The sequence below is a fragment of the Trachurus japonicus genome, chromosome 6 (assembly GCF_045865225.1).
Source record: "Trachurus japonicus isolate A0001 chromosome 6, Traja_1.0".
Classification (NCBI taxonomy): domain Eukaryota; kingdom Metazoa; phylum Chordata; class Actinopteri; order Carangiformes; family Carangidae; genus Trachurus; species Trachurus japonicus.
The window spans coordinates 30357855-30502033 of record NC_140912.1 but is presented as its reverse complement, the minus strand read 5'-3'; the positions used below and the strand labels follow the sequence as shown (position 1 = coordinate 30502033).

Genomic DNA, 144179 nt, shown 5'->3' with positions numbered 1-144179 from the left:
AAACATCAATTAAAGCTCATAGTTTGAGACGTGAGTGACTTATGTTCAATTCGGCACAGAAATAAAATCCATGCAGCCACACGTTGCACTAAAATCCAAACTGATTCATCTTGCACAAGTTCCATCAGACCGGGAGAGATTAGAAAGTGATTAAAATATTAAAATATAAATGCATAGATTATATAATGTACGCCGATTTGAGGAGCGGGACCTAATTATTTCTAAACAACCATAATCATTTATTTACCTGTGACACTTCTGTCGCAGATTAGTGACGTAAATGTGAACTTGCATGTTTTCTAGTGGAGATCCGGATCGATGAATAAGAGGCTGAAATTCAGGTCAGTTTCTGCAAAGACTGAGAGAAAACGAAGCAGAAATATATTTTAATATTTTTATGAGTTAAAAAACAGAAGTTGAAATGTTTTATAATGATGTCTAAAAGGTCAGTTTGCTTTTCTGCCCCCTTTTATTCAGAAGTTGCATTATTTTTTTTGTGTCAAACCAAATAGAAGGTCTCTGGTTAAACTATTTTTCTTTTCTTTTTTCAATGAATGAAACAAATAAATAAATAAAAAATTCATGTCCATGCTAGTTCTGTATTTCCAATTTCTGGTACTTTATACTCTACTATAATTAAACCTAAAAGTCTTGACTTCACCACATTTGTCTGATAATATAAAACAAGATATTATCAGCACATAAGAAACTTGTTTTTATCGACACACAATAATAATAAAAAAAACATGAACATATTTGATGTGTTTTTGTCGGTCAAGACAAGATGAAACTGTACTGATGCTCATTTCACCTTCACTGTCACATTATGGAATGACTCAATAATCAATATCCAATAATGTGATTTACATTTCCTATCACTATACGTATATAACTCATGTCCTGTGTTTCTTCTGCAGAAAGATGCTGATCGTGCGGTGGTCGTTGCCGTGACGTCTCGGTCGGTGTTCGAAGGTAGAGCCGATGGTGAAGAGGCGTACGAAGAGGGCGTGGCCTTCCCGCTGCTGCAGGTGTGTGGAGGAGTTAATGTGTTTATTTCATCATCGATCTCACTGCTGTTCAACTATTTAATACAACAGCATCTATGAACTGTCAGATTTTCACTCAGCTGTAGTGAAACTGAACTCGTTGCACAATGAAAACTGTCTCTTTTTTCAGCAATATGATGATTAAACACTTTACATTCATAGAAAAACATAAAATAAATACAACTCTCCAACTCTAAACTCACACTCTGAGTCAAGCAGCTTCTCAGACAGAACTAAATCCAGATGATCGAGAAGAAATAAGATTTGAAGAGACGTTCCCAGATGTTTCTTCACTCCTCTTCCTACTTCCTGTCTGTTTTAAATTTTAGACGTTTCACAAGAGCCTCAACTCTATCTATCTATCTATCTATCTATCTATCTATCTATCTATCTATCATTCTATCTATCGTTTTATCTGTCTGTCTGTCTGTCTGTCTGTCTGTCTGTCTGTCTGTCTGTCTGTCTGTCTGTCTGTCTGTCTGTCTGTCTGTCTGTCTGTCTGTCTGTCTATCTATTATCTATCTATCTATCTATCTATCTATCTATCTATCTATCTATCTATCTATCTATCTATCTATCTATCTCTCTCTCTCTCTCTCTCTCTATCTATCTATCTATCTATCTATCTATCTATCTATCTATCTACAGTATATCTATCTATCTATCTATCTATCTATCTATCTATCTATCTATCTATCTACAGTATATCTATCTATCTATCTATCTATCTATCTATCTATCTATCTATCTATCTATCGTTCTATCGTTCTATCGTTCTATCTATCTATCTATTGTTGAGATCCACACGAGTGGATCTCCCCCGGGTCGGGAGGCAAGACACAAAGTGGAGGAGGCGAAGGTTGAATCAAAGAAGTATTTAATCGCAGTCTGCAGAGAGCGGAGATCATACAGTAACAAAAACAGTGTTACCAGGAAGAGCTGAGCATGATCTGATCTGTGTATGTTTCTGTTCAGTCTGACACACTGTGGGTTTGGTCCCTCCCAGCGTGCAAGGCCTGTACTACTGTGATTGGTCTGTGTGAGCTCTGACGTGTGCTGATGTGCAGGCCTATGGTCACATGATCTATGTGTAGTGAAATTCTGTGTGTAGCTGTCTTAAGGTCATGGTGATTCTCAGTTCTGCTCTTCCTGATACATTCTGTTATGCACATGTCATTTTGTAACATAGCTATTATTATTCACAATCCCCCTTTTGATCTCTGAACAGAGATCACACAAATGAATAGAAAAACATCTCAAACAACCTCAAAACCAACACCACATATAAGGCACTCTGTGAAACTGAGCTGCAAGCAAAAAATCAACACTCATTCACTTTATTATTCCATTCAGATATATCACAGACCCCTTGGTAGAGCTGCACATGCTATCTGTGAGGGTGGCTAGCACCAACATAATTATCATGAACGAAATAAGGCAGTGTGGCTACATATACATCTAGTTACTTTGGCACAATAGCAAAAAACAGTGTGGAAGACTTAAGTGAGGAGTCACACGTCCTTCTCAAACGTGAAACATGGAAAGGTCAGTATCTTCGTGTTCACAATCAGAGGGAATGTCAGTCACCGTGAGTAAAGGCATCGTGAGGTGTGTGGGCAGTTTACCTTCTATAGCTGTGGTAATGACGCGATTGCACAGGGAGCGAAGGCAAGGGATGCAGCAACAACCACATAGGGTCAGGATGGAGGCAAACACAGCCACTGATACCAACAATGATGACACCAGAGACCTGTATTTTCCAAAGGCCTCCATCCAGTTATCCCACATGGAGGTGTCTACACCTGAGTGATCCTTCATTTTCTTGTTGAGGGTCCTTAGACCTTCAATTGCTTTAGTCAGCCTACCGTCGGGGGCCGTGTTGTTGGGGATGAAAGTACAACATTGGTCACCGAAGATAGCACAGACACCTCCTCTCTCGGCTAGGAGCATGTCAACAGCAATTCTATTTTGGAAAGTCATGAGGGAGGTAGCTTTAAGTTGCTCGTGGACAGCTCTAAATCCTTCCTCCGTTTGATTACCTAGACGCTGGATATTGTAATGGACGTAATTAATGCGGTCAACGTTTTTGTTAATTGTACACCACCAACAGAGGGAGGATTCGAAGCCGGCCGCAATCTGATCCGTCAGTTTGTATTCACTAGGCACACCGCGTGGAACGCCTATAGGATCTATGTAGGTGGGGTCGTCAGCATGTAACCAAGGGTTATGCACAGATCTTTTAGACCTCCCACCCCATTTAGTAGGTAGGAGGGTGTTGAAGCGTTGCATGAGTTCCTTTGCAGCAACGGGGTAGACATTAACAGGCAACAGGAGTGAAATTAAGGCACATTGTCCAGACACATTGCGGGGTAGGCGGTCATAAATTTTGTCTTCACCACACCACCACCATATGTCTGCACGGACCACAGGGACAAAACCTGTGGGCACATCAATAGTGTCAGAACAAAGGGAGGAGTTTAGATCACCTAGTTTAGGGCCAGCAGTGTTAAGGCGGATGCAAGAAAAATTGCCTGGGGCTATGTCTTTGGAGAAGAGGGGTTTGGACGGTGCAGCTTCAACCTGGGGATAAATAATATCCCAACCTTTGCAATCAGTGTTTTTGGGAACAGAGTTATTCATTACATCTAAGAGGCATGTTGTGGTCAGAGAAACAGGAATGACTCTAAGAAGAGGTCTAGCACCCATGCATACGACGCAACTGGAACTAGTAGCATTAGCCGCCTGTTCAGCCAGCAACAACCAATTGTTGGTACTTGCTGAAATGCCGGTGGTCGCCTGGAATAATTCATCGACTGCGCTCGTGCTATTTTCGCCATTCAGCACTATAATTTGGCCTCCATGTTCCTGGGCCAGAAGAGACAAGGAGGGTGTTTTCTTAGTAGGGTCATAGCACAACGCAATCGTACACTGGGGGTCAGTACCAGAAACATATTGATAGAGGCTAAGGGTTAGGCACATTTTAATGGTGGTGTTGTAAGTGAGCACGAGACCGCGGTCAGTCTTTGTCATGTTAAATTTGTTTCTATGTGTTCGGGCGGCGTCGCGAGAGTAGGCAGACCAATCATATCCCGTTTCTCCTATCAACCCGCCCCACCCTCTACTTATGGAGGCGTAGTAATCATAACGCGAGCCCCCTGAGAACCCATTTCGGGTAAGAGCTGAGTAGGGGATCATGATGACAGTGGTTTCCTTGGCGGGGGAGCAAAAAACTAGATCAGTATATGCAGTTTGATGGGTGCGTTCACACGAGTTATCATTGGAGATGCTGCGTTTGTGGGGAAAGGAAACATTGTGTCCCCCTTTTTGAGTGGAGTGCAGTGGTGTAGACCATTCGCATAAGGCAAATATCAGCGTAACTATGACTAATGAGAAAATACTGAGTCCCAACAGAAGTTTATATTTCCCATACAGTAACATTGTGGCAAGCTTTTAATACTTTCTGTGATCTGAGAATCTCTACAAGATCTCTGGTGGGTTTACCCCAGAGACAGCTTCAAACCTGCTGTTCAACACAATAAAGTGTATCACACAACTCTTTAGCAATATGCCTAGAACTTTTAAAACATAGTAAGGTAAAATATGACAAGAAGATAAAATGTACCCATCAAGATGTAATGCTATAGGTATTATAATGTAGTTGTTCCTGTGGTGTACAGGTGGTGGAGACCCCAAGCAAAAACCAACACTACCACAAACCAACAGATGATGAAGAAGGTGAGCGGCATGTTCTCCTGAGCGCCTCGACGATCCTGGTTGGTGGTTTGGCACACCACTTGTTGGAGAGGAACGCTATTTCACTTCCTCCCTAGGGGTATTGGTTAGACTACCTCACCCTTTTGCCACCAGGGGATTATTCTGCCCCTTGTTGATCGGTGGGCTTTGCTCCTTTGTTCTGCTCACGCAGCGTTTCTTGGATTTCCCCCAGGGTTCTGGCGGGGGCTTCAGCTGCTGCACATTGGCTCCAGTGGAACCACGTGTCTCCTTTGCCGTTCAGCCGAACGGCGTGTGAGGTGCGCTCCTTTACCTGGAACGGACCTGTCCAGCGTGGCTCTGTCCACTTTCTCTTGGTCACTTTCAGCAGTACCCACTCGGAGTCGGGAGTTGTTGTTGTTTCTCCTCCAGTGTTTTCACCAACCTGCTTTGCGTATTCTGAAACAAGAGTCTGCAGAGCATGAAAGTACTGTTTTGGGGTTAGAGACTGATCATTCAAAGTTAACCCCACGAGCTTTGTTTGTGGCCCTGGAAACATTCTTCCAGTAGATAACTCGAATGGGGTGAACCTTGTACTCTGATTCACTGAGCTACGTACCGACATAAGTGCCAGTGGGAGTGCATCCAGCCAGTTCATCTTGGTCTGGGCACAGATTTTAGCTATTTTACTTTTAAGGGTCTGATTCATCCTTTCAACCTTTCCCTGTGACTGGGGATGATATACAGACCCAAATTTGTGTTTGAGTCCCAGTACCTCCTCCACCTTCTGCAGATCATGGTTTTTAAAGTGTGTGCCATTGTCAGACCTAATTCGTTCCGGAAAACCATGTCTTGGAATGTACTGATTAATGAGGAACTTTATCACCGTCTTACTGTCTTCCCTCCTTGTGGGAAGAACCTCTGGCCAACCTGTATATGCATCAACACATACTAACATATATCTACAACCTTGAACCGAGTTTACCATATCTGTGTAATCTATGATAATTTCTCTCCCTGCTTTTGTTTCCAGAGGGTAACGTCCAGGGTGGGGTCTGACCGTTGGTCTGGCGTTGTACATCATACATTCAGGACAAGTATTTACATGATATTTACACATTTGCTTCATAAAAGGATGCCACCAATTTTCCAAATTTCTCACCATCTGTGCTGCTCCGACATGCCCCACCCCATGTGCTTCTTTTAGTGCTATTTCTCTGATTCCTGGCGGTAAAATGATCCTTCCATCAGGACCTCGCCACAAACCTTCTGTTTCTGTGCAACCCCTACTTTTCCACATAGATTTCTCTTGTGGTGAGGCTTTTCTTTGCTCAGTTTTTATATGTTCGATTTCAGCATGTTCATTTGTGTCTGTGTCAATGTCTTTCTCTGGACAGATCATCATCATACTATGTACATAACCTGCAGCTTGTTTGGCTGCTAGGTCCGCGGCGTCATTTCCGCGCTTTGTGGCTGTGTTTAGCTTCTCATGTCCTCTGCACTTAATTACTGCCACCTGCCGTGGCAGTAATAGAGCTTCCGCAAGTTGCTTCATCTCTTCCTCATGTTTAATGGGTTTGTTAGATGCTGTGAGGTATCCTACTCTCTGCCACTGTGGTAGTTCTAGGTGTACTGCACCTACCGCATATGCTGAGTCTGTGTAGATGTTAACTACCTGTCCTTCTCCTAGTTTTAATGCTTCTATAACTGCCAATATTTCTGCTCTCTGAGCTGACTGCTGTCCTGAGACTCTTTCTGCTTTCAATGTGCGTGTGTTCTGTCCTATCTGTTCTATTACTGCATAGGCTGAGATTAATCCTTGCTTCTCATGTCTGTAGCAGCAACCATCTGTGTACAGTTCTCTAGCCTCAGTAAGAGGCTCTGCCTGTAGGTCTGGTCTGACTTTTTCTTCCTTCTGGACCTTATCTACACACTGGTGGGGTGTACCTATTCCCATTTGATCTGCCATGTTGGTGCCTTCATGCGTGAATGTGAGGTTGGGTGCTTCTAAGATTTTTGACAGGCGTCTTTGTCTCAATGCTGTGAGTGTGAATGTGGCGGAATTGACGTACGCTACAACGCTGTGTGTTGTTAGCACATGCAGTGGGTGGTCCATCACTATGTGTGCTGTTTTTTGAATGACTTTTGCGATTCCGGCCACGTGCTGCGTGCATGGTGGATGTCTTTTTTCCATGTTGTCAAGCATCGTACTGATGTACATTAATACTTTCCTCTCTCCCCCTTTTTTCTGGAACAACACCCCGTTAACACAGTGTGGTGTTCCAGAAACATCAAGGTAGAAAGTGCTGGAGTAGTCGGGAACCGCGAGTTCGGCGGCCGTGGATAACCTTTGTTTCAGGTCAATGAAGGCTTTGTCTGCCTCTGTGGTCCATGTTAGTGGAGCTGTTAATTTACGCATGCCATGTTCACGAATGAGGTCACGAAGGGGCGTGGTGAGAGAGGTGTAGTCAGCGACGTAATTCCTGCTGAACCCCGTGAGGCCAAGGAAAGAAAGCATTTCCTTGACCTGACGAGGTTTTGGGTGGTGCAGGATGGTATCTCTGTGTTGAGGGGAGAGACTGGAGCCACTCTGAGATATCTGTCTGCCTAGGAAAGAGACGGCTCTTCTGGCTAACTGCAGCTTAGATTTACTAACCTTGAACCCTCTCTGAGACAGAAGTAGTAGGATCTGTTTGGTAGCTTGGAGGCACACAGCTGCCGTGGGTGCTGCTAATAGCAAGTCATCAACATACTGCACTAAGGTGGTGTGTGGTGGCAGGGCACATTCTGACAGTATGTCTTTGAGCACTTGATTGAACAGACCTGGTGAGAGGGCGAAACCTTGGGGCATACGCGAGTACGTCAGCTGTCTACCGCGATAGGTGAATGAGAAGATGTCTCTGCAATCTTCAGCTAGAGGAAGACAGAAAAAGGCATTAGCCAGATCAATGCAGGTGAACCACTGGTGCCGGGGGTCAAGATTGGTGAGAGCAACGTAGGGGTTTGGGACAGGTGTCGTAGCGGTACGTAATGCACTATTAATGGAACGCAGGTCGTGAACCATCCGATATTTGCCGGTACCTTTCTTTTCCGTAGGTAAGATGGGTGTGTTCCATTGAGAATGTGAGTCAATCAACACCCCCTTTTTATACAACCCCTCAATGGTGTCTGCAATACCGAGTTCGGCCTGTAATTTATGCGGATATTGAGGAAGCCAGATGGGATCCGTGGTGTTCAAAGAAAATGTGACAGGTGGGCAGTCTACCAAACCCACATCAGTGGGACCAGTGGCCCACAGAGAGTTTGGGAGAGAGTCCAACATGGCAGCGGAATCTGGGTGATCTGTCTTTTCGCGGCCGTGATGGCGGGAGATCTGAACATGTTCCATGAGTGCCTGATCTGTGCAAGAAACCTGTATTTTATATGTTTTAGCAGTAGAGGAATACATTATTTGTGGCGTCAGCTGTTTCCAATCCGTCTGTTGTTTTGCAGTTTTTACAATAGAACCTAATTCTTTAGCTTGGTGGTCAGGATGGAGAGCGAGGGAGACATGTGGTGCTGCCTCATCCTCCATCATGTACCATTGTAACTGTGCAGGTAGTAGGTTAACACTGGCTACTACACCTATGGGAGCAACATAGATGCTGTCTGTGGCTATACTCCAATCAGTACCCTCTATCTGACTGCTGAACTGTTCTTCATACCACTCTGTGTTTTGTCTATCATAAAACAATGTAACATGCGGAGGATCAGGGGGGGCCACGTAGGGGTGTAGCTGGGCTATCCAGGGCTTCCATTGTAGGTAGGCCGACAGGATCCCACCATGCTCTCGTGTTTCACTATGTAGTAAGCCCCAGTAGATGTCTGCCGCCATGTCCACTACTGGAGACATGAGGTATTGTCCAGACAGAGCAGTGTTGGTGCTGTTGCAGTTCATCTGGGTACCATCAGGGAACGAGACAGTTAGACCATCAGGGGAGCATAGAATGTTAGCTCCCAGTCTGGTCAACAAATCTCGGCCCAGTAGGTTTGAAGGGACAGTAGGAGAGACCACGAAGGGGTGCAGCACAGTCTGGTTCCCCAGCTGCGTGGTGAGAGGCTTGGTATATGGCAGAGTAGTAGGAACCCCAGAGAAACCCATGACTGTGATGACTTCAGATGAGAGCAAGTTCTTTTGTACAGTCTGTATAGTGGAGACAGTAGCACCTGTATCCACTAGAAATGGCAGCGTGTCGTGATTGACCGCCACTGGCAACACTGGTTCTGCCGTTAAGTGTTGCTCAGGACTTCTCTGTGGGGTGTGTCACTCTTCAAATAGCTGGGGGAACTGCCCAGTAGCTCCCCCTGTGGTGGGTTGGGGATCATGTCTACCCCTGCCTCCTCTGTTTTGAAAGCCTCCCCTCTGCTGACGGCCGCCCCTTTGCTGGTTGTCATTGTTTTGTGGACATTCCTTCGCCCAGTGGGACGGATCTCCACATAGGAAACAAGCAAGGTCTCTTCTCTGTGACCTCCCCCTGTAAGCTCCTCTCAGGCCCCCATGTTTCCGGAACATGCGCTTCAACTGGGAGCAGCAAAGTCTGGTAGCTCTGAGTTTTTGAGTTTTTACTCAACATTTGCTTTATTTTTGTTGTGTTTTTTGTTATCTACTGATGGATGCTTCTCTGGGGAGAAGAGATTCTTCAGAGATGAGCTTCTTTCATTGAAAATGGACAGATCTGGAGGACACCACCATCCTGTCCTCAGATGATCTGAAGAGGTGCTTTTGTGGTGGTTGTTGTGCTGCTGCTGGTGCAAGGTTGAAGGCTTGGAGGTGGAGATGTCCTATCGGTCCTTTCTGAGGTCAGTCATCGTTGGAAATATCAACTCTCTGCCCAACAAGAGTGATGAAGAGCTGGAGATATTGGTGAAGACTCAGAAAGTAGACATTTATTTTATTTTTTCGAATCATAACAACACTTGTGTACATCCCACCTAATGGCAACTGCTTAAGTTCCATCTGAAGTTCTCCATGAAGTTGTTGCTAGGATACAGACTAAACATCCTGAGGCACTAGAGCACTGAAGAAGGAGGAGGCAATTCTGGACGGCCTGGATCATCCACTTCATGGCACCTTCACTGACCAGGAAAGCAGCGGTGGTGGACGGCTCCTCTCTCCTTGCTGTAAGATGGAGGAATATAGTAGTGGGGCAGATAAGCAAAATGATTTGGCCCCTCCACCAATGATCCTGATCCACCCAGCTGCCTCTTCACCATCGGTCCTGCTCCACCCGGCGGCCCTGCTCCACCCGGCGGTTCCTGCTCCATCCGGCGGTTCCTGCTCCACCCGGCGGCCCTGCTCCACCCGGCGGTTCCTGCTCCATCCGGCGGTTCCTGCTCCACCCGGCGGTTCCTGCTCCATCCGGCGGCCCTGCTCCATCCGGCGGCCCTGCTCCATCCGGCGGCCCTGCTCCATCCGGTGACCCTGCTCCATCTTTCTTTCTTTTTTGTGTCATTGTCGTGTGAGCTACTACACTAATATGAATTTCCCTCCTCGGGATGAATAAAGTATTCTCTACTCTACTCTACTCTACCCCGTGAGCCTCCCCTTCCCCTACGCATGTTATTACCTCCCCTCCGGTGCGGCTGTGACTCCCACGAGGGAATAGGATTCATGTCAGGAAAAACAACATGATCATCCCATTCCGGCCCCTGTGCTGACTGCATCATTACTTTAACTTGCTCCTTTTTCTTTTTCCTATCATTGACGTCATCCCTGGCCTTGGCTAGTTGCAGTTTAAGTAGCTGAGCTTGGAGGTCAGAATGTTCTTCCTCCTGTTTCTGTGTTTTATCTTGAAAGATAGTGAGGTGGTGCACGAGGTGCTTCTCCCACGTGGAAGAATCACATCCTAACATGTCAGGGTTATTTTTCATGGTGTTTTGCACAGACTCAGGGAGGCCGTTCAATACAGCCTGTCGGTACCACTCAGTTTGGGAGCCCGAATCCTTAGGACAATGTCCTGTCTGGTTCGTCCACATGTCTTTAGCGGCGTTCAGGAATTGACGTGGATTTTGTTTAGGATCCCAACGAATTTTGGGCATAGCTGTAGAGTTAGGCAGAGGGAATTGCGCGCGCATAGCTGTGCTTATGCTATTTATGTGGTTTGTGAGTGGGGAGTCGTCTTGGTGCCCGATGGTTTTAGCGTCCATTTCTATGTCTCGTTTGTTACTTAAGGTCATGCATCTACCGGCAACCGCGCGGAAATCACCTAAGGCCAATGTTTGTCCTGCTGTCAGGGAGTCCAATTTGCTGAGCCACAAACTGCCTCCATCTGTAACAGGGGGCAGTTTGTCGACCAGAGCCTGAAGATCACCGAACGAGAACGACTTGTATTTTGGTTGTGGACTCCCCGGGACCGTGGTTAAAGGAAGAATGGTATGAGGAGGAGGGGGTAGGGTATAGAGCATGCCTGAACGCGTAGCGCCGCGCTGGGCATCGGGAACATATTGCAATATTCTATCTCTGGCGGGGGACAGGGACTTCATTAATTTTTTTCTTGCAGCTTGACGCTCTAACCACTGAGCATCAAGGCATTCATTAGCCCGTTGTACGTTCTGATGGTCTTTTGTCAGTAATTTTTCAAAGTAATCACGGGCCTCGAGGTCATTCACCGATTCCTCTTCTAATTTTGAGTATTCAGCTTCTAATTCAAGGAGCATGCCGAACTCGTTAGGGTCGTCATCTCTCTGGACTTCGGCTGCCATTGTGATTGTGTGGGGTACACCAGGTGCATTTACCTGAGCTGGCTGTGACCTCAAAACACTCCTCTTACCATTAGGGGATAGGTCCTCGACTGGTCTGCGGACTGAGGGGGAGCACTGGCTAGCTAACTGCCCTGAAGCTGCTCCTGAAGGGGTCCTTAGCCTAGCTCCCTCAACCTCTCTGTCTAACAGCCCTGAAGCCGTAGCCTGTAGCTTAGCTGCGTGTTCCATCAGCATTTCATAGTGTTCTGTCTGTTCTGCCTCCAATAGCACCTTCTGCTCTCGTTCTACTTCTGCTCTGTCTACCCTATCTTGAAACGGTGGGGGCTGTGAACCGGCTGATGACGCCTGGGAGGGTGCAATCGATGATGGGTAGACGGCGGTGGGTGCAGCCGACGCGGTGATGGACGGTGGAGACGAGTTAAAGGCGGAGGTAAAGACGGAGGGCGGAGCCGACTGTGTGTGTAATGGCGCAGCCGGTGGATGGGCGGACGTGAAGGGGTTAGTGTGTACGGCCTGGTGTGCATGCAACTCAGCAGTGGGGTATAACTGGGCCGTCCCCGTGCGTTGTTGGTCGGCGTCATCTAACTCGTCTTCTAATGTGGGCCCACCTACGGGCATAACATGCATGGTGCCTTTACCAATCCTATATGTGGGAAACATGCCAGGTGGGCTTAGTGCATATGGAGGTGGACATGTAGGTGAGCATGTGAGGGTGTCAGATACAGTTACCATTTTGGAGGGAGTTTGTCTCCTGTGTTTATGTTTCATCCCTTGCCAGCAGATAGCCAACTCAGACCAACCTCGACACTCCTCCTCCCACGCGTCCTCCTCCTTTCTCCACACATTCCTGTGAAACCAATTTGCTGTCTTTCCCTGCTCTACAGCCTCTTTCTTTTTTTCTGTTGCTGCTTTTACTTTAGCTACTAAGAGAGTATGTAAAGGTTCTTCATGTTGCAATGTTTTCCCCATATCAGTGATTAATGTATGCATCTTTTGTTTGGCTTTTTCAATCTTCTTATCTCTACTGCCCTGTTTTGTGAGGGCGCCTAGGGCGTCTGCAGTGGTGTCTATTTGGACTAAGAGGGTCTGCCAGGGACCCCAACCACTGTCATTCATTTCTGTATCAAATTCTTCATCCATATTTTATCTAGACTCTGAGCTCCACAGCTGGTACGTTTGCAGGGAACGAAGTGATAGCTGCGTTAGCCCCTTGCAAATCCTCAGGAGACAAGCTTCTAGATCACTCTATAGTGACCCGGTCTCACTCTGGGTGTTCTAATCACAAGGATTTTGCAAAGTTTACACTCGCACCCCACACCGCTTATCAACTGGGTGTTTTAGCCTCCAAGACGCACAGCTGGGCTGCAGAGCGGCTTTTACGCACTCGCTGCCCTAAACAACAGTGAACTGGTGGCGTTTGTTAACACCGCTAGGTTACCCCGCCACTGAGACCATACACTGCTGACGCTGAGCGAAATGGATATTCACACAACGAGTTTCTCAGAGTCTTATTCTTCCCCACCCATATATTGCTCACAATAACTCCAACAACACAGACAAGTTAGAACTTTTTACACACAACATTTATACATATTTACACGAGCTCATTTCAGACTTTGCCTGTTTCAAAAGTGCTTGTAAGAAATTATTTGATATTCCTTACGGGCCTCTCACCCTTTAATTTTAGACAGCCAGACGTGCTTGGTTTGGAAGCCTGTTCTTCCTCCCCGGGCCTTTCACCCTGTACCGCAATAATTTAACCAATAAATAATTTAAGTATCTTCCCATAAGATACTAAGGCCTTCAACCTAGTTTAAATGTTAAATGTACTCTCAGGAGACAGTATTTAACAAGTAGTATTTAGGGACCTCACCCCCGGGCCTCCAACCCAGCCGCGGTATCAACCGCTCCTGGACCCCGTCGGGCCGTCAGGTGGAGTTATGCCACTCTCAAGGTTTTATCGTCTGCTGTTTTATGTCTCTATTTTCTTTACCTTTGTCTTTAAGTTTTCTGCTGTTTTATGTCTCTATTTTCTTTACCTTTGTCTTTAAGTTTTAAAATACTTTTCTGATTCTTTTGCTACTTTACTTACATGTACATTGGACAGGACACAGTTCTAGTGATAGTCAATATGCAGAATTCGTTATAACAGGTTTTCTGCTTACCTTTTATGTGCCGGCTTGTGTCCTTATCCTCTGCCCATGAAGAAAAGCTTTTATGTCGAATGGTCCACTTGTCCTTGCTCCCTTTATCACGGGACGAGCCCCCATTTGTTGAGATCCACACGAGTGGATCTCCCCCGGGTCGGGAGGCAAGACACAAAGTGGAGGAGGCGAAGGTTGAATCAAAGAAGTATTTAATCGCAGTCTGCAGAGAGCGGAGATCATACAGTAACAAAAACAGTGTTACCAGGAAGAGCTGAGCATGATCTGATCTGTGTATGTTTCTGTTCAGTCTGACACACTGTGGGTTTGGTCCCTCCCAGCGTGCAAGGCCTGTACTACTGTGATTGGTCTGTGTGAGCTCTGACGTGTGCTGATGTGCAGGCCTATGGTCACATGATCTATGTGTAGTGAAATTCTGTGTGTAGCTGTCTTAAGGTCATGGTGATTCTCAGTTCTGCTCTTCCTGATACATTCTGTTATGCACATGTCATTTTGTAACATAGCTATTATTATTCACACTATCTATCTATCTATCTATCTATCTATCTACAGTATATCTATCTATCTATCTATCTATCTATCTATCTATCTATCGTTCTATCGTTCTATCGTTCTATCTATCTATCTATCTATCTATCTATCTATCTATCTATCTATCTATCTATCTATCTATCTATCTATCTATCTATCTATCTATCTATCTATCTATCTATCTATCTATCTATCTATCTATCTATCTCTACCTTCTTCACCTCCTCCTTCAGGTTGAACTATGATATAAACTCAGTGACACGTCGATGTGAACGTGAGGCGTCAGCTGCTTCTCCGAGGAGCAGGAGGTGAACGATTTAAACCTTCACTGAGTCGTCTGAGGTTTCTCATTACAGACGACAAGCGCATAAAAATAGACGAGACCTGGAAAACACTGAGCAGCACATGTAATAACCAAGTAGCCTCCACTTCTCTTTATATACAGATAAGAGAGAGTTTTCACTAGAGACGGAGAAACTGCAGCGTCATACAGACCGTGTACTGGTGACGCCTCAGTTTGTCCATAAATGATGAATATTATTATTGGTTTGTGAGCTGTGGTATCAAGATATGAACTTTGTTGACAAGAATAGATAATCAATCTTATCTCCAGAATATTTGTGTCCGCTAATTTTATTCTAGAAATGTTACAACTATAAATATTATAATTTTTCCCCTAAAAAAAGTATTTTAATAAAAGAAAAAAACTCTTTAAAATACAAAGTACAACACATTATTCCTGAAACACTACGACTTTGTCCTTGAATTACAGCCACATTATTTCTGAAATTCTGGGATTTTATTCCTTCATTTCTTTTGTTTATCCTTTAATTATGAATTTATTCTTGTGACTTTGTTCAGGAAATGTTACGACTCCAGAAATACAACTTTATTCCTCAGATATTATAACTTCCTCCTTTTAAATTGTATTTTTTCAGCATAAAATGCTACGACTTTATTCTCAAAGTACAACTACATTATCTCAAAATATTAAAGTTATTCTGGGAATGTTACAGTTTTATTATTGAAATACCACAGTATTTATTATACATGATGTATTTTAACCCTCCTGTTGTCTTTCTGGTTTCAAATTGAACCAATCTGTTCCCTCCCTCCATCTTTCTTTCCTTCCTTCTTTCCACAATCCTTTTTCCTTTCCTTTTTTCCGTCCTTCCTTCCTCCCTTCTTTCCCTTCATCCATCCATCTCCTCCCTTCTTTGACCTAATCTGTTCCCTCCCTCCATCTTTTTTTCCTTCCTTCCCTTTTCCCTTCCCTTTTCCTTCCTTCCTTCCTTCCTTCTTTCCCTTCGTCCTCATTTCTTCCTTCCTTTTTGACCCAATCTGTTCCCTTCCTCCATCTATCTTTCTTTCATTTTTCCGTCCTTCCTTCTTCCCTTCTTTCCCTTCAACCATCCATCTCCTCCCTTCTTTGACCTAATCTGTTCCCTCCCTCCATCTTTTTTCCTTCCTTCCTTTTTCCCTTCCCTTTTCCTTCCCTCCTTCCTTCCTTCTTTCTTTCCCTTCGTCCTCATTTCTTCCTTCCTTTTTGACCCAATCTGTTCCCTTCCTCCATCTATTTTTCTTTCATTTTTCCGTCCTTCCTTCCTCCCTTCTTTCCCTTCATCCATCCATCTCCTCCCTTCTTTGACCTAATCTGTTCCCTCCCTCCATCTTTTTTCCTTTTTTTTCCTTCCTTCCTTTTTCCTTCCCTCCTTCCTTCCTTCCTTCCTTCCTTCCTTCCTTCCTTCCTTCCTTCCTTCCTTCCTTCCTTCCTTCCTTCCTTCCTTCCCTCCTTCCTTCCCTTCGTCCTTACTTCTTCCTTCCTTTTTGACCCAATTGACCCAATCTGTTCCCTTCCTCCATCTATCTTTCTTTCATTTTTCCCTTCCTTCTTTCCTCCCATCTTTCCCTTCGTCCTTCCTTCCTTGACCCAGTAGGACAACAGGAGGTTATAAGCACCACCACATTGTAACAATCACAGTCGAATAAATAACGAGTCAATAAATAGATAAATAACCAAAATTCCTCAGTTTCTGAAGTTGATCTCACCGAATCTCACCTAAATTCCACCAAATGTGAATTAATCCGCCACAGAAAATAGTCCCCGACAACAGAGGGAACAATGTGTGAGCTGTTGTTTTGAAGACGACACATGAAGGGCTGGACTTTGTTTTCCATCAGGCTCTGCAGAGAGTGAATCAGCGTCTGCTGGAGGCGAATCCCACGGAGACGCTGCTGTTTGACGTCGTCATGGTGACCACTGATGCGCAGCAGCAGCAGCAGAGCTCCCGCATCATCAGCAGCACCAGACGCTACGGTAATTTAACTTTTTAAGAGTTTATCCGATCAGTGACGGGTCAGTGTTCACTTCCTGTTGTGACATCATCATCATCATCGTCATCGTCATGGTCACCGTCGCTCTGCTGCAGGTCTGGACGTCGGCAGCTTCTGTTTCTCGGCTGAGGAGGATTTCACCGACTGTTTGCTGGACAACAACGTGCAGCTGTTCCTGACGACGGACAGAGACGAGGCGTCGCAGGCGTCGCAGAAAGGTGAGGAGGCTTCGTCTCTTCTTCGTCACCACGACGACGTCACCACGACGACGCCACGTTTTCACAGCAGGATGATTAAAACTTAAAATATGATGAAGTTCCCCTCCATTGCTAACATATTGGTAATGGATTGATCGTGTATAGGGCTGCAACTGATGATTATTTTCGTCATCGATTAATCTGTTGATTATTTAAACGATTAATCGATTAGTTGTTTGGTCAATAAAATGTTAAAAAATGCCAAATCAGTGTTTCCCAAACCACAAGACGACGTCCTCAAATGTCTTGTTTTCTTCACAAACCAAAGAGAGACTCAGTTTATTGTTTGTTATTGTCATAAAGGAACAAATAAACCAGAAATATTCACATTTAAGAAGCTGAAATCAAAGGATTTGGACTTTTTTTCTCTTAAAGGGACAGTTCAACATTTTGGCAAATTGGCCCATTGCCATAATCCCTTACTAGCAGTAGGTTTGTTACCTTTAATTGTCAGTGCGGAGTTGTTTTCGAGGCAAATGCAAAACCGCGGATGCACGTTGCCTTCAGGGACAGTTTTTCATCAAGCAGTCTCTGCATTTACCTCTAAAACAACTCTTGTCTCATAACGTCTGTTATTATCTCATAGCGTGGTGAATGTGCAGGTCACAACTTGTCCACCGGAGCGTTTTGGAGTTGTTGGATTGTGTATTTGATGAGTTTGATGAGGGAGACCTAGTAATCCCACTAGCCTCCGTAGCGTAGCTCTGAGCAGCTCGCGGCTCTGCTCCGCCGTTCTAAAAATAGCTCGCACCGACAATTAAAGGTAACGAACCTACTGCTATGACTATAGGGATTATGGCAATGGGCCAATTTGCCAAAATGTTGAACTATCCCTTTAAAAAACTACCCATCCGATTATTCGATTATCAAAATAGTTGATGATTAATTTAATAATCAATTATTGTTTGATTAGTTGATTCATTGTTGCAGCTCTAATCATGTATTGACGGTGTATTGGTGAGTGTGGTGTCAGAAGGTGAATCCTCCTTGTCCTCGGTCCAGGCGTCCTCTCGGCGCTGTTGGACCAGCAGACGGCTTCCTGTTCGTCTGAGCAGCTCAGAGTTTTATTCTGTGGCGACGCCGTCGTCCAGCCCGACGTCAGCCCGGCGTCGGCGTGTCAACGGGCCGCTCAGGTAGCTACTCGCTTCCGCCGCCGCCAGCTGCCTCTTTCATCAGCTCTTGTTAACCTTTCCCATATTCCATGTTATAAACTGTTTGTATACAGTATAAACTTGTCTGTATACGACATCTACTGCCTGTCCTGGGGGAGGGATCCCTCCTCTGTTGCTCACTCTGAGGTTTCTCCAGTTTTTCCCTTTTAAAGGACAATTCCAGGTGAATTCAACTCGGGGGTGTATGTTCCTAACATTTTAGGTCTAAAAGAAGGAATGTGAAGATTTGCAGTTTAGTTGCTCCTGTTTTGCGGTAGTTGCGTCTGTCCCCGCATCACCACGGCAGCAATGAATGGGAGCGGATGTAAGTTCCGCTGCTTAGGCTGTTTACATCCCTCAAAGCCGCAATTTTATTCCACGGACAGCGTCAGATGGCGACTCAAACATGCACCGAGAAGTTTATTTACTTCAAGCAAGCCGACATGTTTGTAAAACTAGATCTAATTCAAAGTCTCCCAGAGTCTCGTGCTCGGTGTGTTCAGGTGCTGCCGTTTGTGTCATAAACACAGGAATATCAACTCTTGACTTGCTTCAAGTAAAAAAAAACGTATCAGTGCATGTTTGAGTAGCCACCTGATGCTGTCTGTGGAAAAAAATGTACACTTGAAGCAAGTCAAGAGTTGATATTCCTGTGTTTATGACACAAACGGTAGCTTTCCCACTGCACCTGAACACACCGAGCGGCAACTTGGGTCTCGCGTGAGACTCCGGGAGACTTTGAATTAGATCTAGTTTTACAAACATGTCGGCTTGCTTGAAGTAAATAAACTTCTCGGTGCATGTTTGAGTCGCCATCTGACGCTGTCTGTGGAAAAACATTACAGCTTTGAGGGATGTAAACAGCCTAAGCAGCAGAACTTACATCTGCTCCCATTCATCGCTGCCGTGGCGATGCGGGGACAGACACAACTACCGCAAAACAGGAGCAACTAAACTGAAAATCTTCACATTCCTTCTTTTAGACCTAAAATGTTAGGAACATACACCCCCGAGTTGAATTCGCCTGGAATTGTCCTTTAAAAGGGTTTTCCATGGAGTTTTTCCTCAGTGGATGTGAGGGTCAAAGGGCAGAGGATGTTGTTATGATGGGATGTGAAGCCCTTTGAGACAAACTGTGTATAAAAACGGGCGATACAAATAAAACGGCCTTGTCTGGTCGTCCTCTGCTCTGACCTGGAGGTTGCGTTCACTGTCTCTCTCCTTTTGCAGAGTTTGTCGGCTCGGCTCGGTGAGATGCGGCGGAGGTTCGGCATGGTCGACAGCCCGCTCAGCTTCGTCATGGTGACGGCGCGCGGCGGCAGAGAGAGCTGCTGCGCCGCGCTGAGGACGCTGCGGTCTCGGGGCGTCGGGCCGGACGAGGCGTACTGTCTGGCCGGGGCCCCGAGGGGCCCCATGCTGTCGCTGGTCAGACCTCATTTCCTGCTCAGCGACGGCAGCCTGGAGGAGTGATGACATCACAACGTCGCATGACCTCACAAAGAAACGTTCACTGTGTCTTTAAGAGAAAGTTCAGATCGTCAGTCTGACTGAAGGTCAAAGGTTCAACCTCAGAGTTTCTGTTTATTGTTCATGATGAGGTCACTGATCGATGACCTCACGTCTGAACTCAATGCTGTTTGACTCTGATTCACTTTCACTGTTCGTCTATTGATTGGTGATTGGGCTATTGATGAGTTCAGGTCTGATCAGGTTATGATCGGTGTTTGGTTTAAGAGAGAATTAACTCTGAACTCAGAAGATTTTAGGTTAAAGCTTTAGGAAAATCAAATAATTGATTATTATTATCAACGTTTTAGTGTGAAGGTCGTCACACACAAATGGTTAAACCCAAACTGTTACATTTGTTTCTGTCATTTGTTGCAGAGAGATTAGAGATTATGTATTTTATACATGAATAAAATATTAAAAACAGCGTTTATGTCTGTTGGTGTGGTGTCTTGTTTTGACCAGTGGGGGGCATCATAGGCGTAACTTTGGGTTAAACATTGGGGGGTTAAGATCTCTGCCCACATGAGGATTTTTTTTTACATGTCACTTTGTCTTAATGACAAGAGGTGGTGTGATATGTTCAGACAGCCTATGTGGGAATGCCAAAAATAAAGAGGTAGATGAACCTTTTCCTTTTATCAATGTAAAGACCAAATGTGCCTGAGATCAGTTTTCAGATCAGATAAATCCTACCAGCACATTCACTTTGTGGCGTCCTCCTCTGGCTTTACCTCCTACCAGCAAACTAGCAACCAGCCACACATCGTCAGATTATTAAAAATAGAGGAGGAAAAGACGACATGCAGAGCTAACTTGGAGCTAACGTCCTGAGAGATGGGACTGTTTTTTTCACAGTGGGGCTGTTTGATTAGATAATATTTCTGGTTGAATAAAAACTACATGAAATTAATTGTGTATTCCTCTTTCATATTGTCTTTATTGGTAACCGTTTTATAAAAGCAATATAGCAATATATATTGCTTAATTATTTCACATCAGATTATTTACAGGACAGAGATGAATACAGTTTAATAATTATCTCAGTGGCATGTTAACAGAAAAATCATTAGCTGGTAGGATTAGTAGCTCATCAGCAGGAAATGCAGTAATGATTCAGTAAAACCACAAAGAAAAAGAAATCACATGTAATTCATTATATTCAGCGTCTATACAACATTATGTTTGTTTCCAGTTGTGTTTATTGTTGTGTCTGTTTACCTGTGACCAGCTCACAAACAGCCTGTAAAGTTCAACATGAATCATCCATCTTTAAAGGAAGAGGAAGAAGTTTAAATCCTACCAGCACATTCACTTTGTGGCGTCCTCCTCTGGCTTTACCTCCTACCAGCAAACTAGCAACCAGCCACACATCGTCAGATTATTAAAAATAGAGGAGGAAAAGACGACATGCAGAGCTAACTTGGAGCTAACGTCCTGAGAGATGGGGCTATTTTTTTCACAGTGGGGCTGTTTGATTAGATCATATTTCTGGGTGAATAAAAACTACATGAAATTGATTGTGTATTCCTCTTTCATATTGTCTTTATTGGTAACCGTTTTATAAAAGCAATACAGTATATCAATATATATTGCTTGATTATTTCACATCAGATTATTTACAGGACAGAGATGAATACAGTTTAATAATGAACTCAGTGGCATGTTAACAGGAAAATCATTAGCTGGTAGGATTAGTAGCTCATCAGCAGGAAATGCAGTAATGATTCAGTAAAACCACAAAGAAAAAGAAATCACATGTAATTCATTATATTCACCTCGTTGGCCTCCTTGTCTGTTGATCCTGACTGATAATTATGTAACATTACGACACAAACAAATACTTGGAACTACTTGTGCTTTTGAAATCACTCCGCCCAGCAGCCAAAACAACTCGTACCTGCTGTCACCTGCTACAGTCAGACGTGCCAAATAAAAAACATGGTCTTCAACATGAGTTCATGTTTATTTTATATTTTATTGTATCAGCTTGAAACCATACAACCATGTAGTGTAGTCGAACAGGAATCTGCACGGCCAATCAAATCCCAAACAATGCATGAACCAATCAATGATCACTAATAAACGAAAATGAAGTCATGAGTGTTAATTGGCTCCAGTTTCCAAGAAACAGCAGTTAGGTAATAATTATAGAAATATATAATAAAAAACAATCAGTCTCAAAGTGAAGATAAATTTAAATCTACAAACGTTATGAACTTAGTGTCATGTTAACAGAAAAAATCATTAGCTGGTAGGATTAGTAGCTGATGGTTTTTGTGCTGCTCCACATCAGCAGGAAATGCACATTATATATAAAACTGATTCAAATTGTTTTATTTGATTCAGTAAAACCACAAAGAAAAATAAATCACATGTAATTCATTATATTCAGCATCTCTACAACATTATGTTTGTTTCCAGTTGTGTTTATTGTTGTGTCTGTTTACCTGTGACCAGCTCACAAACAGCCTGTAAAGTTGAACATGAACAGTGAATTTGTTTAAAATGTGTTTTTCTCCTCAGTGACGCTGGCGGCTCAGAGACTTTTAGCTTGGTGATATTAGGCCTCGTCCTTCATCAGCAGCTGAGTAAAAGTCACCGTGGTTTTTGTCCTGTAATAATCGACGCTTCCATCTTTAAAGGAAGAGGAAGAAGTTTACAAGAATCATTGAGAAGAGTTTAAAAAATCAACTGATTTAATCCATGAATGTGAAAACGTGAGTGAGAGACAGAGACAGACATGTAGAGACTGAACTGTCTGTTCAACAGTGAGAAGGTTTCTGTGACAGGAGGAGACTCTGATTCACTCAACACAGAGACACTGAGGAACCAGACGACCAGAGTCTAAACCCAGGATACAGAGGTTGAGTGAAGGTGGTGTTGAAGGTGTAGAGGTGGATCAGTGAGTCAGAGGAGACTCTGTAGAAGGACAGAGAGCCAGCAGGACAGTCCACATACACTGCTACTCTGTTAGAGACAGAGGAGGAGGAGGAGGAGGAGGAGGAGGAGGAGGTGATGTCTGTCCGTCTGTTATTGTGCCAGACGTAGTAACGACCATCATCAGAGCAGTCCAGACTCCAGGACTGATCGTTCCCTCCAAACCCACAGTCTCCACTGTGTCCTTTCCTGATTCCTCTGTAACTCACTGATATAGAAACTCCTCCTCTGCACTCGACCTCCCAGTAGCAGCGACCAGTCAGACCAGTTGAACACAGCAGCTGCCACCACTGGTCAAATCTGTCTGGATGATCAGGATATGACTGATGCTCCTTCACACGTGTCGCCTTCCTGTTGTTGTCAGACAGTTTGATCTTTGTGTTCACTGTGTTTGTGTCGATTGTGAGTCGACAGGAATCTGATGGAGAGAACAAGACACAGCTGCAGTTATTGATCATGTGATCAGTTATTGACAGTTTGATGAAGACTCATGACGTCAGTGATGTGACAGTGTGAAGATGGTTGAATGTGCTGCTCAAAGTTTAGTTAGTTTAGTTTAGTTTATTTATTTATTTCATTCATTTATCGAGCATAAAAACAAAAAAATAAATAAACAATGACAATACTGTAACTCTTGAATGAAAGGGGGCAGAAAGAAGTGAACTTATATTGTCTACCCCTTGTTACAAAGAATTAATTCACAAATTAGATAGTACCTACATCCAAGCAAAGAAGAAATGGAAGAAGAAGAAGAAAAACATCAACAAACAACGTTTACAACAAAAGTGACATAAAATAAATTGAGCGGCTGCAGCCCAGCTACTCATCATCTTAATACATTTCTATTAAGTGTTGATATGCAGTATAGACACATATATAAATTTACTATCACATGCGCACATTTACACATAAATACATAAACACCAATATCTGTGTATAAATCCATACAAACAAAAAATTTTCACACATACATGTACACACACAGACACTTATGCACATGTATGTGTATACACCTTTACGTGTGGTTTTATTACATTTTCACCAGGTCATATTTCTGAAACATGTAAATAAGTAAGTAAAAATAAAGTAAAAACACACTTACACTTGCTCTTCCTCAGACCTGGTGTCAAACACTGGACTCCAGCAGGCTCCACCCTGAAAGGAGGAGGGGGGTCAGAGCAGCACGTTCTCTGTCAGCATGCACACATGGACATTACATGGCTCTCACACACACACTGTTTTATCACTGTGTTCACATGGAGGCTGGTATGTATGGATGAACACTGAGCACAGAGAAGAAGGAGCTGGAGTCTTTATCTAGTGATGATACAGAGCAGGAGGAGACGAGGAGGAAACACTTCATCTTGGGTTTTCGTCTTGTGATGTCACTTCAGTGTCAGACACACACTTTCACTCTCTGACTCTCAAGCTGCAAAACACACGTCACAGCAAATAAGATGAAGACACAACAGGTGGGGGAAGAAGAAGAAGAAGAAGAGTGCAGCTGTGAACAGTGGATGGTTTCAGTGTTTGATGAGGAAGGAAACACACTCAACATGTTTGTTAGAGCTCAGTGAAACAGTGAGTTTAGTGAGAAACACTGAGTGTGAACACAACTTGTGTTAGTTTGAAGAAAACTCCCCAGGAAGCTGAAGAATGAGGCTGTGAGCAGGTTTCCACAGGAGCCACAGCAGCAGTGAGTGGATGAAGGAGCTCTAATAGAAACCATCTGATCACAGTGACAGGACGGATCAGGATCTCATGATCAATGACTCTGTTCTTCTCTGCTCTTCACACAGATCAGCTGCAACACACTGACTCACTGAGATCAGTCACATCATGTGGAACAAAGCAGCCGTCCTCAGGACCAGTCCTGAGCTCCATCAAACCTGTCCACACATTTTTACTGGACTTGAAGTCAGAGTCCAGAGGAAGCAGAGCAACTGTAGAGCAGAGAGAACCAGGCTCAGCTCAGAGCACATGGACTCAGACAGGAAGTGAAGCTCCAGCTGCTGGAGACTTTCATTAAGGAGACACTTTGGCTGTCTTTACACTGCACGGTTCAAGTGGCCCAATTCCGATTTTTTTCCTCTCAAGTGGCTCAGATCGGATCTGTAACATGAATGTGTAAACGGGACAAATGTGCATTGAATCGGATATTGTCAAATCAGATTCAGGCCCCTGTTTATGTGGAAATAAATCAGATACAAATCGGATATCTGCCAATGCGTCTGCAGTCTAAACAGACAGATCGGATCTTTCCTGGCAATGCGAGTCATACATCATCAATGATAATATTAATTCACGTGCTCACGCGTCTCGCTGAACCTCTGTCGCCCGTGATCGACACGTGGGGCTGACCTGGACTACCGTGGCCAGCTGTGGTCAGCTGTAGTCACTGTCACAGGCGTTACAGTGTTTTTTGTGGTGTCCGCGCATCTGTCCCCCCCCCCCCGACTAGTTGTTGTTTTTAGCTGTTGTTTTCATATAGGCCTACAGTAACATTCATTTCTATGCGGATCGATACGAGGGCAAGCGAGGGAGTGTGAAAAAATAGAGTGTGCGAGATAAACACCAGATTTCACGTTTTCCTACTGGCAAAAACTGCAGATTATCAGATATGGGTCACTTCTGATAGAACATAAATAGCAGGGGTGCAAACTTATCAAAAGGTGCCATGATACCGACCCCCTAGTGGGTCCGGGGGTATGCTCCCCCGGAACATTTAAAAAAACAACAACTTTAAAGGTGATTTTACAGTCAATTTTAGCATGAGACTAGGGTCCAGATTTACTCAGGGTTACACAGCTTTTGCTCGTGTTAAACCTGCACAATCTGTCTCTCCCCAGTCTGTGGTCAGTTTATCCAGATATCGCCTGTTAGGAAATTTGCTCCAACGTTTGTTTTAGGAGAAATACAGAGGTAGTCTGAGGCTAGTAGGCTACATCCATGCTACCGGCACGTCTCAGGCAGTAGCCGGTCTACTGAACCGATAGCCCGGGGCCGACTCCGTCGTCTTCACGCTGGCGATAACGAGCCGAGTAACTTTATCCGAAAGTTTTTAGAGGTTTCAGGGCTGTACGTTAACTTTTTCAGCAGCACTAGTGCTACAGAGGCTGACAGTTTTTTAGCACAGGACCAGAGAGTTGTAGCACACCCTAAAAAGGTCCATTACCTCTACAGAATATGTTATCCACAATAACTCGAAATGTTTTCAGATACAGAAGAAGAATCTTTATTACACTTTAACCAACCAATTTTTATATAACAGGCGTGACATATTTAATAGGGGTGAAACGGTTCACAAAATCCACTTTTCGGTTTGGTTCACGGTTTTGTGCTCACGGTTTTGTGCTCACGGTTTTCGGTTCGGTTTGGTAAACATTGATTGTTGGGAAAATCAATCATGCCTTGTATATTCAGGTTAAAACTGAAAGAATGAGACAGTCTGACATCTGATACATCATTGTGACAGGCTGAGGTTAAAAGTAGGTGAGATTCTGGCGGCAAGAGAGTAGACATTGATAGTTCCAACATGTTTTAATTTATTGGGCAAAGAAAGTTATCTAACTTTAGCCTACTACTTTTACAACCACATTACCAGCAACATAAAGTGAAACAGAGGCAGAGGTGTCCTGCCACAGTCTCGTTTGGGCTCTCACCGAAATAAAACCCACTATTATTATTGTGGTGTTCAACAGCATTTCAGCACTGTCACTGTCACTGTCAGTCAGCCGCTTCTCCTGCTGCTGCACAGGTCGCGCTGCAGCGCTAATAAATGCTAAACGCGCTTATCGCTAATTGGTCGCGATCGCGATCATCACACACACGCGGTCCCATTCAGCAGACCTATAAAATGCTGCTGGCGCATCTTCTAGCTCCGACTCTTTCACTCCATGCTCACAAACGTTTCCACAAGTGACCAGCTGATACACTGCTCTGCTTCTTCTTGTTGTTTACCCATAGCAGCCATGCTACAGGGCAGATTATTTCTTAGCACAGGCATGTTTTGATGTATCTGGGCTGTACAGTACAGCCCTGGGTTTACCGCTGGCTGGTTAAACTCTTTATAGGAGATTAATGTTGGTCTCATTGATTAAATCTAACAACTGTGGCAGTCGCGTTAGTTAGTTTGTATGAAAAGTGAAGCTTCAGGTGTGTATTGATGGACAGAAGAGGAGCGCTGCCACCACTTGTTTTCATCCAGATAAGGTGCATGCGCCTTAAAGAGACAGGTGCATTGCCTCGCCACCATAGACTGTAAACCATTGGTTTTGGGGAGTCGTTTTTGTGACTCAAATATGGCGGCCTGAACAGCGCCATGTTGGATTGGCCGGCCGAGAACCCGCCCACCCGTGTGTGAGCGACACGCACTCCAGCGGCCGTCGCGCGGCATCTCTCTTCTTTTTCACGCCGAGTCTATTTTATTTCCTCGTCGCGTACTACGCGGCCCTCCAACAGGTAGAAAACTACAGAGAACTGTGTATAAAACGAATATATAACGTTTAAAAGTGATTAAAATAAATGTATCATGTACCAGAGGCAAAGCCAGTAGCAGTGCAACATTATGGGATTTGTTTTGTTACATTGTGGATCCATGATCGTGTAGTTAAACAGTTAATTGATACCATTTAATATAGTCTGCACTTGCAAACCCTACATAGTCAGCAAATTGCCTGTGAAAAAGGTACTGTCAATCCATTTTAACAGGAATGATGTAAAAATGTGTTGAGATGCATAAAGTGCACTCATTTACTGCAGGCTTGACAATGTGAAGCTGACAGCTGCAACAACAAACAGTGAAGCTGTGTCGCGTCGCGTCCGTGCCTGGTGTAGCAGGTAAAAAACTCCGCTCCGCCCCGCTTACGTATCGCTTCACGGCCGTTCCCAGTGTATTCCTGGCGTGAGCTTCACTTCTCAGACCGACAACTGCCCCCTTGCTCGCCACATACACCCCCCCCCCTCAGAATTTTTTTTTATCGCGGATTTACACGAATCACACAAATGACCCATTTGGGATCCAAAACGGCGAATTTCGCCGACAGGTGACAAGTTTGCACCTCTGAAATAGACAGCAGCCGCGGCGCTACTATTGGGCCCAGGCCCACCCATTTTAGGCTGTGCCCACCCATTCTAGCTGTTCATCCAATACGCATCCTGAGGAAAGCTTTGAGTGAAAGCTTCTCAGCCAATCAGCGGCTTCTACCCCACGTGTGGCGGATGTTCAAAACACAGCCAGTGTCACCAAAGATATTCAATAAATGTTTATAAACCGTCTTTGGTGTCATCAGCGCTGTTAACACGTCACAGTTTAATATTTTTTTCATGCGAGAAAGTCAGAGTTTAATCCAGAGTCTGTGGTCAGTTTATAACTGTTAGGATGTCTGTGGCGGATCAGGGCAGCGGCTGTCACAGCTGCAGCAGCTGCTCTACTCAGCTGATCTGCTGTCCTCATCCCAGGGAGAAAACGAGCCAAGTAGCCTAACGTATCCGCACGCTTTCAGAGGTTTACCTCTGGCTGGTTAATTATTTTTAGGAAATTAATGTTGGTCTAATTGATGAAATCTAACAACTGTGGCAGTGGCATTAGTTTGTTTGAATGAAAAGTGAGGAGGACTGCCTCTGGGCTACGTACTGAAATCACCACATTTACGTAAATAAATAGGCTTAATGTTTTACAATGGACCTACAATACATTTTATTTTGTTAAGTAACATGGTTACTGTACATGGCCAAGATGATTGACTCAAAATTGGCCGGTAGCTATTTCATCAATTTAGCAGTTCCCTGCTGTGCAGCCATAAACAGACGTGGTCCAGCGCCATGGGAGAAATAACCCCGAATTCGGTCAGTCATCTTTTTTATTTTTTATTTTTACAACGGAGTCCTATGGGAGTGCTGTCCTCAGTGCCACAGAAAAGCGCTGAAACGGGGATGATGATGACACTGATTTTTTTTTTTTAGTCTTATTTTAACTGGCCCATCCAGTTTTCTGAAGGCCCACCCACAATCAAAACCCTGGCGCTGCTACTGATAGACAGTCCAAAAAAATATAGGAAATAGACCAATATAGGCAACAAATCGGAATTGGGCATCAAGGCCTGCAGTGTAAAGACAGCCTTTGTGGCTTCATCTGATCTGGAGTCAGACGTGTTTGAGCAGCACACACACAGTCTGAAAACAGCTGTTTGATCACACACACATTCAACCACAAACACTGATTATTACACTGTTGTTCACTACACTCACTCTCTTCTGATTGACAGCTCCAGGCCTCTGGACAGTGATGACATCTGGATGTCACACTTGTGATTTACTGTCTCCTCAACACAACAACAGATCTCATCAGGACAAGATCAGGATCTCAGAGAGACTGAGCTGATTATTGATCATCAATATCTGACCAGACAGAGACCTGATGGTGCCGCCTGATTTCTGTCTCTTATTTCCTCCTTGGTTGGAGACGCTGGAAGACGAATGTCTCTGAGCAGTGGATTTGATTATTGTTGTTGTGTTGTTATTAGTGTGTCCACACTCAACAGGTGTCTACAGTCTCAGGGACTGTTCAGGTCAAACACTCTGTTGGTTCAGCAGCAGTTAGAGGTAGGGTTGGAGATTCTGGAAAAACGGTTCTAGCAGGCCACATTTTGAAAATACACAAGTCAAAAGTCCCAGCCCCTTTCCTCAGACTTCTCTCTGAAGCCACGCCTTCACCTTTACGTAGATGTGGGTGAGGACACCTAAGGCACATTGCCAGAGCTACATTGCCACTCATCAGACTGGAGTGTGGCTTTCTGCAGACCTGGGTGAAGACTGTGATCGCACATGCGAGAGGAGGGAGAGAGGGAGAGACGGCAGCTTGATTGGGCGTAGGCAGAACCAGACATGAAGGCATCTGATTGGTTTTTCCTTTTCGGAGCGAAAAGCATGGATTGGTCAGAGTTTTGTCAGTCCTGCAGCTGCCACAGAGGTCTGATTGTTTTCGTTCCTTTTTCTGAAAACATAATGAATTGACTACTCTCAGGATAGAAGGACCATTTCACCCAGTATAACAAAAAGTGTTTCGGAACATGATTACCAACCAACTTACAAACTAACTTTAAAGCAGCTGCAGCTGAAATGTTGTTGTTGATACACTCTGAAATAAAGTCTGATCAAAACATCTGGAGAGACTCAGAGCACAGCTGCCAACAGCTGGTTTCATCACTGAGATCTCTTCTCCTGAATATGACACAGTGAGTCATGATGAGACACAGAAGTCATGAGGAGAAACTCCTGATCCCAGTAGTTCATCACTGTGACGGATGGAAGCTGCACAGCTCATGTTTGAAACACTCAGAGATTTTGGCTTCAGTATAAACTGTGTTGGGACGAGTCAGACTGAGACAGAGGACGTCAGTGGAGTGGGCGGAGCTTGACTGTGGCCTACACCACCTCTGGATATGGTCTGAGTGATCAGATCTGATGTCATCAATGCATTAATCACCTGAGACAGATGTTAATATCAGGTGTGAACGGGGCCATAGAAAATGTTCCAGCTCCTCCTCCTCTATCAGACAGTGTGTGTGGCTGCAGCAGCCTCTCCTTACCTGAGAGAGTCCAGTCTCCAGTCTGGATCCTCCAGTCCAGCAGACAGCAGCTTCACTCCTGAGGCTCCTGGATGATTGTAGCTCAGGTCCAGCTCTCTCAGATGGGAGGGGTTGGAGCTCAGAGCTGAGGCCAGAGAAGCACAGCCTTCCTCTGTGACCAGACATCCTGACAGACTGAACACACACAACAACACACAGGAAAACACTGTCAACACCTGGAGGTGTGTTCAAGTGTAATCAGATAAACAGCTTAATGGATCCTCACCTGAGAGTCTCCAGTGTACAGTGTGAACTCTCTAGTCCACCAGACAGCAGCTTCACTCCCGAGTCCTGCAGGTTGTTGTTACTCAGGTCCAGGTGTCTCAGATGGGAGGGGTTGGAACTCAGAGCTGAGGCCAGAGAAGCACAGCCTTCCTCTGTGACCAGACATCCTGACAGACTGAACACACACAACAACACACAGGAAACCTCTGTCAACACCTTCCGTCTGTTTCAGAAAGCGGGATTAGTGGAAACTCTGAGTATGCTGAGCCTGAGATGAGGAAACTCTGAGTTTTCCGTTTCAGAGAGCCGGAACAGCGTAATGCTGAGTCAGTCACTATGGCAACATGTGCTGTGAAGCAAACCTGCTCCCTGGCAGGTTTGATCCATCTAAACCTAAGGTTGATGCTGAGCGTGGAGCAGGAAGGAGAGACATCGTGTCATTTAGTGAATGAAGTCATGGACGTGGATGTGAAACTTATTTAAAGGCTGTAGCAGAGCGGATCATTACAGTAGAGTCTGTTGGAAGATTTATTACCTCTATAAAAGATAGCTACTGTTTAACCACACATTGTGGATAGGCGATAATTCATTATCATCAGAGCAGATTTTATATTTATTTTTCGTCATTACATTCTTAACAGCTTTTTAAAAGTATTTATTTTATTCTTTTTTTCTTTTCTTTTCTTTTTTACATCAGAGACAGTGAACGCAGCAGCATGACAACGGCTCGACGGGCTGCATATCGCTCTGTTAGCCTATAAGACAAGACCTTGCAGGTTTTCATGTGGGACAGTGTGAACAGAAATTGTTATACATGATATTGAAGATACAGTGAACCTTTGTCAGCTCCTCTGTGTCCATACCAACTATTCAGCAATTAAATAAACCGAAGCCAAATATTGCAAATTAAAGTAAAAGCTAAATGTCTTACTGTTTGATTTGAAGTGGATACAGCTGAACAGATCAATAGAGCTATCAAATTTAAATGGGCATTTTTGAGAGGCCACAGATTACACACAACCACATAGGCTACTCTTTTATATCATGAGAAAATGCATTGCCGACCAAAATGTATGATTATCCCTTGGTTTCAAACCCGGGCCGACTGCATAAAAGGCACATGAGCTACCAAGTGAGCTATATGACAATATACAGCAGTGGCGGCTGGTGCTAAAATAAATTGGGGGGGCGTCAGATAAATAAGATAAATAAAGAGCATTGCTAACTTCACATCCAGCAGTAAACAGCAGTCAGCAGCGGATCAGCTGATCTCTCCCTCCGTACAAACGCTCCGTTCTGATCTAGCCCCACTGGACTTTCAAAGTAAAGGTGACGCAGCTGAAAATTAGTTAGGCTAAATAGTGAAACAGCGGCGCCTTTATAGCCGATTTTAGGATGAAACTCTGAACATAACCTGAAACAACAGATTTTTCTTTTGCTGCGGCCGCCATTGTCTCCTGTCTTGTTGTTGTTTTCTGTCTGCTCCGTGTGCACGCCATGGATGTATTATATTAACGGTGCACGCGGGTGAGTCTGTAGCTGTTTGAGTGACAGGCACGTCGCCGCTGCCAGGGGAGTGACTTTGATTGACAGGTCAGGTATCATGAATCAATCCGATTGGATGAAAAAAATGACCCAAACGCGCTGATTGGCCACGGGCGCAGAGAGCTGCGCCCGGAGGAGAATCTTGAAGTGACCAATTAGAGACCAGCATGAAGTCACATGGAAGCCAAAAGTTTAAGAGCCCACATACACACTCATTAGGCCGGCGCCCCTCGCTATTGAAATGTATGAAACAACCCAGAATAAACCCAATATGGAATGGAAAGGCTTACGAATTTCAAAGTAAAACCCATTGTATGAGTGAACACTGAACAGATATGGTAATTACTTTTTATTATATTTATGTTTACTGTGTCTACACTTTTTTCCTGAAATTTTGATGGGGGCGGCGCCCTAGCGCCCCCTATTGACCGGCCGCCACTGATATACAGTATTTGTATTTTAATGAGTTTTTTAGAGAACACACTGCACTCTTTTTCCCATGTCAGCTCATGCGGTTTCGGCTCAATTTGATGTTTTTAATGTGTTCATACTCCACATAAGCCTCCATTAAACTCTCGAGTTGGGTTGGAGTGAAATTCAGGGCTCTATTTCTTTCTTTCTGTCATTGCGAATCGTGTCATCTGTGCTCCACTGATGATGGCTTCTTGTGCTCATGGTGAACGCACCTTCCCCAGGCTCAACATACTCTGGGTTGATTGATCTAATTATTTTATTTATATTTTGGGCATTTATGCCTTTATAGATAGTACAGTTGAGACAGACAGGAATCAGGGAGGCAGAGAGAGGGAGAATGACATGCAGTAAATGGCGCCCGACGCGGGACTCGAACCAGGGCCCACTGCAGCGAGGACTGTGCCTCTATACATGGGGCGCCCGCTCTCACCACTACACCACGCGGCGCCCCTATTGAACTAATTCTGATCACCTGTTCTGAAACCAAAAACTCAAGAGTTTTCCAGTTAAGGCTCAATCTAGCTAGGGATTTGACTCTGAGTTGGTTGAGCCTGCTTCCTGACACGGACCACTGCTGTGTCATCAGTGTCAACAGATAAACAGCTTGATGGATCCTCACCTGAGAGTCTCCAGTCCACCAGACAGCAGCTTCACTCCTGAGTCCTGAAGTTTGTTGTTACTCAGGTGCAGGTGTCTCAGATGGGAGGGGTTGGAGTTCAGAGCTGAGGCCAGAGAAGCACAGCCTTCCTCTGTGACCAGACATCCTGACAGACTGAACACACACAACAACACACAGGAACCCACTGTCAACACCTGCTGCTGTGTTCAAGTGTCATCAGAAAAAACAACTTGATGGATCCTCACCTGAGAGTCTCCAGTCTACAGTGTGGACTCTCCAGTCCACCAGACAGCAGCTTCACTCCTGAGTCCTTCAGGTTGTTGTTACTCAGGTCCAGCTCTCTCAGACTAGAGGACTGGGAGCTGAGGACTGAGGACAGAGCTTCACAGCTTCTCTCTGAGAGGTTACAGCTGCTCAGTCTGAAGAGATAAACAGGCGAATTAAAGAAGAAAGGAATTTATTTCCCGTCCTATTGAAAACACAGACCGGTCATTATATAATGATGAATAAATCCAACTATCTCTACACTTACAGAGCTTTGTTAGAGGCTTTGACCACTGGCAGCAGCCTCAGAAGAGCCTCCTCTGAAGCAGAGTATTTCCTCAAGTCAAAATCATCCAGATCTTCTCCTGATGACAGTAAGATGAAGACCAGAGCCGACCACTGACCAGGAGACAGTTTATCTGTGGAGAGACGTCCTGATCTCAGGGACTGTTGGATCTCCTCCACTAGAGAACGATCGTTCAGTTCATTCAGACAGTGGAACAGGTTGATGCTTTTTTCTGCAGAGGGAGTCTCTTCGATCTTCTTCTTGATGTACTGGACTGTTTCCTGATTGGACCGTGACTTACTTCCTGTCTTTGTCATCAGACCTCGTAGGAGATTCTGATTAATCTTCAGTGAAAGACCCAAGAGGAAGCGGAGGAACAAGTCCAGGTGTCCATTTGGACTCTGTAAGGCCTCGTCCACAGCACTCTGGTAGAAAGGTGTAAATGTGTCTTTAAACACTTGAGACCACAGAGATGTTGTTTGTTGTTGTGACATCAGGTTGAGTCCAGAGTTGATGAAGGTCAGATGGACATGAAGAGCAGCCAGAAACTCCTGAACACTCAGATGGATGAAGCAGAACACCTTGTCCTGGTACAGGCCGCTCTCCTCTTTAAAGATCTGTGTGAACACTCCTGAGTACACTGAGGCTGCTCTGATATCGATGCCACACTCTGTCAGGTCTGATTCATAGAAGATCAGGTTTCCTTTCTGCAGCTGCTCAAAAGCCAGTTTTCCCAGAGACTCAATCATCTTCCTGCTCTCTGGACTCCAGTGTGGATCTGTCTCAGCTCCTCCATCATACTTGACCTTCTTCAGTTTTAGATAAACCACCAGGAAGTGGATGTACATCTCAGTCAGGGTCTTGGGCAGCTCTCCTCCCTCTCTGGTCTTCAACAGCTCCTCCAGAACTGTAGCAGTGATCCAGCAGAAGACTGGGATGTGGCACATGATGTGGAGGCTTCGTGATGTCTTGATGTGGGAGATGATCTCTCTGGCCTGCTCCTCATCTCTGAACCTCTTCCTGAAGTACTCCTCCTTCTGTGGGTCAGTGAACCCTCTGACCTCTGTCACCATGTCAACACACTCAGGAGGGATCTGATTGGCTGCTGCAGGTCGTGTGGTTATCCAGAGGCGAGCAGAGGGAAGCAGTTTCCCCCTGATGAGGTTGGTCAGCAGTACGCCCACTGAGGTGGACTCTGTCACATCAGTCAGGATCTCAGTGTTGTGGAAGTCCAGAGGAAGTCGACACTCGTCCAGACCGTCAAAGATGAAGACGACCTGGAACTGATCAAAGCTGCAGATTCCTGCTTCTTTGGTTTCAGAGAAGAAGTGATGAACAAGTTCCACCAAGCTCAACTTTTTCTCTTTCAGCACATTCAGCTCTCTGAAAGTGAAGGGAAATGTGAAGTGTATGTCCTGGTTGGTTTTGTCTTCAGCCCAGTCCAGAGTGAACTTCTGTGTTAAGACTGTTTTCCCAATGCCAGCCACTCCCTTTGTCATCACTGTTCTGATTGGTCGGCCTCTTCCAGGTGGAGCTTTAAAGATGTCTTCTTGTCTGATGGTTGTTTCTGGTCTGTCTGGTTTCCTTGAAGCTGTTTCAATCTGTCTGACCTCATGTTCATCATTGACCCCTCCAGCCCCTCCCTCAGTGATGTAGAGCTCTGTGTAGATCTGGTTCAGAAGGGTTTGGTTTCCTGCTTTAGAGATCCCCTCAAACACACACTGGAACTTCTTCTTCAGGTCAGATTTGAGTTTACGACGACAAACTGCGGCAAGATGTTCTGAATGAAAACACAAGAAATCAGACCAATAATAAATTAACATGATAATTCCTCTAATAATGACTATATTAACATGTTTCCCTCCATGTGTTGATGTCAGTAAACGTCTAATTTCTCCATCATGTTGAATCTTTACAGAAATCCTCTTACTGCTCTGCAGACGCTCAGCCAGCTCCTCCTGCTTCCTGCTCCTCAGGAGCTTCACTGTGATCTTCTCTAACGCCTCTCTGATGCTCCTCTGCTCTTCATCCTCACCATCCACCACCTTCTCATCCTCCCTCTGACTCCCTGAGCATTCTGGGTAATCTGGACCCAGAAGCTTGTGGATCTTCTTCAGCTCGTTCTTCACAAAAGTGACCATGTTCTCCTCCAGCAGCTGGAACAGAAACTCTATGAGTGACAGCATCAAGCTAAAACCTGACAGACTGACAATCCACTGGTGTCAAAGTGCAGCATGGAGATGATTGTGAACACAGATGTAACAGCAGCTGTTGGACATGTACCCACCATAAACATGGAGTCCAGGTGTGTTTGATGCTGCTGGGCAGACTGACCACTGGGAACCTCTGAGCTCTCCTGGTCCACTCTGTGGAGGAATCAGTGTCAAGTCAACATCAGTACAGAGAGATAATACAAGATGGACTTTATATGTCCCCTGAGGACGTTCACAACAGACAGAGACACTTTGATTTCAGACCTGGTCCAACAACACGCCGTACAAACTGGTTCATTTCTACAATAACCTCAATCTGACTGTCAGTTAAGCTTACATCTGATCAGCTGATCCACGTCCTCCTTTAAAGTTCAATATCTCGTCCTTTGACACGTTGCTCTGTAAAGACGGACAGCTGGGTTCAGGAGAGTCTGGTCTCTGCTGCTGGATCCTGAAACAACAACACAACTGATGTTAAATAGTTTTAGGTTTTCAAAAATAAAAAAATGAACACAATAAAGATGGACCTTAATAAAAAAATCCTTATTCCTGTAGATAAAATCTGTAAACAATGATGATGAAGGATTTTGTTTTTTACGTCAGAAAATGTCATTTATCTCTTTGTTTTGTTCTGAAGATGAGTTGACGTTTCTATCTTTACCTGAGTTTTGCTCGTTCTCTCTCTCAGTATTTATGGACGTTTGTTCGTCTGCTCCTGTAAAAAGCAGCTGCTGAGATTCTGCTTCAGCTCCTGTAACTGATCTGATCCTCTGTCTCTGCTCTCTGTGTCTGTGTCACTCTGAACTCACTAGAAATCACTGATCGGCCCCTCGCCTTGTTGCACACCTCAAAGCTGCCACCAGGAGGCGACTTGATGCAGCCAACATCACCATGTTCCTTCTACCAGGTGGAAACAAGACCATCTACATTTAGAGCAAATGAAATTATGATTTTAACCCAGTGGTTACTTCCTGTTTTAAGTAGAAGGTGCTGACATATTTCCTGTTGCTACTGGGCTGCACTGTGAGAATTACTGAATATTAACATTTGGATGTTAAAGTAGGGACTCTTTACTGCAGCTGGACAATGTCAATGTGTGTCTGAGTTGTAACTCTTTTTGACTCCACAGGAAGAATGTTCAACAGAAACTCAAAAGCTTTGAAATTAAGTTTGGTCTTACATCTGATCAGCTGATCCACGTCCTCCTTTAAAGTTCAATATCTCATCCTTTGAGTTGTTGCTCTTTAAAGACAGACAGCTGGGTTCAGGAGAGTCTGGTCTCTGCTGCTGGATCCTGAAACAACAACACAACTGATAAATGTGCATGTTGGAGAAAAACTGATGAAAAATATATTCAATCTTTTAATAAACACAACAACTGACTTTTAGAGAGAAAAGTCTGACCGTTTTAATTCTGACCTTTGACCTCTGGTCTGGCCCTGACGTCCCCCACACAGAGTGGTTTTAGAGGGAGGGGCTCCCTCCTCTCTGTCCTCACACTGATCCATGCTGCTGAGGTCACATCCACATCAGCTCACACACACTTTGTAGCTTCACCTGCAGAGGAAACACACATCATTCATGTGCACAGCAGCTCACATGTCCATCATGTCTCCAGCTGCTCCTCCACTGATTGGCTCTTCTTCTCTGCTTCATATCAGTGTCAGCTGAATGCAGTCACACAGCAGTGAGGAAGAGGAAGCTGCCATCAGCTGCTGTACTTCTACTATCAGTCCACTAGATGGCGTCATGAAGCTGCAGTGAAGTGAAGAGCAGCCCAGCAACATGATCCATGGACGACTGTTTCCATCCACTGACACACACAAGGACTGAGATCCACTGAGTTGATGTGACACAGTCTCTGTGTGGACAGCGTCCCTGTAGAAAACCACTGGATCAAACAAGCTACAGCTGATTGTTACACACACAACAACTGGGCCTCAACTCAGCTGCAGTACAAGCAGGAAGTAGCACAACAAGGAAATACTCAGGGAAAGTACAAGTACCTGACAACTGTACTGATGATAGGCAGTAACAGTACTGATCAATAGACTGTAGTAGCTGTTGAAGCAGGAGCCTCTGTGGTGTTCACTGTCTTTCTGAACATCATATTAAAAACCCTGTGAGCCGCTCAGCCCGCCACACTGAGTCCACATCAGTCCTGAGCCTGTAGTGTAGCCTAAATCTTTTTTTTTAAATGAACTACAATAGCAATGTGCAACAACAACTTTAAGTGCAACGCAGGTATTCTCTAGGCCAGAAGTTACGCAATAGATTTTAAAAAGTTTGTTGCTTTTTGGGGCCCAGAGTGGTTATGAGGACCTAAGCAGGTGTTTAGTTCGCTTGTGTCTTTGGCCTTTTCTCTGAGTGGAGCTGCACACAAATAACCACTCGTTTTAACTACTGATCATTGACCAACTCTACTTCTGCTCTTCTACCGACAACAGGTTCTGTCGGTCCAGACTTTACAATTACAGCTCTGACTCAGCTACAGTAACATTATAATAACACAACAACAACAACACAACGAGAAGTTGAAGGGCAGAGAACTCAGGTAACAACAGGTGTTAATGAGGAAAACATTCAAAGTGTTCACCTTACCTTCACACGAGAAAATAAACTGTGACACAACCGCGCTGGTTCAAAAGTGAAAGTAAACTTTGAACAGGACGTGGGGGAGGGGGGTCACATGATCTGAGTGGAGAGACTGGTGTTTTTACTGCTGTTTATTTCAACCACTGAACCATAAAGGTTAAATATTACAGACATTATCGACCTTCAGTCCGCCGCTTGCTAGAAGAACATGTGTATTTCCCCTGTGCGTTGTCAGGACCGTGAGCAGGGGGCGACACTGACCCGCTGCAGCAGGTTATGTGTGAAGTACATTTGTGTTTCTATGTTGTATCAGATGGCTGCATTAGGGTAAGCAGCAGTAATGAGCTGACTCATGTTTTTAGTATGATTAGATTGTTCAAGGTCACTGCTGTTTTTTGTGCCCTGTTTTAGTCTAGATAAGAAGCATGTTGTGGGCAAAATAAAATCATTTTCATTGCATTAAAAAGAAAAAGTTCCTATAAAACCATCCACGGGGAAAACACAAAGAAGAGAAGAGTGGAGGGACTGCAGGTGTTCACACATGTGATGTTCATACAGCCTATGGGAATGCTAAAAATAAAGAGGTAGATTAACCTTTTCCTTTTATCAACGTAAATTCCAAAATATCAGTTTTCACATCAGATAAATCCTACCAGCACATTTATTTTGTGGTGTTCTCTTCTAGCTTTACCTCCTACCAATATAGGCATGGTGTCCTCCTCTAGTTTACCTCCTACCAATGAGTATATAGGCAAAGTTTAAGACAGGACAGGGCATAGGGTTATGTATGGAGGCTCCTGTGTCATTGAAGAAGCTTTATTGGTGCGTTTAGGAGGTTTGGAAAGCTTTAAAGGAAGTTACTGAGCTTTTCTGGATGTTTGAGGTAATTATAGATGTTAAAGGGATAGTATAATTTTTTAAAGTGGGGTTGTATGATCTACAAATAGCCCCTAAGTACTTTAATTGCAGTAGAAGACTCTCTGCACTCCTCCCGTTAGCAACGCCAGCCCATAGCCCTGCCCAGAGATTTACAACATACATTGTTGTGAATGGACCCAAAGAAACGGCCTATTTTCGCGGCCTAATACACAGTTCCATTGTTCGCTATAATATAATTTTTTCCAGCCCTTCAAAGTGCAGGAAAAACACAGTTTTTATTTGGACCTAACCAACTCACATATCTCTCCGCCCAGGCTTAGCACCCGCCGATCAGCAGTTGGTTTGGTCCAAATAAAAACTGCATTTTTCCTGCACTTTGAGGGGCTGGAAAAAATTATATTATAGCGAACAATGGAACTGTGTATTTTTTTTTTCCAGGTAAAACCTCTTTTAGGCCGTGAAAATAGGCCGTTTCTTTGGGTCTGTTCACAACACTGTATGTTGTAAATCTCTGGGCAGGGCTATTATGGGCTGGCGTTGCTAACGGGAGGAGTGCAGAGAGTCTGCTACTGCAATTTAAGTACTTAGGGGCTATTTGTAGATCATATAACCCCACTTTTAAAAAATGCTACTATCCCTTTAAAGGAAGTTACTGAGCTTTTCTGGATGTTTGAGGTAATTATAGATGTTAAGTGTTTTGTGGCATTAAAAGGAACTGAGGATCCTCCATGAGTCATGTCATTTAGATATTTCTGGGGACATTAAGGAAAGCTAGAAGGGACATATATGGTTGATGTTTGTTTGTTTTTTGTTATTTACATTTTCATTGGGACTCATTGGGACTCTGTTAGTCTTTCAGGGCCCAAGGTCTTTCTGGAGGCTCCAGAGGTTTCCATGAGGGATGCAGGTGTCGTTGAAGAGGCTGTGAGGCTGCATTTATGGAGTATGTAAAGGAGGTCAAGGTAGTTTTTTGTTCTTCAGGGACATTATACTGTAGATCAAGGTTCTGTTGATCATTGAGGAAGCTGTAGTGGTTTTCAAAGATGCACTGAGGATCCTTCAAATTAGTTCTATACATGTTTATCTGTTGTCCTAGATGTTACAAGAGTCATTGACGAGGTTCTTGGGATTAAAGAGGCCACAGCAGTCCTTGAGATGGTTTCATAGGTCCTACAGAAGGTTTACTTTAGCTGTTTATTTATAGTCCTGTGCAGCTGATTTACTCTTTGTCCTTCTTAGATTTTCTTGTAAGATCTACTGTGGTCTCCAGGGGTCCTTGAGAGGGTAATAGGGAATTCTTGAGGTGGCCCAATGGTCCTTGAGATGTTTTTGAGGTCTTAGAGATTATTCCATTGCTCCTTGAGAAGATTTTTTTTAATAGATAATAAATATAATCAGAGCAACAGCCTGAAATATGGAGAAGAAAATCGAGCAGGTAAATGTGATTTGTTTCCGTCATCAAAGGTTGTAGATCAGACGGAGATTGAGCTGATCATCAGAGGGCGTTGATTAGTCTCAGTTTCTGAAGATTAAAATATGTTAAGTGAAAATGAAGCTGTCTGAGTCTGACATCTTCATGTAGGCTGAGTGTTTGTTTTCATTATTCTGAACAAGGTCTCTGGCGTCCCTTCTCAAACAGTCTGTTGATAAACACAGTTCTAACATTTCACATCTACTCGTTTTTCATCTTTTCCCAGGCACAACAGTGGATTGTCCTGGTCCTTGAGAAGTGAACCCTAAAGATGGTTACCGAAACACAGTAGCCGAGATTTACTATAAATGGTGTTTTTGTTTTGTGGGGAGGTTCTCCTAGTTTTCTGTGTTAAGGTTCCAGTGCAAATCAAAGGAAGCTATCCGGGTCTTGTGGGGGACTGCAGTTATTCTTAAAGGGATAGTTCAACATTTTGGCAAATTGGCCCATTGCCATAATCCCTATAGTCATAGCAGTAGGTTAGTTACCTTTAATTGTCGGTGCAAGCTATTTTTAGAACGGTGGAGCAGAGCCACGAGCTGCTCAGAGCAACGCAACTCAAAACGCTCTGGTGGACAAGTTGTGACCTGCACATTCACCACGCTATGAGATAATAACACAACGTTACCAGACAGAGTTGTTTTAGAGGTAAATACAGAGACTGCTTGCTGAAAAACTGCTCCCAACGAGAACACGCATCAGTGGTTTTGCATGAATTTACCTCTACATTACATAACATTAAATTATTATCTCATAGCGTGGTTTATGTGGAGGTCACAACTTGTCCACCAGAGCGTTGTGGAGTTGTTCGATTGTGTATTTGATGAGTTTGATGAGGGAAACCAAGAAATCCCATGAGCCTCCGTAGCGTAGCTCTGAGCAGCTCGCGGCTCTGCTCCGCCGTTCTAAAAATAGCTTGCACCGACAATTAAAGGTAACGAACCTACTGCTATGACTATAGGGGTTATGGCAATGGGCCAATTTGCCAAAATGTTGAACTATCACTTTAAGGTGGTTGGTGTTAATTGAGGAGGTCCGAAGGTTCTTGTGTAGGTTCCCAATGAAGAGAAACTGTCATCATTGCATTTTTTTAAAGATGGTTCTTGTGCTATTTGAGGTGGTTCCATTGGTCTTTGAGGTTTCACAAGTCTTGAATGGTCTATTCAGGAATTTTAGTGTGATTATGAGGTACTTTGGGTCTTTGAGGTTGAGTAGACTCTAGGGCCTAGATTTTGTTTTATGGGTCCTCAATGTCCCACTGATCCTTTAGAGGCGTTCATGTACAGTTGCACAGTTATTTGCTGTTACTTTTAATGTAACTGAAAATCTGTGGATCCTTGAGGAGGTCACACAGGTTCTTTGACATAATTACTTTGAGAATTATTGAACCAGATATGATGAATATTGAGTAAATGTATTGATTAGAATGGTTTCCAAGGAGATTAGGGGACTCTCTCTGTGGTGAATATTGTACAAACTCCTCAAGGGTCCAGATATTCATTAATAACTATGATCATATCCACAATAATAACTTAAGAATTCACATTTTAAAGATTTGGTATAGACCCTTCACTTTCATCACTTTGCTCTCAATAATCTCTATGTAGAGAAGTTTGTTTTCCGTATTCTGCCAAAAGACCCCTCCACTCCCACCTTGCCTTGATTTTCATATTCATAAGAAATAACCAAAAACCTCCCAAGCAGTTGAACGTTATTTGTCACTTTCCTGACGTCACTGTGATGCTGTCAGTCGTCGTCCTTGAGAACAGGTCAAGAGGTCCAGGGAGGAACACCGCACTGTGAGTGTCTCACTGTCCCCCAACGATGATATGCTAAATTAAATCATAAGTAAATTAATAATAGTGCTGCGTGTCCATCGCTGCTCCTCCTCTCTCGTCCCTCGAGGTTTTGCATGACGTCGTTCCTCGGCTCATCCATCAGCTCCGCAGATGACAGGACCTCGGATTAAAAATCACCTCGTCACCTTCAAGACCAGAGCGAGGCGATGAGAGTCCCGAGTCCTCATTAAGCGTTTGTGACGAAGACACCGGAGTCAGAGGACATCCCAGACACTGGAAAAGAAAACGACCAACGTGGGAGAAACCATGAACCATCAAAGAAGATTAACGTTAAATAATCTCAACATCACAGATTCAATCACTGAGCAGCAGAGGCCTGGACTCAGAGCCGATCAGATGCAGCATCTTTATCAGTCACAGCTGACTCGTGTTGCAGCTGTTTACAGTATGAGTTGATAAAACAAAACAAAAAAAGTCAGAATATCATGGCAGCAATGATCCACTGCTCCGTCTGCTCTCAGCCACAGGCAGGAAGGTCAGGATGGAGGGATGGGATGACGAGGAGGAGGAGGAGGAGGAGGAGGAGGAGGAGGAGGAGGAGGATTTGAAGCATCTGTTGGATCCTGAAGCAAACTGAAGAGTAGAGGCAGAGGGAGTGATAGATCATGTGAAGGCAAAAAAAAAAAAAAAAAAACATTCCCCCATGCACTGATGAACGGGGCTGAATGAAGGAGAGTATCTTTGTTTTGTGGAGGAAAACTGTGGCTCAATGATCTTGTGCTGGAAAAATCTGCCATTTACAACAATTGTATCATTTCTTATTCCTTAACATCTAAATAATCTAAGATGTAGTGCCTCTCACAGCACAACCCAGTCCCATCAAGCAGGATTTAGTCCACATTTCTCCACCACACACAGATTTGTGACCCACCGACAACCAAACTTTTTAAGGATTTAAAGAAATGCATGAAATATAACAATTTGTGATTAAATGTTGAGAAATCTTGTTTACACTCGTGACAGTTCGAGTGATTTTAATATTTTTTGACTAAAAACAATCAAATTTTGTTTGAAAAGGCCTTAAATGTCCAGAACAAATGCATGGATGATGACGATGGGCCCCTGAAGAATCAAATTCAAAATTCAAATTCAAATTTAGTTTATTTGTCACTTTAATGAAAAACCTCTGTTTAACATGGGAGCGAGAAGCCGTTCTCCCTGTCAAGTTGTATGCAATGCAAGAATATTTAGAGTTTTGTCAATCTGTCGGCTGTTGATGGATGAAAAATATCAATAATGGCATTAAATCAATAAACTACTTAGTTTCATCATTGATGAATGTATGTTATAGACAGTGAGGTTTGACAGAAACAGAGCAGTCGGTGTCACCTGAGAAACAACAGGTGAAGTCATGTGACTGACTTGTGTCATGTGATCTGAGGCCATGGTTGCCGAGGGAGCAGCCTGATGTTCAGACGAGGCCTCGGTGGCCGGAGGCGGGTTAGGGTTTTCTTTCTGACTGACTGACTGAGTGAGTGAGTGAGTGATGGCAGCAGCAGCTGAGCTCTGACGTCCTGACAAACACTCTGGAGATGAGATAATCACGCAAACAACCTCAAACAGAGCCGAGGAGACCAGCAGCCTGTCGGACGGACCCGTCCCCCTCAGGGACGCCGAGTGACCTCCACGACTGTCAGAACTATTTTTAGCTCCCAAAAGGACGACCTGACAGGACTCTGTTTGTTTTGACTACATAAACTAAAACTTTTACAGTTTCTGTTTGTAATGAACCAACTCTTAGTTAAGTTATCAGACGACTTACAACACTAGAAACGGACGGATGACAATGAGCCAAGAACCCAAAACAACAGCAACCATTGGCTAACGTCATAGCGATGGCTACAGTCATTTATCAACACAACAGCTACCACTAATGTATCGACACCATAGAAAACACTCAGCAACCGCCATGTCAATACCATAGCAACCCGCCATGTACCAAAAACTTATTGAACCATAACAACCAACCGAAGTGTGCACTGTGTTGCAACAACCCTCCCTTAGCAACCACCGATTCAACATTTTGGCAAAGTGGCCCATTGCCATAATCCCTATAGTCATAGCAGTAGGTTCGTTACCTTTATTTGTCGGTGCAAGCTATTTTTAGAACGGCGGAGCAGAGCCGTGAGCTGCTCAGAGCTACGCTACGGAGGCTAGTGGGATTTCTTGGTTTCCCTCATCAAACTCATCAAATACACAATCCAACAACTCCAAAACGCTCTGGTGGACAAGTTGTGACCTGCACATTCACCACACTATGAGATAATAACACAACGTTACCACACAGAGTTGTTTTAGAGGGAAATACAGAGACTGCTTGATGAAAAACTGTCCCTGAAGGCAACACGCATAGTCGATTTTGAATGAATTTGCCTCTAAAACAACTCTGTCTGGTAACGTTGTGTTATTATCTCATAGCGTGGTGAATGTGTGTCATTTTTCAGCATAATTTTAGAACCACACCCACAATCCACACCTTAGCAACCATTATAGCAGCAGCACCAAAGCCTTTGATTTTGTTGTTGTAATGCACACTGTGCCCCGTAGGGGGGCAAACAGCTCTCTAGTGTGTAGTTTAGCAGCTTTAAGACTAGATTTTCTAGATTTAATAAACAGGTACAGGTGTCAAACATTCAAATGAATCCAGATGTTGAGACTAAACAGCAGCAGCGGCAGTTTCCTGCAGCTGTCTGAAGGAGGAGGGGCAGTTGGGGATTCCTCTTTTCTGATTACCCCACAGTCCTTCACTCTACACTGCAAAAAAACTGCCCACTGCACATGTTTTAATATCTGAATGTCTCCAAGGCATTTATTTTGAAACAAACACTGTTTATATAAGTTATTTTGAAGGAGTTTAATTTATGTCTTTTTCAAATTGACAGAGATTAGGAGAAGAGACTTCAATTAGTGTTTTGTTAACACTTTATAACACACTATTAAGCATTAATAAATACTGAATTCTTCATTTATAACGCATGGATTCTCATTATTATGTAATTTATAAATACAGTTATAGTTATTATCAATGATGAGTAAAACATTTTAACTGTGTTTATAAACTACATACTAACGAGTATTCATGTGTTAAAAATAATGTATTCAGTATTTAAAGCTTAACATGTGCTTAATAGTGTGTACTTATTATAAAGTGTTACCAGTTTTTTCATTGGTAAATTATGCAGTATCTTAATTACTGGTAGCTTATTTCGTTTCAGCCGATGTATTTGTACATTTGTGTGAAATGACAATAAAGTTTCTGAATCTTATTGTTGTAAACTTTTCACATCCCATTTATGATTTGATAAGTTGTGTTACAGCCTTGTAGAGACTCATCTTATCAATAATAATAATAATCACAATAAAAAACAACAAATAAATTATAGATCAGCCACTTAAAACTTTACCCCAGAGCCCATAATTCAATCGTCTTCTTACACGTGAATGCATCACTAATAACAATTAAATGACTTAATTAGGCTACTACTTAAGTGATTATATTCTCATTTATTATCTGTTTTATTTCCACTCTTGTCTCTGTGACACATTCACTGTCAATTTACTGTTGAATTTCAGTTGCAAGAATACATGGTGCCAAAAGGGAAGAGAAATGATCAAACACTTTTTGCTCCACAGTCAAGATAACATTATCATGGAGAATTGAGGATATGTAGCCTACATGTACATGATTACCCTTACCTCTACCCTCAAAGTTTTTCCCTTGCTGCTCTCTGTTTTTTTGTTTGTTTTTGTTTTGTTTATTCGTTTGTTGGTTTTTATTTTTATTTTGTGTCCCTGTCGTGCTCTGTATGATTGGTTGTTGGTTGTTGTTTTGCCGTGTGTATGTTTAATAATGATTTGTATGCACTGTTTGGTGGTTTTTGCACCAAAGCAAATGAAGTAACAAATAAATAAATAAAAAGTTGATCACAAAAAAAAAAAAAAAAAATTACAGTTGAAGTTGTTGGTATTTTTTACAGTGGACGCTCAAACACACACACACACACACACACACACGGTCAGTCGGTCAGTCAGTCAGACCGACAGACAGACGGACGGACAGTGTCTCCTCCTGCTGGAGCTCAAGGACTGAAGGACACCGTAAAGCGGAGCTGCTAAGCGGCTTTAATCGGCTAATTTGGCCGCGGTGGCCTTCAGCTGCAGGTGAACGAGCCGGAGCCCAGAGAGAGAGAAGGAGAGAGAGACACAGAGAGAGAGAGAGAGAGAGAAAGACCCTCATCCCGCACACCGACACCGCTCCGGATGCTCCTCGCTGCGCCGCTCCGGCTCTTCCACCGGGACGCGGAACAACAGTTTCCAGCCGGTTTGAGGATTTGAAGGATCAAACTTCTCCGGGTTCCTCTGAGTTTTTCCTCGCGGCGGCGGCGGTGCTGCGAAAATGCTCTTTCTCCAGAAAACAGACGGCACTTTGTCCGTGTCCATCACATTTCTATAATTTAGACGCGGTTTAATGTGTGTAGCTAAAAATCTGTGTTGAGTGAATAGGGACCAGACCAGAGTGACTCCACCTGCTGCTGCTGCTGCGCTGCTCTGAGCCTTTTACGCGGCGCTTTGCGTAAAAAGTGCGCACCGCGGAGCGAGTCTCGAGTCCAGTCTCTGTACAGGACGCTGTGGTGGTGATGATGATGATGATGATGATGATGATGATGATGATGAAGATGATGATGATGAGACCCCGGTGCGCGGACCACCACAGCCCGGCTCGGTATACATGAGAGGCCGGCGGCCGCGCTGCTGGGGCTCGGACCGGGAGATGGCGGCCAACCTGAGCATGGCGGCGCCGGTTGCGGGGGCTGCGGGGGCTGCGGGGGCGCCGGTCCCGGACTCGAACTCGGACTCGAACTCGGGCTCGGCCGCGGCGTCGGCGTCGGCACACAACTGGCTGGCCCTGGTGTTCGGGGTCCTGCTGATCGTGGTGATCATCGGCGGGAACCTGCTGGTGTGTCTGAGCGTGTTCACCGAGAAGGCGCTGAAGACCACCACCAACTACTTCATCGTCAGCCTCGCGGTGGCGGATCTGATGCTCGCGGTGCTCGTGCTGCCGCTCTTCGTCTTCACAGAGGTGAGTTCGACCCCCAGGTCACAGGTGGTGGTGGGAGGTCAGAGGTGAAACACTGTGGGGTGATCCACTGCAGCACAGGGCCCCTCCGAGTCTGGTTGAGTCTGAACTTTTCATGCATCAAAACCCCTTAAAGTCACCTAATTAAATTAAAGCAGAAGTAAGTGGAATGTTTGTGTTAATATAAGTCTTAAAGGGACAACGAGGAGTTTCTATTTGGTTATAAAAAAGTCTCACGTTAATGTGGATGAATCTACGCTACCCACACTTGTTATTGGGCCCATTTTCGATAAATATATTGTTTTGTCTCTATGGTTATTTTGTTATTATTAGTGGTGGTGGAAATGCTGGTCGAGCCGACCAGCGTTTCCTTACTTTCGGTTTCGCTGCGAGTCATGAGAATAACGCCGCCGAATCGCCGTTTATGGTCGGAACTACGACGGTATGTGATCGTCTTGGAACCTCTGACTTTAATTCTTGATGGATGAAAACATGAGTCTGTCTTGCGCCGGTCAAAGAATTTTACGGTGCGCGGAGGCTCATAAATGTAGTGTGAGTTTCCAAAACTCCTCGTTGTCCCTTTAAATAGTTATATCTTCCGACGGCAATCACTTACATAGAGTGTTTGGTCTGAAACACGGGTCTGTCAGTCACTCTGCTCTGCTGTAAGCCGAGGAGAAAACTTTCCTTGTATCCTACAACCTTTATCCAATGAGGAGAGAGAACGGCATAAAGGGGCGGTCCTCTCTGTGTGTGCAGCCAAGGGATGCGCGTGAATGTGGTGACATAGGGACGAGGGTGGGGACTGCTAACTCCATCGGCTGACAAGAAGTTAGCCAGAACGACCGGATAGCTTACTTCTGCTTTAATTTATCCGTTAAAAAGCCTCTTTAACTTAAGATGTGTTGACTTTTCCCTTAGTAATACATTATCCCTTAAACTATGCAAGTCTCTGATGTAAATTCATCTTGTGAGATCCACTTAAAATTATCCTAACTACACCAAAATCCCTTAATTGAATTAAGGTGGTAGCCAGAGATCCCTTAAATTTGTCAGGTCGTTTGAAAAATCAGGAACCAACTTTATTTAAAAAGGCTTTAATTAACAGGACAAGTTTGACTGAAGGCTCAGTTAATGAAGTCGAACTATAAAAAAAACCATCTAATTGTGATTAAATAGACAAATATTGTGATTTTAGTTACATTGTGATTATTTGTGCAGCTCTGATTGGTTGATCTGTGGCGGCCATCTTGCCTCCCACTCGATTCCTCCATGAGGTTTTATGGTGCGTTCCAGGCAGGCTTTTTAACCCGTAAGTCACGACTTCAAGTCACCAGTTACGAGTTTGTAGCGTTCCAGGCAAGTTACGAGTTACTAACTGGGAACTGGGAGTAGATCGATCTAGTACGAGTTCACAGGTGGGAAGTTACGAGTTTGACTGTACGTTCTAACGGGTAACCATAGGAACAGGTCGGAAAAACACGAGTTACGGGTTGCCTGGAACGCACCATTAGTCCCTGACCTGGAGTTGAAGTAACCAGAACTTTCTTATCGCTCTCAGACAGACACGGTTCTGGTTCTGGTTCTGGTTCTGGAGTCTGAACCTTGATGCTTTGTGGGGAACCAGTCCACATCCACACCAGTTTAAATGGAACCAAAGTGGGAGGAGGTTACTCAGGAGGAAATAAAGACAACAGGGCCAAAATGTCTTCTTCAGTTTATTAACTATTTGCTCTGGTGTTGGACTGAACTCCGCCTGAACTTCATCTTTCTCGCTTTTCTTGAAATTCTGTATTTACCCAAGTTGCCACCAATCATTTAGTTTCCTCAGCTTCAGACAACTGCAGATTCTTTCCCTCCATGTTGTCAGTCGCTGCCTTCTCCTTGTCTTAGTAACAGCCTAGAATATGACACACCCACTGTTGATGTCAAGGTTCGCAGGGAAAAAACAACTATTTGTTGTTCAAAAGGCCCAGTTCAAAATTGGGTTTGGGGACTGGAACCAGCACGAAGCCCTGCAGGTGTGAAACAGACTCATAGCTTGATTTACATCTGTATATTATCATATAAAACACCTGGTGTGTTTTGTTTAAAATTTGCTTTTTTTTTAATCATTTAAATATTTGTGTATTATTTGTTCATATTTTACTTTACTACTTATTTATTTCCATGCCAGTGTTCATATATTAATATAATTCTTTTACATGAATGAATTAAGGTTTTATAGTGGCGATATTTCAAATCTCATATAGTTAATTTAATTTACAGTTTGTGTTTATTTCTTTATTTAACTATTAATTGGTATCTCATGTTGTTAGTGTGTTTGGTGAACTGTCCCTTTAATGGTCTGAACTCCCGGTGACCTCCTCCTCCTGGTGAAGCCCCGCCTCCTGCTGTGACATCACTGACTGGACTCACACAAAAGATTTTACACTTAACTTATTTTAACTTGTTGGATTTTTCTGTTTGTTTACTGAACAGCAGCTTTAGTTTGTAACTTCTCACCTTCGCCGCGTCGTCACCATGGTGATCTGAAGTTTTCACAAAGTTTATTCTCATGTTTTTTTTAAATTCTTTTTCAAACTCAGTGAAGTGAAAGCTTTTTGTTTTTGACCGACGAACACTCGGGACACCAGTGACGCCGTAACGCGTCCGTGTCCCAGTGGAACCAGCTCGTCTTTGTCTCCCAGCGCCGAGGGAACAACGGCCGGTGCATTCCTCCTCCGGTCGGCTCTCGTCCAGGGGCCACGGGTCAGACGAGGGGCCCCGCGGCCACAATAGACGTGTCGGCTTATTTCCCTTTTCATTCTATATTTCCTGTCGCCTCTCGGCCTTTGTTTTCCTCACGTTGTCCACAGGAACTAAACTAATTAAAACAAAACGACTCGGCCTCAGGGGCCTCAGGATTCCACCACAGAGTCGATAATACATGAAGATATGAGGATATATTATATTAAAATCAGCAAATGCACTTCACTGTAGTTTTGAGGTGTTTGTACTTTAATTTAACCTTTATTTTATTTTACCTTTATTTTACCAGGCAAATTGCTTGAGATAGAAAAAATCTCTTTTACAAGCTTGGCCTATGCATGTTTATTTAGCTACTAATTAACTCTACAGTATATTCAGCTGGATAGTTTAGTTCAATGGCGTCAAACTGAGGAGCAGGTAAATCTGAGCGGTTGTGAAGCGTTTAATGGCAGAGGAAGGAATGGGAAAACAAAGTTCTGCTGCAGAAATCTCTATTTTCACAATGTTTGTTTTCATTTGTTAAATATTAAAGCAGGAGTAAGCGATCCGGTCGTTTTGGCTAATGCTGCGTTCCAGGCAGGCTTTTGAAACCGTAAATTACAGCTTCAAGTCACAACTTATGACTTTGTAGCGTTCCAGGCAACCCACTCGTGTTTTTCCGACCTGTTTTACCGGTGAAAGTCACTATAACGGCCACTCGTAACTTCTGACCCGTGAACTCGTACCAGATCAAACTGGTACGACTTCACAGGTTGGAAAAACACGAGTTACGAGTTTCCTTGAACGCACCATAACAGTCCTCGTCCCTACGTCGCCACATTCACGGCGTCCCTTGGCTGCACACACAGCCCTGCATGCCGTTCTCTCTCCTTATTGGATAAAAACTGTAGGATACGATAAATGTTTTCTCCTCGACTCAGAGCAGAGCAGAGGGACTGAGAGACCCGTGTTTCAGACCAAACACTCTATGTAAGTGATTGCTGTCGGAAGATACAACTATTTAAGACTTATATTAACACAAACATATCACTTACTTCTGCTTTAAGGTTTATGTGTTTTATACATTAATTATCTAAGCTGCAGCTGTTGGATAAATGTAGTAGGGTTAAAAGTGCTACGTGAAGTTGTACAATAATGTCAGTTTGCAGTTTGTTGTGTGAGTAACGACTGTGACCGTACCTCTCTGTGTGTGTGTGTGTGTGTGTGTGTGTGTGTCAGTTTCAGGGCGGCGTGTGGACCCTCAACATGACGGTCTGTGACGGCCTGATGACCATGGACGTGATGCTGTGCACCGCCTCCATCTTCAACCTCTGCGCCATCAGTGTCGACAGGTCAGTGCTGCTCACCTCTGGGCTGGTAGAAAGAGAGAGAAACAGGAAGTTAAGAGACTTTAACAGATTAATCATTATCATTATTTTCTCCTAATCTGAGGCTCTGAGGGAACATCATGTTGACGTCAGACTGTGATGTGCCTGTCATAACAAGTAACACACATGACAGTTTTAAGTAACATCAGGAGACAGACGAAGACAAACAAGGTCTATACGTGGAGAGGATGAGGTATAACATGGATTTACATTGCACTGACCCACTGGATGAAATTAACCGCTTCAAATCAATTGCACTGAGAATATAGAGGAAAAAAAAGTGACAAGTGCATAGAAAAAGAGTAAAGGACTCAACATATCATTAAAACAAGTTAAAATAGGTGGTTTGGTAATACAATTAGATTTTTAAAAAAGGATAGGATAGGATAATGAAATGCACATTAGAACTTAAAGTTTAAGATTTCATATTTGAGCAGGTTGTTCGTTCAGAAGGGCGAGGAAGAAGAGCTTGTAACGGTTTGACTTGTGCTGTATAACGTCTTCCAGAAGGTTAAGAGTTCATATTCTGAGTAAAGGACATGGGAGGGGTCGTCTAGGATACGGTGGGCTTGCTTGACAACAGTTTTCTCGAAGATGGATTGAAGGGAGGGGTAGTAGAGGGGGCGGAGTCAGCAGGTGACACAGATACAGGAAGTGATCCGAGGTGAACGGTCTCATTGAATTGCGACTGTTGCAGATATTTCACTCAGAGTCAAATGCTGCGTTCATAACAACTCCGAGGTCAGAATTCCCATCTCAGAAATTTCCGACTTCCGACATCATACCTGAAGGAAGTTTGACATATTGTGGCTCATAGCTGAATACGAAGAATAAATGCAGCAGTAAATTATGGTTAATTTGGAGGAGAGGAGACGCCACAGATGAGTGCACATATAATGTTACAGCCTTGATAACAGTTAAACGTTATTTCCGTCACATACGAGGACTGTAATTTCACACCATACAACAATCACTGCTTAATATAAACGTATTTCATATAGGCTACTGCAATAATACACAAAAATATGCATTCAAACCTCAACAAATAACTTAAAATGTCTAAATTCTAACTGTTTAAGACGATGTCCACCACGTTTTGATGTTGTCGTGACGTCAAGTCGGAAAGTCGGATATGATACCCGAGTTTCCGACCTGTAATTTCCGAGTTTGACGCCGTTCAATTCATTTTTTACAACTCGTACAGCTCGTTTTTTTCCGACTTCCGAGTTGTCTTGAACGCAGCAAAAGTCCAAACAAACCCTGAAACTCCGGCTGGTGCTGGAGCATCAGAGCGAACTGTCGGTGCCTCGTTCAGAGTAAGAGGTCAAAGGTCAGCTGTAACTGTCAGCCTCCCTGTGTCGCGGCCGGAGCTTTAATCAGCCGGGGGTCGGGGTCATTCAGGAACAACGGGCTGATTAATCAAACCCCGTCTGTCAGGAGGAGCAGGGAGGGAAGAGGCCCCGCTGAGGGTCTCGGATCTCCACCTGAAGGTCGTGGAGGTCGAACTCCCGACGCCACGTTTCACTCCGACGCGGAAATATGATGACAATGACCTTTTGTCCATTTTCCTCCGTAAAAGCTCGGAAAGAAGAAAAATCAGAGCAGACAGAACAATTTAAAGGCCTGAATGAAGGATGCGCTCGCCGTGATGAACTGCCAGCTTCGCTCTGCGCTCGTTAAGTTTGACTCTATGAGATTATTCCAACCCTGGGCTGATGTTGAAGGATGAAACTCGTGGGCTGAAAACCCGGGGCAGCTCCTCAAATCTGATGTCCCGACTCCGAGAAAATATGATTACGTCAGAGACTGATGGGAGGCAGTGAAGCTAACGTGGACTGATGGTGATGATCTGAAGCTTTTTGAAGCAGTTAGAGATGTAACCGGATGACAGAGTCTGAATTATTCAAGACACTGAGTAGGAAGCAGATCCTGGAGGTCTGAATGGTCCACCTGCTGCTGCTGATGCTGATTCCTCAGGTCTAAGAGCAAACTGATGGACGATTTGAAGTATTATTATTGTTATTGAACAGGGATCAGGGGGGCCCAGAGCCAGAGCCTCTGGATGAAATGCCTGTTATATTAAAGGACAATTCCGGGCGAATTCAACTCTGGGGTGTATTTTCATATCATTTTAGGTCTAAAAGAATGAATCTGAAGATTTTCAGTTTAATCGCTCCTGTTTTGCGGTAGTTGCATCTGTCCGCGCATCGCCACGGCAGCAATGAATGGGAATGGATGTAAGTTCCGCTGTTTAGGCTGTTTCCAGCCCTCAAAGCCGCAATTTTTTTCCACAGACAGCGTCAGATGGCGACTCAAACATGCACCGAGAAGTTTATTTACTTCAAGCAAGCCGACATGTTTGTAAAACTAGATCTAATTCAAAGTCTCCCGGAGTCTCGCGCAAGACCCAGTTGCCGTGCGCGGTGTGTTCACATGCAGTGGGAAAAGCTACCGTTTGTGTCATAAACACAGGAATATCAACTCTTTACTTGCTTCAAGTAAAAAAAACTTCTCGGCGCATGTTTGAGTAGCCATCTGACGCTGTCTGTGGAAAAAAATGTACACTTCAAGCAAGTAAAGAGTTGATATTCCTGTGTTTATGACACAAGCGGTAGCTCCGACTGCGCCTGAATACAGCAGCACTGCAACTTCGGGCTCGCGCGAGACTCCGGGAGACTTTGAATTAGATCTAGTTTTACAAACATGCCGGCTTGCTTGAAGTAAATAAACTTCTCGGTGCATGTTTGAGTCGCCATCTGACGCTGTCTGTGGAAAAAAATTGCGGCTTTGAGGGCTGGAAACAGCCTAAACAGCAAAACTTACATCCACTCCCATTCATTCCTGCCGTGGGGACGCGGGGACAGATGCAACTACCGCAAAACAGGAGCGATTAAACTGAAAATCTTCAGATTCATTCTTTTAGACCTAAAATGATATGAAAATACACCCCAGAGTTGAATTCGCCCGGAATTGTCCTTTAATAATAGTTTTATTGTAGGGGAGTCAAAGAGCTCAGACTCATGTGTTTTAATGCAGCTGCTGATCTCAACTTTTGAGTTTAGGTGCAGCCAGGAAGTGATTAGCTTTGCATAAACTCAGAAAACAATGAGTAACTAAGATAAGGTCGCAAAAATCTATCTTCATACAACTCCGAAGCTCAAAAATGGAGCATTGTTTAGTCAATACAAGAAAAAGTAAAAACAACCATTTGAAGGTTTAGAGGTGATGGATCGAACTATTTCCGGTCCAAAGGTGAGAAACAGAAACCAAACGTCCCACAAATTTCTGAATGTTTGTTTTTACTCTTAGTTGATGCTGCATTGCCACATCTTTTATCTGATTTATTCCACCTGTGAGTTTCCAGCTGTGAAAGTGGTCAAAGTGTCTGTAAAACCAAATCAGATTAATTTAGGAACATGCTCTGATTCTGCCTCTGCTGAACAACAACTTCCTGCTCTGGTTTATTATAGGATGATGAAAGTGCTTACTGTCATGTGTTTTTATAACAATTTTTTAACATGAACTAGGGAAATTTTGACTAAACAGGCCATGAAGAGGACTTACCTTCTATTTGAGAAAATTTGATGGAAAAACATCTTAAAGCAGAAGTAAGCGGAATATTTGTGTTAATATAACTCTTAAATTGTTCTATCTTCCGATAGCAATCACTTCTATAGAGTGTTTGGTCTGAAACACGGGTCTGTCAGTCACTCTGCTCTGCTGTAAGCCGAGGAGAAAACTTTCCTTGTATCCTACAACCTTTATCCAATGAGGAGAGAGAACGGCATAAAGGGGCAGTCCTCTCTGTGTGTGCAGCCAAGGGATGCGCATGAATGTGGTGACGTAGGGACGAGGGCGGGGACTGCTAACTCCATCGGCTGACAAGAAGTTAACCAAAACCACCGGATCGCTTACTTCTGCTTTAATACTGTTTAAAGGGACAACGAAGAGTTTCTATTTGGTTATAAAAAAAGTCTCATATTAATGCAGATGAATCTACGCTACCCACACTTGTTAATGGGCCCATTTTCGATAAATATATCGTTTTGTCTCTATCGTTATTTTGTTATTATTAGTGGTGGCGTAGATGCTGGTCGAGCCGACCAGCGTTTCTTTACTTTCGGTTTCGTGGCGAGTCATGAGAATAACCCCGCCGAATCTCCGTTTATGGTGGGAACTACGACGGTATGTGATCGTCTTCCAACCTCTGCGCGGAGGCTCATAAATGTAGTGTGAAAACGCTTCGCTTTTCCAAAACTCCTCATTGTCCTTTTAAAATAGTTCATGTTCCAGATTAACATTGGATTAGAATTGGAAATAAGTATCGATTGAGACCTTGTTGATGTTGGTGGTGTTGTTGTCAGTTTCTCAGATTGTTAAATTTGTTGCAGGTTCATCGCCGTGTTGATCCCTCTCAACTACAACAGGAAGCACGTGGACATGCGGCAGACGGTGCTGCTGTCGGCCACCTGGATCCTGGCGCTGGCCGTAGCCTCGCCCGTCATGTTCGGCATCAACAACGTGCCTGGTCGCGACCCCACCGAGTGTAAACTGGAGAACGACGACTACGTCCTCTACTCGTCCGTCTGCTCCTTCTTCATCCCCTGTCCCATCATGCTGCTGCTGTACTGCGGCATGTTCCGAGGCCTGCGGCGCTGGGAGGAGTCGCGGAAAGCCAAACTGAGGAACAGCATCCAGGCCTGTCGCAAGCTGCAGGAGGCCGCCGCCTCGCTGCCGCCGCTGGCTTCGCTCCCGCCGCCTCTGCCGCCAATCATTGAGCGGGAAGTGACGGAAACCCCGGACGAACCGTCCACCTTCCCATCCGCGGAACAACCCTTTAACTCAGAGTACAGAGAAAGGGCGGTGCGAGCTGTGAGCTTTGCTGAGATCAAGTACAACCCCGACCCTCACAGGAGGAAGAGAGCCAAGATCAACAGTCGGGAGAGGAAGGCCATGAAGGTGCTTCCTGTCGTCGTGGGTGAGTTCACTTCCTGTCCGGCAGCATTGGTGTCATCAGAGCTGGTCCATGGATTAAAGGGTCCAAAGGACAAGGTTTACAGGGACTGTAAATAGTCTTAAAGAGTCAACATTTTACTGAGACCGACATGAGGTCTTCAGGTTCACTATGCGTTGACAGGTTGTTCCGTCCAAACACTGAGATTTATGTAGAAAGTTTGAGATGTGAGGGGGTTTTATGCAACACCAGGAGCATTTACTTTCAGGTCTGCTCTTCTTTTTCTAAAATCCTATTGGACACAAGCTGTGTTTGTCAAAGAAGGAAACCCTAACCCCTAAAAGCAGCACATCAGTGCAGCTGCTTTCAAAGAGTTCATTCTCAGAAACAAGAGTTAAAAGGTCCTTAAATTAATTTAGAAAAAATTATAGTAATTCATTGATGTGAAAAATAAGAAATTTACTCTTACTCTTACTTAAAGTAAATTTAAAAGCATGTACTTTGGGATACTTAAGTACCTTTAGAAGCAAGTACTTTTTTACTCTTACTCGAGTAACATGTAGACTGAGCTACTTTTTACTTGTAACGGAGTAAATTTTGACCAGTAGTATTTGTACTCTTACTCAAGTACTGGGGTCGAGTACTCTGTCCATCTCTGATCAGCACATTGATGCTGATCCTACGTTCTGTCTTAAACAGAACCAAACACAGAGACACCGTGGTCTTGCTGGTACAGGCTGATGTAGGATCGTTGGCAAACTCAAAGCAAGACACCGACTAAGACGATGCAACATATAAATAGGGCTGGAGGTATTACAGTGACCTACTGACACCAACCAAAGCTGGGCAGACACTGAAGCACTTAACAGATTTTTTTTTGTTAACAGATTTTAATCACCCTTTATACCCGACCACAGCATTGGGTTCAGATAGGGACACATACCAGGCACAGTTCATCTGGGATTGTAATGGCTGAACTTCAAATCATGGTTATTGAAAAAAGAGATTGTTGGACTCTGTCCCCAGACAGGCAAGACGAAACTGTCTCCATTTCACAATACAATTGTTTAGACTTTATAAGACAATTTCTTTTCTCTTTGCATGTTGGAAGTTTTGCCAGAAAACCCCCTACAACCACTCAAAACTGTTATGAAACATGATCAGTCCATTCACCCAGACATAAAGTGTGATATAACAGCTCTGAAGGTACCTGAACACCTCACCTCCACCTCTGATGTCTGTTCAGAGCCACTAACACATCATTTAGAAAAGGTTGGCCTATTAATAGCGACCAGGGTTGGTCCTAATGCGTAGAAGTGCTTCCCTTTAGCACACAGCAGCTAATCCTGCAGGTCCTTAATCTGAAATCCAATTATTACGTAAGTCTTGGTTGGACACGTTTCTCAGTGAGCAGGTAATTCTCATGAATATCTACCTCATTACGTTCCCTGACAGTTTAGTTGGTGACCTAAGAGTAGGACTTAACAACATAAAGAAAATTACTCATTACAAGTTTTCTGATTAAACATTTTGTTCAGTTCATCAAAAGTTGTAATTTGAAAAAATGCAGTTTAGTCTAGTTGTCCACAGTTTTCTTTTCCCAACAGCTATCTGTCAGCTCACAGTTGGTAAGGTAGGTAGTTTTGTAGATGTGGGGGTAGTTAGCAAGTGTGGAGGGCTATAGATGGGCAAGTAAACAAGAGTGGTGTTTTTGAAGGTACAATATATAGATTGGTGCATTGGTGATTTGGTAAGCAAGTTGGTAGATACAGTAGGAAGGTGAAGCTCTGACTTCCCAATGACCCAATGACAAGTTTGTAAGTCTGTTGGATGGTAGGTAGTGAGGAAACAGATAGTAGATAGAGTTGGTAGACTGGTTGTTTGATTGGAGGCAGAGTTGGTAGACTGTAAATAGGAAGGTATTTGAGTTGGTAGATGCTTGGTAGATTCACAGACAATTCTTGGTAAGTTGATTGGTAAGTAAACTGTAAATTAGTGCAATAGGTTGGACAGTTCAGCTTATACTTTGGCAGAAACATAGACCAGTCAGCAGTCAAGAGTCAAGACGATAGGTAGGTAAGGTGGTCTAGATGGTAAAGTGGTTGGTAAATAGGTAGACATTGGTTTGTTGGTTGGTTTGTGAGAAAGGAAGGTGGTAGATGAAGGTACATTGATGCAGGCTGGTAAATACCTTGGTAGATAGGTAGGTCTGTAGGATGGCAGATGTGTAGGTAGGTAAATGGGAAAGTCAATTGTAAGTTGGCAGACTGGTAGGTAGGCTTTGGGTTACTTGATAGGTTTAGTAGAGAGATAGGTGGGGCATTAGTAAGGAAGACAGGTAGGGGGAAAAGTAGATCAAGATGTCTGTCTGAGGCACTGGTGGACTGGTGACCAGGTTGGTAAATTGGGAGGTAAAATGTTGGGTATAGAGTTGGTTAAGCTCTGTTTTATGAGCTCTGTTGTTGCCACCTTCGAGAAAGAGTCAACTGTCAGATTAGTCGTTTTGTTATGTCCTTGTTGTCTGCATTATTATGTCGTTTGTAATACTATGTTTTTCTGTCACTGTACTGTTTTTATGTTTTTGGGACTCCGGATGGAAATTAGCATTGCTGCTATAATCCGGCTCATTTACATGTTTTTATATGTTCATTAATGTGCACTGTCCCATCCAAATAAACTAATAAAGTTTATAAATAAAATATAAAGTTGATAAAGTAAAGATGGGCAGTTAAGTTAGCAGGTGGGGAGGTAGATGGTAAGTTGGTCAGTAAGTCGTCGGTAGGTTTGGTAGGTTTTTGGGCACATGAATAATCAAGTCTTGAAATAAAATAGCAATCTGCATTTTCAATTCCAATACGAAACGGCAAAACTATGCACTAAGGCCCAATTCCGATTCTATTTTTCATCCCTACCCCTCCCCCTAGCCCTTAACCCTTGCCCTTGAAGGAGTAGGGTTGAAAGTCAACCCCTATGAATTGGGACACCACTTCAACAGTCACATACGTCATCAGTAGTCTCTGCTGGCTTTCACATAAGCAGACGTGACGAGCTTTTGCCACAAATCCTCTATTCAGAACCACGTTAACTTAAAGGGATAGTTCAACATTTTGGCAAATTGGCCCATTGCCATAATCGCTATAGTCATAGCAGTAGGTTCGTTACCTTTAATTGTAGGTGTAAGCTATTTTCAGTACGGCGGAGCACAGCAGCTGGCTGCTCAGAGCTACGCTATGGAGGCTAACGGAATTTCTTGGTTTCCCTCATTAAACTCATCAAATTCAACATCCCAAAACTCCACAGCGCTTTTGTAGACAAGTTGTGAGCTGCACAACCACCACGCTATGAGATAATGACGGAACGATACGAAACGGAGCCGTTTTCGAGGTAAATACAGGGTAAATACGGAGACTGCTTGCTGAAAAACTGTCCCTGAACGCAACGCGCATCAGCGGTTTTGTATGTATTTACCTCGAAAACGGCTCCGTTTCGTATCGTTCCGTCATTATCTCATAGCGTGGTGGTTGTGCAGCTCACAACTTGTCTACAAAAGCGCTGTGGAGTTTTGGGATTTTGTATTTGATGAGTTTAATGAGGGAAACCAAGAAATTCCGTTAGCCTCCATAGCGTAGCTCTGAGCAGCCTGCTGCTGCGCTCCGCCGTACTGAAAATAGCTTACACCTACAATTAAAGGTAACGAACCTACTGCTATGACTATAGCAATTATGGCAATGGGCCAATTTGCCAAAATGTTGAACTATCCCTTTAATAAAATAAAATAAAATTTAATGAAGAATGATCGGTTCATTGTAAAACATTTATTTATTGATGTAAATGTGGTGATTTCTGTATAGGCTACAGATCCCCCAGGCAGTGCTGCTCCTGTGTCCAAAACACATGAAGCTTCACTTTTAATTCAAACAAATTAATGCGACAATTGTTACATTTCATCAATGAGACAAGCATTTATCTCCTAAAAAGAATGTAACTACGCGGCGGTAAACCCTTAAAAAGTTAATTAGCGGTCGTCTTTTCTACCGGGACGAGGTCGGGAGGTTGGCCGGCTGACGAGCTCTCCGGCCGTCCATGACGAGCCGCTGATCTGCTCCACAGGTGGAGGCTCCACCGTGGAGCTTCACTTCTCCGAAAAACATCGGAGCAAACGTCTAAACAGCCTCATTTGGATAAACCGACCACACATTGGGGATCTAAACAGCTACTTTCTCGCATGAAAAAATATTAAAACTTGCCATAGCCCTCGGTCCGTATTGTGCCCCTGAAAAATCTCCGTTTCGAGGGCGAGATAGCCCTACCACTTCTCCCTAACCCTCGTCTGAACCAGAATTGGGACACCCCTACCACTTCACGTGAACACGCAAAACGAAGGGTTAGGGCCAAGGGCTAGGGCTAAGGGGAGAATCGGAATTCGGCCTAAATCTAGTTCTGGACTGAAAAGGTTGATCTATGTTCGTAAACTCAGACTGAGGCTCTCGACTGTAGAGAAAAACCTTTGATCTCTGATTCCTCTTCTCCTCCTCTTGCAGGTGCCTTCCTGTTCTGCTGGACTCCCTTCTTCGTCCTCCACACGATGCGAGCTCGCTGCCAGGACTGCCACGTCCCCCCGGCCCTGATGAGCGTGGTGACGTGGCTCGGCTACGTCAACAGCGCCCTGAACCCCGTCATCTACACCGTCTTCAACACAGAGTTCAGGAACTTCTTCAAAAAGTTCCTGCACCGCTGCTGCTCCTCCTAGAAACTGCACCGCTAACTGCTGCATGGACCATTTTCAAAAACGCACAACAGCCACAATAGTCGCTTCTGACTGTTGATTTAGTGTCTTTAGTCCGTGAATGTTGCCATGGTTTCCTTCCTCTGTGAGGTTTCTAATTTTGTTTTTTTGTTTTTTTTTACACACATGACGACAGCAAAGTTTGTCTCAGCTTCATGATTCCTGTAACGAAGCTTCAGTCTGAGGAACAAACTGTTCATAGGATCAGCAACACATCTACATCAACTGGTTTTATATGTGGAAATTCATCTTTTCAGAATAAAAGTTTTCACTAAAGTTCAGGTTGTGTGTGGTGCAATAACGACTGTGTGACTGATAAATGTGTGGACAAATTACCTCATTATTGTCTGTGAAGGTTCTCAGTCATCCAGGTCAGCGTAGTGGCTTCTTTTGGTTCTTCAGAGCTGAAAAAGTCTTTCGGATGAGAGGTGAAACATCTTCAAGAAGCACAATAAGTCTAGTTGCATTTGACTTCTGCACTTAACTACCCCTACCTACCTTTAACTACCATTATTTTTGATTTATTAATTGATTGAATGCTTTATCTAAGTGTCCTGCACCTCTGTTGTTCCAACTCCATCTGGGATTTTGAGACACTATTGAACAACAATGATCAAGACGATCACAAAGCAACTTATAATTTAACAGATTCACCATTTCAGAGGAATCAGTTTAATTAGTTGGATATATAACGTCCTATAAACTGTTAATGAGGATAAAATGTATGGGGTATCTGGTCTCCACTAAATAAGAACTGTTCACAAAGCTGCTGAATAAACTTCCTCACTGTGTCCACAGTGACTAGTATTCAACAAGACCTTATAAATAAAATATTAATCGTCACACATAAGCATGAGGGACAAATTAAAATTGATTAAACTGGATTAAATTGGTTGATTTCATCAAGAGGTCATTTAGAATTCAATCATGTCTTTCATTAAAGTCAAATATTGATTTGATTTGTCTAACTATGACTTTAGACATTATCCATCCATCAGTGTGGAAATTTAAATCATAAGGAGCTAAAGTGGACTACTAATAAACAGGTAATGAAAGAAATAAGAGTACCATAATAAAAAACAACTATAAGAAAATATATTAATTTAAGAAAACACAGACTACATATAAATATATATATACATTATATATATTGTACCTGCCACCCAACACTATCATCATTTCTTAGAGCAACAAATGATCAAATTCCAAAGTGATAATTTCACATATTGCATCAGTCTCAGTGGATAATCCAGCTATGACCGTGAAATCAGCTTTATTTAAATATTTATTGCAGTTGATGATTATTTTATGGGCACTTGCTCAAACAAATCTGGATAACACATTTTGTGATGAATAATCCGGCCGCACGGCCGAGGATGAGATCATCAAATTGTATCATCAATTCTTCAAAGCATCATCTCCGGTTTTATTGAATCGCTTCAAGTTGTTGGCGAGCCGAATCAATCCTTTTTTAAATGGCCCTCGTCATTACTTGCAGAGCGTTGCTGCCTGTGATTCCTCTGCATCAAACATCCCCAACTTCTCTCAGACGAAAAAGGTATAACACTTTGTGAACTTTTACATTTTAAAGTGCAAAGTGTAAATTTGGGCCAATAATTGATAGTTAAGAGAAAATGCCACATGCTACTGTTTGGCATTTTGTGACTTCTCTTGTAATTGTCATTTACGCTGAAATATTCATCAAAATGTTGGTAACATTAGCTACCTTAAAGGGACAACGAGGAGTTTTGGAAAAGCGAAGCATTTTCACACTACATTTATGAGCCTCCGCGCGCACCGTGAAATTCTTTGACTGGCGCAAGACGGACTCATGTTTTCATTCATCAATAATTAAAGTCAGAGGTTCGAAGAGGTTCAGTTACCGTCGTAGTTCCCACCATAAATGGCCATTCAGCTGCGTTATTCTCATTAAGGAAACGCTGGTCGGCTCGACCAGCATTTCCGCCACCACTAATAATAACAAAATAACGATAGAGATAGAACGATATATTTATCGAAAATGGGCCCATTAACAAGTGTGGGTAGCGGAGATTCATCCACATTAACGTGAGACTTTTTTATAACCGAATAGAAACTCCTCGTTGTCCCTTTAAGCTATTTCAGATGTTGTAGGCTGAAGAAAATATAACAAGAGCAAATGTTTGTTTTGTTTTTTACTGTTTGTGAACTCTGTTATGCAAATTGTGCGTTTTTTCTGAACAGTCAATAAGAAACGTTTTGAGTTCACAATCAAACTTCAATCGAACCGAAAAAGTAACTTGAGTTAGTAACTTAGTTACTACATTATAAAGGTAACCAATTACCAGGGAAAGAAACTATTGTGTTACTTTTTTATAAAACGCTCAAATATGTCAAATTACTTGGACTCTCCCCCTCTAACCCTCGTTTATCTGGAACTAACCAACTCACTCAGTATTCCTTCGGCTCCACGACACGCTGTATCACTTCGCCGTGAGTTGGTTAGTTTGAGATAAACTGCTTTTTTTCTGACCAGTAGATGGACTGTATAAAATGTACACGTAAAGAGGTGTATTATTTTGTGACGGAACTTCTTGAGTCAAGTAACGGCGCATTTTATTGTCATGTAACAATAACGGCGTTATAACATGGGGAAACTTTTTGGATTAATCGTAACTGAAGCATCGTTAGTAACGTCATGCATTTAAAACGCCGTTATTCCCATCACTGCTGTTACAGTTTAGACTAGCATTGCACCTCATTTTCCGGTGTTAGCTAACTTTACGCCTGTAGCCACACCCAACAGTGATGTCACAGTGCACCGTCACACCTGGAGGACTCTAATCGTCGTGGGAACAAGGTGACGGAGTCCACAGGAGGTGTTCAGGGGTTGTTGTGTTGTGTTGGGTTGTTGTTGTATCAGCGCTGCTCATTGTTCCGAGTCCAAATCGCTCGAGGTCTCTGCAGAAATCTGGACTTGCATCGTCATCTGAAGGTCGTTAAAGTTTGATGACAAAAAGACAAGAAGCTTTAAAAGCTTCTCAGCAGATCTCATCAGTCAACAGAGCTGAAGGCTCAGGAGGACGGACTGACAACAGCAGCACGCCACAATGTCTCTGGTGCCCCGCTCAGGACGGGTTGTAGCTCCGCCCGCCTGCACAGGTTCGATGATGGAGGTTGTAGTGTTTCATCAGTAAAACAACCAGCCGCCTTTGTTTAACTTCCTCAGAGTTACAGCTCAGCTCACACAGCTGTTAAAGTGGGTAAATGTCTGGTCCTGTGGGGGGGTGGGGGGTGGCGGTGGCCCCTTCACTGTCAGCTCAGACGTCTGAGCGCCGCTGGGACCGAGACGCAGCAGAATCAAATGTCATCAGGTCTGTGGTGATTCATCAGGAGTCGCTCTGACAGATCACCTGAGAGCTGACGGTCAGAAACCTTTAAAAAAAAACAAAAAAACCTCTCGTCTTCAGCAGAGAAACAGAGGAAAGTGTTTGAGTGTGAAAACTAGAAGTGAGACAGAAAAACACAAACGTGTCTGCTGGGAAAATCCTGCAGGAAAAAAAAAAAACAAGGCTTCTGCGTTTTCCCTCCGAGACCTGATGGTTAAAAATAAAACCTGAAATCAGCATTTCATTAATAAATTAAACATCTGTGGACATGAATGAAGACAAGTATCCTGCTGACGTAAAGGGACATAAATATGAATAAATAAAGAGAGACAAATAACTAAACAAATTCAAAATAAATATATTTTGAAAGAAATTGTATTTCTATATTTATGCTTACAGAAATAAATAAAAGCAGAAATGTGGAAACACAGACAAAAAATATAAACTGTTTTTCTTTTTAAAGGGACATTGTGTAACTTCTCCTGTTACCTATTCACGAAAATCGATTATTTCGTTCAAAAGTCTGTTTTTCATTAATCAGTAATCCCCCCCATCAACAAAGTGAAGTGTTCCTTTCAGCTCTGAATGAGCCGTTCATATCATTCATATCTCCATGGAGCGGGTAAGCTCGGTGCTGCTGCCATGTGGTGTCGCCATGTTTTTACGTTCAGTGGCAGCGTGACGGTAGGAAACCACGGAAACTCAGCGGAGACACCGGAGCTGTCGGCTCAGGTCGAGGTGGCGTCTGTGAAAAGTCACCGCAGTAACGCAGTGAGGAGGAACGGAGCGTTACACTGATGCTGCATTCACCTGCAGTCGGGCAGACGGCCGTCGCTAACAAACCAGATGTCATTTTAGTCACAGAAGTCCAGAGAAAGCCGGTAAAACGTGGGGCAGGTAAACGATACGACATCGCCATAACAACATATTGTCACGTGTATTGTTTTGCCTCGTGATGACGGACCACTTGTTTACATAGAGGCTTGTTTATGCCGTTACCTGCAGCGGCGTTCGTTCGTCCGTCTGTCGTCTGCCCAATTTCACGTGAATGCAGCATGAAAAATACGATTGAGTTGCTTGCGATATACAACCGCAACGCTAGATGGGAGGAATTCTTACACAATGTACCTTTAAATTAGCAAAATGCATAGAATTTTACTTGGGTGTTTAATTCGTTATTGCTGCAGGTGTTGTTTGGTTATTATTATCATCAGTAAACACTTTCAACCCCATCCCATGTAAATTACAAAAAAAAAGTGATTTCATTACTTGAAAGAAGTAAAATAATCACTCAGTTTTGATGTGAACTTACTTCTAATCAGTGTTTTTAAAAAAAGGGAAAAAAAGAAGGTGACCTGACTCGTTGATGTGTCCCATCTGATTGGCTGAAATGCTCCAATCAGAGGACACGACACTTAAAACATTGGAATTTTATTTTGTGACATTTTAATCCCTTAGAGTTATTAATAACAACAGAAAACGTTGAGGAAAAGGCAATAAAAACACATATTAAAGTAAAAAAAAAATCTCTTTTTTAAATCTAAGTTGTTTTGTTGTTTTTAAGTATAAATTATGCATATTATTCATCCTGTAAACAACAGACAATATTAAACTGCCATGTAATAACAAAATGTGCAACTTGAACTCAAACTGGACTTTAACATCAACATTAAACAGCTTCCATACTCCACTGCTGCAGGTAGCAAAAATAAATAAATAAAAAATCCAGAGGGATGATGATGATGAACCGAACTAAAACCAAAACCTGGATCATAAACATCATTATAAAAAGGTAAAAAAAAAAAACCTTTATAATGCGAAACATGAATCACAATAACAAAATAATAATTAAAAAAAATAGCACGATAACATTTAGAAAAGTGAAATAAATAATTCAGGTCAGAGCTCTGGACGGGACAGGGCGAGGTTTTAATTCAATCTTATTTTTTCTTTTATTGATGTGTTTGACCTTTTGTTTCTTTAAGCAGGACGTCACTGCAGATTTAAATGGCAACAGAATCAAGTTTCAACAAAGACACAACACGGAGGATAAGGAATAAAAAACAAAAAAATCATGATCAATGTGACCGTTTAAAGAATTAATCACAGTAATGTGGAAAATAACCGACCAATCAGAGATAAAGAAAGTCTCATGTTGTGATAAATATTATAGTTTTGTCCACATGTTGTTCACGTAGCTACAGTTTCCTGTTTCCTGAAGTGTGTCGGTCGAACTCCGAGTGTTTTGGAAGCGAACGAGAAAAAGGAGTAAAAAAAAGTCAGTGCCGTTTATTTACAACGGGTTCATCACAGACCTGCTGCTCCGAGGGGAAACCTTCACAATAAAAGCCCCAAGCAGGAAGTAGTACCTGCTGCTCCGACAGGAAAACCTTCACAATAAAAGCCCCAAGCAGGAAGTAGTACCTGCTGCTCCGAGGGGAAACCTTCACAATAAAAGCCCCAGGCAGGAAGTAGTACCTGTTGCTCCGAGGGGAAACCTTCACAATAAAAGCCCCAGGCAGGAAGTACAGTACAAGGAGTTGGATGTGACTCCTTCATTTCACTTTGTCCATGTCGATGGTTGTGATTGGCTCCTCGTCCTGCATGGACACGCCCCCTGAAGACTGACAGCAGGTGTGTTGGTGATCCTTCCAGTCCTGCAGAGAGAGAGAAACATGATGGATGGATGGATGGATGGATGGATGGATGGATGGATGGATGGATGGATGGATGCATAGATAGATAGATAGATAGATAGATAGATAGATAGATAGATAGATAGATAGATAGATAGATAGATAGATAGATAGATAGATAGATAGATAGATAGATAGATAGATAGATAGATAGATAAATAGAACGATAGAACGATAGAACGATAGATAGATAGATAGATAGATAGAACGAAAGATAGATAAATAGAACGATAGAATGATAGATAGATAGATAGATAGATAGATAGATAGATAGATAGAACGATAGATAGATAGATAAATAGAACAATAGATAGATAGAACGATAGATAGATAGATAGATAGATAGATAGATAGATAGATAGAACGATAGATAGATAGATAGATAGATAGATAGATAGAACGATAGAACGATAGATAGATAGAACGATAGATAGAACGATAGATAGATAGATAGATAGATAGATAGATAGATAGATAGATAGATAGATAGATAGATAGATAGATAGATAGATAGAACGATAAAACGATAGAACGATAAAACGATAGAACGATAGATAGAACGATAGATAGATAGATAGATAGATTCTTACCTTCCTCTGGCAGAAGGTGGAGCAGTAGTTGACCTTGTGACAGCCCGTACACTCGCTCATCGCCACTCGACCACAGTTCACACACATCTGCTGCAGAGGCAACACACACACACACACACACACACAGACACACACACACACACACACACACACACACACACAGTTTAAATCTTGCTGCTGTCTGTATGTGCAGAAATCACCACATTTACATCAATAAATAAATGTTTTACAACTAACTGATCGGTCGACATTTAATTTAATTTAATCAGAAATAGAACAGAGGGAAATTCGTTGCGACGTGCTTGTGTTTTTGTCTCTGTTTCCATGCATATCCGCGGTGTCTGCCGTAAACTGATAGAAGGGGGAAATGTGCATGCGCAGAAGCGTCTGGAATGGTATAGGTATAATGTAATGTGTGTGTGTGTGTGTGTGTGTGTGTGTGTGTGTGTGTGTGTCGTACGTTGATGATGATCTCTGTGATGTCAGCGCTCCTCTTCACCTCTGAGTCGTCCGTCTGTTGGAAGGAGATCTGGTTCTCAAACGACTGACTGAAACCACACTGAACACACACACACAGAGGGGAGGAGGAGGAGAGAAGAGGAGGAAGAGGGAGAGAGAAGAGGAGAAGGAAGAGAAGAGGAGGGGGAGAGAAGGAGGGAAGAGGAGGAGAAGAGGTGTAAATAATAGGAGTTAATATCGATGCTGTATCTCCTCAGATCACATGCCACTTTTAACATTTTAACTGTGATCCATTTAAATATAAAAATAGTTATTTTTTTGCACATATGCACATAGAGCACTTTATTGACCGATCGACCTCACTTGTCTTGTTTTTAATTTATTTATATTTATATATACATACATGTTTTTTATTTGTGCCAAGAGTCAGTGAAACGAAATTTCGTTCTATGCACACTGTGTATTTGAATGACAATAAAGTACCTATTCTATTCTATTCTATTCCATTCTATTCTATTCTATTCCATTCTATTCTATTCTATTCTATTCTATTCTATTCTATTCTATTCCATTCCATTCCATTCTATTCCATTCCATTCCATTCTATTCCATTCTATTCTATTCTATTCCATTCTATTCCATTCTATTCTATTCCATTCCATTCCATTCTATTCTATTCTATTCCATTCCATTCTATTCTATTCTATTCCATTCTATTCTATTCCATTCTATTCTATTCCATTCCATTCCATTCCATTCCATTCTATTCCATTCCATTCCATTCTATTCTATTCCATTCTATTCTATTCTATTCCATTCTATTCTATTCCATTCCATTCTATTCCATTCTATTCTATTCCATTCCATTCCATTCTATTCTATTCTATTCTATTCTATTCCATTCCATTCTATTCCATTCCATTCCATTCTATTCCATTCTATTCTATTACATTCTATTCTATTCTATTCCATTCTATTCCATTCTATTCTATTCCATTCCATTCCATTCTATTCCATTCCATTCTATTCCATTCCATTCCATTCCATTCCATTCTATTCTATTCTATCAGACCGGTGACCTCCTCCTCCTCCTCCTCCTCCTCCTCTCACCTCCTTCCTCGCTCCGTGGCTCTTGAACGTTTCTCCGTTGGTCTTTGCCTGGTCGATCAGCACCTTCAGCTGCTGCACGTTGCTAAGCAGCGTGTTGGCGAGCTCCTCCAGGTACAGCCAGGTGTTCTTCTGCCCCTCGCCGCCGGCCGGCCCCGTCCCCCCCATCAGCCCCGCCCCCCCCACCAGCCCCGCCTCCAGGCCGCCCACCAGACCCGCCGTCGGAGAGGAGGACGCCACCGTCGTCGTCGTCATCGTCGTCATCGACAACTTGGCCTGAACGGGCTGAGGAGCCACGGCGAGGGCCGGTAACGCTGTCAACACTGGGAGGAGGAGGAGAGGGGGGAGGAAGAAAAGGAGGAGAAGGAGGAGGAGGAGGAGGAGGGGGAGAGGGGGAAAAGAGGAGGTAGAGAAAGAGGAGGAGGAGGAGGAGGAGGAGGAGGAGGAGGAGGAGGAGGAGGAGGAGGAGGAGGAAGAAAAAGAGGAGGTAGAGAAAGAGGAGGAGATGAAAGAAGAGAGAAGGAGGATTATGAGAAAGAGAAAGAGGGGGAGAAAGAAAAGGAGGAGGAGGAGAGAAGACAGAGAGGGAGGGGGAAGAGGTGGAAGAAGAAAAAGAGAAGAGGAGCGGGTGGAGGAGAAGGTGGGCAAGGAGGAGGAAGAGAAAGTGGATAAGGAGCGAGAGGAGGAGGAGGACAAGGGGGAGGAAGGGGGAATGGAGTAGAAGTAGGAAGAGGAGGAGGATGAGGGGGAGGAAAGGAAGGAAAGTGGGGGAAAAGAGGGGAGGAGGAGGAAGAGAAAGAGAAAGAGAGAAGGAGGTGGAAGAAGAGAGAAGAGAAGAGGAGGGGGTGGGAGAGAAGGTGGACAAGGGGGGGGGGGGAGAAGAGAAGAGGAGGTGGGCAAGGAAGGGGGAGAGGAAGGAGCGAGAGGAGGAGGGGGAGGGGGAGGAAGAGGAGAAGGAGAAGGAGGGAGGACAGGAAGAAGACGTTAATTGACTGTTGCTGTGATGAAATGAAGCGATGATGTCATCAGTCAGTTTCCTTCACTTGAATCTTGGGACTGATTCTAAACTGATCATGTTTTTTTATCTGAATGATCGATTGTTAAACTTTAGACACATCTGTGTGTGTGTGTGTGTGTGTGTGTGTGTGTGCGTGTGTGTGTGTGTGTGTGTGTGTGTGTGAGCAGATCCAGGTCAGTGTGTCCAACTGTCCATACGTCCTCTATACGTCCTCCCTCTCTCTGACCCACATACAACACAACGACAGCTCCAGCTCCTCTGAGAACAAACCGCTCCAGAAATAACTGGACATCCATCTGCACCGCGTCCTGAGGAACGTGTGTGTGTTCCTCTCAGACGCCGGTGTGTGTGTGTGTGTCCTTTTATTGTACAGCAGAGTGAGTTATTATTGTCAGGACTCATCAGTCGTCACTAAGACTAAAAGACTTGTTCCTCTGATTTTCACTCTGAGTTCTCTCTGAGCGTTTTCTCTCTTTTTTTTAAAAAAAAAGAGGAGTTGATAGAAAAGCTGATAAAGCTGAATGATGATGATTAACCTTCAGTTGTTACTGTTTCTACATGAATTTAGCGTTTTCTCTCCCTGGGTTTGGTCTCTCAGACAAAAACACAGCCTGTCCGACCTCAGTGTGCGGTGCAGTTTGTCAAAATAAAATCTGAGTTTAAAACTCTGAATTTTCAGGTTTAGAGCCAAGAATTCATGAGAAAAATATCACTTATTTCTGACATTATTAAGACAAAAAATGATCACAAAAAGAACTCCTATCTTTACAAGAAAAATTCCCAAATTTATGAGAAAAATGTGGTACTTCATGAGAAAAAAGGAAAATAAACTTAAAAACACATAGAGCAAACCAATGGACATCTGTCCAACAAGTGTTGACATGTTTCCTTCTTCGATAGAAAAAGAGAAACACAAATCTGTGAGAATTCTTTGTTAAGTTACAAACTTTCCCAAATCTGTGGCTTATATCTTATTTATATCTCGAAATCTGCTACTTTAAAACTGAAAATTCAAGTTAAAAACTCAGCTATTTGCTGCCCTCTCTCTTCCAGCTCATTCTTTTGAAAATAAATGCTCTATTAAAGTTAATCTGATGATAAAAAAGCTGCAGTCATTGAGACTTTGGGCTGTTCCATCCTCAGTGTATAAAACATCTTCCTCTCCTGATATTAATCCATATTAACGCAGCCTTTTTATGAATTAATACATCCAAATATACACACTTTATTTCATATATTTTTAGTTTTATACTGATGAATGTTTTCTAATAGAGATTTTTAATCCTTTCTGTCTAAGAAAATTAGCACTGGTGGACTTTGACACAAACCGAGACATGATAATGCTAACTAAATGTGTTTCTAGTCCAACTCAAACTTTGTGTGTGGACAGGTTTTAATGAAAGTCTGACGTCAGGTTCGTCACTGACTTTGGTTTTAATCTGAAGATTCAAATATTTTCCCCAGAGTGCTTCACTAACCTCAGGGTGAAGGACGGAGAGTCGAGTGTGTGTTAAATAAAAACACCTGAAGCCTTTCAGCCAATCAGCGGCCTAGTTTTGGTTAAAATGGTCTAATCAGTGACTGTTTTTAATATCTAAATAAAGATATTTTCACATTTGAGTCATAAAGTTTATTATTTCTCTAGGGGTAATCAATTTGTCCAGCAGCTCATTAATAATGGATCTCTATAAATAAAGGATCAATTATCTTCCCCAGAAAAGATGAATAAGTCTGATTTGGTTCCTCTGCGTTGGTCATGTCTGTCTGTGACTGAGGAGATGTGAGAAGATCTCTGATTGGTCCTCTGAAGGGGAGGTGACGCTCAGGTGGAGAAAATCAGGACGCGACTCATTATTCAGCCACAGATCCTCGGTCTCCTGAGAGCTCATTACAGCGTCGCAGCAGCCAATCAGAGAGCTGGATAGGATGATGGATCGGCCTCGGTCTGCGGGAAACTCCTCTACAAACCATTAAGGACTGAGGGGAGGACCACCAGTGTAAAGGAGGCGTTCAAACTGAAGACAGAGTCACGTAGAAATTAATCTGTCCAAAAATCAAAATTCACATAAGACAAAGGAAAACGGGAGCTTTGGAAAGACCAGTAAGACTTGTAGAAAGACCTGTAGGACTTTTAGGACTAGCAGACAGACCTGTAGGACCTTTAGGACTAGCAGACAGACCTGTAGGACCTTTAGGACTGGTAAGACTTGTAGAAAGAACTGTAGGAGTTTTAGTACCAGTAAGATCTGTAGGACCCGTATGATGACCCATAGGACCTGCACTGCAAATTGCCACTTGGGGATAATAAAGATCAATTCAATTGAATTGTAGAAGGACCGATAGGACCTGTAGGACCTTTAGGACCAGTAAGACTTGTAGAAAGACCTGTAGGACCTTTAGGGCCAATAAGACTTGTAGAAAGGTCTGTAGGACATTTAGGGACAATAGGACTTGTAGAAAGGTCTGTAGGACATTTAGGGGCAATAGGACTTGTAGAAAGGTCTGTAGGACGGACATTTAGGACCAGTAAGACTTATAGAAAGGTCTGTAGGACATTTAGGGGCAATAGGACTTGTAGAAGGACCTGTAGGACCTTTGGACCAGTAAGACTTGTAGAAAGACCTGTAGGACCTTTAGGACCAATAAGACTTGTCGAAAGACCTGTATGACCTTTAGGACTGGCAAGACTTGTAGAAGGACTTGTAGGACTTGTATGAACGACCTTGAGGACCTGTAGAAGGACCTGTAGGACCTGTAGAGGAACCTGTAGGACCGTTAGGAAGACCTGTAGACTGTTAGGACCAGTAAGATCTGTAGAACCTATGAAAAGACGATTAGAACCTATTGGAAGATCTGCAGGACCTGTAAAAAAAAAAATCTGTTGGACCTTTAGTGCCTATAGGACCTCATGGACCTGCAGAAAACATCTGTTGGACCTGTAGGTGGACCTGAGTCAAACTAGTCATGAGTCCAATGACCTGTGAATGACCTTTGGGTCTCGATTCTGGTCTGGATTAGGGACCTGTTTTGGATTTGAGAACACTTAAACTGTTTGATCATTCTGCCTGAAGTTAGTTTCATGAGTTTCTCTCAACTTGTGGTTGAAGCTCTAGACCGTTCTACAAAAGACGGACGGTCGGTACCTGCGGTGCTGGCGAAGACCTCGCTCTGCGCCGAGCCCTCTGACATGATGGTGGCGGCGGCCGCGGCCGCGGCGGCGTCACCGGTTGGAGTGCGGTCGAAGGTCAAGGCCCCGGAGGTGGTGAACTGTCCTGACGGAGACACGGTGACTGTTGGAGGAGGACAGAAGACGACGTGTCAGACACCGAGACAACCTGCAGCGACGCTCTGAGAGGTTTAACGTCGTATTTAGGCGTCGGACCAAGGTCACCTGACGTACATGTGGTCCCAGGGGTCAACGTGATGTTTTTGGTGACAGGAAGTTCCTTCTTTGGGAGAACCAGCGGAGGATCTGTGTCCTTCTTCCGTCTCTTGTAGGGGACGAAGAGACGAACCGGACCGGTCTGGACGGACAAGACGAGACATGAATGACCAGAACTTCGAACAATGAGATGTTTGTTTTTTATGTGAACTTGTTTTTCCTTCAAAACTGAACTAATGAAGCTAAAACTTGACCAATGTGAAATGTTGGGACAAAAGAAGTCGTGTCTGATCATTATGGGATTAAAGGGACTTTTACCATACTGATGTTTTCTGCTGCCAGAGGTTCACTACCGCCGTCCTTTGGACACTGAGAGAGAGAGAGAGAGAGAGAGCTTCAAACCTGCACCATGTTCAAAAACGTCATGAAAAATAATTATTTTAGCTGTGAGCTCATGGTTTTGTTCCATGTTGCTGCTGGGAAGGAGGAAATTGATCTAATTTTCTTTCATAGTCTCTGAGTAAAAGGAGAAATATGATGAAAACACTGAGTAAAGAAGAACCAGGTTTGTTTAGTTGAACGTCTTAAGTGACTAAAGTTACACAGCTTTGACTTTACAACCAGAAAATGAATTCAATTTAATTGAATTTGTTTAAATGAAATCATCCTGATTGTGAAGTTAAATTCTCTATCAGTTGTGTCACTGTGTGTCAGGTGTACAAACTGAACAAATGGTCACAACACAAACTGTTTCCAGCTACGTGTTCAGATCAAAACACACAAAAACACACAATAGACACTCAGAACTGATCACTGTTGGATACTGAAGTGGATCTGAAGTGACTCACGGCCGTCGGGTCGTCACAGCAGGCGGCGCAGGTACAGGAGGCAGCGTGGGGGTTCAGGATACGCTCCTACACACACACACACACACAATCAGCTGATCTGGGCGAAAACTTGTACGGTTTGATGTCAAAGAAAGTCAAAGATTTTGTCTCCCGTGGGATAAATTTGTCTTGGATAGAGGGGGAATGCTGCACACGGAAGACATAGGACCATATAGAAAAACATGTAAATACTGTATGTTAGTTAGTTAGTTAGTTTAAGTTTATTTCGGACATGTTAAAAGAAATAAAACATAATACAGAAATGGACAGACATAACATAAAAACTTAAAGACAACATATGAACAATATACAAATATACCTAAAAATTTTTAAAAAAAAATAAAATAATTGAAAATAAGTAATCTGATTTTTTTGTTTGTCAAATGTCAATGTCAAATAGAAGTTTACACCAATGTATTTCAAGTGCAATATGCATATACATGATCTCATTCATAAAAGCAAAAGCAGTACAATGTGTTTGATGTGATGTTGTGTAGTACAGCATTGGTAACTAGAAAATTTCCTCTCGGGAAATTTTGAATGGGCCACGGGAGCTACTGCGGGTTGTGCCATCTCTGTCAACATGGGAATCAAACCCACGATCTTAAGGTCAAGACAGAGCTGATCAGACAGACACATGATCATCTTTCTATAAGCACTGATATGGAGGAGCTGTAACCACATTAGGTTACCTGTGTGTGTGTGTGTGTGTGTGTGTGTGTGTGTGTGTGTGTGTGTGTGTGTGACTGTAATCACATGAAGCTGGCTCTAGAGTCTGTGTGTGTGTGTGTGACTGACTTGTCACATAGTTAGTTAGTAGCTGCATCCTGTGTCAGTCTGATTTAGCTGTGTCTGTGTTTATAAACATTTAAACGAGCGCCAGGTGGATTGTTTATGAAGTTAACGAGCTCTGGCCTGAGGATCAAAGAGGTTACCACGGCGATAGGGGCCCCCGCAGGCTGAGACAGACAGAAACGTGGAGAAAAACAGCCATTTTCTGCCTCTAAACCGGCCTCACAATTAGGCTTAGCATGACAAAACGGTAACTCCTATCAGAACAAAACACAGATCAATGTTGCTCTAAGGACTTACTGAAAATTTCGGTACGATTTGGTGTTTCTACAGTAAATATTTTGGCGACGCTGGCAGTTTTAAAACATCAGGCCGTTCTGCTCCTCTCAGAAAATATTTGTATTGGACTCAATGAGGAGCAGGGACAGACGTGGCCGCACTCAGAGGCTGATTCTGTAAGTTCTGTAAGTCTCTCTGATATTTTGAGCACATGACATGAGAGATAACAAGTTTGTCTTACAAATTCTGAAAAAATTATGTCTGTAGAGTGTAAATTGTGGCCGTGGTGGCAATTTATCCAGAAAAAATACAGAATGTTTCTTCACTCTCTCCCACTCTAACCGATGATGTCACGCACTCTGACACGAACATTCCATGCAATACACACCCATTATAAACTCATAATTTCTCCAAAAATGATCATGGTCATTGATCAGGGATTGATCAAAAACTATATGACCTATCAAAACGTGGAGTAATACGACAATACACAAGACTTGTGTCTACTGTTTAAAGTTTAAATGGAGTCTCTAGGTGAAAGTATGCCTGAGCAGTAGACTTTTGTTAAACTCCAATGATTGGTCTTTTTCGCTCTTTTTTTTTCGCCCGTCCCATTGACTTACATGCAAAATTTTTGCGCAGTTTTTCGCGACTACGTCGCGAAAAATTCGTAAACAGTTGAGAAAAGTAATAGCACCCCGATCCCGATCAAACCGCACGTTTTGATATATAATTTGTCCTGCAACTCTTCGAGTTGCAGGACTAGTAGCGAATCGAAAATCGTCCGGAAGTGGAAAAATAACTAGAAAAAGCATTTCCAAGAATGGAAATGGTGTGAATGCAATGCTGAATGAGCTGAAGATAGATAGATAGATCAGAGGGGTTAAAAAATAGGGAGGGGTACAGATAGATAGATAAATAGATAGATAGATAGATAGATAGATAGATAGATAGATCAGAGGGGTTAAAAAATAGGGAGGGGTATAGATAGATAGATAGATAGATAGATAGATAGATAGATAGATAGATAGATAGATAGATAGATAGATAGATAGATAGATAGATAGATAGATAGATAGATCAGAGGGGTTAAAAAATAGGGAGGGGTATAGATAGATAGATAGATAGATAGATAGATAGATAGATAGATAGATAGATAGATAGATAGATAGATAGATAGATAGATAGATAGATAGATAGATAGATAGATAGATAGATAGATAGATAGATCAGAGGGGTTAACAAATAGGGAGGGGTATAGATAGATAAATAGATAGATAGATAGATAGATAGATAGATAGATAGATAGATAGATAGATAGATAGATAGATAGATAGATAGATAGATAGATAGATAGATAGATAGATAGATAGATAGATAGATAGATAGATAGATAGATAGATAGATCCTATGTCCTAGGCTCCACCTGGAATTACACTACTATTTATAGAGGTGGAAAGGTTAAATGTCTGAACTGAAATTCATGAGAAAAATATAAATTGTTGGAGATGTTTACATCAAAAGTATAAAATAATTGAGAGGCTGATGAATTTGAGCTGAAAACCTGTGTGTGTGTCTGGGTGTGTGAGTCTGGGTGTGTGAGTCTGACGGTCTCTCTGTCTGCGTGTACATGTGCAGAAAGTAAAACTGTTGATAAGCGCCACAGAACTCCTCTCTCCCTAATGATCTGATTGATTACACCTGTGTGGCAGCCTGCCCTCAGAAGTTACCATGGCGACTACCATGCTTACATTTTACTGTGTGGAACAGTGTTGTGTTTGTGTGTTTGTCTGTTTGTGTATGTGTGCATGTGTGACTGTGTGTGAGTGTCTGTGTGTGTCTGTCTGTGTGAGTGTGATGCCTGTGTTTGTGCGTGGACATCCTCTGTCAGTCTGGTTTATCATGTGTGTGTGTGGGGCTGTGTTTAAAAACATCTTAACGAGCGGCCAGGATGCACCTGCACTGTAGACTTTGATAACGAGCTGGCCACTACAGCTGGACCAACTGCACACAGAGCAGAGCAGAGCAGAGCAGAGAGATTTGAGCTCTGTGCAGCTTCCCAAAACAGCCCAGTAAAAGAGAACCGTACCTCTAATCAGAATGTGGTCCTGACCATCGGGGCAAGAAGACCTTCCTGAGCGAGCCAATGTGCATTAAATGTTTGTAGGGCAAAAACTTTTCTTGCCGTCGCAAGGTAGAAAAGGGGGGCATTTCTGTTTTTCTAAAAAAATCAGCTCCTACTTTTATATTGAAGTGGATGAGCCACTGGAGCGGGTCTAGCTGGACAATTAGGCTCATAGAGACAATTCTGTAAGTCTGTCTGCTGTTTTGAGCACATCAGATGAGAGACGACAAGTGTGGCTACAAACCGGTGAGGAAATCATGTGTCTAGAGTTTAATTTGTGGCCATGCTGGCAATTTATCCAGAAAAAATCCTGAATGTTTTTTCGATCCCTCTCACTCTAACGATGATGTCACTCACTCTAAGCCCTGCTCGTTAAGCGCAATACACAACCATTATAAAGTTGGATTTTGTCGAAAATTTTAATGATTTTAAAACAGCCAAATACCTAAAAACTGTTGAAGATATCAATAAGCTGAGTAATATGTGAATAGATTAAAAGTTCGTCTACAGTTTAAAAGTCAAATGGAGTCTGTGGGAGAAAGTATGCTGACGTTTTAGAGGTTCAAAGTAGTAAGAAAATTTTAAAAGTTTGAAGATGTTTTCAATGCATTCCTATGGGAAAAAATTAGCAGAAAAAGTTAAATATTTTAAAAAGTATAAATAGTTAAAAAGAGAAAAGTAATGCCGATAAAGTTCAAAAAAAGCTGCACGTTTTGATATATGAATTGTTGAAATCGCACAAAGTATGAAGGACTAGTTTAAAACCGTAGAAAGGCGGAAAGTAGTAAGAAGAAAAATAAAGAAAATGGCCGAACCGAATAACAATAGTGTGAATGCCTTTTGCATTCACACTAACTAGAAAAAGCATTTCCAAGAATGGAAATGGTGTGACTGCTGATAGCAACTGAACGCTGTTGCAGAATTAGCAAATAGTGCAAGCTGTGATCACCATACAAATGTTTGACCAAGGTCAGAATCGAACCCACATCCTCATGGTCATTAGACTTCCACTCTGCCTCTAGGCCACGGTGCACACACAGTTGCAGAGACTGTTGTCTGTTAATGATCTGCACACTGTCAACATCAAGAAAGCTTGAGAGTCAAGCTTGAATGACTTAGAATGAAAATGTCTGTGAATTTCAGGCTGAGCACTAACCATATGGCCACAGAGAACCTGAGTTACAATGAGCTTTATACTATGAGGAATCAAAGACTGTCCAATGACAGCTGAATAATTGGAATCAAAAGTCAAGCAATGAAGTGAAAAGACTGAGGCAGGAATCAAACCCATGACCATATGATCACTAAACCTTTACTCTGCCACTCGGCTACAGAGAGCACACTGCTTTCAAAACTGTTGTCATTCATAGTAATGTGATGATGTGCTGCAAACTGGTACGAGTAATCAAGGAGATAACAAACACCTGTAACCAATTGAAGGCGGGGGAGGAGAGCAGAATTCAACATAACATAACAAGAGTTCTTCCCTTGGATTCGAACCAGTGACCTTAGGGTTGGCAAGCATCCACCCTAACCATTACACTACAGTGGAGTTGTGAAGAAGAGAGGTTGAGACTTTGATGAATGTGAGATTTTTTGTGAAAAAGTTAAATATTTTAAAAAGTATAAATAGTTAAAAAGAGAAAAGTAATGCCTATAAAGTTCAAAAAAAGCTGCACGTTTTGATATATGAATTGTTGAAATAGCACAAAGTATGAAGGACTAGAAGAAGACCGTAAAAAGGCGGAAGAAAATGGCCAAACAGAAGAACAATAGTGTGACTGCTTCAGCAGTCACACTAATAACTAGAAAAAGCATTTCCAAGAATGGAAATGGTGTGACTGCTGATAGCAACTGAACGCTGTTGCAGAATTAGCAAATAGTGCAAGCAGTGATCACCATACAAATGTTTGACCAAGGTCGGAATCGAACCCACAACCACATGGTCATTAGACTTCCACTCTGCCTCTAGGCCACGGTGCGCACACAGTTGCAGAGACTGTTGTCTGTTAATGATCTGCACACTGTCAACATCAAGAAAGCTTGAGAGTCAAGCTTGAATGACTTAGAATGAAAATTTCTGTGAATTTCAGGCTGAGAGCAGCAGTTTCAACATGAAGCAAGTTATCAGAAGTCAACAGAGGACAACTGGGAAAATAATTCACTATAATTGTTGTTGAGGCAAGATTTGAACTAGCAACCTTCAGGTCTCCAGACCAGCAAGCTAACCACTAGGCTACAGACAGAGACAGTATGTGAGGGGTAAAGAATTATTGGAATCAAAAGTCAAGCAATGATGTGAAATGACTGAGGCAGGAATCGAACCCATGACCATATGATCACTAAACCTTTACTCTGCCACTCGGCTACAGAGAGCACACTGCTTTCAAGACTGTTGTCATTCATCGTAATGTGATGATGTGCTGCAAACTGGTATGAGTAATCAAGGAGATAACAAACACCTGTAACCAATTGAAGGCGGGGGAGGAGAGCAGAATTCAACATAACATAACAAGAGTTCTTCCCTTGGATTCGAACCAGTGACCTTAGGGTTGGCAAGCAGCCACCCTAACCCCTACACTACAGTGGAGTTGTGAAGAAGAGAGGTTGAGACTTTGATGAATGTGAGATTTTTCAATGATGCTTAAAATAAAAAGAAATGAGTATAGATTAGCCACACCAAGTAAGGAGAGGACTTTTTTGTGACCTCTGACTATTTTTTGGTGAATTAAAATGAATTAAAAAGCACTTAAAGTCCCACTCCCGCGACCCTTTTCGGCCATTTTAAAACCAGCTCATTAGCCATGCACATTAGCAATGCACCTCTGGAGGGTGGGCGGAGACTGCGCTGCTCTGCACCCGCCCAGCCACCTCCTCGCACCCCACCCCCCCGCTTGCTGACAGCTGGACATTGTACAATTACAGATTCAGCGCGTTTAACGTAAAACTCCACACTGGGATTCGATCCCAGACTGGTGCATAGTCCTTGCTCACAGTGCAAGCTGCTCTACCAGGTGAGCTATACCTATTATACCTTGACAGCTACACCGAGCTGTGAAGGCTTTCACCTCTGAGCCAGATGCAGAGCGGGGCGGGAGCTTGTAGCACTAGTGCCCTCCCCTGGAGCTGTGACACCCTCAACTCCAGTCTTCCTGAAACTGCCAGTTTGAGTCTGCCATTGGTTCACAGCAGTTTGAAGGCAGAAAAACTCTGAAATGCAATTTTGCACTTCCTTCTCTGCTGATAAGTGCTCTAACACAAGAAAAATGCCACAGGAACATGTGAAAAGCTCAAAAAACACGATTTTCACGGGAGTGGGTCTTTAACAGCAAGTTACAAAGTTGAGCTCCTTCTCCTGCTGATGTGAAAAAAATGCATTGGGCTGAATGAGAGCAGAGAGCTCCCTGGCTGCATTTAAAAAATATTTTAAACTAGAAAAAGCATTTCCAAGAATGGAAATGGTGTGACTGCTGACAGCAACTGAACGCTGTTGCAGAATTAGCAAATAGTGCAAGCAGTGATCACCATACAAATGTTTGACCAAGGTCGGAATCGAACCCACATCCTCATGGTCATTAGACTTCCACTCTGCCTCTAGGCCACAGTGCACACACAGTTGCAGAGACTGTTGTCTGTTAATGATCTGCACACTGTCAACATCAAGAAAGCTTGAGAGTCAAGCTTGAATGACTTAGAATGAAAATTTCTATGAATTTCAGGCTGAGCACTAACCATATGGCCACAGAGAACCTGAGTTACAATGAGCTTTATACTATGAGGAATCAAAGACTGTCCAATGACAGCTGAATAATTGGAATCAAAAGTCAAGCAATGAAGTGAAAAGACTGAGGCAGGAATCGAACCCATGACCATATGATCACTAAACCTTTACTCTGCCACTCGGCTACAGAGAGCACACTGCTTTCAAGTCTGTTGTCATTCATTGTAATGTGATGATGTGCTGCAAACTGGTACGAGTAATCAATTGTTATCTAACAAACACCTGTAACCAATTGAAGGCGGGGGAGGAGAGCAGAATTCAACATAACATAACAAGAATTCTTCCCTTGGATTCGAACCAGTGACCTTAGGGTTGGCAACCAGTTACCCTACCCCCTACACTATAGTGGAGTTGTGAAGAAGAGAGGTTGAGACTTTGATGAATGTGAGATTTTTTGTGAAAAAGTTAAATATTTGAAAAAGTATAAATAGTTAAAAAGAGAAAAGTAATGCCGATAAAGTTCAAAAAAAGCTGCACGTTTTGATATATGAATTGTTGAAATAGCACAAAGTATGAAGGACTAGAAGAAGACCGTAAAAAGGCGGAAGAAAATGGCCAAACAGAAGAACAATAGTGTGACTGCTTCAGCAGTCACACTAATTATTATCTAAGTCTCTTTGCATTTTTGACCAGAATTTTAGCCAGAAGACAAGTGTGGCTACAAAACTGGAGAAAATAATTTGTCTAGAGTTTAATTTGTGGCCGTGCTGACAGTTTAGCCAGAAAAACTCTAGAATGTTTTTTTGCCTCTATCCACTCTGACACCACTCTAGCTCTGCTCGTTAGACGCAATACACACCCATTATAAAGCTGAAAAAAATCAGAAAAAGTTAAATATTTGAAAAAGTATAAATAGTTAAAAAGAGAAAAGTAATGCCGATAAAGTTCAAAAAAAGCTGCACGTTTTGATATATGAATTGTTGAAATAGCACAAAGTATGAAGGACTAGAAGAAGACCGTAAAAAGGCGGAAGAAAATGGCCAAACAGAAGAACAATAGTGTGACTGCTTCAGCAGTCACACTAATTACCAATACCATAGCTTTCATAGTGGCCTCACATAGGCCAGACGGGGAGTGTGTTTCCTCTAAGGCATTTCTGTTATTCATCTGTAATGTGTGCTTTAAAAGAATTCATTCATCTGTTGTAGTTAAAAAATAAGAGTTAAAAGGTTATAAAGTTTATAAAGAGGATTTTATTTTGACTGTCGAGTCACTGATGACATCACTTCCTAAAGGTCACCTGTCTTGGCTAACTTCCTGTTTAGTCCTTCCTTGGACTGAGAGTGAGACAGACATGTTCTGAAGCTATCGTAGCCATCCGCTGAGAAATATTGTACAGGCAACGCCGTAAGTGTACACATTTCATGTTTAAGGTGTTAAAAACAATAAATAGTGATAGCTGCTAAAATATATATATTTTATTTGTAATTAAAAAGGCACATTTTGCCTACGTCATGTAATCATGGTAATTCATTGTGCCTACAATTGTGTTAATTAATATTTTATGTTGTTTAACACTAGCACCGCCGTTGGACACTACTGTATACCTATAACCGCCATGAGTCGTTCATTGGACGAACTGTAATAAAGCACTAGAAAAAGCATTTCCAAGAATGGAAATGGTGTGACTGCTGACAGCAACTGAACGCTGTTGCAGAATTAGCAAATAGTGCAAGCTGTGATCACCATACAAATGTTTGACCAAGGTCAGAATCGAACCCACATCCTCATGGTCATTAGACTTCCACTCTGCCTCTAGGCCACAGTGCACACACAGTTGCAGAGACTGTTGTCTGTTAATGATCTGCACACTGTCAACATCAAGAAAGCTTGAGAGTCAAGCTTGAATGACTTAGAATGAAAATGTCTGTGAATTTCAGGCTGAGCACTAACCATATGGCCACAGAGAACCTGAGTTACAATGAGCTTTATACTATGAGGAATCAAAGACTGTCCAATGACAGCTGAATAATTGGAATCAAAAGTCAAGCAATGAAGTGAAAAGACTGAGGCAGGAATCGAACCCATGACCATATGATCACTAAACCTTTACTCTGCCACTCGGCTACAGAGAGCACACTGCTTTCAAGACTGTTGTCATTCATTGTAATGTGATGATGTGCTGCAAACTGGTACGAGTAATCAAGGAGATAACAAACACCTGTAACCAATTGAAGGCGGGGGAGGAGAGCAGAATTCAACATAACATAACAAAAGTTCTTCCCTTGGATTCGAACCAGTGACCTTAGGGTTGGCAGGCAGTTACCCTAACCCCTACACTACAGTGGAGTCGTGAAGAAGAGAGGTTGAGACTTTGATGAATGTGAGATTTTTTGTGAAAAAGTTAAATATTTGAAAAAGTATAAATAGTTAAAAAGAGAAAAGTAATGCCGATAAAGTTCAAAAAAAGCTGCACGTTTTGATATATAAATTGTTGAAATAGCACAAAGTATGAAGGACTAGAAGAAGACCGTAAAAAGGCGGAAGAAAATGGCCAAACAGAAGAACAAAGCAGTCACACTAACTAGATAAAGTATCATTTCCTGATGGAAATGCGTGTGACTGCTGAAAGCAGCTGAACGCTGTTGCAGAATTAGCAAATAGTGCAAGCAGTGATCACCATACAAATGGTTGCCCAAGGTAGGTATCAAACCCACAACCTCATGATCAGCAGACTTTCACTCTGCCTCTAGGCCAGTGTATACACAGTTGCAGAGACTGTTGTCTGTTGATGAACTGCACTCTGTCTCACTCTGAAGTTAACTAGCCCAAAGCTGTAGTTCCAGTGCAAATCAATCTTAGTGCAGTGGTATAAACAAGAAACATGTTAACATAAACCAAGATTGAAAGAGGTAAAGAGAATAGGTGGGGGTGCTATGCATTATCAAGTTTGATCTTGTGACCAGACCAAGTGGTATTGGTTAAAGGTCAAAGTGGCTGACACTAACAAGACTGCTCAGGTGGGATTTGAACCTGTGACCTTGTGTCTGGTTGGCAGGAACCTTATCCACTAGGCCATTCCAACACTTCCAATGAAGTAGAGGTTGAGACTTTGATGAATGTGAGATTTTTCAATGATGCTTAAAGTCTCACTCCCCCGACCCTTTTCGGCCATTTTAAAACCAGCTCATTAGCCATGCACATTAGCAATTCACCTCTGGGGGGTGGGCGGAGACTGCACTGTTTTGCACCCGCCCAGCCACCTCCTCGCACCCCACCCCCCGGTTGCTGACAGCTGGACATTGTATAATTACAGATTCAGCGCATTTAGTGTAAAACTCTCCACTGGGATTTGATCCCAGACTGGAGCATAGTCCTTGCTCACAGTGCAAGCTGCTCTACCAGGTGAGCTATACCTATTATACCTTGACAGCTACACCGAGCTGCCAAGCCTTTCAACTCTGAGCCATATGAAGAACTTTTGTGACAGACTGTATATTGTAAAATAGCCAATCTGTTAAAAAAAATGGAAGACCAGAAAAATTTCTGCATCTGTTCCTGCACCACATGATTACACGCACCCGGTCCCTTGTCATAGAGGCACCACTCAAGGAGCCTGGGAAAGTAGATAATCTCACAATTCAGATGATGTTTACAGCTCGTCTCTATCATAAACAGTTCAGATGTTATAATGTCTTGTTGATGTTTTGCAAAACAAGTAATCATATCATGGTCACACAATGAATACTTGAAGTTTCTATTCAGCATAAACACAATTCTGAGTTGAGGACACCCCTAGACACAACAATATAGACTATTAGGCTACATTGTATCATGAAATACTCATAACATCTAAGACATGACAGGTGTGGCATGATAAGCTGGGGGCCAATTTTGGCCAGCTGTAGTCACTATAGAATAGAAAATACTTTATATTAACCTATATTATTTAAATTTCGCATTTTTGCATGTACGGTATGTATTATTTCCAAACTAGTTTTTATTTTCATTTAACATTCATTTATATGCCAATCAAGAGTGGGTGAGTGAAGGAGTGCAAGAGAAGCACCTGCCCACCTCTCATGTCCAAGAGACTTTGTCCTGTCCTCACAACATGAACGAGGAAGGATAGGATGATAGCCCAGGTTTAATTATTATTATAACCTTTATTTAAATTTGGAAATATATTGAAGAGCAACCTCATTTACTATAATAATGAGGATTAATGATGAGGAAACTGTCACTGTCACATCTGTGCAACACCACATCTAGGCCTGCAAGCCTGCCCGTCTTGTGAGTTCGGGCTGGGCTCCAGCTCACTGAACTCAAGTTACATTAGGCTTGTAAATGTGCAGAGAACCTGAGTTACAATGAGCTTTATACTATCAGGAATCAAAGACTGTCCAATGACAGCTGAATAATCGGAATCAAAAGTCAAGCAATGATGTGAAATGACTGAGGCAGGAATCGAACTCGTGACCATATGATCACTAAACCTTTACTCTGCCACTCGGCTACAGAGAGCACACTGCTTTCAAGACTGTTGTCATTCATTATGATAATGTATATATATATAATGTGATGATGTGCTGCAAACTGGTAGGAGTAATCAAGGAGATAACAAACACCTGTAACCAATTGAAGGCGGGGGAGGAGAGCAGAATTCAACATAACATAACAAGAATTCTTCCCTTGGATTCGAACCAGTGACCTTAGGGTTGGCAGGCAGTTACCCTAACCCCTACACTACAGAGGAGTTGTCAAGAAGAGAGGTTGAGACTTTCATGAATGTGAGATTTTTCAATGATGCTTAAAACAAAAATAAATTAATATAAATTAGCCACACCAAGTAAGAAGAGGACTTTTTTGTGACCTGTGACTATTTTTTGGTGAATTAAAATGAATTAAAAAGCACTTAACAGCAAGTTACAAAGTTGAGCTCCTTCTCCTGCTGATGTGAAAAAAATGCATTGAGCTTAATGAGAGCAGAGAGCTCCCTGGCTGCATTTAAAAAATATTTAAAATTATTATCTAAGTCTCTTTGCATTTTTGACCAGAATTTTAGCCAGAAGACAAGTGTGGCTACAAAACTGGAGAAAATAATTTGTCTAGAGTTTAATTTGTGGCCGTGCTGACAGTTTAGCCAGAAAAACTCTAGAATGTTTTTTTGCCTCTCTCCACTCTGACACCACTCTGGCTCTGCTCGTTAGACGCAATACACACACATTATAAAGCTGAAAAAAATCAGAAAAAGTTAAATATTTGAAAAAGTATAAATAGTTAAAAAGAGAAAAGTAATGCCGATAAAGTTCAAAAGAAGCTGCACGTTTTGATATATGAATTGTTGAAATAGCACAAAGTATGAAGGACTAGAAGAAGACCGTAAAAAGGCGGAAGAAAATGGCCAAACAGAAGAACAATAGTGTGACTGCTTCAGCAGTCACACTAACTAGAAAAAACATTTCCAAGAATGGAAATGGTGTGAATGCTTCCAGCAATGCTGAATGAGCTGAAGAAATTGTTGAAAGAAAGAAAGAAAGAAAGAAAGAAAGAAAGAAAGAAAGAAAGAAAGAAAGAAAGAAAGATTGAAACAAGAGAGAAAAAAGAAAAGGACAGAAAGAAAGAAAGAAAGAAAGAATCAAACAAACAAAGAAGTAAAAAGACAGAAATGGAGTGAAAGAAAGAAAGAAAGAAAGAAATGGAGTAAAAACAAAGGAAGAGAAAAGGAGTAGAAAGAAAGAAAGAAAGAAAGAAAGAATCAAACAAACAAAGAAGTAAACAAACAGAAATGGAGTGAAAGAAAGAAAGAAAGAAATGGAGTAAAAACAAAGGAAGAGAAAAGGAATAGAAAGAAAGAAAGAAACAATCAAACAAACAAAGAAGTAAAAAGACAGAAATGGAGTGAGTGAAAGAAAGAAGGAAAGAAAGAAAGAAAGAAAGAAAGAAAGAAAGAAAGAAAGAAAGAAAGAAAGAAAGAAAGAAAGAAAGAAAAAGAGAGAGGGGGATGATAGATAGAAAGAGGTAGATGGATGGATGGATGGATGGATGGATAGAGAGGGAAGGATAGAAAAAGTTACGTAAAATACAAATGAAGGAGTAGAAGAAAGAAAGAAAGAAAAAAAGGAGACAGAGGGGTTAAAAATAGGGAGGGGGATAGATAGATAGATAGATAGATAGATAGATAGATAGATAGATTTATAGATAGATTTATAGATAGATAGATAGATAGATAGATAGATAGATAGATAGATAGATAGATAGATAGATAGATAGATAGATAGATAGATAGATAGGTAGATAGGTAGGTAGGACACATGTTAAAAGTTGCATCCTATGTCCCAGGCTCCACCTGTAATTGTACTACTATTAATAGAGTTGGAAAGACTAAACGTCTGAACTTAAATTCATGAGAAAAAAATTAATTGTTGGAGATGTTTACATCAAAAGTATAAAATAATTGAGAGCCTGATGAATTTGAGCTGAAAACCTGTGTGTGTGTCTGGGTGTGTGAGTCTGACGGTCTCTCTGTCTGTGTGTACATGTGCAGAAAGTAAAACTGTTGATAAGCACCACAGAACTCCTCTCTCCCTAATGATCTGATTGATTACACCTGTGTGGCAGCCTGCCCTCAGAAGTTACCATGGCGACTACCATGCTTACATTTTACTGTGTGGAACAGTGTTGTGTTTGTGTGTTTGTCTGTTTGTGTATGTGTGTGTGTGTGACTGTGTGTGAGTGTCTGTGTGTGTGTGTCTGTCTGTGTGAGTGTGATGCCTGTGTTTGTGCGTGGACATCCTCTGTCAGTCTGGTTTATCATGTGTCTGTGTGGGGCTGTGTTTAAAAACATCTTAACGAGCAGCCAGGCTGCACCTGCACTATAGACTTTGATAACGAGCTGGCCGCTACAGCTGGACCAACTGCACACAGAGCAGAGCAGAGCAGAGCAGAGAGATTTGTGCTCTGAGCAGCTTCCGAAAACAGCCCAGAAAAAGAGAACCGTAACTCTTATCAGAATATGGTCCCGACCATCTGGGCAAGCAGACCTTCCTGAGCACATTGATGTGCATTAAATGTTTGTAGGGCAAAAACTTTTCTTGCCGTCGCAAGGTAGAAAAGGGGGGCATTTCTGCTTTTCTAAAAAAATCAGCTCCTACTTTTATATTGAAGTGGATGAGCCACTGGAGCGGGTCTAGCTGGACAATTAGGCTCACTGAGACAATTCTGTAAGTCTGTCTGCTGTTTTGAACACATTAAATGAGACACAATAAGTGTGGCTACAAACCGGTGAGGAAATCATGTGTCTAGAGTTTAATTTGTGGCCGTGCTGGCAATTTATCCAGAAAAAATCCTGAATGTTTTTTCGATCCCTCTCACTCTAACGATGATGTCACTCACTCTAAGCCCTGCTCGTTAAGCGCAATACACAACCATTATAAAGCTGGATTTTGTCGAAAATTTTAATGATTTTAAAACAGCCAAATACCTAAAAGCTGTTGAAGATATCAATAAGCTGAGTAATATGTGAATAGATTAAAAGTTTGTCTACAGTTTAAAAGTGAAATGGAGTCTGTGGGAGAAAGTATGCTGAAGTTTTAGAGGTTCAAAGTAGTAAGAAGATTTTAAAAGTTTGAAGACGTTTTCAATGCATTCCTATGGGAAAAAAATTGCAGAAAAAGTTAAATATTTTAAAAAGTATAAATAGTATAAAAGAGAAAAGTCATAGCACCCTTGTCCTGAAAAAGCCACACGTTTTGATATATGAATGGTTGAAATAGCACAAAGTATGAAGGAGTAGAAGATGTCTGAAAAAGGGTGAAAGTAGTAAGAATAATAATAATAATAATAAGTATAAAGAAAATGGCCGAACTGAATAACAATAGTGTGAATGCTTCCAGCATTCACACTAATAAGAAAAAATCCACACAATAACAGTAGTGCCCGGGCTTTGCCCGGGCACTGGTCCCTGCAGCTATTTCATAGCTGTTGGGACCAGTGCCCGGTGCGATTGCCCGTGGCCCTAATAATACAGTTGTACATCTTTATAAACTTGTGCTGTGTTTGTATTTGTTTGGTTTTAATGACTGTCATTAATGGATGCCCCCAGTTCTTTACCTGACTTTACACTATGCTGAGTGATATGTATTTCTTATTTTTTATTTGAGTGTCTTGGAAAATATGAATGAGAATCACAAACACTATTTTAATCATGGTGGGAAATTATTGTATAGCAGTGCAGTATTTCACATATACAAATACAATACATATTTAAAATGAATGAATGAATAACAACAATAGAGATCTATATTTAAGATAAAATTAAATATATTTAAATTAAATTACAATTATAATACAATAATAAATAATATATAACGTTACACATTTGTATTGTTTATAACTCTAACCGTGTGTGGTCTCACCTGTATGAGGCAGAGCAGCGGTCGGCCGGCGTACCTGATGCTCCTCTTCCAGTCTTTGCTGCTGGCTCGTCCTGCCAGACCTTCAAACTCCGTGGGAGTGAACCACTGCTGGTTGTGTTTGATGCAGTGGCCTTTACCCCCTGAACACAACAACAACAGAAACAGGACAAATTAGAACAGCCTGATTTTTGCTTTCTTGGACACTTAGTTGTGATGCACAAAACCTAAATATTGCAATAAAAAAACAGGTAATAGAAACGCCTACATATCAAAAAACCTCGCAAATATCGCTAAAACATTTTGTATGCTCCCATGAGTTGTTTTTTTCAGACGTATATCGATAATAAAAGTGTAATGGAAACACTTATTTCGGTTCAAGAACATCACACAGCTGATTGAACGTATCCCAGGTCCTCATGAAGTTTTGTATCCACAGTCCTCATTCACAATCCTCTCCCAGAAATCCCTCATTCATGGCCGCTGATACACATAATATATAATATTGTGATGCTCCATGTGTTTGTATGTTACGTAAATGTTTTGGCACCTCCTATGGGTCATTAAGAGGAATGCAGCTTTTTTCACAATATTTAAGACGTTCGCATTTTCATTGGTTGTTCAGGTCACATGATTAGTGATAGAAAAAAAACTAGAGGACCGCACATGGGTTAAGATTTTCTCTTTCTTTTACTTACTGACTGTGCAGAGCTTGGAGCAGCTTTGTGTGTGAGTAGAATAATTAATCTGTGTTTATAAAGTTATTTCTGCTCATATTTCATTGTATTTCATAAGATTTGTTTACATTATTTCATTGCCAATTTGTGTTATTTACAGTTTCACATGATTAAAAACAACTCGGCATAAAAACGCTGTATCTTCAATAAATGGAGTTCACTCACGTCTTGCCTACACATCATTGAAGCTACCTAGCTACTTCAGTCCAGTTAAAATGTTTCGCTGTCTGGTGATGTGTGCCTCGCTACGCGCTCAGGTGCCAGAACAAATATAATTATATATATAAAATATGTATATATACTGTATATAAGGGCTTTTTGCCTTTAATCAATCAAGCGCTGCCTTCGCCTTCTGTTAAAAACAGTAACAACAGTATCTAGCGGCAGCTGAGATCGCTGTCCCAACACCATGGAGACGCAAGATGCTTACGTCCATCTTCCTCAAAGTGAAGTCTCGCGGGACAGGAATTTAAGAGAATTATGGGATATTGCGAGACTAGACTTTATGAGTGTTTACGACTCATTCATAACTTACTGTCCCTCTTTGATTCGCAAAACACCTTTCAATGGAAACTCCTGCACTTTTTTCGAAATTTCAGAAATATCACTTTTATTTTGCAAAAACCTGTAATGGAAACTATTACTACTAAATGGCAACGCTTAATTTTCTATCAAATGTCCCGTCATTCCGACAATTTTTTAACTCCTATGGTCGAAATTACGGTATTTTTTTCTTTTTTTATACATCCTGCCTTTCTGACAATTCCTTTAATAGCGTTTTTTTTCCCCAAAAGATTTTGCACTGGTTGGGATTAGGCAATGCAGAAAGGAGTTGGTTAAGTTTAGTAAAAAGAGCAAGTAGAGGCTAGACAGGCAGACTAGTCCCTGTCTGCGCTCTGCTGCGTAATTACGCACAACCATGTGGGTATTCCTCTATCAGCATGTCTTAAAGAAGGGAGTCACCTGTTGAGTAACACACATTTCCTTATATTGAAAGCCTTGTCGGAATGCTGGGAATATTCGGTACGTCTAAATGGTGGGATGTCGGAATGACAGCATGTAACCCTACTAATATAGACCGAATCGCCTTGTTGTTTACATTCTACTTCCGGGTAGAAAACCAGCACGTAATTTGAATGAGATCAATAGTAACGAACGAGAGTTTAGCTATATATATCGTATTTTTCACGACCTATCACCGTTTAGACAAATCTGAAATGATTGAAGAAACATTACTATTTCTGTGTGTGTGTTTTGTGTTGCTATGTGTATTTATTCAGTTTGGGGGAAACAGTGTCTAGAAAGCATCAGTGGCTCAGCTAACAGGGACAGCTAACGGCGGTAGCTAAGCTAACACCAGGACGTCAGCTGTTAAAACCCTCCCGTTGTCGGACACGACATGAAACTACTCCAGTTAGCTCAGTCATGTTGTAACTCAGATATCCGCTGGAGAAAATATTTTTTCATGGAGCGTTTATTGAGTCACTGAGTTATTAAAGTTTAACAGGTAGCTAACCGTTAGCCCGGCTAATCTCTGATAACCATGACTAATTACAAAAATGTGCACACGTAAATAGTAATGTTTGTCCAATCATTGGTTTTATAGACTTTACAAACATCAGATTAGTAAACGGTGATATAGTGACATGAAAAAGTAGATATATATATAGCGAAATTCTCGTCCGTCACTATTGTTCGAATGCTGGTTTTCGTAAACAACAAGGCGATTCGTCCTATAAGCTACTAACACTAGAAACGACCTGAACCAGGACCCGTTTCTATGGTAACTACCAGGTGACATGGCTACAGGTGTGAGCTGCTGGTCACCTGATCCCAGTCTGGTCTTGTAGAGGACGCCGCTGGTGTTCCTGCAGCGCACCGGCAGCTCGTTGTTGTACACCGACGGGTCCCAGTTGTACTTGGAGCAGGAGTCTTTGTCCTGGGGGGGGGTCAGCGGGGTCGGCGTGCTCGGAGGCCCTGAGGGGGGGTCACGGCACGGGACAGAACAAACAAGATCAAGGTTTTTATTCATAATTTGGGTCATGGTGGATACCGCAGGATCCTGAAACACACATGTACACACACGTACACACACCTGGGGCGATGGCGGTGGCGGACTTGAAGCCGGTCGACTCCATGATGCTGCCGTCAGTGTGAACCACAATCAAAGTGGCCTTCTGGGTACTGAGACCTTCACCCAGCTGCAGGGTCGTCCTCCCACTCTGTAACACACACACACACACACACACACACACACACACACAGAAACACACAGTTTACACACACACTGCTGAGGGCAGAGGGCAACGATCGGTGTGATGACTGAGGCTGCAGTGGCCCATCAGGGCTCCTGTAGGTGGATTAAAGATGAACTATGCAAGTACGATCTCTTTTCCACTGTGTTGCTAATAACCCTCCTCTCGGCCATGTGCGGTTAAATCTAAAATAATCGTATTCATATAAGGAAAACACATACACACAAATATAAACAGGACTAAAGTTAGGGATTAGGGTTGAACTAGTTTAAACTCATCAGTTTATCTTGATTCTCTGTTTGATTCCCAGTAAAACTTCATGTATGTTCAGACATCAGACATCACGCTGAAAGAAATCTGATGCAAATGTGCACATTCATGTACAAAAACATGACTGCTGCATGTTAATTATTATTGTTTAATAACTCAACTCAATTTAATTCACTTGTTTTGAGTACTCTGTCGTATGAGGTATCCAATCATGTCGATACAGCTGTTTTTGTGCTATGGAATTGTTTGTATTGTTTGTTAAGTGGATGTATGTGTTTTTATCAGGTGGCAAAGCAGTTTCCCCTTGGGGATCAATAAAGTTTTCTATCCTATCCTATCCTAACTCTAAAAGTTGCTTTTTCCCAACAAAACTTCATGTATGTTCAGACATCAGACATTATGCTGAAAGAAATCTGATGTAAACGTCCACATTCATTTACAAAACATGACCGCTGCATGTTAATTGTTTATATTTGAGTTAATTCTTGTGTTTTTGTGTAATAACCAACTCTAAAAGTAATTCTGTCATTCATTCATGAATCTAACTTTGTTGAATTTGAGAACAGTGGTTAAACTGAACAGGATTATGTGCACTGTGTCATATCAATAAGGTATCAATGATCGATAATAAGGTTCAAATTGTTAAGCTGCAGTTAAAATTAATAGTTTGGTAAAAAAATAAACAGTAGTAGACTGTTGAAGCTAATTAAGTTTGCTTATTGTTTTAAAGCTGGGTTTTTTTGGTTTTTTAAAGTATTTTTTTTTGGCTTTTTCGCCTTTATTTGATAGCACAGAGTAGAGATAGACAGGAGAGGGGAGGCAGAGAGAGGGGGAATGACATGCAGGAAAGGGCTGTTTGTTTCCAATGAAGAAGCCGGTGATCAAAAAATCAATCCATGGAGCGGTGGATCACGTTATTTATCATCTACCATGTTACCATGTGTATATCTGTGTAGTCTTATCTGTCATCAACAAGAGATTACGGGTTACGGGTTAGCGCGTTATGTTTGTGTGGCGGTGTCGCCATGGAGACGAGAGCTGGGACACCGGGTCGGAGGCTCTGATCTTACAAGGTTGGTTTTCAGCCAAGAGAGCCTCCATTCTCCCTGGAACTAGTTACAAGGCATTGATTTAACCAGCACTAGGACTCTGGAGCTGGTTAATAAAGGTAAAGATGGAGAAATCCTGCATAGTTCCTCTTTAAAGACACGATAGACAGCAGCAGCATCAGATTACAGATGTGCACCTGCAGCATCCTGGGAGCATGAAGTACATGTGAGGGTAAATGACTCATGAGTAATTCAATGAGCATAAATGACCGGGACAGGGAACTCATAGTTCTGCACAAAGGAAACAATAAAACTGGACTTTGACCTAATGAATGCTCCATTTCACCTCACTGCCTCTCTATTTGCTCTGCATGTGACTGTACAGTACAATCTGACCACTCTACCTTATCTATCTTACCTTATTTAACTTGTTTTTGGTATTATTCTTATTATTCTTTACATCTTTTATGTGAGAACTCTGCAAACCAGAGTCAAATTCCTTTTTGTACGAAGCATACTTGGCCAATAAATCTGATTCTCTCTGAAGCTCATCTAATCTGAGGCAGCACTGTGATCATCAGTGTGTTTATGTGTGTGTGTGTGTGTATCTACCAGCACATGTTCAGGGAGGCTTCCTGACGTGGCGACGGTCGTGGTGAAGACGTTGTCCTCTGCGTTGTGGACGTCCCCCACCGTCACCGCCGTCACCTCTGGTCCAAGACAAGTCAGAGATACAGATGTTTAATATCATCACATCAACAGATCAATACAGCTGCTTTAACACCGCTACAGATGTGTGTTACCATGACAGTATGAATATTATGATCAGTGTGCATCTGTTTGTTCAGGACTGATTGTGATTTATGTGTCAAGCACCTTGCATAGTTTTGTTTTTGTATATTTTCTTTTATTAATGACGATAAAAACCATCTTCAATAATAAATCTTAGAATAAAAAATCACTCATCAAATGTAATTCACGGGAATTTGGAAATAAGAAAAATAAAAACAGGGTCAAAGTTAGGGATTATAGGGTTAAACTAGTTTCTTTAGGAACTAGTTTTGACTTTAAATCTGCAAATTCATCAGTTTAGCTCGGTTCCCTATTTTATTCCCAGTAAAACTTCATGTATGTTCAGACATCAGACATTACGCTGAAAGAAATCTGATGCAAATGTCCACATTCATGTACAAAAACATGACAGCTGCATGTTAATTATTTATATTTGAGTTAATTATTCTGTTTTTGTGTAATAACCAACTCTAGAAGTTGTAATTCTGTTTTTAATTTCTGAATCTATCTTTGCTAAATTTGAAGAAAGTGGATGGATGATGGATGATAATGGATAATAAAGTTTCAAATCGTAAAGATAGTTTACTTATTGTTTTAGAGCTGCCTATGTTTATGTTCATGTTAAGTCTGTTGCTATTTTTCTATTGCTATTATGAATATGCTATTAATCTTTTTATGAATATTAATCAGCTGCTATCTTTCTATCTTCTTATAAATATTCATTGGTATTTTTCTTTTACACTGTTTTTATGCACTTTCTGCTCTGTGAGACTGTGATGCAGCTGGGTTAATGAATTTCCTACAGGATCAATAAAGTATTTATCATAATAGCCTTTTGATTTGTTGAATTTTCCTTCTCTCTAAGAATAATTATGGAAACGAATGATAAAACCTGCTGAGGTCTAACCATCATTTTTATTTAGAATAAGAAAAATGCCAAAATAGATTAAACAAATGTTTCCGGGTGTGAGTTATAAAAAGAAACTATTTGTATGAATGTCCTTTTCTATCATTATTATTTTGCACATGTCAAACTGTTTTTATGCACTTTATGCTCTCTGTGAGACTGTGATGCAGCTATGAATTTCCTACAGGATCAATCAATCATAACAGCCTTTTGATTTGTTGGATTTTAAAATAATGCTCAATTTCTTTTCAGGGAAACAACAAAACAAGGGGTTTTCTTATTAAATTTACTTTTATGAATAAAGAAATGGCCAGAAATAAAAAACAAAGTTATCAAACAGTAACATGCATTTTCCTTCTCTCTAAGAATAATTATGGATCCAATGATAAACCTGCTGAGGTCTAACCATCATTTTTATGTAGTAGCCTATAAGAAAAATGCCAAAATAGATTAAACAAATGTTTCCGGGTGTGAGTTAGCCTATAAAAAGAAACTATTTGTATGAATGTCCTTCTCTATCAGTATTATTGTGCACATCTCTCTCTGTCATCATGTTGTTGTATTTTAGCGCCGCCACGCTCCGCAGCGGCCTCGCTACTCGACCTGCAAACGCCGCCTGGGCCTCGTCTGAGTTCGGCAGCGACTCGGCTCCCATGTCGACGTTTCCCGGTGGTTCCGCCGCCATCACCGCCATCGTGGTGACTTCGGCCTCCGATTCGGTATCCGAGCCCTCCTCCTCCTCCTCCTCCGCTCCCTCCTCTCCCTCCACCGGCGGCTCTTCGACGAGGAGGGGCGGTTCATCCAGCCCGAGCGCCTTCGTAGCCGAGTCCGCTTCGTCCATTTTTTCCGCCGAACACAACGACAACAGCCGAGTCCGACCGAGCAGCGGCGGCGGCAGAGCGCGCGCGTTCCGAGCGGGTTCCGAGTGCAGCCGAGCCTGGCACGAACCGACCGACCGAGCGAGGTTACGGAACAGAACACACGCTAACGGTAATCAATACTCAATCCACCGAAATTAACAGAAATGCTGAAGAATCAGGAGACCTAGTATTGTGGAGGGAGAAGGGCAGCACGACTGTTTTTTGTGTGTGTTTTTTTTTCACGAAGCCGAGCCGAAGAGAGCGATGCACCGGAAACAGCCGGAAATACCCGAGTCGCCCCGAAGCGACACAGCAGCCAGAAAATAACAATGATAGATAGATAGATAGATAGATAGATAGATAGATAGATAGATAGATAGATAGATAGATAGATAGATAGATAGATAGATAGATAGATAGATAGATAGATAGATAGATAGATAGATAGATAGATAGATAGATAATTTATTAGTACAGACTCTGGGTCCAGTTAAAAATACAAGACAGGACAGGAAAAAAACAAAACAATATAAAGTAACAACAATAATACAACAACAGACAACAACGACATACGGGGTAGTCTAGCAGCCCCTTATCAATCGATGAATTCCGATTTCATATTAATCCAGGCAATCTAGCTCATTTTGGACCCAAAAATAGAACTAATTGTAACAGAAGGTTTTTCACCATACATCATTTCTATGAGGTGTCTAGAACAACATACTAAAAGTCCTAAGAAATCCTAGTTGGGGAAATATGTTTAATTCGCATCATTATGGTGCCAATACAATACACCACAATGGAGCTTTTTTTCCCCTTTACTCCTATCACAATGAAACTTTACACAATGAAAGTATCCATGAAATGTAACATTTTTTGTATTACAAGTTTGTTTGAAAATTAATTTGAATATGCAAATGAGCCATACACTAATCAAATATGCCCAAAATACATCCGAATAGGCTTATTTTTTTCCTTTACTCCTACCACAATGAAACTTTAGTGACTGTTTTTGAGAGCGATGCACCGGACACAGCCGGAAATACCCGAGTCGCCCCGAAGCGACACAGCAGCCAGAAAATAACAATGGATTCCGATTTCATATGAACAAACCCAGATGTTTATGATCTTTTTCATGTATTTGCTGTAATTATTTTTGATTAAATTTTTATTTAAAAAAAAATTATAATTTTAATGTTTGTTTGTTTTTGTTTTTTGTTAATGTTAATAAGGTAGCTTCTTCCTCACCTCAGATCTCGGTGCCCAGCCATGTCTCCTCAGCAACAGATAGTGTACAGTATGTGTGTGGGTGTGTGTATGTTTGTGTGTGTGGGTATGTATGTCTGTCCGTATGTCTATGTGCGTGAGTGTGTATGTAATTGTGTATCTGTGTGCAGGGGCGCCGCTAGGGATTTTTGGCCCATTAAAAGAATCTTTACAGGGCCCCCAACACAGCGGTGCCATTTTTTGATGCTATTTTACATACAATTATGCATTTAAATGGTATTTTTGACTATCAGTCTGCTGTACGCACCACAGATTTTCTCTTCTGTTCTTACTGCACGTCTTCTATCTAATTTTTTAAAGGGTTTATGCTTTTTAAACCATATTTTTTGTAAGAATTAGTATGTGTATCTTCTCCTCTTTAGGAAATATTTGAGTTGCAGCATCGCTGTGGTCCATTTGATTGACATGATTGCAGCTTTTTACAGTCTATGCAGCTGATCCAGTCGGACTGAACCATTTTACATAAATGGGGGGAGGGGGAGCCCTGCAGGCGTTGATGTTTCCAAAACAAATAAAGTTGAAAGTTGAAAGGACATTGAAAATAAAACATTTGTGATTATATGTTAGTTAATAACTTAGTGTCATTATTTTTTCTGTATTATCATTTCATCATCATTAGGGGCCTCTCTGGGCCCCCCTGAATCATGGGCCCCTAGAATCCGTCTCCTTTACCCCCCCTTTTCGGCGCCCCAGTCTGTGTGTATATTTGTGGGCGTGGGAGGTTTGGGGTTTTCACAGTGTTTTGTATTGTTTTGTTTTGTTTTTATCCTCTGTGAGGCACTTTGTGTTACAACGTATGAAAAGTGCCATATAAATAAAGTTGATTTGATTGGATTTGAATCCAATTCAAATGTACAAAAAAGGAGAGTATCTGAACTGAAACTTGCATCTGATCTGAGTGTGCAGATAACTCTCCTTTTTGTACACTTATTTGTGGTTTTCTGGCACCTTGGCACACGCTGGTCGTGTCGTGAGTGCAGTGATTAACTCCAGTAATCCAATTCAAACAAGGAACTATCTGATGTGAACTAAGTTGCAGAGGGTTTATACATCTAAAATGTATTCATGATATGTTTTTCAAGTTCACAATAATAGCATTTATAGCCTTGAGTTTTGAAATAAAATAAGATGAAAATTATAATTAAAACAATGATTCAGGATTTCAAATGAGCATTTTTCTTTTTCAATTGAAATGACACAGATGTGATGTATTTTTGGAATAGAGGCTTTTATTGAATTATAACTTTATATCTTTTGTATTTTATCAAAATAAAATATTCACTTTTTCTGAAATAGAACATCATAAATGCAATGTCCAGAACCATAATGAATCATGGTAAAAAGCAATTATCCCAAACAAATTCCACAAATTAAAACCATTTATTGCACATGTATTAATAAAAAATAGACCTGGAATGTTAGAAAGGAAACTCTTTATAAACCTTTTTTAACACCTTTCACTCTCTTTCACCAACAAAAAGAAAGAAAATGTTGCTGTAAACCATGAACAGCAGCTCCCAAACTCATCAAAACAAGTAGAAAACAGGATTAGGAAGTTGTTGTTTTGTGTGAACATTTTCTTTCCTGTATCTCAGCCTCCTGTCCGTCAACTGCAGCCGTATGAAAACATCAAACCATCACCTGCTCTGTCTCAGTTCCACACCACATGGCTACAGACATGACAATATCTCTGCTGCAACGAAACATCAATAAAAGCTTTTACATAATGGGACATAACAAACTGTGCAAACTCAAGTCAACTTTTACTTTTTTATAACACTTCCAATTAAAACTTTATAAAAAAGAACAAGATCAATAGTGCTCCATTTCTCTGCAGCTGCCTCGCCACCTAAACCAAAAATTATAATAATTTTTTTTCCCCAACTTTGAGTTATTTCCTTCATTTCCTCAGAGCATTAAGTTTGTTATACAGTATATATTTTTGAACAGTCAACTACGGTGGCCCTGAGCGCTCAATGCACAGCAGCTTAAGAAAACACCTGCAAACACACAAACAGGCTGCAACAACTCACAGCACAACAGGAAGTGTTTCTGGGGACACAATAAAGGGAGGGACCGGTCTGGGGTCTTCAGTTCTTCTTTTTCTCGACTCGGAAGTTGTGCAGACAGCTTCCTGTTAGTGGGTTTGACAATAAGTTGAGTTTGTTTGGTTTATTAGAACGTCGATATCACATGGTATTGATCACATGGACTGTTAGCTTAGCATTAGCCTTTAGCCTGGTCCGTCTCTTTTAATGCGTCCCCAGTTGTGTTGCATCTTTTTGTAGCATGTGTTGTCAGATTTCTAGCGTGTTTGTGCCTTTGTGTTTCCTTGATCTGCAGAGCACTGAGCCCTCAGGGCCACCGTAGTGAACAGAGTTACTACGGTGTTGTCTGGAACTGAGACAGTTGATTCATTACCGAACTTCATCAACCCATCACTCTCAGCTGTTTGCCCATATTAGGACTTCCTGACTTGCGGCAAGAAGGCGCAAAGTCTATGATGAGCAGAAAACTCTCTCCTGCTGGTCGGTTCAATGAAAACTATAATGTTTTCTGTCCGTTTCCTGTTGGTTTTTCTCACTTTGGTGCAGAATAGTAATAAAGACAAGTCCTCTCCTGCGCAGGAAACCCCACAGAGATTAAATCTGTAAATCTGTAAATCTGATCTGACGTCAGATTCAAAAGTCCAAGCTCCATCCAACATCAGGACCAGCTCTCGTCAGCGTTGAATCCTGGAGACCATGTAGTAGAGCAGGAAGAAGACCACGACCAGGCCTATGGAGACGTAGCAGAGGATGCGGCGATTGTCTCGGCTGGATCGAACCATGGTGGAGAAACGCTTCACGCTGCCGCTCAGCAGGCCGGTCGCACTGAGGAAGTTTGAGTCCTGAAAAGGAGAAGGAGCAGAGACTGTGACTAACGGGGCCGAGAAACTGGTTTAGTCTGTTGGTTCTCAAGTTTTATGGGACAAAGGTCAGCTTGAACATTCACCCCTAACGCTTTTAAAAGCCGCATTTGAATCCAGATGTGATTCATGTTCAATTATTTTCATCATCAACTGATGTGTCTCAGAGATGGGAGCAAAAAATACAAACCAGCACTCAGATATTCAGTTTACTATTATGTAAAACAGGCAGGAGAAGGAGACAAAAAGAGACAAGAAGCAAATGTTCACATCTGAGAACAGAAATGTTTATCGTGTTTTCCCAAACAGCTTGGTAGATGCAGATGTTGGCCTCACCATGCCGTCCAGATACTCGTTCTGATCCTCAGCCTCTCTGTCGATGTCGTACGCCAGCTGCAAAGGAAACACAAGTCACAAGAAATAAGAATTTGCATCATCTCAGTACAGGGTCAAACTACAGACAGAAGAGTGAACTCTCTGTCAGTTGTTTGAACTGTTATTAAATGATGAAAATTGTGTTTGTTGGGACTCACAGATTTCAGTCTGGAGACTTTGGTGGCCAGATTCTCGGCCATACGTTTGTTTTCATCGTCCAGCAAGTCGTCCACAGAGCCATGACCTGGAGACACACAGGATTCAAAAAACTGTCTATTAATTTCTATTTGAACTCTCCTGACAATCTGTTAAAAAGGAGGTTTTTATGGAAAACATTAATCCCAATTAATTGGTTGAGAACCTGCAGTGAATGAACATAAGAGTGAAAGTATTATATTGATTGCTATACAATTATGATCCGTCTTTCTTGATAGGCTCTAATCTAATGTAGAAAGGTTATTTACTATGACTCTTAGATCTTATTGTCTAGTTGTCCTGCAATAACTGTGGTGAACATTTTCAGGGAATGTATTTAAGATTCTGAAATAGAAATGTGTGAATCAATAAAATAAAAAAGTACACCTTAAAAAAAGTTAAAACACAACAAGAACACATGAAAACAAAAGTCTGTTGCTCCTTGTCCCTACGTCTGTCTGATTCTAGTGAGACTTTTAAAAAACAGCTAAAGACACTGTTGTTTAGACAAGCTTTCAGTTGATTGGTTGCCTTGAATATGTTATTTTATTGGAATTATTTTGCATTTTTAATGTGTTTTATTATGTGTGTATTATTTGAATTTCTTTATTTTGCCACTCTGCACTTTATTGTAAAGCACTTTGTGATTTTATCTGTGAAAAACGCTACAAAAAGAAAACCTTCAACCTTAAAAACAAACAACAGGAAAACAGTAGCAATTTATGATTTACTAATGATGCTGACCAGTGATTATATTGGACCACAGCCTGAAAGAGTTGAGGACCACCCCCGTCTTTACTATACTAGCTTTCTAGCTAAATCTGGCATATTTACATCAAATAATTGTTTTTGTATGTTCATGAATATGTGGAGTCCCATTTCAAATAAACTAATAAATGAAATTAAATGAAAAAAAGTAATATTATCACTATTAATATTATTATTACGGTATTATTATCAGTAGTTATGTCCTTTCCTGTCACTGTAATGCGCTACACTTCCACTCTGCGGCCGGTAGGTGGCGGTGACGCACCACAGCGCTTCCTGCTAACGGCCAGTCAGTTCAACAGAAAGAAGAAGAACAACTCGTCGTCTTTCTAACGGCGCGATTTACACAAATTTGACAAGTCACTCCTCTCTGATCGCACTGTGGTAAGTTTTTAAAAGTCCTTATCTGAGCTATCTTACATTTTTTAAATCTGAATTTACTCAGCTGTGTTGCGTTGCAGGGCTAGAAATATGGTCGCACCCCCGATCTGCGGAAACTAGCTATCAGGTTTTCAATCAACGTTACACCAGACACTATTAGTATTGTGTAGGTAATTATAGATTAATAATTGAAAAAATCCCGTTCGATTATTTTCTAAACTCCTTCATCTCTGCTTTAACTTTATTTCTTAACCGCTGGGGACAGAGTAAAATTTGCTTCTTGCTAAATTTTAAAAAATTAATGTCTGATGCTACTAGTGCTCATTAGCTAGTTACATTGTGTTGCCTAGGTAACCAGCCGGTGCTCTCGCCTCGCGCCCGTCCCTCCCTCCGCGGTAACGGCAACGTTTCTACTGTTTAAAGTTAAACTCGTCATAACCGTTGGAAGTTGGAACTGCCTTTTCAGTTAGATTTAAAGTTTTCAGTTAGCTGAAAAGAGAAATTGCGTTGCCTAGGTTACTGCTTTTCAACGTTAGCTGTTAACAACCGTCGGGAGTCGCTGGAAACGGCTTCAGCTGTCAAAGGTAAATTCCTGAGCTTGATGACATTGTTGACTTGAAAAACTAATCATATTGCCGCTTGTGCCCTGCTTAATTATGTTGTTTGATTTAGAGACACAAAAAATACGGTTAAAATTGTGAATTTGCTATGGATTTCGACATGGGAAAACCTCTGCTTCTTGAACGTTAGCTCGAACAGCGCTGTTTGACAGTTGGTCTGCGACGTTTTGCTCCTTGCGAAGTTAGTTAGTTAGATCGCCGAATGCCGCGTCGCCCAATGTAATCTCAATGTGAGCGACGCGGCATTCGGCGACATCGACGTCGCGTAGGGACAGCAGACCAGCGGGGATACGAGTCAGAAATATCCACAAATCTGTCCGCATGCTGCTCCACTGTACACTGAAACTAATATAGAAACATGGTTTTACTTTTTTGCTGAACATAATTTAAGAAGAGGAAGCCTTAAAGCTATTTTCTTCGTGAATAAATAATATAGCCTACGGTATGTTTGATAGGCTTTCTGTGCCCACAGGACAAACGATGGAAACTAGAATCCATTTGTTAGCATTACAGCAGAGTTGCTGATTTGAGATGATGTAGATCTGCTGTAGACGTTTATGATTTAACTTATAACATGACGACTACACCATCTAGTGGTGCTATGGAAAAAGATACCACTCCAGTCATATCCATGATGTTAAAATTTGAGTAAATAGCATTCTCTAGCAGACTGTTTGGTGTAAAATACAGAAAATCTCTAAAAGAAAAGATAAGTCTCCCTAGCACCTGTTATGCATCTTTCGAATATGTTTTCCCATTTTAAAATATAATCAGACGGTTATCTAAACGGCATTCTGTCCCAATTTAACAGTAATCCTAATAACTGTGCAGCAACTAGTGACATCTATGAAGAAAAACAGTCAAACCTAGTGAGGGGCTTTCAAAGTGACTGTAGTCACAGAATCTAATGTAAATGACCTTTAAAGATTTCCAATCAAACTGAAACATCCACTCGAGGACACAAATATTTTACCCTGAAATATTTCCGACAGTAAAAAACGACGTAGTCTCTCTCACTGTCCCACAGACCAGCATACAGTGTGATTGTTTGGAGTAATCTGCAGTAAACAAACCAGTTTCTGGGTCAGATGAGCTCTAAAGATCTACAGATGAGCTGTAAAGTTAAACATTAACCGTGCGCAGTTTATCTGATATGTAATGACAATTTGAGGTAATATTTTTTGGACTTGTTTATCTTCCGTTCACAGTCGTTTACACCTGATAAAAGTTAAGCTCAGCAGCCCTGTAAGGACTCCAGCAGCTAACTCCTCGGCTAGCTGACCCCGCTAAGTTACAGGCTTGTTTTCGGCCCAAAGTGAAGTAGCCACGGACCCAGAGGCCAAACACAGCCGCTGAGCCGCTCCGTCGCTCGGCTCGTTACACCCGGTCGACCCGCTCTAACCGGAGCTCTGCGCCGTTACACACGGTTCACCACGGCTCAATGTTTAGAAGTGAATACGTGTCGAAAAACCCGTACCTCTGTTCCAGTCCGCCATGTTGGTGAGTGACGTCACCGTCAGCTGTTCCAGTTCGGTTTCGAAAGACGTGGCCACGCCCCCTCCGCAACGTCACACCCTGCACGTAAACCGTTTCAGGGACGTGTTGGAGGTTTGCTCATGTTTTCCTGTGATCCAGCATCAGTTACTGGTAAAAAACATAAAGAAAGGCATTAAAACACAGTTCCTTAAAATACAAAATTGTGAGTTTTAGACAGTAAATGTCCAAATGAAGATGATAAAGGACATTTTTTATTCATTTCCTATATGTCTGCTACTCTTAAGAACAATATAAAGTATAAACACATTACTATGCAAAGAAATATGAAACAAGTTCAACTGAATATTAATTAATTTTTTTAATAAAACATTTATTTGACCCATTGAGATCGAGATCTCGTTTGCGAGGGCGACCTGGCCAAGAAGTCAGCAACACACATCAAGATAAATTATTACAGTACAAAAGGCAAATTACAAAAAATACATTTTAATAATATATATATTTTTTTAGATTAACTTGAATGACGGTGTGCTTTGAATTTGTTAAGATGGTAGAGATCCCCTGTAAAAAAACACACACACACAAGAATCAGAAAGACTTTGACATGGTCAAAAAGGCGTGATGACTCTGTGTGACCACTGAGTGGCAGCAAACACAAACTGTACAGACAGGTGAGCTGATCCCAGGTAGGTTTACTCACTGCTGCTGACTGAGCCCATTCAAGCAGCAGGAGCAAGTTTATTTCACAGACTTTCATCTCCTCCATGGGATGAGTTTATTTATTTAAACTGGAGCTCTCTCTGTCGTAATGAGTCTCACGTCTGAGTTACAATATGAAGTTCACCGTGCACTAGTTATAAGATTCATGTCAGACATTTGTACCAGTCGTGGATCCAGATCTGTGGCTGACTGGAGTGTGTGTGTGTGTGTGTGTGTGTGTGTGTGTGTGTGTGTGTTCATGTGGTCTGTCCCTGGATGAGTGTGTGTAGCTCCCATCAGTGTGTGTGTGGGGTCAAACGTCACTGTAGCTCAGTGTGAAAACACTGTCATGCAGATATGAAAGTGATATCACCTTGTGTGTGTGTGTGAGTCCAGTTAATCCCCCTGCTTCTCTGTGCACCGTAATCCACCTTTGTGTGTGTGTGTGCATGTGTGTATGCAAGTCACGTGTGTGTGTGTGCCACCTGACGTCAGTCTGAATCACTGCTGCTCAAAGGGTGGGGGGAAGGGAAGTGTGTGAGTGTGTAACAAATGAAAACAACAGTTGTGAACAACAACTGAAGCCATCAGAGCACAGGACATCACATTGTCTCTGAGTGGAGGGGGGGGTGGGGGTTGGAAAGTAAACTGACCTACCTGTCTTCATTTTTTTCACTCCCCCCTGTCCTGTTTAGATCTAGTGTGTAGGGCTGCAACTAATGAATATTTCCGTTATTGATTTATCGATTAGTTGTTTGGTCAATAAAATGTTCAAAAATGTTGAGAAATATCAGTGTTTCCCAAACCACAAGACAATGTCCTCAAATGTCTTGTTTTGTCCACAAACCAAAGAGATACTTTTAGATTATCAAAATAGTTGAAGATTAATTTAATAATCGATTATTGTACTAGTGTATTTGTTTGAGCAGGAGGAGCAGCAGGTTCACTGTGGTCGGTCCAGACCAGCCTGTTGGTTTAGATGTGGTCAGTGTGGACCTGTAACAGCCAGTGTGTGTGTAGACCTGGTGTCAGGGCTCCACTCTGAGCATTTTGCCCCTAAAATTTGAGACAGTGCGAGTACATTTTTCATCAACTTGTCCATGTGCGACCAGTAAATTTACTGTTTTTTTGTTTTGTTTTTGGTAACACTGGTGAAATGTGGAAGAACCTGTTACTCTGTCATTACAGGTCTCAGGTCAGTGTGTGTGAGGATCATGGATGAAAAGGAAATATCAGTATTTGCCTTGCAAGTCAATTTGCTGCATGTGCGCCACTAGATATTCTGCTTGTGCTCCTAAATTTTTATAATTTTTTTTATTGTGTAGACACAAACAATATATGACAAACAAAACAAACACAAAACATACAAGACAATACAGAGTAACAAGTGTGACCAACTTAAAGTGGTGATGATACAGGGTCAGGCAGTGCAATGGTGGCACTGCAACTACTAACAAAGGTAATAATAGTTACAGAAATGAGAGAAAGAAAAAAAAAAAACGAGCGAATGTATTTCCTGAAGGAAATGCGGGTGAATGCTGAAAGCTGGAAGCTGAATGAGCTGAATAAATTGTTGAAACAATGCTGAATTAAGTGAAGAAATTGCTGAATCAATCTTGATAGAGCCTCCATCTTGATCATGCAAGAATGAAGCTCTATGAAATGGTTGGAAATTAATTGAATTGTTGAAGATTAGTATGAAGAAATTGAAAGGCTGAAGTCTACTCAAATATATTAAAATCTGACAGCTTGGACCATTACTAATATGTACAACAACAATAATAGTTTTGGTAGTTGAGAGAACTGTCCTCTGAGCCACTGTCCTCTGAGTAAAAATGTTAGTCTGGATCTCTGTGGTGTGTGTAGTAGACCTGTAGACGTGGTTTGTGTAGAAGCAGTGTAGAAGCAGTGTAGTGTGTGTAGACCTGTAGAGGTGGTGTGTCTCTCAGCAGGAGGAGCTGCAGCAGCGTCTCTTTCTTTCTCTCTCTCTCTCTCTCTCTCTGGCGCTCACTGAAGCCACAGATTGTCTAATTAGATTAAGCGAGGCTTTCCTCAGATAATCATTTAGCCAGCTCCTGTTTTTTCCTCCGATGGAGCGCTGCTGCCTGCGCCTGAGAGCCTGAGAGCCGCTGAAGGTCAAACTCAATTTCTGCAACAACAGGCGGCTTTTTTGGGGGAGTAAAAGCGCGCGGGGTCCGGGAGCGGGTCTGCAGACTCAGACCGGTGGCCGGGTTATGGGCTGTTTCTGGAGCCGTGGTGTGTGTGACGCTGCCGCTCAGAGCGATCGGACCGACGCTAACACCTGCTGCTGCTAACAGGAGGCGATGGGGGAAGTTTCTGTAAGTAAAGCTCTTCTCAGTCGCTCCGCTGCACTCATGAAGCAACAGGAGCAAACGCCTCCAAACTGGGTTTCTGTCCTGAGTCCACTCATCTGTCATTTGTGTAGTTCATATTACCTTGTTGCAGCAGAGTTTAGCTCTTGTGTGTTTCCTTTTGTGGACTAAATATACCGTGTGTGTTTGTGCGGCTGGTTGTGATCAGTTTTTCAGCAGCAGTAAAGCTTTATTCACCGGTTTATTTGCCGGTCGTGACTTTTGTCCCGCAGCTCTTTTCTTTTCTTTCTCTCCTTCACCCTGAAACAGGCTGCTTCTCTTCTCTTCTCTTCTCTTCTCTCGCTCAGATTAAGCCTCGGCTGACTGATTGACACAGATTACAGTTGAAGGCGCAGAGGTCACAACCTGTGAGGAACAAATATAAAGGCTTTCAGTTCACACACACACACACACCGTCAGATACGTTCAGGCTCAGAGCGTTCGCTGGGAATCAGACGCTCCGACTGTGGTTTGGTCCTGAGAGCAGAGTGAGCAGAGATGTGTGTGTCTGCTTCACATGAGTAAAGACCCCAAAACCACATGAACATGACATCTACTGATGCTCAGAACACAGAGACTTTTTATTCATATTGTCTGTCATGAAGTTTGTTCTTAGCTTCACATCATAATAATAGTAACAACTTTATTTATACAGCGGGTTCACAAAGTGCTTGACAAAACAACATATATTATATTGAGGATATAATATTCCTTTGTTTCTTGTTTCATTGTCCGTTGTATGACGAAACCAGGCAGTTTTTATTTCAGAAAGTGGAGAGTGTGAAGCCGGAGTTGTTTTGGACTGATGATGAGGTTAAGTTTGAATGGTTTTTCAGAGAAGAGGTCTTTACTGTAGCTACTTTCATAAAAAGGGCCTGGAGGTTAAGAGGGAATAACTTATTTGTGTGAATTCTACTTGAAACGTACAAATCTGTGTGGTTTGGTTTGGTTTGTACTCTGCTGATGGCTATGAGCATGAAATCTGTGTCTGCGGACCTTTACTGGTATAAAACACATACGTGGATATTGGATAACATAAAATTCATCCATTAATATCAGAGACAAGTCACAAACAAGTGCCATGATAAAACCATAAGAGATGGACCGCCCAAGCAACACAGTATGTTCACTCCTGCTGCTGCCACAGAATTAGAGAGATGGAGTCTGTTCTCAGCTCAGATGACTTGACAAATTCATGTTTCCACACCAGTTCAACAGTCATCGCCACGGTGACGCTTCAAATGATGAATTTAGGTGAAAGAAAAAGGCCAATTCACTGTCCCACCTAAACAGTCTGGGTGATACTTAAATGTGTTATTTTAGGTTCATTTTTAATTGAGTCATATCAATGATACATTTATTAACTAACCACCAAAAGTTCATTTTCATTCATTCATTTATTTGTGATAGGATGGGATTCATTAAAGTGCATCATCAGGCAGTACAACTGTCATGAAGTTGTTTATTATTATTATTCCATTACTATTTTTACTTGAATCTTTCTATTTCAAAGCAACTACAAGAAGTGTAATTTAACTATAATGATTCCTAAAGTGTGTCAGAGTGTAATTCCTCACATCCTCAGAACCGACACTGAGGACGTGACCTTGGTCCTGAACTCTGCCTCAACTGTCAAGTCCAGTCACGTCTCTTCCTCCAGAGTTATGTAGTTGTGTTTTCTGATAATAACCTGATCGTCTCTTCTCCTCCACAGTCACTGAGTCCCTGTCAGGCCGGATCTGCACCTCAGTCCCACCACTGAGCTTGTTTTTTTCGGGGAAGGCCTCCGTCGAGTCCCGCAGGAGAAGATGGCCAATAACTCTTTCCGTGGGTCCAAACATGGCCGACGGGCCGACACCTACCACACGGCAGAGTTCGGCTGCTCGCTCATGGATCTACGCGCGCTCATGGAGCTCCGAGGTCCGGACGCTAAGGCCAAGCTGGAGAGCTCATACGGAGACGTCAACGGACTGTGTGACAGACTGAGGACGTCACCTGTCGAAGGTAAAAACCTTCACACACTCAGTGTCAGTGTCTGATCACAAAGTCTGTGGAGAGCAACAGGTCTGACTGTGATCCAGTCTGTAGCGCAGATATTTGTCTCAGTTGAGTTGGAGTCACCCTGGTCTGAGGTAGTGGTGTTCATCTTCACTGTCCTCGCCATTCAACACCATTACCATTCACCAGTCTATGATTTCATTTGATTCAATTATATCAAGCATTTCAGTGCATCACATTCTCAATTTTCTATGTTGCCACACATGGCTTTTTCATTCATTAACATAAATAGTCTTTTTATTTAACTTTTAACATTACTTTTAACTTTAAATTTACATAAAATAAAATAGAAAATATCATTTAAATGCATTTTCACAACACAGCAGCTTCCTCAGAGTCTGAACACACACAGAAATCTTGGCGTTGTGCTTTAAAACAAAGTCTCTGTATGTGAACAACATCATACTTCATCAAACTTGAATGAATTATCATGTGACATAACTGCATCGATCCAGAATGGTCTCATTAAGAATCTTGATGCACCTCTGAAACGATTACTTTTGTCACCCCTATTATGGGATGGATGTTTTAGGCCGAACCGCCAGTGACTCAGACCCCGCCCCCCCCCCCCCCCCCCCCGGCCTGGTCGCCATCAGATCAGCAGAGGACAGATAGAGTTCAGTCTGTACCTCGGTCTGGCTGCAGGTTGTGGTGACTGTGTGCTGGTCAAAGTCAGCTCCCACCTGCAGCCTCTGCTCTCTGTCGGCCTCGGGACAAAACACCGTGTGACACAAACAAACTCTGTGTAATAAAGGCTCAGATATCCGGCTCCCAGCAGCACAGACGGATAAATGGTTCATCTGGCTCCTGGAGCAGTTTCACTCATGTGAGGTTGGATAAAGTTTGACTCCAAAGATGTAATTTAGCCGTTTGATAGGACTGATTTCTGTCAGCCGCAGTCAGATGAAAACTTTTGAGGATGCTGTTAGAAATCTACAGTATGTGTTTGTTTAGTTTTTACCTGGAGAGGCACTGTTCATTTATTCACTCAGTCATCTTCTTTTTTTTATGCATTATTGTGTAGAGACAAACCAATGTAAGACGCGTATGGTGATAACAAGAATAAGGACAAACAAAACAAAACAGAAGAACAAAAAGTGTAGAAGACAGTAGAGTTACAGATGTGACAGTAGGTTGTGATGAATGAGGGTCAGAACTACTAACAAAGATAATGATAATTCAATAATTAGTAATAATGACAGACATCCAGTCTGTCGTCTGGTTGGTGTCAGTATCTAGACGGCTCCTGCTCAGATAAAAGGATTTTATCCCATACAGCCACACACACACACACAGTCCACCACAGTTTGTAGAAGTTGTGCTGCTGTGCACTCGTCTGCCCTTTGTCGTTTTCTTCTTGCTCATCATTAATTCATCCGTCTGTCCGTCTCAACGCTCAGTAAACAGCCTCCGTGTTGTTTACCTCTCCTGCTGACACCGAGAAGGAAAATGTCAACAACAGCTTGAAATCAGTGGAAAATCCATCACACTGCTTCACTTCTCTGCATCTCTGGAGGAGGGGAGGGTGGGGGTGGTGTGTGTGTAGGTCCATTAACTTTCAGTGTAATCCCACTTACCTGAGTTTCATTCTCAGACAAACACAAAGAGAAGCGTCGCATTAAGTCAAAAAGCTGCTGAGACGGAGCCAGTCAGCTGCTGCCTGAGTCCAGAGGGAGCTGAGCCAGTCCTGACACGTCTGACGCTGCACGCTGCTGCACACACACACACACACACACACACACACACACACACACACACACACACACACACACACACACACACACACACACACACACACACACACAGAGCAGCCACAGTAAAAAACACATGTCAAAAGTCGTGTTCAAATTACTGGAATTAGTAGATAGATAGGTAAATACTGCACCGCTGCACCGTTTACCTCCGGAGTGGGTCATTTAAAATACATGTGCATTAATCTAACTGCTTTTTCGGTCAATTTAGTATAAACATGAATATTTTTACAGTTTGCAACATTAGTTTTGTGAAAATCTCTTTCATAACCAAGCTAAGTGGTTACCGGTAATTAAAGCAGATATCAGTGGAATGTTTTTGTTAATATAAGTCCTAAATAGTCCTATTTTCCGTCAGCAATCACTTACATGAAGTATTTCAGCCTAAACACGAGTCTCTCCGCCACTCTGCTCTGCTGTAACCCGAGGAGAAAATTTTCCTTGTGGGATACAAGTGTTATCCAATGAGGGGAGAGAACGGCATGAAGGGCTGTGTGTGCAGCCAAGGGATGCGCGTGAATGTGGTGACGTAGCACGAGGACCAATTGATGCCTGACAAGGGCGGGGGCTGCTAACTCATGGTGCGTTCAAGGAAACTCGTACTTTGTGTTTTTCCTTCCTGTGAAGTCATACCAGCTCGATCTGGTACGAGTTCACGGGTCGGAAGTTACGAGTGGCCGTTATAGGGAACTTTCACAGACAACAGGACGGTAAAAACACGAGCTACGGGTTACCTGGAACGCTACCAAGTCGTAGTTGTGACTTGAAGCTGTAACTTACGGTTTCAAAAGCCTGCCTTGAACACAGCATTAGCCGAAACGGCCGTGCCGATGATATCTGCTTTAAAACTGAAACATCTCCAAATGAATCAATATGGAATCGAATCGGGACCTTGTCAAACGGAATCAAATATATTCAGTAAATGAGAAGCGATACTCAGCCCTGGTCATGATCATTTGTTCCACACAACTTGTTCATTTACTAAAGAAGACAACGAGGTGCAGCTCCATGGGTCAGTGTTCCTAAAAACACTCCCCATGTTGAGCTAATACACTTTAGATTACACACACACTGTCAGGCAGACGGGTACAGACTGAACATGAAGTATTTTTCTACCATGTGCACACAGAGCTCACACACGTTTCATCCTCTGAACAGATATGAAAAATAAAATAAAAACACTTTGTGGACTTATTAACATTCAGGACACAACAGCTCATTTCTGCTCTGGGCGGGTTCATCCAGGAAAAACTGAATCTGTGGCCTTTTAGTAATAATTAACTCAATTTATTCTCTCTAGTCTCTGACAGGAGGTGCACACTCACACACACACAGTGAGCACAACAGCCCCAGTAAATTCATTTACAGGCTAAAAGCAGATGTATTCTATACTCACAAACATGTAATGATGCTCACTGATATGATTTTATGAAGCTGATGGCTCATTCTCCGTCTGGTGGCTCCTCTTCGCTGTCGGTTCAGGTTCAGGTTTGTAAAGAAACAACCTGGATGTAGCAGGAATGGAGCGAGTTAAGGTTTCCTCCTGGTGACCAACTATGAAACTATGGAACAGCCTAAAGAATGAATTAAAGCAATGTCCAAACATGGAGCATTTCAAAATGAAGTACAAAAACCAATTTGCAGTCCATTTATTCTATGTGATATCTTACAATGGAATGAAGGGCAATTAAGGAAGTGAGACAAGTGATCCATTGATTTATGATTTGTGGAAAAGGGGGGTTGGGATTCAATAAGCACAGCTTCTTCTCTCTCCTTTTTGAATATGTATGACTACACTGTTGTGTTATTGTTTAGAAATGTTGCTCTCAACTTGTTTATGTTATTTACATATGAAGGAACAAACTGAAATTCCGCCTTATTTTGTTTTACATGTTCGAATTAAAAATTAAAAAAGAAAAGAAAAACATAAGTAATATAAATGAAGTTCCCTCTGAACTTGATCAATGAAGGACGTGAGCGTTGGTGTTTTTCTTTACTTCAGGCCTGTTTTTTCAAACCCATACTCAAACCCCCTATAAACAGTACCTTTATAATGTAAAAGTGAATTATTTTATGAAACTGTACATGCACAAAGTCTGTGATGCCAAATTAGGTTCAATATAATCTGATTATTGAACTCAAATCCCTCTGGAAAGTTTGATCCTCATTATTCCTCATATTGCCAGGGATTACAATTATTAAGCCACTCATGGTTCAACAAAATGTTGTGTTTGATATAAATCCAGTTGAACGTGTGGACTGATGATGTCGTCTCTGTGTCTCCCGCTGCAGGTTTAGACGGAAATCTAGAAGATATTGCCAGACGGAAAAAAGAGTTTGGACAGAACACAATTCCTCCTAAAAAGCCAAAAACCCTTTTGCAGTTAGTGTGGGAAGCCCTGCAGGATGTGACGCTCATCATCCTGGAAGTGGCAGCCATCGTTTCTCTAGCCCTTTCTTTCTACAAACCGCCAGATGCAGAGAGAAAGCGTGAGTTCATGTCTTCAGATAAGTCTCTTGTCTCCACATGTGATAATAAACCTGTGTTTTCCGTCATATCAGCTGCAGGTGTGTGTTATGATATGTTTTGAACGTGATCACGATGCTGCTTCCTCTCTGCTCAGACTGTGGCAGCGCGGCCGGCGGCGTGGAGGAGGAGGGCGAGGGGGACACGGGCTGGATCGAGGGCGCCGCCATCCTGCTGTCGGTCGTGGTCGTGGTCCTGGTGACGGCCTTCAACGACTGGAGCAAAGAGAAGCAGTTCCGCGGCCTCCAGAGCCGCATCGAGCAGGAGCAGAAGTTCACCGTGGTGCGAGGGGGGCAGGTGACCCAGATCAACGTGTCGGAGATCGTGGTCGGAGACATCGCGCAGGTTAAATACGGTGAGGGAGCGGAGAGCGAGTGCAGGTCAGAGTTCTCCACCTGCAGGTTTCAGTGAAGCTCAGACAAGGCAAGGCAGCTTTATTCACACAGCATTTCATACATACAATTAAAAGCAAGAAAAAAAGAATAACAGAAAGTACAGGAAAAAGAGAGAAAGAAAAAAAATATATATAAAAATAAAAACTAGATTATAAAATGGAGTAACTAATAAAAAGTTTGCAGCATGAAATATTGATTTGTATTAAAACTATTAAGAAGACTCACACTCAGTGCAAATCCAAGATTAAGACTTAAAGTTCTTTAAAAGAGCTCAGCCATAAGCACATGAACAGAGAGAGACGACACAACTCCACCTTCTGTTAGATCATCATCACACCTATTTTACACCTGGTGCAGTACGGGTCCTTAAGACCGGGTCCTCAGAGTCACCCTGCACGTGTAGTAACAACACAAATGCAAGTTGAAAAAAACTTTTTTAAAATGCACATGAAAGCTGCAGTTAGAGTGAAGAGTCAAAAAAAAAAAAAGCAAAATATCAGTGGCATTTAAAGGGATAGTTCACCCAAAATTCAAATTTCACTCATTATCTACTCGATAATGAGTGTCGACTAAGAGCTGTGAGAATTTTCAGAGTCCTCCATGCCTTCTCTGAGTTACGGGGGGTTCCGCGCAGCAGTATTTGTCCATATAATGGTTGTGAATGGATACCACTTTTCTTCGTCCAAAAAGACACACCAAAAAACATCCAAATACCTCCATATTGCTCGTCTAGTATTGAACCCCCGACATGAGAAATTGTTCCGCCGGTCAGTGCAAATCTCGCGTGACACAGGAAGAGCAGTGAACTGAGACACTGGGAGCTTCCACTACAAACAAGCTTTTATTTTTTTCGGAACAATTTCTCATGTCGGGGCTTCAATACAAGAGGGACATTACAGACGAGCACTATAGAGGTATTTGGATGTTTTTTGGTGTGTCTTTTTGGAGCAAGAAAAGTGAGCACCATTCACAACAATCATATGGACAAATACTGCTGCGCGGACCCCCGTAACTCCGAGAAGGCATGGAGGACTCTGAAAATTCTCCCAGCCCTTAGTCGACATGAGGGTGAGTAGATAATGAGTGGAATTTGAATTTTGGGTGAACTATCCCTTTAATATAGAATTATAGAATATGTACGGTAAGATATTTCGATAAAACAAAAAATAGCAGTAGGTAAAGGTTATCGCACAGGCAGTGTGTTAATTATGTGTGATTATTATGAATCTCTCTCTGGATCAGATTGACCGTAGGTACAGTAGTTGTACAGGCCGACACCTACAGCTTCAACCTGTTCAACCTGGTTGTATATGATGTTGGATACATCTCATTTACAAAGCTGGTGTGAACAGGATGTAGATGTTAATAATAATATTCCTGTCATATCATCAGAGGGAGTGTTATTATGTCAACACTTTACAGATCAGTGTGATCATGTGCAAAACAAGAACAACAATGACAATAGAATATAAGAAGAGAGCCGAATCAAATGCTGTGGAGAAGAGACGGGTTTTCAGCCGCGTTGTGAAGATATTAATGGAGGCAAATTATTAACCAGCAGCTGAAAATGTTGGTGCTTTAAAAACAAATAAAAGTATCTTAAAATCAATCCTAAAACACACAGCGGTTCATGTTCTCTGATGATACAGGGTGTCCGCGGGGTTTTAAAAAGTATTAAAAAGTGATAAATCAAAAAAGCAAAATTTAATGGCCTTAAAAAGTGATAAATTTGGTCCAAAGGTATTCATTTTAAAGAATAGGTATTATTTTTTTTCTTTTGGACAATGACTGGTTTTATTTTGATGAAATAGGCGTAATAAAATAAATAAAGCATTACTTGCTTGCCTTGCGCCGCTACTTCAAAAAAAAAAGGAGTGATATTGACGTCATATCAATTCATTGGCCGCTAGAAATCTAAAATCGTCTTCGCGCGCATAGTTGTCAGGCGGATAGAAGTGCTAGTGAATCTCTTCGGATTTTAGCGTGTGGCAAAACGTTTTGAATATGGGAAAATGCAAGTTTGCAGAAGACTTAAATTGAGATGACAGGCGCCTTGATGTAGCCTATGTGTGTGTCAATGTAGCTGCACGTCACGCGCCGCACATCCGATGTGCTCTTTTTTCATGCATTCGCGGCTCACAGCTCCATGAACCTTCTACCGCCAGCCCGGTGTTTAGTCAGACCGGGTCCGGGTCTGCTCCGTTTGAAAGGGCAGGAAGCCCCGAAGCGCTACAGATACAGACACCTGCAGCAGCTGCAGCTTCTACTGAGAGCTGAGGTCAGATGGAACGCACGTGAGACACAGACCGACGGTGCAGATGTGCGGACATTGTTGAAACTTTTCACACTGATGTAAAAAAAAAAAAACATATATATGGCCTACCACTGTGTTCTGTGACGGTAGAGACAGAACCAGGTATTTATTTAAAGAGTTAGTGAGGTGAGTTGGGTGAGGGAGGGAGGTGAGGAAGGAAGACGGAGCGAGGCAAACTGGGTGAGGGAGGGAGGGAGGGAGGGAGGTGGAGTGAGGTGAGTGAGTGAGGGGGGGGGGCAGGTGAGGGTGGGATCAGGGGAGAGAGGCTGGTGATTGAGAAAGGCATGATAAGATATTTTATTTTTGATCAAATGTTCCTGATGACTTATGGATGATGCCCTGTTGTGCAACCGAGTCTCCTGGGTAATGGTAATGATGTAAGTAAGTGTTGGATGATAAAATCTATGTACATGTCATAAAATCTTTCTGATTGATACTTGGTGCAACTCGATGTCGTGGTGGTATTAAAAAAAATCTGAAGGTAGTGAAAAAAGGTATTAAATGGTAGTAAATTGACTCAAAGATTTGTGTATATACCCTGGATGATATCAAGCTCAGATCGTGTGCCTCCTGTCCACAGCTGTCTACATACCATAATAACCCGTCCTCATCACAGTGTTCCCCTGTGTGTTCCAGGCGACCTCCTCCCTGCCGACGGCGTCCTGATCCAGAGCAACGATCTAAAGCTCGACGAGAGCTCGCTGACCGGGGAGTCGGATCACGTCAAGAAGAGCGTCAACGACGACGCCATGATGCTGTCAGGTGATTCACTCACATCACATCATCACATCACATCATCGGTAACGGTACATGTATTCGTCCTGTGCCGTCACCGTACGAATACACATGTCAATCACTGGTGCAAGGAAAAAGACAACTTATACCGCTGCTTTTAAGCCTCTTGACATGAACACAGACAGGACCAGAAACATCACCAAAGCAACTGGCATCTAGTCTAAATTAACTGTGTAAACCAACATTGATGTTAGTTTCTTGTTTTTTTTAAATAATAGTTGCCAGTTGTGAAGTGCAAGTTTTTTTTCCTCTAGAATTAATGAATGGCATTATAACACTCCTAATGCACTTGTTTTATTTTACCGGTATATTAAATTTTTTTCTACTTTTATAACACAAGACAGATTTTAGTTTTACATTCAATTAGTGTCTGTTGTACCGAAACCGTACCGAACCGTGACCCCCAAACCGAGGTACGTACCGAACCGTGACTTGTGTGTACCGTTACACCCCTAAATCACATCACATCACATCACATTACATCACATATTTGAAAACCTGTTTCCACTGTGATAAATTAAGAGAAACAGTGAAGCTTTAAAGGGGAAATACCATGTAATTATCACTTTAACACATATCTGGGTGTTTGTCTTGCCTTCCGGCCCCTAAAATGTGAGAATGAAGAATGAACAGGGATGTTGTGAGAGGATGAAAAGCTGTGATGTTTGATCCTTGGGGTGTTTTGACCAAAGCATGTGACAGATTTATGTCTTTATGACACCTCAGAATTATTTTAATTTGTGGAAAAGGGGGCAGAATATGTCTCCTTTAACACAACATGATGCTGGGAGCTGGATGAAGCATCACAGACACCGACTGCTCCTGACTCCTCTTGAGGTCTGTGCTCTCACACCATCAACTAAGCAGTCACACCTTCTCCAAGATAACTAATATCCAGCATGGAGAAACACACACACACACACACACACACACACACACACACACACACCCACACCCACACCCACACACGCTCTCCTCAGAATGTGTCAGGATAAGAACCATCCAATCAGACAGAAGAATCCAAAAACATCAGGCAAAATACAGAACCAGAAACTAAAGCACAGGTCAAAACACACACAACACAACTCAGTGTGTGATGTTTACCTGTTGTGGACACGTCTGTGTGTCCGTCTCTCTCTGGGCCCAAGTAGCTGCACGACGACCGGTGGTTGGAGTTGTCATTTTTTTCCTAACTCCTCCTCAACTCAGATCAAAATCATGAAACAGTTTGATACAACAGAGGTTGTGTGTAGACAAATAACTCTCTCTCTCTCTCTCTCTCTCTCTCTCTCTCTCTCGCACACACACACACAGGTACCCATGTGATGGAGGGCTCTGGCAAGATGGTGGTCACGGCCGTGGGCGTGAACTCTCAGACCGGCATCATCTTCACGCTGCTCGGCGCCGGCGAGGACACTGACGGAGACGGAGAGGACAAAGAGAAAAAGAAGAAGAAGAAAGAGGAGAAGAAAAAGAAGGACAAGAAGAGTAAGTGGAGTGGACGAAGGGACCTATTTTCACTGTGTGTGTGTGTGTGTGGCCGTTAACCTAGAGTTCTCAACGGGCCTGAAAATTACAACCCGAACCGACCCGACGGAACCCGACACACCAGCATTACTTATCTGCCCGAACCCGAAAAAAAAAAAAAGCAGCGTGCTTGCAGTGGGAGGTGCCGCTGCCAGTGACGCAGCTAACGGGCGGGACTTGACATACTGCTGTAGGCTACAGTTGCCCTTTGATCAGCAGACAGCGGGCGCAATTGATTACATTTCCGCCACGGGAACGGTGCGCCTTTGTGGAGATTTATCCACCAACCAGTGCGCGTGCCGTTGACGCACAGCTGCAGCAGTAATGTTTCAGTGGTTCTGCCCACAGCAGCACAAGATGCAGAGTGGGATATTTGTCTGAGACTCACACATGAACAAACAACAATTTACACCAGAAATGTGTTTTATGAGAGAGAGAAAAGGCAGCCCGAGGTCCGACCCGACCCGAGTCACTTTCATATTTTTTGTGACCCGAACCCGTGGGTCCAGTCGGGTTTGTCGGGCTGGCCCGCCCCGCTGAGAACTCTACGTTAACCCTCCTGATTGGTCGGCCGTGGGTTCAACTTTTCTCTCTTTTACTTGTTGCACTTGAGAGACTTTTGAGAGACTTTTGCCTCTAAAGTTTTACTGACACTTGATTCTGTTCATGAAACTAACTCTAACTCTGACTAAATGTTTTTTCTTTCACAGGTAGAAAAGACGAGAAAGAAAAGAAAGGTGAGCAGCAGCTGGTCACTGCTTCAGTACTGTGAGTTACTGTGTGTGACTGACGTGTGTGTGTGTGTGTGTGTGTGTGTGTGTGTGTGTGTGTGTGTGTGTGTGTGTGTGTACATGCAGCGGCCTGGAGAGCAGGCTGTCACTGGGGGACGAGCTGTGAGAGGACTTGGTGGTAGATATGTATCCCAGCATGCATCTCACATCAATCGGCGGCGAGTAGCGATGTATCAGTCAGACACACTGGATCATAGCAGCTGGCTGCAGCCATGATGCAACAGATGTGTGTTCAACTGATGAGACTGTCCACATCGACACCAGACATGTGCTGGGTCTCAATTCAAATAATTACACCAACTACTCTGAGTGTATAAGTGAGTTCACGTCTGTCAAAACACAGCGAACTGTCAGAACCAGGATGGTGCAGTCATGACAGTCAGAACGATGGCCACTCAGTGATCAACGTCTTGGCTACATAGCAGAGTATAATATATATATCATGACACCAGCTCCCAGAGCTCTGTTTGACTTTTCAGACCCCACTAGAGATTTCTAGAAAACTATCAACTTTGAGTGTTACCAGTATTAGACCACAAGCACGAGGGTTTTCATTCCTGTAACCGTAGGCTCCTTTTCTCCTCTGCTGAGCGACAGATAGAGGAGCAGCACAAAGCAAAAACAAAAACAACATGTTTGCGTTGTTCTTTGATAAATTTGTCATAATTTCTAAGCATGTAAGAGATTATTTCATAGATAAGTCAGAGCCATGGCCATGCACATGTTTAAATCAGACTTCTTGGGGTGAGAGAGGAATAAACATAGAAACAATCCTTATAAATGTAAAAAAAAAAAAATAAGGTACAACTGTGGAAAAGAACACTTCTCCAAAGCATGAACGATGTTGTCTAGGGATGTGTTAGTGTATGGCATAATGTTAACATGTTGACAACGTGTGCTGCTGCCTTCTTGGCCAGGTTGCCCTTGAAAATGAGATCTCGATCTCAATGGGTCTTTTTACCTGGTTAAATAAAGGCTAAATAAATACAAATAAAAAACATGTCTGTCAGACTGTAGCAGCTGAAAAAGTATTTTATTTAAAGAAAAGAGTGGGAACCCTGCATATGCTTAGTTAGAGTTCTCAACGGGGCGGGCCAGCCCGACAAACCCGACTGGATCCACGGGTTCGGGTCGAAAAAATATGAAAGTGACTCGGGTCAGGTCGGACCTCGGGCTGCCTTTTTTCTCTCTCATAAAACACATTTCTGGTGTAAATTGTTGTTTGTTCATGTGTGAGTCTCAGACAAATATCCCACTCTGCATCTTGTGCTGCTGTGGGCAGAACCACTGAAACATTACTGCTGGAAAATGTCGCTGATAGGCATGAGCCGACTCCACAGCTGCAGCTGTGCTTCAACGGCACGCGCACTGGTTGGTGGATAAATCTCCACAAAGGCACCGTTCCCGTGGTGAACTCTGTGCTTGGTCCAGTGTGTAACACAGTTGTGTAGTGTACAGTGTGTTAGTTTTGTTCCACTGGTCCTAGGTGACCTCCTTGTTCTTTGTAAATAATGGTCTGGTGCATTGAGACACAACTATGATGTTTTTAGCCACACTATGGGCGTCAGTGCTGCTGCTGATGATGATGATGATGATGATGATGATGATGATGATGATGATGATGACGATGATGAGGCCTGTCTCAGTGTCTTCAGAGCAGCAACACGTCGTCGCTGCTCAGTGTTGCTACAGAGGAGTCGGGTCGTACCGACCTCCTGTTCCTCCACACGCTTCAACCTGAAGGTGGTTGAACAGATTTGTCATATTACCCGTGGTCACCATGGTAACGATGCTCCCATGTCTGTTCTGGTCACCTGGACGTGTCTGTGACTGTGTGTTGAGCTGATAGTTGAGCTGGGACTGAACTTCTTCTATATAAAATTAATTTTTGTTTGTTTTAACATGATATCCTATAAATATGACTAGTTTTTCCCTTTGTTTCAGTGCAGGTTTAAGATGTTTACAGTTAATGAACTCTCCTTTACAAACACATCATGAACAACCTGAAACGTCTTGATAAGAATATGTTAATAATTTCAACAACATTAAAGCAGATAACAGCGGCACGGCCGTTTCGGCTAATGCTGTGTTCAAGGCAGGCTTTTGAAACCGTAAGTTACAGCTTCAAGTCACAACTACGACTTGGTAGCGTTCCAGGTAACCCGTAGCTCGTGTTTTTACCGTCCTGTTGTCTGTGAAAGTTCCCTATAACGGCCACTCGTAACTTCCGACCCGTGAACTCGTACCAGATCGAACTGGTATGACTTCACAGGAAGGAAAAACACAAAGTACGAGTTTCCTTGAACGCACCATGAGTTAGCAGCCCCCGCCCTTGTCAGGCATCAATTGGTCCTCGTGCTACGTCACCACATTCACGCGCATCCCTTGGCTGCACACACAGCCCTTCATGCCGTTCTCTCCCCTCATTGGATAACACTTGTATCCCACAAGGAAAATTTTCTCCTCGGGTTACAGCAGAGCAGAGTGACGGAGAGACTCGTGTTTAGGCTGAAATACTTCATGTAAGTGATTGCTGACGGAAAATAGGACTATTTAGGACTTATATTAACAAAAACATTCCACTGATATCTGCTTTAAGCCTCGTCTGTCCCCTGTGTGATTCTCACACTTGGATTGGATTGGACCCTCTGGGGGCCGGTTGTGGGCCGCGGGCCGCGTGTTTGACCCCCTGGTCTGGTGGGTTGTGAACCGGTTCTGCTGCGGTTCTGGTCAGACCGGTCAAAGATCAGGAGGTCAGGGCTCAGGTCAGTCAGACCGCTGGTTCTCCTCCGGTCAGCTCGTCTGTCCCCGTCCACGCTCGGGTCTCCCCTGCTCCTTGTGGTCGCCGTGGTCCCACATGGAGCCGTGTGTGTGTGTGTGTGTGTGTGTGTGTGTGTCTTGTGGTCTAAGCAGCAGCAGCAGGTGCTCCTGACTCGGTTGATGGTGATTAGGACCAAGCAGATTATCTTCCTTAAGCTCGGCAGCTGCTTTCTTCTCCTGCCTGCTGCTGCTGCTGCCTGCCCACTAATAACCTCATTACTGAGCTGGGATCAGCACGCTCACACTCACACACACACACACACACACACACACCCCTGCAGATACCCTCACTCTGTCACAGAGCTAAAGTGTCACTCTGCTCTGCTGTAACTGTGGTGATCCAGAGGAAGCAGAGATGACACGGTGGAGCTGGTTGGTCTGAAGTGAACCCCTAGGCCCCGCCCCTCGGCGTACTGACTGACTGTCCACTCTCTTAAAGGGAAACTTAACCCAAAATCAATAATTAACCAATCATCTACTCACCGTCATGCCAAGGAAGGGTTTGGAGAACTTCCAGAGTCATCAAAACTGGCGGCGGATAGAGCTCACTTTTGAATCGTCCAAAACACACACTATGAAACATCCAGATACCTCCATACTGCTCGTCTGTACTGACCCAAGTGTCCTGACCATGAAAAAAATGTGTTTGATCTCTGTTTTTATCCTTGTTGTAGCAGTAGCTCCTAGTGGCTCTGTTGATGTTGATGTTAATGCGTGAGATTTTCTGCCAGATGTTCGTCTGCCATTGTAAATCACTGGATGTATGATGTAAACACGGAAGAACATCTCGCAGCAAACATCAACAGAGCCACTGGGAGCTACTGCTACAACAAGGCTATAAACAGAGATCAAATTAATTTTTTCCGAAGAACTTTTTCATGTTACGGCTTCAGGACACTTGGGTCAGTACAGACGAGCAGTATGGAGGTATCTGGATGTTTCAAACGCGATGAGCCAATCACAGTGTGCATAGCTAGCCCATACACTCGGACATTCTCTGCTTCCACGTCCATTGAAATGCATTGCAGTTAGTCAGTTTTCATTCGTTTTTATATGTTTTTTTTGACATTTTAAGTTTAAAATGGTCAAACGGTGTGCATGGGGTACATGCAACTCCGACACTAGGTATCCCGAGAGGCTGGGCGACGGGGTGTATTTTTTTAACCTTTTCCCAAGCCACATCTCAACCGAGAGAAGTGTCTGCTCTGGATAAAGTTATGCTGTAGACCACAACACCAACTAAACGTGGATAAAATTAACAAGGATGTCTACATCTGTTCTAAGTTAAGTCAACAACGTGTTTGAGGCAACATATTGTCAGAGATGTTTAGATGTTAGCCAGTATCACAACTAAGCATAAAGTCCGCTAGCTTAATGCTAACGTATAATGTAAAACTCCATAGGCTAACAGGCGTTTCGTGGCAACCGACAGCCATAGCAGTAAAGCTAAGTTAAGTTTTGGTGACTTCGAGATGATATTTAATCTTTCTGTCTCCAAAAATCATCAATTGCCTCCTGTGAAATGTCTCCTACTGTGACAGCTGCCATAGCGCCTGTCACCGAATGTTGACTGTTTGTCCGAGTGAGTGGAGGGGCGGGGCTTAGCCATAGGTCAATTCAAAAGTGAACTCTATCCGTCGCCATTATATGAAAATCCGTTGCCAGCCGGACCCCCCCTGGAACTCCAAAAGCTTTTTGATGACTCTGAAAGTTCTCCAAACCACCTCCTTGGTATGACGGTGAGCAGTGATTGGTGAATTATCGATTTTGGGTGAAGTATCCCTTTAACACACACACAGAATAATGAGTCACTGTCCAGATGACAAACTGTCCCCTTGGAAGCCACAGACACTGACGTCACCGTCCTCATGAACCAGGAGTTACAGGATGTGTAGAGTGTGACAGGACAGCCCAACATCTGTTTACCTTGACTTTAATGACATGAGCTCATCATTTTAATATCTTCAGTTTTATTAGGATGTTTTATCACTTTTAGATCAGAATCGTTCCTGTTTAAATTTGTTGGTAAATGGACCAATCACAGCGCTTCATGCTAATAGTCACATTCAGGTTCAGGTGACTTTCTTCGTACCCATAGGTAGATTTGTCCTGCAGTGACTTCTCCATTCACTCATCTAACATTTCATCCAAACAAAAGTCAGCTACAATAAGTATCTGCTTATTTATAAATAAATAAATAAATAAATAAGCACTCTTAACCGCTGACTATCATGTATTAAATGTTGGGGAATCTTTTTTAAGCTGCTGCTGTAATAGTACTGTATAAGCAGTAGATGTGTCTTTTTCTTGCTCATCTCTGCTTCAGGGCTTCAGGCTATAAAATGTTATTACCTGTAACCTGGATGCTTCACCGACCTGCTGTGTTTCTCTGTAGGGAAAAGAGACGTGGAGATGGAGCCGCTCAACGACGACGACCAGAAGAAGGTCAAAAACCTACCCAAGAAGGAGAAGTCGGTGCTCCAGGGGAAACTGACCAAGCTGGCTGTGCAGATCGGCAAAGCAGGTACCACAACATGTTGTCTATGACACCTGGAGGAGGTGCAAGGCATGCTGGGAGAAAGAGGCTGTGCTGACTGATGTTGCAGCAGCGAGGATTATTGACTGTTGGCCACCGTTATGTATTGTTTCATATTTATATATTTATACCTGTTAGGTAGAGCAGAGTTGGAGGTGGAGTAGAGGAGACGTGACGACTAAAGAGCCGATGTCGTTATCAACTGGTGTTTGATTGCCAACGTTAATGTGCCAGGATGCTCCTCACCTGCACAGGCTTAAACAGTCAACAGGCCTCATCCAGTCTTAAAGAGCTCCTTGTGGCCTATTACCCCACTAGAACACTTCAGCCTGCACTCTGAGGCTCCTCGTCTCCAACACAAGAACAGGAGACGTTGTGAGTCAGACTCCCCCGTCTCTGTGTTGAAGATCAAGCTCAAAATTAGTCCTGCACGATATCAGCAAAATGTCTGATGCAACGACAGTGTTCAATATCGCGCTGACGATATGACTTGTGATAAACCATCAAATATTCTGTGTCTTTCTGAACTCGATGTATCAACACGCTGTTGTACATCCACTAGGTTACGTCTAGCGGTGGAGCTCAGGTTACAGGTGTGAGGTGTGTGAGTGTGAAGACGTGGCGCCTGTAAATAAAACTAACTCATCGCATTTCAGGAAACCTTTTGCGATGTGTTTATTTGCATGTTGACATCACAATGACGATGGAAATACGATTAATCAGTCAGCCCCACTCAAAACTTCCTTTAAAACTTTGTTCCTCTCTGGTCCAGGGGTCTCAAAGCTACTTTTACAAAGTGAAAATGGCCAAGAGCTGCTCATGTTTTATAACATTCATTCTTTACATTTGTAAAACAAAACTGTGTTTCCCACTCCGATCTGTTTTTAGCCTTTATCGTCCTGACAGCTGAAATGATCACTGTCAGGTATCGTCTCTCCTCTATTAAATATGAAAGGAGAACATGTCTGTTCTGATGATACAGATCAGCGGTCCTGAAATGTGTGTTTCTCTTCTATAACACACATTCTACATCTGGGGGCGGAGCTACATGGGAAACAGCTGGACAGGGAACCGGGATTTGACACAACACCGAACCGTTGGGTCACTGCAAAGAGTCCAGAACAGTCCAGACCTGCTCTGTTTACGTTTCATCCAGCTGTGACCCAGAAACTCTGGTTCAGTCCTTCTTGACAGACTGTTTACATCTGGATCAGGATCCAGTTTACACCAAACTAAACTCTCTACCTGTGTGTGTGTGTGTGTGTGTGTGTGTGTGTGTGTGTGTGTCTTCAGGTCTGTTCATGTCCGTCATCACCGTCCTCATCCTCTTCGCTCGCTTCCTGATCGACACCTTTGCGATTCAGGGCGTGGTCTGGTCCAACGAGTGCGCTCCCATCTACGTCCAGTTCCTGGTCAAGTTCTTCATCATCGGTGTCACGGTGCTGGTGGTGGCCGTGCCTGAAGGTCTCCCTCTGGCCGTCACCATCTCTCTGGCTTATTCAGTCAAGGTCTGTTTGTTTTCAACACGTGTTTAATGTAATATGTAGAATTAAAGTGTCATTTTATCATTTTAATGTTATTTTCAGCATTCAACACTTTTTACACTAGTTGTTGACCTTCACCCATCCATCAAACAGACCTAAAGCTGTGGCTGTAGTGAATCAAACTCACCCTGCTCTCCTCTTGTACCAGAAAATGATGAAGGACAACAACCTGGTGCGCCACCTGGACGCCTGCGAGACGATGGGCAACGCCACGGCCATCTGCTCCGACAAGACGGGCACGCTCACCATGAACCGCATGAAGGTGGTGCAGGCCTACGTGGCCGGGTCCTACTACAAAGTGGTGCCGGACCCGAGCAAGATCCCCGCCGGCCTCTTGGACCTGCTCATCATGGGCATCGGGGTCAACTGCGCCTACACCACCAAGATTATGGTGAGCCGTAAAAATAGCCGTCCATTCAGGCGGCGCTGGAGAGCTGCCAGGAGTCGTCTGGACAGCACACAGGAAACAAACAAGAGCTGATTAAGTCCCAGCAAGTTGTTTTTTATCACCTTCCTTTCCGTCAGACCCACTCTCTCTCACCGACACTTTCTCAATAATCACAGCTCATTTAAGCCGCGTTTCCACTACATGGTACCGGCTCGACTCGACTCGACTCGACTCGGCCTTTTTGCGTTTCCATTACGTAAAAGTACCTGGATTCTGGTACCCGGTACTATTTTTTTAGTACCTGCTCAGCCGCGGTTCCAAAACGGCTGAAGCGGTACTAAAATGTGACGTGTAAACATTGCGGACTGCTGATTGGTCAGAGAGTCGTCACCGGTGGCCGCGGGTCATCAGATATCACCACATTTCAATAAATAAATGTTTTAAAATGAACAAACTATGCAAGTCTGGTCGCTTTTCCGCTGTCGCTGTCCCCCCCGCCCCTCCCCTCCTCTCCCCGTCTGGCCATGTGGGTTTGTTGACAACGAAGCCGGCGAAAAATCAATAACTTTATCTAACACATAGGATGTTACGATGTGTAGTCTTAACTGTCAAAAACAAAGGCTTACAGTTACGGAGCTGGTTTGTGTGGCGGTGCAGCAGAGAGGAGAGGAGAGCTGGGACACCGGGGGGCTGCGGCCAGGTAACGGATGTTGCACGGTTGGTTTTCAGTCATGAGAGGCCAGGTGAAGGCAGAGAGCCTCCGCTCTCACTCGTAACAAGTCACAAGTCATGTAGTAAGCTATCAAATTACTCCGGAGCTTTTTAATTAAGGTAAAAATGTGGCATAACCACGTGGAAAATCCTGTTTATAGTTTTGTTTTATTTTGTTAAGCGCCGCCGGTCGCTATGACGACCGGCCACTCTAAAGCCGGTACTATCCTGTAATGGAAACGCTCTCTAGAATAGTAATAGTACCTGGTACCAGAGCCGAGCCGAGTCGAGTCGAGCCGGTACCATGTAGTGGAAACGCGGCTTTAGAGGTTTGGTAACTGCAGAAAGCAGGAACAGGGTTTGAACAGGTCGGTCAGGGTAGAACTCTGTCAACGAAAACACAAAAGTAACGTTAACACGTTTTATTCCGTGTCTAGACAAGTGTTTTTTGGGGGAAATCTGTGCGCATATGGTGACGCAAAAGTTTGTGGAGTTGTCGTGTAAACAGTTGGAAAGTGCAGATTGGAAACTCTCCCAGTTTTTGTTTGACATTGACCGACCATGTAAAACTGGAGATATGGTGTTGTGTTAATTTGATATTACAACAATATTTATAGCGTTAAAAATGGGATGAGATGGCAGGTGTGGGATTTTTTTTCTCTCAATATATTTGTCATTTTACAAAACAGAAAAAAGTGGTGGAACCAGCTGATATTACTCTATGCGATTGTTGTGTATTTTTGGGCCCAATATGTTAACTCATTGAGTGCCGCACTCCTTTCCAAAGTTTTAGTCAAGTGTACCGGCAATTTTTGGCGATTTTTGTAGAGCCACAGCGTATTCTATATTATTGTCACCAAAACATACTATTTGAAAGGTGAAACTTTCTGCTTCAAATGGTCACAAACCGTTTGTTTCTACGTGCCTCCGCTCCTGAGAAAACTCAAGCTAAACATGGCTGGGTTTCACCAAAATCCCTGCTTGTTTTCTAGAAAAGGAGTCTTTTATGAAAGGTGCTCTGTTTGTGCCTGTCGCTCTTCTGACACTCGCATTTCCGGATCAAAGGGCTCGTGTAAGATAAATATATACAACAATTGTTGTTCTATTCACAAAACCACCATCGGGGGCGGGGGGGGGGGGGCGCCACTAAACAACAATAACACAGACGCACCGTGCCGTGTCACAGCCTCTCGCCGCGGAACGTGATGGTCTCTGGGCCAAAGCAGGTCGGGAACACCGGCCCCACCGGTGGTCGCGGTCCTTCTGTGGTACGGGTCGGTGATACCGGGCGGACTTGTCGGCTGAGAGCTTCCTGTTTCAGCTCCGAGCTGCTGGAGCCTCGCGGGTGAGAGCAGAGCAGCTGCTGCATCCACATGCAGAACTCGGTTTGCAAAAGCCGAGTTATGATAAAAACTTCCAGATCGTGAGCTGTCATGAGTTTTTGATCATCATCTATTTCAGTTCTGCTCGTCGTATAGTCCCCAAATTTACACATAGGGTGTGTTAAAGTGTCTATTTTCATAATTAAAAAAAAAAAGCAAAAAACGTAAAATTACGTTATTGGGACTCAACGCATGGGAACGAAAAACGAGAAATTACGTGGTTGGCACTCAATGGGTTAATAAAGATGGTTAAAGTGAGAAAATAATGATGAGATCATATAGGAGAAAAAAAAGACACCAAACATGGGTATATGGTGAATATTTTTCTATGCGTTAAATAAAGATTCCGATTTTAATTTTGATTTCGGTTCTTCTGCAAATGGTGATGAGCTGACAGACGAATGACTTTCCCTTTGGGGGTTAATAAAGTACTTCGTATTCGTATAAAGGTCAAATGAAAAGGTTCAGACGTCTGAGGGTTCAAACCAGTGTTTGTTGCCGTTATAAACCTGAGCTGTGACTCATCGTCCTCTCCTCTGTCTCCTGCAGCCTCCGGAGAAGGAAGGCGGTCTTCCTCGTCAGGTCGGGAACAAAACGGAATGTGCCTTACTGGGCTTCGCCCGCGACCTGCACCGAGACTACCAGAACATCCGCAACGAAATCCCCGAGGAGAAACTGTTCAAGGTCTACACCTTCAACTCCGCCAGGAAGTCCATGAGCACCGTGCTGAAGAACTACGACGGCAGCTACCGCATGTTCAGCAAGGGCGCCTCCGAGATCCTGCTCAAGAAGTAGGTCTACTGTCGCGCCCGCGGCCGCGCGCTCCGTCAGACCGCGGTCACGTGACTCTGTCTCTGGTTCCAGGTGCTGTAAGATCCTGACGACCGGCGGCGAGCCCAAAGACCTGAAACCTCGGGACCGAGACCACCTGGTGAACAAGGTGATCGAGCCGATGGCGTCGGAGGGGCTGCGGACCATCTGCCTCGCCTACAGAGACTTCCCCCTCGCCGACGGAGAGCCGGACTGGGAGGACGAGGCCCACATCCTCTCCGGTCTCACCTGCATCGCCGTGGTCGGCATCGAGGACCCCGTCCGCCCAGAGGTAACCACGCCGCCCCCCACGTGACACAAGTTGCGTTTCCATCCACCTTTTTTTATTCGCATTTTCAAAAATTGCGAATAAATACTTGGATGGAAACGCCAGAAATTCGAAAAAAGGCAGTAAATGCGCATAAACGTTTTTTACGTGGATTTGTCAGCGTATCGATAAAATGAAAATGCGACTTTTTGTTATGAAAACAGATTATGCGAATTGAGCCAGAGTTTGTGCCGACGTTCAAACAAATGGAGAACTCTCGTCTCTGCAGCACCGCAACACAAACGCGCTCCGTAACCTATAATCTTTTGTTTATGACGGTTAAGACTACACAAACACACGCCGTAACATCGTATATGTTATGTAACGTTATCCACCGCTCCATTTATTGATTTTTCGCCGGCTTTGTTGTCAAAACAGCAGAAAAGCGAGCGGACTTGCACAGTTCCCGACTGTCTTTCTGTGTAAATATCTCATGTTACAACATGAAAACCTGCGGCTTATATTCAAGTGCGGCCTATATGTACAGTATTTTCTTTTAAAATGTAGCTGGTGCGGCTTATACAGGTGCGTCTATAGTCCGGAAAGTACGTAAATTGTCCATGATGCTGAGTGTGAGCTGTCAGCTGAGTGTCAACTGTGGTCATGGATACATTCATGCTCTCTTATGACGTAATCTCACGGCGCACTCCTCTCCCAATAATCACAAAACAATAATGAATGGAAACGGTCATAAATTCGCATTTGCTTTTCGCGCATTTTCACAAAATCCGCTCTTAAATTCGATACATTTGGATGGAAACCCAGCTACAGTCCGGTCTGACTGGAAGGTCACGGTCACACCGACCCCTGGAGCGTTCACGCCCTCGGGGCCGTTCACATGGGTCGGTCTGAACGCCGACTAAACAACCGCTCTCTGGTCTCAATCCGCTGTCAGTGAACTCTAGAGCAGTTTATTTCTGGTGTGAACCCCATCTGCACCAATCACAGGAGGCCACCGTTTTACACAAGGACATGCACGGACTCTGTGAACGAGCTGCTGTTATGATGAGACAACTTTATCTAATCAAATCACTTTATTGTCATTATGTAGTTTAGGAAGAAAAACAGCACAATGAGATCCACATGTGTGACTTCTTTAAAGAACTAGATGCGAACACACATACACACGAACAAGAAGTCCTCCTATCATCACCATCAGCAACATTTCATCTCATACACTTAACATGTTCACACACAAATAAACAAAATGTCATCAACAACAGTGGAAGAAGAACTGTCACAACCCCCCCCCCCACGTTGCAGAGCCTCCGTTATAACTTTGTGATTTTTACATGTTTGTGATTATGAACGTTCTGCTCGTGCGCTAAAGAAAAACAAGTTGTGTTGGTCTCTCATGCCTGTTTGTGGTGACGTCTGATTGCAGAGCGTCTGAGACTAAATGTGGGATGTGAACGCGTACACGCAAACGTTTACATGGAATGAAACAGTAAATGTTTAATAAAAATCCCTAAACGATACACGCAATTTTTTATACATATACTGTATATTTTTATACATTGACCCAAATATAAGATGGTATTCTTTGAGTCGAAAAAAGTCTGAAAAAGACGAGTCGTCTTACATTTGGGGTCTAGATATTCATGCACCTATGCAAATCAGCGGCTGACACCAAACAACGTCTGCCCAAGCAAGTCAGAGCTTTTCTTTCTCTCACCCTACCGTGTACACGTTTAAACGGAAAGCATTGCACCGTTTACACGTGTACATATTTGAGTACACGTTCACATCCCTAGTTAATACATTATTTAATGGCTGCAGTCTCACCAGCCGTTCATATGCGCGGTGCGTTAAAGTCTGCTGATGTACTCTAGATCTGAGCCAACATGAAAATAATTGAACGATGCTCCATGATGGAAATGTGAGGACGTTGTTGTCTCGTTACTTAACCAGTCTGACCAATAACTGAACCACATTTGTTGCCGCGTGACTTTTATTTACAGTTTTTGGACGGTTTCAGTTCGACCTTTGTGAACGCAAACTGCAACAGTTTGTGTTGATTGGTGTCAGAGAAGAGACGTTTATGTGTGAACTCGCTCTGAGACTGTGAACCTGTGAGAAGCTGCAGGAGAAACCACAGCAGCTTTAACACACACGTCTCTTTATCTGTTTTTCCTCCTCTGTTGTTCTCATCAGGTGCCAGACGCCATTAAGAAGTGCCAGAGGGCCGGGATCACTGTCCGCATGGTTACCGGGGACAACATCAACACTGCCCGGGCCATCGCCCTCAAATGCGGCATCCTGCAGCCTGGAGACGACTTCCTGTGTATGGAGGGGAAAGAGTTCAACCGGCAGATCAGAAACGAGCTGGGAGATGTCAGAGACGCACACATACACACACAGATTGGAACTCAGTGAAAGTGTTTCAGGTGAAAACTTCATCGTTCTTCTTTTCTTCTCTCTGCAGATCGAGCAGGAGCGCATCGACAAGATCTGGCCGAGGCTGAGAGTCCTGGCCAGATCCTCACCAACCGACAAACACACGCTGGTCAAAGGTCAGACACTTTAACCTGTAGAAACATTAAGATCAGTAGGAAATAAACCTGTGAATGTGAGTTTATTACAAAGATAGAAAATAAAAACACAAATAAAAGTGATGAACAGCAGAGAAAATGACGAGTGTGTGTGTGTGTGTTTGTGTGTGTGTGTGTGTGTGTGTGTGTCGTCCTCTCAGGTATCATCGACAGCACCGTGCTGGAGCAGAGGCAGGTTGTCGCGGTTACCGGAGATGGAACAAATGACGGACCCGCCCTCAAGAAAGCCGACGTCGGCTTCGCCATGGTAACGACCGTCACCAAACCGCTCCCTGTGGTCGACTCCACAGTTCTCACAACATGAAGCATAAACATGAACACGTTCACATGAGTTCACTGCTGTTGGAAGACACGTGTGTTAACTGATTTGTAAATGTATTGATCGACAGAGTATTAATACCATATTGAGAAAAAAACATTTCACTGACTTTGAGAATAGTCTTCATTTTACGAGAAAAAAGCAGCGATTTCCTCCAAGTCGACCTGGTTCTTTCTGAGGAATAGAAGCATTTTCTTGCATATTCCTCTCAAAGTCCTGATACTGACGACAACGTGGTGCTGATGAGCCAAAAGATGAAGTATCTCCTTGTTTGTGAAACCGATACTGAAGTACAACTTTACGAAACGCTCCACGGCCTCATTTTAACAACTTTCCTCCTCTAAAACAACAGCTTAAAATATTATGACTTCATTCTCGTAATATTATGACTTTTTCCCGTAATATTATGACTTTTTCTTGTAATATTATGACTTTATTTCTCATAATATTATGACTTTTTTCTTGTAATATTATGCCTTTATTTCTCATAATATTATGACTTTTTCTTGTAATATTATGACTTTATTTCTCATAATATTATGACTTTATTTCTCATAATATTATGACTTTTTCTGGTAATATTATGCCTTTATTTCTCATGATATTATGACTTTTTCTCGTGATATTATGACTTTTTCTTGTAATATTATAAATTTATTTCTCATAATATTATGACTTTATTTCTCATAATATTATGACTTTATTTCTCGTAATATTATGACTTTATTTCTCATAATATTATGACTTTATTTCTCATAATATTATGACTTTATTTCTCATAATATTATGACTTTTTCTCATAATATTATGACTTTTTCTCATGAAACTATGACTTGATTCTCAAAGTCTGTGAACATTTTTTTCCTCAATGTGGCCCTAATACTCTGTCGTAGTATTGATAGGTAATTTGATATTAGAAATATTGCCACATTTTCAAGTAACGGCCTGCTACGTCTCACAGTTAAGATTCAATTAATTAATAATTAATCCAGATTCATTCAGTTGACAAGTCAAACTCCAGCTCAGTATGAAGTTTAGTGCCGGTTTATTTACGACCTACAAACTTGTGTCGTGCAGGGCATCGCGGGGACGGACGTGGCCAAGGAGGCGTCCGACATCATCCTGACCGACGACAACTTCACCAGCATCGTGAAGGCGGTGATGTGGGGCCGCAACGTCTACGACAGCATCTCCAAGTTCCTGCAGTTCCAGCTCACCGTCAACGTGGTCGCCGTCACCGTGGCCTTCACCGGCGCCTGCATCACCCAGGTCAGAGCCCAGAGACGCCGCCCGCTGCTGCCGTCTGATAGGTCGATGTTTGATAACAGTGATGAATCTGTCAGAGTTTATTTATTAGGATCCTCATTAGCCATTACTTCATTATATGAGCCATGGCTATACCTCCTGGGGTCCAGCAGAGTAAAAACAACATGAAAAAACGAACTAAAAGCACACTACAATTATCCAGATATAGAAAGAAATAGTTAAACTGTTATAGATTTGCAGATACAACACAATATTTAAGCTTATGGAAAAAACAGACAAACAAACCACAAATCAAAAATAGGAAACCAAGAAGTCAGTCACTACTATTTATTTCCTTTTTTTTTTTTTTTTTATCCAACATAAGCAACACATTTCTGTTTTTTACATAAATGAAATCCAGGTGGAGAAGGTGAAGCTCTTTATTTCTCTGTTTTTCCTCAGTGGATGTGAGGGTCTAAGGACAGAGGATGTTGTTACGATGCCATGTAAAGCCCTTTGAGACAAACTGTTTGTAAAAACGGGCTATACAAATAAAATTGCCTTGCCTTGCCTTGCCTCTGCACCAATCAGAGTTCAGAAACGTCTGGTTCTAAAGTTAATGAGCTCATGAGTCTTCACGGTTTGACATTATAGAGCCAACTGAAGGTCTGAACCTGAAGCCTTCAAAAAATGCACATACAGGCATACAGTACAGTAGTTGAGTGAGTCAGGCCCCCTGGTGGACTGAGACAGTTACTGCAAGTGGGCTGACAAATCAGTTACTGAGAGTTGAGTACAGTTTTGGTGAAAGGACAACAGCTGATCATAAAGAATTAAAATCTAAACAATGTTTTGAATGAAACGATCTTCAAAGTTGAGTTCTGACGATGAGGTCACATCGTACACTCGTCTGCTGAGGGATGAGGAAAGAGTGAGTGAAGCCACAGCTGATCTCCCCTCCTGAGATTCATCAAACATGAACTTTAGATCATTTAGACATAATATTGTTGAAATTTCACGTATCTTTCTCAAGAAACTTCAGATTGCTCATAATGTTTTGTAAAAGTATAGTTAATTAACTAAAAACATCCTAATAATGTACTTCTGTGCACTAAAACAAAAGGAAAAATGTAGAGTTGTCATTATTTGTAGGTTGTTATGTTATTATTTTGAGGTCATCGTCTTCTCCACCATTTTTTATTCTATGTGTAACTTCTATGTGTTGACGGGGCCGTGGCTGACTGTACATGTGTGTGTGTGTGTGTGTGTGTGTGTGTGTCCAGGACTCTCCCCTGAAGGCGGTGCAGATGTTGTGGGTCAACCTCATCATGGACACGCTGGCGTCTCTGGCTCTGGCCACCGAGCCGCCGACCGAGTCTCTGCTGCTGCGGAGCCCGTACGGCCGCAAGAAGCCGCTCATCTCCCGCACCATGATGAAGAACATCCTGGGCCACGCCGTCTACCAGCTGACCGTCATCTTCACGCTGCTCTTCGCTGGTCAGTGAACGCACCACAGCACAGCGTCAGAGGAGGTTTATAGAACAAATCGCCTTGTTGTTTACAACTACTTCCGGGTAGAAAACCAGTATGAGAACAATAGTGACGAACGAGAGTTTCTCTATATCTATCTATCTCATTTTTCACATCACTATATCACCGTTTAGACTAATCTGATGTTTATAAAGTCTATAAAACCAATGATTGGACAAACATTACAATTTATGTGTGCACATTTTTGTAATTAGTCATAGTTATCAGAGATTAGCCGGGCTAACGGTTAGCTACCTGTTTAACTTTAATAACTCAGTGACTCAATAAACGGTCCATGAAAAAATATTTTCTCCAGCGGATATCTTAGTTCCAACATGACTGAGCTAACTGGAGTAGTTTCATGTCGTGTCCGACAACAGGAGGGTTTTAACAGCTGACGTCCTGGTGTTAGCTTAGCTACCGCCGTTAGCTTAGCTACCGTTAGCTGTCCCTGTCAGCTGAGCCACTGATGCTTTCTAGACACCGTGATTCCCCCAAACTGAATAAATCCAACACATAGCAACACAAAACACACACACAGAAATAGTAATGTTTCTTCAATCATGTCAGATTTGTCTAAACGGTGACAGGGCGTGAAAAATATGATATATATAGCTAAACTCTCATTCGTTACTATTGATCTCATTCAAATGACGTGCTGGTTTTCTACCTGGAAGTCGTTGTAAACAACAAGACGATTCGGTCTATTCCACATCATTAGTACGTCGATGATTTTTGCAGCTCCTCAGTGACCTCTGCCCCCTCCCTCCTCCTCTCCCCCTCTCCCTCCCTCCGTCTCGCAGGTGAAACCCTGTTCGACATCGACAGCGGCAGGAACGCCCCGCTCCACTCCCCGCCCTCCGAGCACTACACCATCATCTTCAACACCTTCGTCCTCATGCAGATCTTCAACGAGTTCAACGCCCGCAAGATCCACGGGGAGCGCAACGTGTTCGCCGGCATGTTCAGGAACCCCATCTTCTGCACCATCGTCGTGAGCACCTTCATCCTACAGGTAGGAGACGTCAGCGCTCACACCCGGCAACCGACCGACCCCCGTGTGTGTGTGTGTGTGTGTGTGTGACGTCCTGACTCCTCCTCCTCCTCCCGCAGATCCTCATCGTGCAGTTTGGTGGGAAACCCTTCAGCTCTGTGAGTCTGTCCATCGACAAGTGGCTGTGGTGCATCTTACTGGGGATGGGGAGTCTCCTCTGGGGTCAGGTACGTCACCTTTCATTGGTTTTTTACTTTTCAAACATTTTTTATTGTTTTTTTTTAAGGGCAGAAACAAACATACCGCAAATATGAACAGAAGAGCTTTAGGGTTGGAACAGAAAACACTTCTGAGATGAAAGAAGTCAGAATTTCTCAGAGTTTTTATCCCAGAATCTTAAAAAAAATTTAAAAAAAGTGAAAAATCTCCATTGTTGGCCCTAATGCTCTTCTGTAGATAGATGTGTCAATAGAAGAAACAACTGTGAAAAAGTAAAGAGAATGGAAAAAATAAAGAAAAAGAAAAAAAAGAGTCAACATCGAGGTGGGATTAAAGAAGAAAATAAATAAATAAATAATGGTTGCAGAAAAAATGACGGGGTTAGAAGCCAGAGTTAAATGGAGCTCGTCTTTGATAAAGTCTGACGCTCACTGTAAGATTCAGATTCAGATTTACTCTATTTATCCCCGGAGGGAAATTTTTCTGTTGCAAACTCCTGAAAGGTTAGAAGAGAAATCAACACAAAGTGAGATAAACACAGATAAATAAAAATATTATTACTGAAATAAAAGCAGAATAAGAACAGAATAAAACTCGATAAAGATAGAATAAGAATAAATAAAACTGGAGAAGCATCAACCTTCTTTTTTGATAGTACAGGAACAGGAAGTGCTGCTGCTGCTGCTGCTGCTGCTGTTGTGTCTCACGGTGTTGTGTTGTGGTGTTTGTCCCCCTCCCCCCTCTCCTCCTCAGCTGGTGTCCAGCGTCCCCACCAACTGGCTGAAGTTCCTGAAGACGGCGGGCCACGGCACGCAGCAGGAGGAGATCCCTGAGGAGGAGCTGGAGGAGATGAAGGACCTGGACGCCATCGACCACGCCGAGATGGAGCTGAGGAGAGGACACGTGCTGTGGTGCCGCGGCCTCAACCGCATCCAGACGCAGGTACGACCTCGTCCTCGTCCTCGTCCTCGTCCTCTTCCACCTAGAGTTCGGTTTCTGCCGAATCGTAGAACGCCAACCGACCCGACGCCTACGCACGTCACCGTAACAACGCCGCCAACGATTACATGAAGGTTTATGAATGATGTTCCTCCTCCCTGAACAGTTCAATCCCTCTCAGACAGTGATGCAATAACGACCCGTTTCCCCGTTATAACGCCGGCTGCCATGTCATTATTCTGACATCCCAATAGAGGGTATGCGTTTACGTCACGTTGTGGCAAAACAAGCGTTCCTCAACGTGCTGGCGGATAGCGATGGACTCATAAACTGGATAAAATATCTTATATGAAAACAAATTGATGTCAAAAAGAATCGACAACCAGCTCCATAAAACCGTCTGCTCCACGGACACTGACTGTAACCATAGTAACACGCAGTGTGACCGCGGCACCTGCAGAGTGACAGACAGGCTGCTGTTATTGTGCAGAGGGACGAGATTACAGCTGTTACTGTCGTCCTGACAGTGACTTCCGACACTTAAACTTGAGTAGCTTTTATTCTGAAAAACTCTAACAAGTCAAGCTGTAGGATGTGTTAGAGGACTAATTTATCTGCCTAAACATCATAACTATGACACCTGAAACTGTAAACACAGCTGATCGATCGAAAACAATGACCGCTCCAGTTAATTTACTTTCCGTCATTGAGAACAGGTTCTTGAATGTAACTCGGTCAAAGTGAGACGTATCCTCAAGATTTTTAGCAGCTCTGTTAGGTCATGCTGCTTTACATGCTGGCAAAGCTAGACATGTCAGACTTGTGTGGGCTCGGAGAAAATCGCTTCGTTACTTGCTCGTTTTTGAACTTTGGCGGCTCTGCCACTCGTCTTTTTGCCACTCAGTGGACGTTCCACAGCGACTTCCGAGTACCGTGACGTCACGTGCATACCCTCTATAGTCCGGAAATTACCCATTGTTCTGAAATCTCAATGGTCACAACTTGCGCCAGAGTTAACAACAGGAGGTTACAGTGTTTTACTCTCTCCTCTCTGTGACACCGACTACAATCACATATCTGAACAACGGGACGTCGAAACAATGAGATAATAAAATCCACCATTACTGGACTCAAGAAGTCTCATCACAAAATAATAACACATCCGTTAAAGTGTAGCTACGTTATAGACACATTTTATTTCAGTTCATCAACTGGTCGGAAAGAAGCCGTTTATCTGGAACGAACCGACTCTCTCAGACTCTGTGACGCAGCGTCGAGGAGCCTGACTCCTCAACGTTACCTGTTCACTTACGGCTCGTGTGTCACAGACTCCAGTGTGTGATGATGCGCTGAGGAAAACTTGTTATGTTCCCAGTCTCCATTGCTATGGTTACCAACTAGAGTTTGAGCCGGCGCAATGATTTAGAAGAACGGACATCAGGCAATTTGACCGGACGTCTTTATGGGTGTCGTGTCGCTCCCTCAGCCAATCAGGATCGAGTATTGACCCAGACCACGTGGTATAAAGTTAGAATAAAACACTGTGATGTTGTTTATGATGAGTTCACTGTCGGAGTCGAGTTGAGCTGAACCCACAGATCAGGATGTGGTTCCTCACTCGTCTGAGCTTCTGGAAGCTTTGTCTCCTGTTGCTCTTCACCTTCCAGAAATGAACCCCTCCCTCGTTGACCGGCGTGTCCGTGTGTTTCAGATCCGTGTGGTCAACGCCTTCAGGGACAGCGTGTCCCCGTACGAAGGCCTGGAGACGCCCGAGGCGCGCAGCTCCATCCACAACTTCATGAGCCACCCGGAGTTCTGCATCGAGGACTCGGAGCCTCGGATCCCGCTCATCGACGAGGGCGACGGCGAGGACGAGCCGCCGACCAAACGGAACTCCGTCATCGTCCCGCCGCCGCTGTCCGGGCTCGGGCTGTCCAACCCGCAGCCGCCGCCGTCCTCGCCCAACCAGAACAACAACGCCACGGAGCGCGTCCCGCCGCCGCACAAGGACGGCTCGCGGCCCGGGCTGATCCCGTCCAACGCGGCCGGGCTGCCGCCGTGTCCGGGCAGCCCGCTGCACAGCCTGGAGACGTCGCTATGAAGCCCCCCGACGACCACTTCCTGTTCCCGTGGTCGGTCGTGTTCGTACTGTGTTCGAACAGCGGGGCGGGGCGGGACGCGTTCCCCAGACGCAGACTGTTCTCGTCCCACCTGATGTTTTTCTTCTTTTCCTTTAATGAACTTGTTCCGTAGGTGAAGAGTGTTTGTGAAGTGGTCGATCAATAATCAGTTTCTGATCTGTAAATATCGATGTTGATGTTCAGACGTAGTCGGGCTCCGGTTAACCAGGTGTCCCCGTGTGTCGGCCGGCGAGCCGACGAGAGCCGGCGGCGACCAGCTGAGGCTCAAGGTTAAAGGTTAAAGGTTAAAGGTTAAAGGTTAGTTCCTGTGGAGGTTGTGACTGAGATGTGTAGAGTCAGTCGGCTTTAACGAGGGGGGAGGAGGGGAGAGGGGGGGTTCTTAACGAGACACGTTGGTAGACAGAAATGTTTAAATGTTTAAATGTCTGAATTTTATTCTAGTACTTTTGTAAAAAAAATTGTTTTAGGTTGTTTCAAAAGGTGTAAAACCGAAAGTTATTAAAAGTTGAAAAAAACAAGTGAGAGGTGTTTGTGACACGTTCAGGTTCACGTCAGAGCGTAGGACAAACGATTCACATCAAACATAACAAGTTACAAAGAAAATACAAAGATAGATCCTTTATCTCATTAGTTGTAATAATGATAATAATATTTCATAGTAAATAATAATAAACAATACTTATTCATTAATAATAACCATGAAGCTCATCACCTGATTAACATCGTGATGTTTCTTTGTGCGGCTCAAAACACACACTCATAAAAACACAATAAACAAACCTGGAAACAAACAAAACACGACAGAGACAGTTGAGATGAATCATCTTTTTAGATTTATAGATAAAGTTTATTTGCCATTTGTACACTTGTTAAGGTAGGAATTCTGGTGCAGAGGACAAACATACAACAAACATGTAAAGATAAGTAAGTGCACACAATTTCAAAGAAAAGATATAAACAGTAAAAGAGTAAAACCTGCCAGTCAGAGGAAACTGTGTTGTTGTCGTCGTCCGGTCTCTTGATTAAAAAAACAAAAAAACTGGTTTAGTCAAAAGAATCTAGAATTTGAAAAAAAAGAAGAAAGTCTTTGTTACTGTAATCCTCTGATCCACACTCCAGTCCAGCAGGGGGCGGTGGTGCTCCTCCCGGTCTGTTAACGGCTACAAGCTACAAACACCAAGGAAGGAGAAAGCTGACACCTGGTGGAGAGAACAGGTAAGAAGAAGAGGAAGAGGAGGATTGACTGAACCGCAACAGAGGAGGAGAGAGAACAGCTTCTTCTGAACTTATTTGAACCTTCACTCATTTTGTGATATCTATCTATCTATCTATCTATCTATCTATCTACTGTATCTATCTATCTATCTATCTATCTACTGTATCTATCTATCTATCTATCTATCTATCTATCTATCTATCTATCTATCTATTCATAATTGCTCTTCTTGCCTCTCATTTTTATTTTTGTTTTTTTTATTTGTTCCATGCATGAACATCTTCAACTTATTAGTGACATTAGTGATAAAATGAGATTACACTTTACATATTACACACCTGGAAAGGAGCAGGATGAAGATAACTTGTTTTCCCCGCCCCTTCATCATTTCCTTCTGAAACTAAACTAGATGGTCGGCCAAATTACTGATTAAAGAAAAGAAAACACCAGAAACCAATGACTTCCTAATAAAAACAGGGTATCCGCGGGGTCTTAAAAAGTCTAAAATTTGAAAATCTAAATTTTAGGCCTTAAAATGTCTTAAATTTGTTGAATTATTGTGTTCAAGTCTTAAATAATTTTAGACAGGTCTTAAATGTTCTTATGCCCACCATGGGCGAGCATTTCACTCACATTTGCCCCTAAAAAAAATACATGTGTGAACCGGGAAAATCACAAAAAAGAAAGATCACAACCTGCGATCGTTCAAAAACTACAAATCCCACAATTCTCTGGCCTCAACGCACCAATAACAGTAGTTAGGGTGAATTCGCCTAATGTGGGACATTTTTTGCAATTTAGACTTCTGTGGTCTATATTGTGATATGAAGCAAACACTTTCAATCTACATCCTGTACCATTCTGAAATCCTTAGGTTGTGATCTAATGAAATCCAAAGAGAAAATTCTGATATCACACTCCACAAAGAAATACCATACATATTAAAATTCTGATTGCTAATTTTTTTGCGGCAATCTCCGTTCCCTAATGTGGGACAGTCATGCTCCTAATGTGGGACGCTAAAAAGTCTGTTTAAAAGTCATCTTAATTTTAGGGCTAGGACTCGATTAAAAAAATTTATCGAATTAATCAGAGGCTTTGTAATTAATTAATCGCATTTTAATCGCATATAAATATTTGACCTGAGAACAGTGAGAAGCATTTTTTTTTCACATGGATTTTAGTATACCATCGAATGACTGAATACATAAGCTTAAGCATTCAAGGTGGTACTTAACCAAGACCAACAGACTAGGGATGCAAATTATCAATTAATTCATTAATCGATATTTGATACATACAGATGAAATGGTCTTTCCTTCCAATACACTATGATGATTACTGTAGTATTTAACTAGGCTACTTAAATCACAGTAGCATAAACTGATTTGTTGAACTCAGCCTGATGTAAACATTAATAAAACTCAGTAACCAATCACACAGGCAGCTCCATGTTGTCCCTGTGTGATGTTCTGGGACAGGTCAGGACAGTCTGAAGATGTGTGGTATTGAACACTGGTTTGCAATCTAGCATTTATCATGTAAATTAAGTTAATTTACATGATAAATGCTAGATTGCAAACCAGTGTTCAATAATATCACTTATTGTCCTAGTTCTGCTTCATCTTCTATAGTATTAATGGTTTTCTACCAATTGTGTGGTGGACGTGACCTTTGACCCTGCGCTAAAGAGTGGACTTAGGGTCATTCCCAGCCCTGGTCAACAACCTCAATTGTGGGACACCACCATCCTCAGTGATCCCCCTATATTCACTAATGTCTCCCCTCATCCTGTCTTTTTTCCACTGGTTGAGTTCACTTGCTTGATTCTTTTCCTTTCTTTTCCCATGTTTTCTTTCTCTGATTTTGTCTCATTGCCTTACTCTTCTTTTCCACTGTGATCTGAAATACATTCCATTTAATTAATCAATAATGTGCTATCCCTTGATTACTTCTAAACTCAAACATTTTTCATGAACATGATCAAAAAAGACAAGATTTAGAAACAAGAAAGAAAAGAATTCAGAGCCATTTACCCCTTTTAACAGTATTATGACCACTTCCAGTTAATAAATATAATTTTCTTGTAAGTAAGGGAGAGCCCTCCAGAGCTGTTATGTTGTAACATGTTGTATGTGTCCTTTTAACCATTGTCCCCCCAC

At 42.7% G+C, this 144179-nt stretch overlaps 6 protein-coding genes across 8 annotated transcripts in view; 3 read left to right on the top strand and 3 right to left on the bottom strand.

Moving 5' to 3' along the window:
- The window catches only part of LOC146986415 (cytosolic 5'-nucleotidase 1A-like), a 20087-nt gene extending 332 nt beyond the window's left edge, over nucleotides 1-19755 (top strand). Inside the window, exons 2-6 of the mRNA XM_085780627.1 lie at nucleotides 918-1028; nucleotides 16376-16511; nucleotides 16624-16746; nucleotides 17788-17918; nucleotides 19167-19755. Of these exons, the coding sequence (XP_085636753.1) occupies nucleotides 918-1028; nucleotides 16376-16511; nucleotides 16624-16746; nucleotides 17788-17918; nucleotides 19167-19406 (741 nt within the window). The 3' untranslated portion in view covers nucleotides 19407-19755. The remainder of the gene's footprint in view (nucleotides 1-917; nucleotides 1029-16375; nucleotides 16512-16623; nucleotides 16747-17787; nucleotides 17919-19166) is intronic.
- LOC146986414 (uncharacterized) overlaps nucleotides 1-35574 on the bottom strand; it is a 154323-nt gene extending 118749 nt beyond the window's left edge. Inside the window, exons 1-5 of the mRNA XM_085780208.1 lie at nucleotides 35354-35574; nucleotides 33406-35203; nucleotides 33119-33292; nucleotides 32874-33026; nucleotides 30237-30410 (exon numbers count right to left, since the gene is read on the bottom strand). Of these exons, the coding sequence (XP_085636334.1) occupies nucleotides 30237-30410; nucleotides 32874-33026; nucleotides 33119-33292; nucleotides 33406-35203; nucleotides 35354-35564 (2510 nt within the window). The 5' untranslated portion in view covers nucleotides 35565-35574. The remainder of the gene's footprint in view (nucleotides 1-30236; nucleotides 30411-32873; nucleotides 33027-33118; nucleotides 33293-33405; nucleotides 35204-35353) is intronic.
- Nucleotides 35575-47054: 11480 nt separating this feature from the next.
- On the top strand, nucleotides 47055-61648 carry LOC146986413 (D(4) dopamine receptor-like). Its single transcript, XM_085780189.1, has 4 exons — nucleotides 47055-47520; nucleotides 51487-51599; nucleotides 56027-56613; nucleotides 61131-61648. The coding sequence occupies exons 1-4, from the start codon at nucleotides 47170-47172 to the stop codon at nucleotides 61337-61339; spliced, it is 1260 nt and encodes a 419-aa protein (XP_085636315.1). The 5' UTR covers nucleotides 47055-47169; the 3' UTR covers nucleotides 61340-61648.
- Nucleotides 61649-67227: 5579 nt separating this feature from the next.
- On the bottom strand, nucleotides 67228-97172 carry deaf1 (DEAF1 transcription factor). The gene is made up of 13 exons (XM_085780188.1): nucleotides 96827-97172; nucleotides 95137-95234; nucleotides 93046-93172; nucleotides 92778-92927; nucleotides 90217-90356; nucleotides 74844-74909; nucleotides 74314-74364; nucleotides 74014-74137; nucleotides 73757-73903; nucleotides 69599-69918; nucleotides 68490-68588; nucleotides 68030-68119; nucleotides 67228-67400 (listed from the first exon to the last, which is right to left on the bottom strand). The coding sequence occupies exons 1-13, from the start codon at nucleotides 97062-97064 to the stop codon at nucleotides 67299-67301; spliced, it is 1752 nt and encodes a 583-aa protein (XP_085636314.1). The 5' UTR covers nucleotides 97065-97172; the 3' UTR covers nucleotides 67228-67298.
- A 2559-nt stretch (nucleotides 97173-99731) lies between these two features.
- bet1l (Bet1 golgi vesicular membrane trafficking protein-like) lies at nucleotides 99732-105159 on the bottom strand. The gene is made up of 4 exons (XM_085780186.1): nucleotides 105095-105159; nucleotides 101812-101897; nucleotides 101615-101671; nucleotides 99732-101260 (listed from the first exon to the last, which is right to left on the bottom strand). The coding sequence occupies exons 1-4, from the start codon at nucleotides 105111-105113 to the stop codon at nucleotides 101093-101095; spliced, it is 330 nt and encodes a 109-aa protein (XP_085636312.1). The 5' UTR covers nucleotides 105114-105159; the 3' UTR covers nucleotides 99732-101092.
- Nucleotides 102856-140959, top strand: LOC146986410 (plasma membrane calcium-transporting ATPase 1-like). 3 transcript variants are annotated; one of them, XM_085780183.1, is made up of 21 exons: nucleotides 102856-103000; nucleotides 109900-110189; nucleotides 114287-114484; nucleotides 114619-114876; nucleotides 117867-117992; nucleotides 119340-119517; nucleotides 120267-120289; nucleotides 125559-125687; nucleotides 126993-127207; nucleotides 127392-127634; nucleotides 130274-130515; nucleotides 130589-130826; nucleotides 133017-133196; nucleotides 133288-133375; nucleotides 133555-133661; nucleotides 134811-135002; nucleotides 136262-136475; nucleotides 137312-137523; nucleotides 137622-137729; nucleotides 138475-138663; nucleotides 140372-140959. In XM_085780183.1, the coding sequence occupies exons 2-21, from the start codon at nucleotides 109994-109996 to the stop codon at nucleotides 140759-140761; spliced, it is 3726 nt and encodes a 1241-aa protein (XP_085636309.1). In that variant the 5' UTR covers nucleotides 102856-103000; nucleotides 109900-109993; the 3' UTR covers nucleotides 140762-140959. The 3 variants fall into 3 exon arrangements, with proteins under 3 accessions (XP_085636309.1, XP_085636310.1, XP_085636311.1); XM_085780184.1 differs by lacking the exon at nucleotides 102856-103000 and adding an exon at nucleotides 103445-103581; XM_085780185.1 differs by lacking the exon at nucleotides 102856-103000 and adding an exon at nucleotides 107999-108152.
- Nucleotides 140960-144179: the final 3220 nt, after the last annotated feature.

Bases quoted from the DNA above. Each gene is read 5' to 3' on its own strand.
- bet1l (XM_085780186.1), bottom strand. The intron at 101,672-101,811 runs GTGAGTCCCAAC...TTTCCTTTGCAG, and splicing joins AAGTCTCCAGACTGAAATCT to CTGGCGTACGACATCGACAG. The intron at 101,261-101,614 runs GTGAGGCCAACA...TCTCCTTTTCAG, and splicing joins ACGAGTATCTGGACGGCATG to GACTCAAACTTCCTCAGTGC.
- LOC146986413 (XM_085780189.1), top strand. From the start codon at position 47,170: ATGAGAGGCCGGCGGCCGCGCTGCTGGGGCTCGGACCGGGAGATGGCG. The intron at 51,600-56,026 runs GTCAGTGCTGCT...AATTTGTTGCAG, and splicing joins TGCGCCATCAGTGTCGACAG to GTTCATCGCCGTGTTGATCC. The intron at 56,614-61,130 runs GTGAGTTCACTT...CTCCTCTTGCAG, and splicing joins GGTGCTTCCTGTCGTCGTGG to GTGCCTTCCTGTTCTGCTGG.
- LOC146986410 (XM_085780183.1), top strand. From the start codon at position 109,994: ATGGCCAATAACTCTTTCCGTGGGTCCAAACATGGCCGACGGGCCGAC. The intron at 114,485-114,618 runs GTGAGTTCATGT...CTCTCTGCTCAG, and splicing joins GCCAGATGCAGAGAGAAAGC to ACTGTGGCAGCGCGGCCGGC. The intron at 135,003-136,261 runs GTCAGAGCCCAG...GTGTGTGTCCAG, and splicing joins CCGGCGCCTGCATCACCCAG to GACTCTCCCCTGAAGGCGGT.
- deaf1 (XM_085780188.1), bottom strand. From the start codon at position 97,064: ATGGACGAAGCGGACTCGGCTACGAAGGCGCTCGGGCTGGATGAACCG. The intron at 93,173-95,136 runs GTAGATACACAC...TGTGTGTTACAG, and splicing joins GCCTCCCTGAACATGTGCTG to AGTGGGAGGACGACCCTGCA. The intron at 73,904-74,013 runs GTACGTCAGGTG...CTCCTCCAACAG, and splicing joins GTTGACCCCTGGGACCACAT to TCACCGTGTCTCCGTCAGGA.